The following is a 144179-nucleotide window of genomic DNA, read 5'->3' as shown; positions in this document are numbered from 1 at the left end:
TTTGGTAGTCTTCAGATTTCATGATGCTTTGCACACAGTCAAGGCATCCAGTGCCAGAGGCAGGAAAACTTCCCCAAAACATCTTCGAACCTCCACCATGTTTGACTGTAGGTACTGTGTTCTTTTCTTCGTAGGCCTCATTCCGTTTTCTGTAAACAGTAGAATGATGAGCTTTACTAAAAAGCTCTACCTTGACCTCATCTGTGCACAAGACGTTCGCCCACAAGGATTTTGGTTTCCTCAAGTAAATTGTGACAACATCCATTCTGGCTTTTTTATGTTTCTGTGTCAGCAATGGAGTCCTCCTGGGTCTCCTGCAATAGCGTTTCATTTCATTCAGATGTCGACGGATAGTTTGAGCTGACACTGTTGCACCCTGAGTTTGCAGAACAGCTGGAATATGTTTTGAAGTTGAATGGGGCTATTTATCCACCATTCGGACTATCCTTCGTTGCAGTCTTTTATCAAATTTTCTCTTCCGTCCACGTCCAGAGAGATTAGCTACAGTGCCATGTGTTGTGAACTTCTTGATTATGTTGCGTACAGTGGACAAAGGAACATGAAGATCTCTGGAGATGGACTTGTAGCCTTGAGATTGTTGATATTTTTCCACAATTTTTGTTCTCAAGTCCTCAGACAATTCTCTGCTCTTCTTTCTGTTCTCCATGCTTAGTGTGGCACACTCAGACACACAACAATAAGGTTGAGTCAACTTTTCTCCATTTTAACTGGCTTCAGGTGTGATTGCTATATTACCAGCTCCTATTTCTTGCCACAGGTGAGTTCAAATGAGCATCATATGCTTGAAATAAAACGATTTACCCACAATTTTGAAAAGGTGCCAATAATTTTGTCCAGCCCATTTTTGGAGTTCTGTGTGACATGATGTCAGATTTGGTTTTTTATCTTTGTTTTTTTTGTGATGTTCCAATGCACATTAAGGAAATAAACATGCGTATACCAAAACATTTGCAACAATTTTCTGGGAGAAATGGCGCATTTTCTGGGAAAATTCCAGGGGTGCCGATAATTTCAACCATGACGGTATATCCTAACTACAGGGTCACGGGGGTCTGCTGGAGCCAATCCCAGCCAGCACAGGGCAGGAAACAAACTCCAGGCAGGGTGCCAGCCCACCACAGGGCACATACACACTATGGACAATTTAGGATCGCCAGTGCACCTAACCTGCATGTCTTTGGACTGTGGGAGGAAACCCACGCAGACATGGGGAGAACATGCAAACTCCACGCAGGGAGACCCAGGAAGCGAACCCAGGTCTTCTAACTGCGAGGCAGCAGCGCTACCCACTGCGCCACTGTGCTACCCTAATAAACTGTCAAATCCACTTATTTCTGTAGGAAACCAGAACTTAAAACAAAAACAAAATAGGGTTCAGGATGAGTAGTCCCCACAAAACATTCTAAAAATAACAAACCTTAAACCATGGAATTTCCAGGATTATAAGCAGAATTTATAAATATCATCTACCAATCTGCTGGTTAACTTATGTGGTGTCATTACGTAGCACTGAATAGGTAAGACAACTGCATAACACAAAGGTCTATAAATGGGTCCATCATTCTTAACAACACTTTCACACTAAAACCCATGCCCAAGATAGGAACCCTTTTAAAAATGGAACATATTGCAATATACAGTACAAGAAAAAAACGTGAACTAAATGCCTCAGTCACCTTGTGGTTTTATCAAAATTTCACTTTTAACAAACTTGGGTAGACCTAATTTTTTCTGCAATTATTATGACCTGACTACCTCTCCGTTAACATAATTCAAATCCCTACCTGTGCTGGATTGCTACAATTGGGGTTGGACTTGCTACATCACTGTTTACCATTAAAAAGTCTAATTAACAACCATCACAAGTTTTTGATATCTTACTTTTTTCATAACTAGGGGGCTTTGCCCACTGCTCGCTTTGCTCGCCCCCAAAACCCCCAAGGCTGCGCGCCAACCACTTCGCGTCTCAGCCGCTCATGTTGTGAAGAGAAGGGCCGACACACACTAAGGAGATGCGGTCGCTCCACTGAAACTCCCTTTTAAATGGTGATACAATGGGAAACAAATACATCTTTTTTTACCTCCTCTATGCTCGATCAGCTGGCCTGCTGCTGCTTGTGATGGTGCTGTGTGATCTCGACCCAAGATTTTTTTATATAATACAGAGATATAATTTGAAATATTATTTCAAAGGCAACCAACAAATGTGCATAATGTGACGAATGCCAGAGGAGAAAAATGTGCTAGTAAAGTGTCACTGTATTGCAAAATTTATAGCAACATATATAACATGAGAAAAACACCATATACAGTTTAAGAGACAACACAAAACCATGTAAATTATAGAGTAACAATACTGTGCAATCTGTATGGCCACATTATTTGTGATTCCTTTCACAAGTCTAATTGGCATTTGCTTTAAGCATTATATCTTGTAAAAACTTGCTGGCTGCTTTTGGAAGAGCATGTGAACACTGTAGTGGCCATCACAGAAAAGCACTTGATAGGCTGGGTTTGCAGTGTTTACTATGGTGGACATAAACACAGATGAACTGGAGCCAGCTACCTGATAGACAGCAAACTACCTACTATTTCTAGAACTTTCTAGGAAGTTCTGCCCAGTTGCTGGACAATACACGGCACTGGTGCCTTTTAATAAGAATGCTGGAATTACCTACTGGTTCATTATTTACAGCAATGTGAGTGCTAGGACCATTCATAATGATGAGGATCATCCAAGTGGATAACAGGAGTTGGATTTTGGAGGCAATGCACGAGAATGAAGGTCAAAGAGAAAATGTACATCTGAAAGGAGTGATAATAGACTGTAGGCATTAAAACAGTCTTGGAGACAGGAATCAGGATTACTACCTTTTCACCCCATATTGACAGGGTACAGCCCATGCTCATCCTGAATGTATGCACAACTCAGAACTCATCTGTTCAGGAAGGCTTTTAGCTCTACTTGACTTTATTACCCCTCTTTCAGTTTACCTCTATGTCAAGATGCTCATGTAACCTGTGTGTGTGTGTGCGAGACCATCAATTATGTTGTCTGTTAGGCTTTTCTCTGAATTTACTATCTTACTCTTCTTTATTTATTTATCTGGTTTAGTACAATGCTATATACTGTAAACCCTGCCGTCCTTTCTTAAACTCTGTGAAGTGCTTTGAGCATGGGAAAGGCGCTATATAAATAAAATGTATTACTGTATTATTATTATTATTATTAAGAGGAGGTTAGACAGGGCTTGCTCCTGACTTGTGTGGGTATTTGTTATTTCAGTGACATTCCCATACAGCCTTTAACAGCAGGGGAGTTTTCATAGGTATGCTAAAGTTCTGTGATTTGCCTTTGTCTCTCCTGATGCATTACAATAATTTTCCTCCAGAGCTAGAGGCATCCAATTCAGTATATGTAGAGCTTAATCACCACATTATTTTCTCACAAACAGTGCTTGAAGTGTAACCAAATTACCGTCAGTACTCTGTTTAGACTGTGTCTTGTTCCTCCTCCCAATTCATTATTACTTTTACATGATAGGGCAAAGGGGGTGCATGGGGGCTTCTTCCCTGGAGGTTGGAACACTTATATTTTAGTATATGCTATCGAATGGAAGAGGGGTCCTCTTGGTTTAGCATACTCTTGCTAAACAAGCTAAGCATAGGAATCTCATGTGCCTTCTGCTGCAAAAACAAGTGCCTGATAGCTTTCTTGTGAGGACTGAAAGATTAAAAAGAAAAACAAAACAAAAAAAAGTAACCGCTGCAGATTGGCACACTGAGGAAATTTCTGCAAATATCAGGTGCCAATTGATGATGTTTATTTATATTGAAGATGTGTTCAGCCAATCAGTGAGGGATGATATCATTGAACATCAGCTCAGCCCTAAAACAAATAGTAACAAAGTAATTAAACATACAATCTGGTGGTGTGCATGATATGCAAAAGAACAATATTATGGTACTCATTTAAAAAAATGCAAAAAATGGCTACAGAATAAAATAATCAAAATAATGATGAAAATAATCAATAAAAAATCATAATCCTAGCAATCAGAAATGATAAATTTAACAAGTTGAGGAGAACACAAAAAAAGTTACGGGATTCTATGATGAACATCACCCTAACTGATTACAGGAGTGGGTCCTGGTTTACCTGCTGTGGTTGAAACTTTTTTAGACTTCATTGTAACTATCATGAGGGTCATTTGTTAATAATTGTTTGTCATGTTCTTGTCATTGGACCAATTTGCAAAAGGTAATCCTATCAGAGGCACAGACACTCATTGTGGTGTACAAGTACCACCATCAGACCAAAATCACAATCCTAGGAGGATCAGATATTATAACTGCTTATTATAATACTAAGTGTATGGAATATTTTATTAGAATATTTTATTATTCTCTCTGTCCATTGTTTACTTAATGCAGTTCTGTACAGTTACAAGTTTTAGTATTTTTAAAAAAACTTGTTTGGTGTTGACTTATTTTTTTAATGCTTTTTTTTAGCTTTTTTGTCTTCATGTCTCAGCTCTGTGACTTCTGTCTCAGAATCTGTGGTAAGACTGGCTGCACGTGTGCCACTGAGCAGGGCAGGTTTTTGTACGGGTATCTGTCACTGTGTGAGGGGCTCCTCTCCCTGCTGACAGTAATAATGTCCTGCATCTTCAGGTTGAGCTCCACGGATGGTCAGAGTGAAGTCAGTCCCTGATCCACTCCCACTGAAGCGATTTGGAATCCCAGACTGAAGATTGCTTGCTTCATAGATAATCAGTTTAGGAGCCTCATTGGGTCTCTGATGGTACCAGAACAACCAGTTATTACCATAACTATATACTGATTTACTTGTTTTACAATTAATAGTAACATCTTCTCCTGGCCTTGTTGATTTAGTATTTGGTGTCTGGGTCACAGATATCTCTCCATTGCATTCTGAGGAATAAAAGATAATTTTACATTTTTATATTCATATATATCATTAAACTGTACTGTATGATTCATATATAACATTGTACGAAAACCTATTAATAAATAGAATTACACATATAATCTTTTGTTTTTTTTAGGAAGCTCTTCTTACCAAGGATATACTGTAATAATGCTAGACTTTCAAAAAATTCTCATACCATGAGTGAAGAAGACAAAGATGCAGAGGAGCGGCACAAGAGGCGACATTGTCACTTCAGATCCTTGTCAGTCTGCCTCACTCAGAGGTTTTAAACACAGCCACTGCAGCCAGGTGGGCACTTAGAAACAAAGGGGTGTGTCTATGCAAATTGCCTGCCTCAGTTCAGTCAACCTTCACTGCTCCACTGCACTTCCCTTTTCTGCTATTCAGGTTCACCTCAACAAGCAGTTTCCGCTCTTTCTTTTTCTGTTTGGTCAACACATCTCCTCCTCTGTTTCCTGTTCAAATCAATCTTTTGTTATACAGTGACTTTTCACATTTGTTTCACCTTACCTAATATATAAATGGTACCAGAAATCATCTGATGCTGGCCTTCTCGCTCATCCATGTTAATCATTTAAGAATCTAAAACACTGTTACTCTCCCTGCAGGTTTGCCACAGCAGACTGTCATGCATTTTGCCATGGAACACGACTTCTTCGCTTTTAATATATTGCTTTTCTCAATTTTTTTATTATATATTTTTTTACTTGTATTTTTCATTTATTTTATTTTTGTATTTTTTATTATGTATTGTAAATGATCTAAAGATTGTATACTCTTTCAAAAGAATCAGCTCTGTATAAGACAAGGAATGATATTACTCATATTTCAAGATATAATCAAACCAGCTTGATATCTTTATATAAATATTTGAATTGTTTCTTTATAAATGAGTTAATAAGTAATCCTGTGTTAATCAGTCTGGGTGAAGCTGCTATCATTACAGCATCTGAAATGCCATTTATTTTTTGTCTTGTTTGATCTGCTTTGTTCTCCGCTGTTCTCCCTCTAAGCAGGTCAGCATAGCTCTTACCATAGCCAAACCAGGGCCTTAAGCAAAATCTTCTTGGGCCCTCTACCAACCCTGCCGTTCCCTAAATCCATTACATTAATATTTTTTATAACAGCTTTAATTTGAACAATAAATATGTAAATAAATAATAAAGAAAGAAAGCACAAATCACAAACTTAACTGCATCTTTTAACATCAAATACAAATACTTTTATTAAAATAATTAAAACTTGAAAGTGAATGTTTTGGGGTTTCCTCAGTTTCTTTGTTGCAAATCACAGCACCACACATCTACATATTTTGAAGCCAAAGTAATCTATTAGGTCATCACACTGCAGCTTCTGTGGAAGGTCTGAGTTGATGCTGATGATATCCAAGCTGATTAAATATTCTTGTGCCCTGCATAGCCTCACGTATGTCTTAATGAGCTGAAGTATTGAAAAACTGGTAAGTTTGATGGTTGTTGCAATCTGGAGGGCAATCCGTAGATTTTGACTGTAATGGTATTTAATGGCAATGCTATACCAATTGATCAGTTTCCTTCATAAATTAGGGACTAATTATTATTATTAATAATGATAATAATAATATTGATAATGGTCTAGGGTATCAATGTGCTGTTACTCTTTGTTACTCTATATAGCCAACAAACAAAACTACTAACAATAATAATAAAATAAAAACTACCAGTACTACTACTGAATATGCTTAATAAACTTACTCAGTGCAGTGAATATGGGGTCAAAATGATTATGAATATTTAGCAATTTTAAAAATGAACATGTGGATATATCTCCTGCATTAATGAATTTATCTAAACTTCATTGTGTCTTTACAATGATAGCAGATAGCAACATGCCAGTAAGTAAATTAATGTTAGGTACTGATGAAATTAACCAACTGTTGCAGTTCATCTGAACTAATTGTTCTTTTTGGATGTCCAAGTTGTATGTGTGGTGCTTTCCCACAATTCAGCCAATAACTAACTAGCAAGCCAGAGAACTGCTTGTGTCCATGCATCCATCTATTATCCAACCCGCTATATCCTAACTACAGGGTCATGGGGGTTTGCTGGAGCCAATCCCTGCCAACACAAGGCGCAAGGTAGGAAACAAACCATGGGCAGAGCGCCATCCCGCCGCAGAACTGCTTGTGTGTTGGTGAAATTTCCAAATGTGTCCTCAATGCATCACACTCAGAGCACTTCATATGTTGATTAACAATAGCATCCTTTAACAATGTGTGTAGGTCCTGAGGATTGTATTACTGTAATAAATAATTCTCAACCATGTGTGAGCTAGGTACTATAAGAACAGATAATATCTCTTAAACACTTGATATCAAAGCTGTTACACATAATGATAATGTTTGCCCAGTAAGGTGAGAACTTTAATATAATAGCAATTGAGGTTATGTTAGCTAGCTTACTGTAAATTAGACAAATTCAGATTATTGAAACATGGTGGCAAATGTAGGACAAACTGCTTCTTCATGCTTTTGTTTTTTTTTTTCATCATTTCTGTGTTCCTGACTGATATTGACTTGAAACCATCTCTCAGCTTGTTAATGGAAATTGATCACAAAAAATGACTCTCTACGATATTAATCTGCGGACCTCCAGAGCTCCGCTCCGTTGAGAAGGTTGTTGCTTTACAGTATATGTAAGAGCCAATCTTAGAAAGTTGAAGTTTTGAGTTAAACTCATATTACTGCTTGCTTAATTTGAATAGAACATACATTTCTTTTATAGTCATAACTTATGGTATAGTCTTTTCCCCCTATAAGTTAGCAAAAGATAGAACCTTCTTACTATAACTGAGAAACAGTGTGATAATAAGCTCAGTTTGTTTAGAACAGGTCCCAGTAAAGAGGGACTTGAAAGACCCATTTTCTACTCAGAGATGAGATAAGCATACAGCTTTCTGATCGTTTAGAAATGGTTCTAAAATGCTTTGAAATGGTACAGAAATGTTAAGTAAATAGTAACAATTTGAGATTTAACAAGATTTAAGCTTTGAACTGAACTTTTCTTAACATTAATTTTTCCTTTTTTTGCTATTTTAATTTTCTCTTTTGTGTGAACTGTTTTACTTTGAAACTTAAGTAAACTTTTAAAAATGAAGACATTTTGTCTGTGGAATCATTTTTGCACGTCAGGCTTTTGTTGAATCCCATTTTTTGAGTTGAAGCTGCTGAACTTTGGTAATTTTGGGAAAACGCAGCTACAGTATACGTCAGTGATATTGCGCAATACACCCCTTACACTGTGGTTAAGATTAAGGTTGTGGGAGGAGTTATCTGACTCAAGTCAGGTAATCCAAGTAACAAAAATGTACAATCCAATTGGTTGTCCAGTGGAGCTCCTGAATTGCGGAGATTTGCAAACTTCCATTGAGCCCTGTCATATCCATCCTCCATTCATAATAATAATAATAATAATAATAATAATAATATTTATTTACATTTATATATTGCTTTTCTCACTACACAAAGAGATTTGCATAGTGAGTGGGGAGCCACTCCCACATCCACATTAATGATGCAACAGCAGCCATTTTGTACCTGTACGTTCACCACACGTTTGCTGTTAGGTGCTGAAGGGATAAGAGACAGTTAGAGACAGGAGATGATTAGGGAGACAGAATGACTAGGTTATGGTGGGCAATTTAGCCAGGACATCAGGATACACCCAACTCTTTATGAAGCATGTCCAGGGATCTTTTATGACCAAAGAGAGTCAAGTCCATGGTTTAATGTCTCATTCGAAGGATGGTGCTGTTTTTGCACCATAGTGTTCCCATCACTGCAGTGGGGCATTGATAAGCACCTGCCTGCTGGCCTCGTGCTTTGTGGGCTTAACTCTCTACTGTGCATGGAATATAGAATTTTTACCCAATATATAATTTTACATTCTAAAGTATATACTTATATGAAGGTCTAACAAAATAAAGTGTGAAACATAAGGAAAAGAACTAAACGTAACTTAAAGCATAAGCACATGAGGTATGCCTCATTTTAAAGAGAAACAACCAACCAGCTTTCCAAAGGAGTAATAAATACTCCTTTAGAAAGCGAGGATAAACTAATGAGAAAGTCCAAAAAGAAGAGTTGACAGGAGTCAGAAATTACTAGTGGTGTTAGTTGATTGGAGGAGGGGATAAACTTCTGAATATTAAGAGTCAGATGATATGATGTATTAAATGAAGTAATGGTAATAGAAAGTATTAAAGCAGATTAATTGCTCAATTGATTGCTCAATCCATGGACTGATACATTTGCAGATAACTCTGTGTAAATAAAGAAATGTTCTGCATTCTCATCTGGGCTCTGTGACAGCCTTCTTTGAAGGATCAAATCCCAGTTTGTGGAATTTGCATTTTCTACTTGTGTCTGCATTTATTTGTTTCTTTCAGGTACTCCAGTTTAACTCCAAAGACTTGCAGGTTTGCTTAACTGGAGACACCAAATTGGTCTGGTATGTTTGTGAACTCTGTTATGGAAAGGCATGTGGTATAGCGGGTCCACAGCTCAGATCAAAGGTTACATTTTAAATAAACAATCGCCGCATGAGGGGCTGTGGTAGTGTGGCGGGAACTGGTCCCAGGTGAATTTGTGATGTGGGCGGTCCTCAATTAAGTGCACAGTTGAGGAGTCGTCCGCATCCATAATTATTGCCGGGAGCTGCTAATTGCCACACCTGAGCCACATCCCCGTGATAAATAGAAGCACAAGGTGGCTATGGGAAGAAAGAGATAAAAACGGACGGAGGTTGAGAAGGCAGGAAGCAGGGAGAAGAAAGCTGGTGCATGAACGAGCGAAGGTGCTCGTAGTAGAGAACACCTGCAGCTAAACAGTTAGCTTGGGTGTTTGGCCGGCACCCCGGGAGCAGGCAGTAGTGGTCACTCCCGCTGAGCATTATTGAGGAGAGGGAGTGACCGGAAAGGAGGATGGCTCGCCACATAAGGCCAGGAAGGCAGCAGGAGTCGGAACTTGGGATGTGAAAGCCCCAGCGTGAGCGCCCTGATCGCTGGGGAGCCCAAGTCACGGTCAGGTGAAGCCCACCGGAGCCAGGGATCACCGAGGCAAATAGACCAGCAGAAGAAGGCAGAAAGAAGGTCAGCTGCAAGTAGGGTGGCTCCCCTGGTGCATAGCCTGGATGGGAGAAGCAGGGGAGTTACCAATAGAAAGGCACTGGGATTTGTTTAAAAAAAGACTGCTTCCAGCAATTGTTTTAACCTCGTTGTTTTTAAAGGATTTTCTATCGTGTTTTAACCTCCACCCTTTCACTTGTTTGTATGGATTATTTGTTTAAGGAACTTTGAACACTGGTTTGATTTTGCTTGTTGTTTGCACTTTGTACTTTTTGCACCATCCAGCTCATCGGTGACTACCAATGGTGTTGGGTTCAGAGCACCCAGAAGCAAGATGGGAGCATGGAGCAGAACCCGCATTGTCACAAGGCATCCCATCCAGGGGCATTATATTGCATTATGCAGTAAGTGGAATCAGAAAAAGAAGTTAGGAATCTAAAATGTCCAACATGAGTGAGAGTGGGTGTGTGTGACTATACTCTACAAAGGACTAGAATCCATTCTGTCACCACTTTCTTAAATATCTGTGGTTTTTGCTGACTTAGGCTATTAATAATACTCTAAACAGAGGAAATTATTTTTTTAATAACATTGTGACATTAATGTTATTTTAATATGCAATAAAACACAAAATGTATAATTTATATATAATATAGCAGGACTCTTCCACTCTGATTACTTTTTAATATGCAGAGTACAGTATAACAGGTGCCCCCAAAAGGATGGATCCATTGCACATCATATGTCCTAGTTCATACAAAGCAAAATGCCTTGGCAATTCATCACAACCATTGACAAATGCAACAAATATACGAAAAAATCATCTTTGAAATACATTCTATAATTGTGAGAGATATCCATTCTTTTAGAAACAATGAACTTTTGTGAATAAAATTCTTTTTGAACGATTCTGAATCTGACAAAAATCAGTGGATATAGTTGTGGACAATTAAATAATAACCCTGCAACTTTTTATTACTTAAAGTTTAAATACTTTGTATAATCAGCTTGTTCTTTCCCGTGATAAGCTGATGATATTTTTTTTGTCATTCTAACCATAATACCTAAGCGATAAAATAAAATAATATCACTATTACTAAAAATACACTCTTACATGATAGAAAAGCAGCACTGCTAGTATAAACAATGGCTGTAGTATTAGTAACAGTAGAAGTAGTAGTAACAAGTATGCAGAGGACAGTGAAGATCTTACCTGTTCAACTATAGAATTCACCATTTCCCTTTAAAGGCAAACAGGCACTACAGGAATAACAACAATTTATTTTTTTTGTTAACAATGTTTTCCAGAACTGGTTTATGTAACAATATTTTACTAAAAATAGTTCATTACCCTGTTTTAAGGCCCATTTATGATTCATATTTTGTGCATATGCCCTCACATTCTCATCAAGTACACTTTGATATGATCAGAATTCATAGTTGACTTGATGACTGCAAGACTGCCCAGACTCGAAGGCAGCAAAGCAACCCTAAACCATAAGACTTCCACCATCATTCTTCACAATTATTTTGAAGTTCTTCTCCTAAAATGTTTCTCTTTGATTTTCACCAAACATTCCTGTTACTTTGGAAAAATAACACTATCTTTGAGTCATCTGCTTAAAGCGTATTGTTCCTGAAGCCCTGGTCACTGCCTAGATTTTCAATGGTAAACTGTAGTCTTGCTCTAATCTTCTTTTTGGACAGCAATCAGTTTGTCCTGGCATACCTCGCATGTAGGCCAAATGGATGCAACCTCTTACTGTTCAATAATGTTTGTACTTTGTCACTATCTATTGCAAGAATTACCTGCAGATCCCGCAATGAAATTTTGGGGTTCTTGGAGACTTCTTTTAGTATCAAACAGTCAGTTCTTAGGCTGAATTTGCTGAGCTGACCAGTCCTTGATAAATTAGCAGTTTGAACTCTGCACAACTTGTACATGATTTTCCTTAAAGTGGAATGAATGATTTAAAATAATTTATTGATCCTTTTAAATCCCTTGCAAGAATGATAGCCTCTTTTCTGAAGACCTTAGAGAGCTTTATAAACTTGCCATGATGACACCACACACATCAATACCAAATAGAACACCAGACCAAAAATATCTAAAGTTTAAATAAGACAGTCAGGTCCCCTTGCATACCCCCTGAGGAGGTATACTGGCACATAATCTGGAGAACCTGGTTCTAGTTTTATGTATTTGAAGTAATGATAAATGTCGTTATTTACTTTTATAAGTATAAATACAGACGTGGACAAATTTGTTAATAACCTTCCACCAAAAAAGAAGAACTGATTCTGAAATAATCTGAAACTGACTAAAGTAATTGGTACCCATCTTTATTAATTCCATATTTAACAAAAATCTAAATTTGCTTTAGAGCTTTGATTCAACAGAATTTGGACAAAAGCCTAACATTTTGTTGCACAAACTTTGGAGGTAATTAATGAAACAAAGTGATTCCTGAAGATTTCAATGAGAATTCTGCACCCGTCAACAGGTCATTTCACCCACTCTTCCTGAGCAAACTGCTCCAGCTGTGTCCGATTTGAAGAGGGCGTTCTACGGACTGCTTGTTTCAGTTTCTTCCATAGATGTTCGATAGAATTCAAATCAGGGCTCATAGAAGGCCATTTCAGAAGTAGCCATTTTGGGTGCTTTTAGCTGTGTGTTTTGGCTCATTATCCTGTTGGAGGATCCATGACCTGTGACTGACACAGACCTTTCTGACACTGGTAGTATGTTTCGTCCCTGAATGTCCTGATAGTCTTGAGATTTTATTGTTCACTAGACAGACTCAATGCACCATTTCTCACATGCAGCAAAGCAGCCCCAAAACTTAACAGAGCCTCCTTCAAGCTTCACAGCAGGTACTGTGTTCTTTTCTTTGAAACCTTCATTTTTTCCAACTGTGCACATAAAAAGCACAAATTTTGTCTTATCTGGCCAAAGGACAGTCTCCTTAGAAGCATTGTGGCTTGGTTTATCTTGTCCAGATGTGGTGTGGGACACATGCTGTTACAGCAGAGTGATAACTTGTCTCCATTTAAATCGGCTGAATGACTGACTGTACGATTGGAGTCATGTATGTAATTATTTATGATCTTTTCTAGGAGTACCAGCACAGGTGTCCCATCCATTTTAGAATATCTTTGTAGAACAAGCAAAACTTGATCTTTTCTCACACTTGCTTTGCTTTACTTGACAACATATCAAAGGAATGAAGGTTATCTATGACTTTCTGGACTTTCAAAACTCAACTTGTTTTTTGGAAGAAATAATTGAATAAGACTGGCAAGCTTTGTTGGGCTGAATGGCCTGTTCTCGTCTAGATTGTTCTAATGTCACACACTTGCACTTGGGAAGCAGCACGGGGGTTTAACTAAGGTCAGACTACCAGGAAATGAGTGTGACCAAGTGTACTAATGCGTCTCCTTTCACCTAAGAAACAGGTCCTCAGAAGGAACCAACATGTTCTTTACTTTTTTCATCATAATTACCTTCAGTGAACTATTTCAGGGTCACACCCTGTAATCAGATTATAAGTTTAATATGTTACTGTGCTCTTTGCAAATATTTTAAATCTGCTTTTCTTTTCTTCTCACATATACAGCTAACATAAAGCCAGATTTAGTACTGGGGCCCAGCATTTAGAATTGCTAGGCATTCATCTTAAGACAAGACAAGTTAAGAACAACTGCAAATAGGCAACGTGCACTATTTCTGTGTGTTATAGTCAGCATGAAATTGTATCCTCTCTTTGCCTTTTTTGGAATGGCATGATTTACCTAAGTGCGGGCCTGCACATGGAGAAAGAGTATAAAGCCTTGGAACATTGCCCGGCACACTTTTGAAGCCGACAGACGGATAGGAGATAATGTCACCCGATCCTGAAAATTCTTCCAATGCAGAGACGATAATGGCAGACTCTATTCTCTAAGGTCTTGTCATGGCTTCCCGTCTGTTATGTTGCGTAAACCATCATTAAAGAAAGCTGTTATTTTCTCTTATGTGATTTCTTACTGCTGTAACTCTAAGGGAAGGATCTTTATAATATATCTATTTAGGTTCAGGTTACTTAAGATGCCACAATTGCAAAACAAACGTATTTCCAGGGAGCTAGTGACTCCTATCAGAAAACACACCCTGATAAAATACTTGGCAGAGAAGGACCTGCTTTTTCCTGTTCAGGACGGCTAGCACACACTCTACTATCTAATTATTTCTATTCGAGATAATGATACCATATATACTATTCTTGTGTGAAAGATACAGCTATCTGGTTTACTGTAAACGCACAATTTTTTCTTATGAACTTTTGCAGTTATAAAACTAATTTCTGTACACACACAAAACAGGAACTCCAAGTTCATCCTCTCATTTTCTTTGTATTGTTTAACTGGTCACTGCTGTTGGCCTCCTACAGGTTATCTCTGAAGCAATGTGTGCTCAGATGCATTGGGGGTCATTTGCACATTTTGAGTGGTCATTTAGCCAAACTTCATATCTTTGGATAGTGGAAACAAACTCACATAATTAAGGGGAGGACATGAACATTTTACACTAATGACAAGCCAAAAACTGAACCAGGGTTCAAGTAATGTGATGATACTGTTTTATTTTTAGTTGTTAATACAGATGAATTACTTCTTTCTAAAGAACTTATCTACAATTACTCCCCAATGTAAATGCCAGTCTTCTTAAAATTCCCAGGACAAATAAAACTAGTGGACTCACAACATTTTAAATCATTTGCTGACAAATTCTTCATGTGCCTCACTGGTGTCATCATTTAAGTCAAAGCTGAAAACTCATAATTCGAAATGTACACTGGTTAAAGCTCTCCATATTGCTTTTTGGCAAATCGGCCAAGCTTCATATTTTGATGTTACTCAGTTTTTTCATTGCCACTTCCTGCTCAGTGTCCTGTGATTACATTAGGTGTCACTGCTATTTGGATTATGTTAACTCTCTAACCATTGGAGTGGGGCCTTAGAGTAGATATGACAGTAGCATTGAGGGCCCAGAAAATGGATTACTGGAAAATCTGCCATTTTGAGACAGTTATTCTTAAGACTCATGTCTATGAAGACATTTCTTTTCTTTTTTTAAATGTATTTATAACTTCCATTTTATTTCAATTATACAGAGTTTACCTGTGGGTGCCCCAACTCTATATGACTAATTGTGGTTTTCTTACTATATATAGAAATATACATAAATGCAAATTTGACTCACTCATTCACTTACTCATCCACAAAAACACTATTTTCCTTTTAGTTATAAAGCTGAAACTGGACAGGATGGTACATCTAGGCCAATAGGTATCCAATAAGAAAGGACATTTTGAATTTACAACATTTAGGGGTAAAAAAGTTACCTAAGAAAAAAACTAAATACCCCAAAGTCTGCTTTGACTGATTTGATTGAAATTTAGTTGCATTTAAATAAAAAATGAGTTAATCTTTTTTCAATTTTTGCAATTTATTAATATTATACTAACATACTGTACATGCTCTGTACTGCACTGCCATCAATGAAGGTTAGAGCAGAAGTAATTGATGGTCCACATGAACAGCCGCACTAACCAAAAGGGCTTATGGACAGGTGAAGAACGGGTGGTGTCCTGGACAGGAAAAAAGAGACTTGATCACATTTGGCACATAAAGTGAGGCCTAAAATAGAAGAAGAAAGCTCAAGGAAGATGCAAAGCTCAATGGTTATGAAAGCTCCAGTAAGGGTTTTAGGCTGTGTGCTGCTTTGCTAGAAGCAAAAAGGGAGGAAGAGAGAATCAGTGGCGGAAGTGGTGTCCATGCTTGAAGTGAACCAAATTACTGGAGGTTCTTTGCTTTTGACGATAAGTTAGGGAAGAGGCTTTGTGTACCACAATGTCATTTGTAACTGTGAACACCTACGGTACTGGTACACTTTTTGATTTTCTATTCATGTATGACCATGTGTGACAGAAACAGAGTGGATTATGACCCTGATAACTGCAAATCCCAGTAACTCCCTCAGACTGATAGTGTCAGTTTAAAAGTTAATGGCATCTCCACAAGCTATTCCACCATAACATATATTTGCATCTATGAACTTTGAAATTGATCTAATGCAGGAATGCTTTGAGTATGAGAAATTGTTTATAGGATGTTTAAGAATAAGCTGTTTCAGTGAGCATAATAATATTATTATTTATTTCTATGATGTATTTATCAAAGATGAATTACAACATTTGAGATACAGTTGGTTTAATTCCTTTTTTCCAAATTAGAACACAGGCAGGTGCAGTGACCGGCTCATGTTCAAACAGTGTCAATACCAAGATTTAAACTTGCAGCCCAAAGAGTTAGAAGTCTGAAGTCTTGATCATTATATTAGCTTTTTATTTAAAACAAAACTGCAAATATTGTGCACAGAAAAGTATTTGCTTTTTTACAAAGTACATAAATACATTTAAAATAACCAACAACACTATAACTAAGGCCCATTGCCAAATGAAATTTTGCAGGTGAAGCCAACTACCAAAGATAGTAATACAGAAATAATTCAGAATGTTATTTCTTTACCCTAAAGGTTTTCTGGTTTGGTCATTATTCACATGTGCCACCCTTTCTGTAATATGTTGTGATCAGAAGACTCTCTTTCTGTTTGTTTTTCTCTTCTCTGTTTCTCCTTCTCTTTCTGTCTCTCATGTGTGCAAACCCCGTGACTTCACTCTTAGCACCAGAAAAATTAAGAACAGCAGCTGCACAGACAAGTCGAGGAGCTTTTGTACGGCTCTGTATCACTGTGTGTGAGGAGTGCTGTAATGCTGCTGACAGTAGTAATGTCCTGCGTCTTCAGGCTGCACGTTACTGATGGTTAGCGTTTAATCAAGTTCAGAGCCTCTGCCACTGAAGCGACTTGAGATCCCAGACAGCAAAGTGCTTGCGTGATAAATCAGGAGTTTTGGAGCTTCTCCTACTCTCTGCCAATACCAGGCAAGAAAGTTATAGTTGCTACTGGTAATGGAGCTGCTAGTCTTACAGTTCATCTTGACAGTTTGACCTGGCCTTGCAGACAGACTAGAGGGAGCCTGAGTCATGATGATTTCTACACAGGACCCTGGATAAGAGAGAATAAAGTACAATTAATTTATTGTTTAGATTGGTAGAATTCACAAGGCAGGTGTAGTAGTTTATTTTTTACAAATGTCACCTTCGATCAACACACAGAGGGTCACCAAAAACAGAATTGAGAAATCCACCTCTACTGAATCTTACAGCCAGACTTAACTGACCCCGTCTCAGTGACTCCACTCTTTAAGCCTCAAGCAGCTTTGAGGAGAGGCGTCAGCATGCAAATCCTGAATGGGGTGGAAACAATTAAATGAGAGCTGGAGGATCAGAAGAGAGAGAGAAGTCATGTGTTTGCCATCCTGTGGTTTCATCAACGCTTTTCTCATTTTTAAATCAGGAAAGGCTGTATGTCATTTTTGTCTTGAACACTCAGTAACCAGACTGTCCAATCCTTGGATAGGCTGTGTAGCTGTATATGTGATTATGGCTTGGCCATTGCACTAACTGAATATTTTTGCTTTTGTCAAAAAAAAAAGTAAATTGCAATAACAGATGCTGACCATTTCTGCTTTTGTTCTGCTTTTCAGCAATATAAGTTAAAATGCTTCCCACCGAATATAGTGCATAATAAACATTATTGATGTTGATGAACCCAGCAACAAACCTTGCAATATTTTTAAAAGCATGACATTATCCATCTATCTATTTTCTAACTCTCTTATCCAATACAATATTGAAAACCTGAAACCTATCCCGGAAAGCATCTGGCTTAAGGCAAGAACAGTGCTTGTACAAGGCATCAGCTGATTGCAGGAATGTGAATTTCCAGAGGAAAGCCACATGGACACAAGGGAAACATGCAAACTCCATACAGGACCACCTGGAATGTGAACCCTGTCCTCAGTAATAGAAGGCAACAGTGCCATCCAAAACATGAGAAGAGGACGAGGACAAAGCTCTCCTGGAGTCATGTTAGCAGAAAGAAAAGAAAAAAAAGGACAAAAAAAAATGGTGTTACGTTTATATCATTTTTGAAGCCTTTTGGAAAAGTATTTGTGGAAATAAACCTTATCTTTAAATCAGGACTTGTGTTGGTGAAATTGTGTCTGGGGTTTAAGGTGCTGCAATGCCCCTTTACTGGTCACACTCACAATAAGCCTTTTATTTACTTACATTGGATTCAAAAAGTATTCAGATTCCTTCACTTTCTACTGACCTTTTTGTGTTATTGATTTAATTTTGCATTGATACATTTTCCATTTTTTGCCCATCAATGTACACTAAGTAATCCACAATAACAAAGCGAAAACATGCTTACAGAAAGGACTGCAAATTTATTAAAAAATCAACAATTGAAATCTTTCCTTCATGTACAGTAAGTCTTCATACCCTTTGCTGTGGCACTCCATCTCATTGCCCGGTGCAACTTGTTTGCTTTAATTATCTTTGAGATGTTTCTCAAACATAATTGGAGCTCACCTTGTGGAAAATTAAATTAATTGGGCATTGTTTAGAAAGGCACATGTGTACCTGTGAATATCCTACAATTCACACTACATGTCAGGATGAAATATTAGCAATGAAGTCCAAGGAGCTCAGTGTATACCTCTCCGATATGCGATCAAATTGTGGTGAGGCGTAGATCAAGGCAAGGGTACAAAACCATTTCTATGCCCTTGGGTGTTCCCAGGAACACAATGGCATTAGATAATTTTCAAATGAAAGATGTTTGGAACCACCATGACCCCTACTAGAGTTGGCCATCCTAACAAATTGAGTAATATGGCAAGAAGGGCTTTGGTCAAGGTGGTGGCCAAGAACTCAATGGCTACTCAAAAGTCCCCAGCTGAGATGGGAGAGTCTGTCTGATGGATGACCATCTCACCAGCACTCCATCAGTCACACATTTATGGCAGAGTGGGTAGACAGAAGCCACCCAAATAAAAAGCTTTTGACACACATTTGTAATCTAAGAGCAACAGGAAACAGATTTTCTGCTCTGAATTGACAAAAGTGTAACTTTTTGGGTAGAAAATCAAGCATTATGTCATGCACAGACTAGGTTCTGCTTATCAGCTATCTAATACCATCCCTACATCAAAGCATGGTGGGGGCAGCATCATACTATGGGGGCTTCTCAGCAAAAGGGATAGTGAGACTGCTAAGAATTGAAGAAAGACTAATACAAAGAGGACCTTGAAGAAAAACTGTGCTACAGTACATGTAACCTCAGACTGGGGTGACGATCCACCTTTTAGCACAACAACAACCTGAAGCTTACAGGCAAAACAACACTGGAGTAGCTTCAGGAGAAGTCACTGGCTGTCCTTGAATGGTCAAGCCAACGCCCAGAATGAAACCCCATAGAACATCATGTGTTTAGAGACCTGAAGATGGAAATTAACAGACACGTCCCACTCAGTCTAATGAAGCTTGAGAGTATCTGCCAGAAAGTATGGGATAAACCTCCCAATTCCAGATGGGTAAATCTTGTAGAGATTTACCCAAGACAATTTGAAGGTGTAATTGCCTACAAAGGGGATTCTACAAAAGGTCTGAATATTTACATGAAGGAGAAATTTCAGTTTTTGATTTTAAATAAATTTGCAAACCTGTTCATTTTGTCATTATGAGAAATAAAATGTGTATTGATGGGCATAATATGGAAATCTGTGCATTTAAAATAAATAAATAAATTGTATGGCTGAATCATATTTCGGGAGCAAAGCAGGAAGCAACGGTGAATGGGACATCAGGGCACACTCCACCACACGCTCTCAAAGAACCTATTTTGTGACACCATTCAACCTAACATGAACATCTTTGGGGATGTGGGATGAAATGTGGTGTACTTGGCAGAAATTGACCCAAACAGGTAATGACTAAGCCAGACATTTTATCCCAAGGAGCTGCCTCCATTAAACAGCAGCAGGTAGTGACCACATCACCATGTTATCTCAAATGTTTTTCATTTTTCCAAAAAATACATAAATTGTTATTTGCTTTGTGGTAACTGACACTTTAGTTAACTTTTCACTTTTCTTTCGCTCTACTTTCTACTTCTAGCCGCCATTCCTCTGGTATTACAGATTCTGTGCTCTGTTAAATAAATCTTAGCTTAATTATTCCTTCTACTGGTCAGCTATTTATTCCTAGTTGTAGTTAAAGGTTTCTCATAAAAACAATGCTGCCCCAGTAGCCAAAAGCAAAGAACATTCAGAATAGCTTTTTCAAGAAAAGTGGCAGGCAGTCAAAAGAAGCACATCAATTATGGAAATCTGTTTTTGATGCTAAACACAGTAGGAATGCTGTATAATTTGATGCCATCTAGTGGTCAGATCGGCATATATCAAATTAGTAAAATGTTAAGATAATAATTCTTTACATTTTGCTTTTCTCACTACTCAAAGTGCTCTCCACACAGGGAGGACCCGAGATGCGAACCCACAATCTCCTTACTGCAAAGCAGCAGCACTACCACTGCACCACCTGTGAGGATAAGATGAAGATAGTGTTTACATATACTTCGTATTTTTTAATTGACAGTACTAAAGAGTGTATTAAATGCAAAGAAATGCACGTGAAACACATGCTACCGTTAATAGATAAAAGGAAATGGCTTGGGAATTTTAAAACACATACATATGTCTCCTTCCTAAATATTGCAGTTGTCAAAATCCACTACAGTATTTTTCTGCCTTTTCCAGAGATTTAAAAAGAGGACATTACAAATCCATTTGAAGGTGACATATATGTGCACATTGGGACCACTCGGAAGGTTCAGGATGTCTGTCAATACCACTCCAGAGCTGGAGGGGGCACTGTTGCTAATTGTATCTGCTATTTCCTCTGCAGTTAACAAAAGACCCAGGGAGATGATACCTAGCCATGCCCCCAATGAATTTTTCAAACCCCAGCCCTTCTGAGCCTGGACCTATTTAACCAGTTGACCTTCAGAGAAGATGGAGCTCTCAGTAACGCATTATGTATGTGTGTGTGTGTTTGTTAAAGTGCATCAACATTGCTCTATTTTTTTTTTATATTGTTAGAAAATAAGCTGAAGTAGACTGCTTTATTTTATTAAATAGGAGTATCAGAACTGATACTCCAAACCATTGCACCTATGTGTCATGAGTTCCTTCACAGAAGATTAAAAAAATGTATGTTATTACAGTAGGTATTTGTGCTACACAGCACAGGAGAGCTGAGTTAACTCCAGTACTGGTCATTAAATGTGCAGAGCTTTCAGGTCTGCTATTGGCAAAGGTGGATAAATAGTGTGCACTTCTACAATGATGAACTGGTTTATATCGGAAATCAAAATACCTCTTTGTCCATGGTACTTGGACAGATACTTTTACAGGTACTTTTACTCCAAAGATGGACAAGCTGCACTAAATGGAGATTCCAAATTGATCTGCTGTGGATTTGAGCAGGTAAATGTGCTTTTGACAGACTGGCTCCTCATTTGGAATCATTTCCTTCTTTGTGCTCAGCGTGACAATGTAGAAAAACTGGAATCAGAAAATGAGTGAATGAGTCTAAATTGTCTCAGCATGAGACTATTCCAGTGCATTTATGGTATGAAAGTTTTGATGGTTCAATATTAACATTAACTTGCCTAACTAATAATGTTTGACCCTTTTTTGCTAATGACTACCAAAAATTCACATCCTGTTTTCAAAACAAACATACCAATCCAACAATGGGATGTTAATGCCTGGTCTGTCTCAACTGACATCAGACCAATGAGATCCCCTCTGACATTTCACCACTTGTTATATTTGCAATATGTACATTTTATGACAGTGTGTTCTTGTTTGCTGTAAAGTGTTTGGGGTTAGAGGGTGAGTTTCTAGTGTGATTAGTGGTTTGGAAATAAACCCCTTTCTGAGACAAACTGCACTTGTATGCTCTTGTCTTGTATGCAATATTTTGGTGAGAAGGATGGCTGAATTTTCACTTTCACCACCTTCTCCCTTTCTTTCCCTGCCTGGAGAGCCTCCAGTGCCATGGTCCCGCTAGCTGGAGTCTTTTGAAACTTACCTCCTGGCTCTTGATTTGCAAAATGTAAGTGATACGCACAAAAGAGCTTTGCTCCTACACTGTCTGGGAATGGAGGGAGAGCGCGTGTTTAAGACTTTGGGGAAGGCAGCCATATACTCCGCTGCTGTGACTCTCTTAGAGATGCACTTCTCCTGCTCGCAAAGTGTTATCCTCTGCCGAATCCTATTTCGTAAAAGGCAACAGCAGGCAGGCTAATCGGTTTACCAATACGTGGCCAACTTAAGGGGTTTAGCCAGTTTATGCAAGTTCAGAGACATGATGAATTTATTAGAGATCAATTGGCTGAGCACAGTAACAATCCAAAAGTCCGCAAAAAGCTCTTTCTAGAATCAGATGATTTAAGTTTATCACGGGCAATCCACATTGCATTTCAGATCGAGTTTGCTGCAGAGTTAGCTGCCACACTGGACACATCTCCTGCTTCCTCAGCAGTGACAGGAGACGCAGCTCAAACGCTGCAGTGCATAGAAGACTTGGACAACTGCAACGGGAATCCCAGCGTGCAGCTTACACGACAGCTTCCTCCAAGACCCCAATGTTTTTGCGGAAATTGTGGCTCTAAATCACACTCTACGAGAGCGCAGAGCTGCCCTGCCAGGGGTCAGATATGCCAGCGTTGCAATAAAGCCAATCACTTCAATTCTTCTCAATTTACATGTTTCCGTTAGGTCAGATTATCTCGGGGCACAATGTGAGTTACCACAGCTATGCTGATGACACACAGCTGTACTTATCAATAGCACCTGATGACCCCGACGATGTTGTTTCACTAACACAATGTCTTAGTTGTGTTTCTAATTGGATGAATAGTAATTTTCTCAAGCTAAATAAAGAGAAAACAGAAATTTTAGTGATTGGCAATAATGGATATAATGAGGTTATTAGAAATAAACTTGATGCATTAGGATTAAAAGTCAAGACAGAGGTAAAGAACTTAGGGGTAATTGTTGACTGTAATCTGAATTTTAAATCGCATATTCATCAGATCACTAGGACAGCATTTTTTCACTTAAGAAACATAGCAAAAGTTAAACCTCTTATATCACTGAAAGATGCTGAGAAATTAGTTCACGCTTTTGTTTTCAGTCGACTAGATTACTGTAACGCACTCCTCTCAGGACTACCCAAAAAAGACATAAATCACTTGCAACGAGTGCAGAATGCAGCTGCTAGAAAAGAAAATCCAAACACATTTCTCCAGTTTTGATGTCACTACACTGGTTACCTGTGTCATTCAGAACTGACTTTAAAATACTTCTTATGGTTTACAAAGCCTTAAATAATCTCGCTCCATCTTATATTTCAGAATGTCTGACACCTTATATTCCAAATCGTAACCTTAGATCCTCAAATGAGTGTCTGCTTAGAATTCCAAGAGTGAAACTTAAAAGAAGTGGTGAGGCGGCCTTCTGCTGTTATGCACCTAAAATCTGGAATAGCCTGCCAATAGGAATTGATACAGTGGAGCACTTTAAAACACTGCTGAAAACACATTACTTTAACATGGCCTTCTCATAACTTCACTTTAATTTAATCCTGATACTCTGTGTATTCAATTTATTATCATAACTATTCATTGTGGCTCTAAAATCCATACTAACCCCTACTCTCTCTTCTGTTTCTTTTCCCGGTTTTCTGTGGTGGCGACCTGCGCCACCACCACCACCTAATCAAAGCACCATGAAGTTCCTACATTGATGGATTAAAAGCCAGAAGTCTACATGACCATCGTCATCAAGTCCTTCCATAAGAACCCTAAATACAAAGAGGACTGTTTCATTTATGTTAGGTAGAATGCCCAGAGGGGGCTGGGCGGTCTCATGGTCTGGAACCCCTGCAGATTTTATTTTTTGTGTTTTTTCTGTCCTCCCTGGCCATCGGACCTTACTTTTATTCTATGTTAATGAGTTTTGTCTTATTTTAATTCTTACTTTTTCTTTTATTTCTCTTTTCTTCATCATGTAAAGCACTTTGAGCAACATTATTTGTATGAAAATGTGCTATATAAATAAATGTTGTTGTTTCTGTTGTTCACGAAAGTTTGCTGTTCCGCTCCAGCATCATCAAAGCCTCTGACAATTCATAATGTGACATTTAGGCATACATCTTTTAAAACCTGCACAGTAGAACTAGACAACGTATGTCTTCCACTTTTGCTAGATACTGGGGCAACAGTGTCTCTCTGCCGGTTTTTCCCAGATCTCCAGCTATCTGCTCCAGTCACCACTCTCTGTGGCTATGCCAGCTCTAAGATTGGCATTGTGAGTTCAATTGAGCTGTCAGTACGATATGGTTCTAAGTTTCTTCCTCAATTCACATTCCGTGTCTCCCTCTGTGGTGCCAACCTCTTAGGCTTGGATCTTTTTAACAGCCTTGTTGACAATAGTGGCTCTGTAATTCTTAATGTCTGCTCCCCTTGGCAACAGATGTGGCCATCACTGTTTGATGGACTTGGCTGTCTCTCTGCCTTTCATCACCAGGCTTTGCTAGATCCCACTGTGCCGCCTGTCATCCAGCCACCACGCTGCATCTCACTGGCTTTCTGTGACGGGGTATCTTCTGAGCTGCAAATGCCTCCTAGAGGCTTGAATTATAGAACCTATTAATGCTGCCCCATGGATTTCCAATTTGGTTGTTGCAAAAAAACGTCAGGGGAACTACAAATCTGTTTTGATCTAAGGGCATTAAAGAAGGCAATCATTCCTGACAAATACCCTCTGCCAACATCAGAGGAGCTAAATACACTTTTTTATGGATCTCGTTTCTTTACAAAGTTAGATCTCCGTCAAGGATATCTGCAGGTGCCAGTCCATCCCAGCAGTCGAGACCTGACTACATTTGTCACTCACATTGGGGTTTTCTGATGCCATTTGGACTCAGTTCAGGCCCGGGCTGCTTTCAGAAGATAATGTCAACCATCTTGGCAGTGATTCCAGGGGTTGTCATTTATCTTGATGATATAGTTGTACCTGGCCCCACAACCTCTACCCATGATGAGCCTCTCAAAAGGGTGTTTTCAGCACTGGCCAGGCATATTCTCACTCTTAATGGTGATAAATGTGTGTTTTCTGCACCTTCAATTGAATTTGTGGGTTTCCAACTGTCTGCAGATGGTTTAACCCCACTCCAGTCTAACATGGAGGCAATTCAGAGAATTCCAGAGCCCACATCAGTAGCACAGGTTGCTTCATTTTTGTGGCATTCCACATCATCAGCGTTTTCTTATTGTGGCATACGATCTACATTCTAAGTGGCCAGAAGTAGCCTCTGTTGGATCAGTTACAGTTTTTGGAGTCCATTTATGCTCTCTGGGTGCTGCCAGTGGCTGTTTCAGCAGATAATGGTCCACAATTTACTTTCATTGAATTTACAAGTTTTTTAATGAACAAAGGAATTCGACACCATTGCACAGCATTCTACCACCCTCAGGCCAATGTAGGGGTAGAGTGTCTAAATAAAACTTTAAAAAATGGCATTAGAGCACATTTGGCAGATGTATGCACATTTCTTTCGGCACTTCTCCAGACACTTCCTCACTACAGAGCTACACAGCACTCAACTACAGGCAGTTCACCTGCAGCTCTTATGATTGGTTGTGAACTTCAGCTTCCACTGGATTGTCTGCATGCCCAACCAGCCTTGCCCAATGCATACACACAACAATGTGTCCAAGAGCCAGAATAAAATGAAGCAACATTTTGACAGGTCACACCGGGTGAAAATGCTAGACATAGCTGAATCAGATTGGGTCAGGGTCTGGAGGCCATATTCAGAACATAAGTTGAAATCTTTTTGGTCTTCTCCTTTAAAAGTAATAAGCCAGCTAGGACCTGTCACATTTTGTCTGGCTAATGGTTCCCGATGGCATGCAAGTCGCCTCCACAAGGTACCGGCACCATCAGTGCCGAGCTATGACTCTTCAGGCTTTACAGCAGAGTGGCTCATTTCAGCTGCAGGATCATCGGCCCCTATGCAAACTGAGGACCCTGAGGTGTTGCAACCTCCGACTGAAACCATCTCCAGACCTGAATGCGTCAGAACTCAGCCAGCCAGACTCAAAGGTTTCCTTACTGATTTTCACAGTTAAGCAGACTTTAGAATGACATTTGGGTTTTGGAAGAAGCACACAAAAGAGAAAAAAAAATTACTTCTGAAAGTCTGGGAGTCATTGTATTTGGTGGGGGAGGGGGGAAATGTTATGTTTGCAATATATACATTTTACGACAGTGTGTTCTTGTTTGCCGTAAAGTGTTTGGGGTTAGAGGGTGAGTTTCTAGTGGATTAGTGGTTCAGAAATAAACGTCTTTTTAAGACAAACTGCACCTGTACGCTCTCATATTGTATGCAACACCACTCTCTTTATTTTTCACCTTTCTTTATAACTAAATACAGCATGTTTAACTGACTTTAACACATACTCTGATACCTCAAAATCACAGCTGTGTGTGTCAATAAATTTGTTAATTGTGCAAGACAGCAAGTTCACTAGTCTTTATCTGAAAGGGAAGGCTGTGCTCTACTAAAAAGATGTGAACTGCACTTCTGCTCTGTCACTTTTCTTTATGATTTTCCTGTTGCTGTGTTGTTAAGAAAATGTCCTTAGAGCATTTCCTGCTCTTTGCCTCCCTACATGATACCACCCTGAAAAAGTACAAAATTGTTCACCATTTCACAAAACTGCTGCAGATTTTATTTCTAATGCAGTAATGGTTAAAAAACTGATAAATAACTGATCGGTTATTGTTTTCCATTTCTGTTTTATATATATATAGGTTCGATTCCTGAAAGGGAGTGCAGTGAGAGTGTGTACGCCTGATGAGCCCAGAATTAGGGCGAAACACGTGTCGCGTACTCTTTGCATTATTTGACAGTAAAACTATTTCAACCATTCTATATGATCTGCTTCTCGCAACTGAGATGGCGCCGTGGCGATGTTAGCCGACTTGCTGACCAACCACAAGCGTTACCTGATAGGTAACCACCCATACAATCAGATTGTGATTCAGACTATGAATGCCTTGAATATATATATATATATATTGTCACAAAACGAGTCAAAGACAGAAAAAGGTTTGGGGCAGCCACCCATGTAATTTGGTATCCTGGCTGCAACTTCGTTTTCTTTCAAATACCAGCACTGAAGTGCTTACAACAGAGTCCAAAACAAGACTGACACAGAAGGGAAAAGGGAAGGCTTTTAAAGGGGGAGACAGGAAGTGAGGTCATAAGGGTCGGACACGTGTTCATTGTTCATTGGTTTAGTCCCGGATGTGACATCAGGGGGGCCGGAGCTGGCAAGGTCTGTCTCCATTGGCTCGGTCCCAGAAGTGATGTCCAGAGAGACAGGTGGAACCTCCCGGGTTAGGTCTACAGGGAAGTGAGAAAGAGAGTTAGTGCGCTCTGCCACATCCCGGCATGGCTCAGAACTGCCTTCACTCGAGCCCTTTAGCTGCCTCCCATGCTGCGTGTGACAATATATATATATATATATATATATATATATATATATATATATATATATATATATATATATATAACATTAGACAGCTAAAATTGTAATTGGATTGGCTGTTTTTTCATTATATATTAATATTAATTTATTAATTCATTCAGCCTCTGTCTGTCTATCTATCTATCTGAAATATATGAGACTTTGAAACATTAATATTATTTGTCAAATGAAGTGCCAAATATCCACTGATACACATTTGTATGACAAGTCAATTAAAGAGTCCGACAAACAGCAACTGAGATAGTAAAACATTTTATTGAATCTGTTCTGACAATTATAGTCTTTTAATTAAAATAATGATTATAATTATCTGAAAACTTAGCCATTTTAATGTCAGCATAAAGCCAGGCCAGTAACATCTTTGTGAAATAATATCAGCAGTTTAATAAATTCCAGAATGTACACCGATAGCACTGGCATGAACTTCCTTACAAGTTTCCTTTGTCTCCTAAACTCAAACACATAACTTTCATATTCCTCCTGTTGCCTGCTTGTCTTTTTTGACAATAGTAAAGGTCAACCCCTTGAAAAAATTATATTCACGCAACAATCTATATATATAATTCACTAAGGGCACGCAAGACACTGAGCGCAAGCAAGACACTGAGGGCACGCAAGACAGTTAGTGCAAGCAAGACAGAGCCCCGCCTGCCAACTCTAACCCTCCTACCGCGTCATGGGATACGCACGACAAAGCCACGCACTCTAACTGTAACTGTCCTCCTGAGTCCAGCGTCGCTCTCGAGGCACGCAACAACATGTGCTACGGCGGGCTTCGGCTAGTTAATAATATGGTTACATGTACATTTTCTTTGTTTAAGTTGACTTCTTCAATGGATCTAACACTTACAACATGGTGCACTACAACACACATACACAAATATCTTTTAGTATTGTTTTAAATAGCCTTGAAAATTGTTAGTATCTGTCCTCTATCCAAGCTACCCATTTACAAAAGAGATTTACAGGCTTGGGCCAGAAGACAAAAAATGAGACGGAAAGAAATGCCAGTCTAATGCTTGCCACACTGACACTCGCTCATACTACTACAGTTTAAAAATGCCACCCAACCTGATGCCAACTCTTTCAGATGGGTAATGAAACCTGGAAAATGTATTAATGGACACAGGAAAAAAGTTGAAAGACTTATTTTGACAGTGACCAAGTTAGGGATTGTTGATCTGTGAAGTGGCAGTAAAAATAAAAAAAAAAATAAAAAAATCTGATTACAAAATATATCAAGAAACCTCAAAAGGTATATAATGATTAATTTATGAAAACTCCATAGAATAGATTCTAACACATGTTTTTCATTCAACAATTAATGCTAATGTGAGAATCTGTGTGTTTTATTACCTATTCTTTGTGCACATATTGAAGCTGTTTTATGGAAAACTCAATTAACGCGTTAATTATAAATATAATTTACAATTTATATGTATATTTGCAGTATATACTGTATCCTGAAATGCCAAATTAGAAATGAGAAGATGATGAAAAGTTATTTTTGGCTTAATATACTTTAAACAAACTGATCACAAAATTTCCTAATCAGTTTGACTTTGTTGGAACCCTAGAGTGGCACATATCTTGGAAGAAGTCCTTTCAGGTTTATTTGGATTTTAAAAAACATAAATAATACTAATAATAATAATAATATCTTACATTTATATAGCATTTTTCTGGCCACTCACAGCAATTTTCATAGACATACTTAAAAAAAGACAGTGTAAGCGCTTGATGTTTTTTTTAAATTAAAAATGTTCAATATTGTAGCCTAATTTTTCAGAACAGAAATAGAATTCTGAAGATTAGCTCCAGCCATGAAAATGATTATCTCTGCCAGCAGACAGAGGGCCATAATAGAATGGTAAGCGATACTAAAGGGTGTCTGTGAACTTTTAAAAGGGATTTTGAACAATTTTGCAATTCCAGTGTACATTTTAAAAGCAGCAGACAGGGGCCCACATTTGTACAGCTCTGCTCCAGCCATAGAAATTAGTGTATCCTCCAGTGGAAGGTACAGACCACCACAGTAGACATGAAAGTGATATAAAATTGTTCAAATACAAGCTCAACAATTTTAACTGTTTAGCGTTTATGTTGTAAGCAGTATTCAGGTGGCACACGTTTCTATGGCAAAGGCTCCACTGAGGAAATGAGGGCCCCCACCAGTGGATGAGTAAGGACTTAGTAGACAAAAAGTGATATAGAAGACTTCCTTCAATCTTTTTAAATAAATTGTGGACAGTTTTGTAATTCCAGTATTAATTTTGCAAGCAGAAGACAGGGAGCATACATTTCTACAGCATAGACCAAGCTGTGGAAATAAGTGTCTCCTCTGCTAGAAGGGATTAAGTGACACACTCGATATCAAAGTGCTATAAAAGACTGTCTGATAGGCTTATTAAAGAAACTGTACACAATTTTAACTACCTGGTGTTCATTTTGTAATGGACCATGGCAGATGAGGAATGCCATAGACTGCTTCCTACAAGTTTTTAAAATACATTTGATGAGTTTTAATCTCCCATGAAAAATGGCGCACATAACTCCCATGGGTTTTATAGGATAATTGCACCTGCTATGAAAATGAGATCCCTCTCCAATGTACAGGGATGAAAGGGTGGTTGTGATAGGAAATTTATTTATTTATTTATATCCATCCATCCATTTTCCAACCCGTTGAATCCGAACACAGGGTCACAGGGGTCTGCTGGAGCCAATCCCAGCCAACACAGGGCGCAAGGCAGGAACTAATCCTGGGCAGGGCGCCAACCCACTGCAGGACACACACACCCACACCCACACACCAAGCACACACACTAGGGACAATTTAGAATCACCAATCCACCTAACCTGCATGTCTTTGGACTGTGGGAGGAAACCGGAGTACCCGGAGGAAACCCACGCAGACACGGGGAGAACATGCAAACTCCACACAGGGAGGACCTGGGAAGCGAACCCGGGTCTCCTAACTGTGAGGCATTCACTAAGTCCATACCAACAATTCACTAAGCAGCCGACCGTGGCACGTAAGACAAAGACCAGACCATGGCAAGCAAGACGCATGCAAGTCCATGGCAAGCAGGATGCACGCGAGACCAACACGCCCGCCAACTCACAGTTCACTAAGCAGTCGACAATGGCATGTAAAACAGAGACCAGACCATGGCAAGCAAGACACATGCAAGCAAGACGCACGCAAGACAGAGCCACGCCCGCCAACTCTAACCCTCCTCCCCGAGGCATGTGCACTTCCTGCTCATGTGCCCGCCCCCAACTCCTCACCAAACACACCCTGAGTCGCTTTCTCCCACGTCCACCCTCGCTCTCGAGGCATGCGCACTGCCTGCTCATATGCCCGCCCCCAACTCCTCACCTGAGTCGCATTCATCTGTGAGTCACGTTGACTGTATATTTTCCAAACACATCCTGAGTCGTGTTGGTCTGTGCTACGGTCCACATGCACCACTGAGCCACGTTGAGTGTTCATTTTCCTAACATGGCCACCGCTTCACATGTATTAGAAGGAAACAACACTTCTTTCAATGTTATACAAATTCCTGCATCAGGTAACTGTTTGTTTCTATCAGTCGGATATTTTTGGAAAAAAGTCATTGACGAAACTGTTGCTCTCGAACTTCGCAACATGGCTGTAACATTTGTTTGCCAACATTGGAATAACTTCGGCAACGTGCTGTCCGTTGTTGTTAGCAGCCAACCTGGAAACCAAAGTCTGTGGGTTCCAAGGGGAGTATGGTTGCAAAGCTGAAACTTAAAGGAATTGATGGAAGGGCACCACCAGGAGTGGAGCTTGCGGCTTAATTTGACTCAACACGGGAAACCTCACCCGGCCCGGACACGGAGAGGATTGACAGATTGATAGCTTTATCTCGATTCTGTGGGTGCTGGTGCATGGCTGTTCTTAGTTGGTGGAGCGATTTGTCTGGTTAATTCTGATAATGAGCGAGACTCCCTCCTGCTAAATAGTTACGCGACCCCCAAGCAGTCGGCGTTCAACGTCTTAGTGCAGGGGTGCCCACACTTTTTCGTCTTGCGAGCTACTTTTAAAATGACCAGGTTGAAATGATCTACCTACATTTAAAATTATATATATATATATATATATATATATATATATATATATATATATATATATATATATATATATATATATATATATACTGAGTATACATTATACATAAAATGTATGTTGTCGTACCTTGCATAACTGAATAACTTTTATAGCACAATAACAATTCAATACATTTATGGTCACTACAGTATTTGGATTTAATAATCGTCATGTGGAAAAAGGCTGACTCGCATAAATAAGTAGGGCCGAATAATGCAGTCAAGTAGCTTTTGAATTCAGCTGAATGAAAAATGATGGCTGTTCGATTAACTGCAATTTTAGTTCCCTCTCCTTTGTCTTTCTCAGATCGCTTTTTGGAAGGACGTCAGTTTTGTAGTTTTTATGAACAGTTCGAAAGTGCCTTTCCACATTTTCCTTCTTTGGAATAGCAATGATAGATTGACAGATCAGACAAACGCACTTTGATTGTGACATTGTGAGAAAAAAATCCTCTTCCAATTCCACATCGAGCCCGTACCCTCCCCAAACAATTTTTTTAAATCCTTTCTTTAGTCGATATAAATTGGAAGGCTAACTAGATCACAGCCTGAGTTTTGCAGTAGCTCGCGCGTTTGATCTTGCGTGCGAGATGACCAGGGTGTTAGAAGAAAAGAGATCTCAGACTGGCCGACCTGTATGTCAATCAGGTGGCAAACACCATAGAGAGGATATATGATAGACTAACGTTTAAAAAAAATTTTTTTTGAATGCAACGCGATCGACCTGCACTACCTTGGCGATCTTAGAGGGACGCCGTCCAGCCCCGTCCCTCGTTCTGGTCTCTCCAAAATTCCATCTTTTCATTCTCTTACAGTCGTATCCTCAAACCCACCCCATTTGGACAACTGTGTCTTTCAGGAAGTGTTCTCCCATCAATACATAATTATGTGGCATATGCTACACCGAGGGTTGGCTAGTAGAATTATATTTCATTCCAATAGTTTTAATGACTCACATGGCAGAGGTGAAATTTGAGTTCAACAACAAAGCCTTTCCTGTGGATTTTTTTTTCTTTTTTTATCACCAGGAACAACCACCTGTGCAAATGTTTAAGAGCCAGCTATCACTTATAGCTTGACAATGGATTGCTACATTTATTTTAACGAGCTGTCTTTTAAATGTCTTTCTAAAGTGTTACTGGGTGTCGAGCAATGAATTTCTATTACTGTTATTTTACTAAATCTTACTATCCATGTTTCTTTGTTGATGAGTCCCATTGAAGAATCTTTTGGTAACAGAACACTAAATATGCCAAAATGACTGAAAATACACAGAGCACCCCGGTAAAATGTCAATAGTGTTTAATATCAGAACATCAAGACATCGCTGTGCATGTATGTTTACTAACAGATATGACAGCATTTTGCAAGGAGCTTGCGTTAAAACAAAAGACAAGCAGCGCGCAAAGGCACGTAAACAAGAGGAGTTCTGCAGCAATCACATCTCAGTGCAACTAAGAGAAGGGACACTGAATTCTACGAGGCACAGATATTTTAGAGCACCTGTTCAAATATTTATTGATTGATTAAGATCTGCGATTTTCTACGGTTCACATGTGTGCCATAAGATTTTTTTTAAAGCAAACTAATTAAAGACTTCTTTGAAGAAATATGACACAAATTAAGTCTACGACGCAGATTCTATACCATTTTATATGATTTTTATATCATTATTTTAATAATATACATACACTATATGTGAACTATAAAGCACTACATGTATAATTTTGTGCATTTTAACCAGTTTACATCTCTCAACTTGTTAAAAATTTGTAAATAATCAATTTATATGAACCTTTACTTCAATAATATAAATATTATGTTTGTATTGTGTGCGCACCTTGCTCTGTAATTATTTCAATGAACTCATGGTATTGTCGAGCACATAGTGTCCCCATTTATACCCCACTACGCAGCAGCTGAATTTGATCATGCATTCACACGTAATAATAATAATAATAATAATAATAATAATAATAATAATAATAATTTCTTACATTTTTATAGCGCCTTTCTTACTACTCAAAGCAATTTGCAAAAATAAATAAATAAAATTTAACTGCGAGTCAGCAATATTACTCCTACTACTACCTCTTCCTGTTAGATACAGTGCATTATAATTTTGAGCACTAATAAATAAATGATATCAAAACGTTTTTTTAAAAAGCCAATTTGAAGCAAAGAGGGTAAGTAATAACTATTTTTTTTTTGGTAAGTCAATCAAAAATGTTTAGCCCTAAAAAAAGATCGTCCTGTCAAAATAAGAGAGTCTTTCGCCTTGTTGACATGAATCATCTTTAAATGAAATGCTGCCATTAAAGAATACTAGAAATCATGCGCTGCTTTCTATCTTTGATGAACTAATGTTTTATTGGGTGAAAAAAATGATCGCCCCTGACAGATACACTTAATCAGTAGTGTGTGCGACCCTCGATTTGTGAGTTTGAGTGTGTGTGTTGTGTGCGTGTATGTCTGTGTGTGTGGTTTTGTCAGTTTTACTATAAAAACAGTTAGACATCAGTTATTTGTGAAGCAGGAATATTCTGGTCATTCTGATTCCTGATCAAAATTTAAAAGAAACAGCACAACTCCAGTGTTTTCCTCCATAACATCCTTTCAGCAAAAAGAACTAAGTTCCTTGCTAAAGTAGATCTCCCTTTAATGAAATGCTTCCAATACGGAATAACAGAAGGGGAGATGCTAAACTTAGGTGGCCATGCGCTGTGCCTGCCCGTAAATTCCAACCGATCAATTCAAACCAATGTATATATCTGAACCGACCTATATATCCAAATGGATATATCTCAACCAATATATATTTCTGAACGGATGTATCTGAACTGATGTATATATCTAAACTGATCTTTTTAAACCAATATATATATCCTAACCAATGTATCTCAACCAATGTATATAGCTGAACGGATGTATTCAAACCAATGTATATATATCAGAATGGATCTATGCTAACCAATTTATATATATCTCAACCAATGCATCTGAACCAATGTATATATCTAAACAAATGTATTCAAACCAATGTATATATTGTGAGATATTGCCGGCCGATCATCCCAGTCAATACCCTCACACCACTAGCTGGAGCCTTTCCGGCAGCATGGAGGTGCCCCGAATTCCAGCAGGGCATCATGGACATTGGAGTTTTCCTTCACAGCCCTGCTGGATACCATGGGGGTCGCAAGGGGATGCTGCAGGGAGGCTCAGAGACTTTTATTTGCCCTATAACCCAGAAGTATATCCTGGTAACAGGGACAGAGGAAACGACATACTTCCGGGATGAAAAAGAAGAGTTTTGATCTGACCCGGAAGTGCTAGGAAGTCACATGGACTGAAGGTTCAGAAGCATTTCCGGGTCATGGACTATAAAGGACTATGGAAAATCCCAGATAGACGAGCTGAGTTGGGTGGCAGGGTGACAATGCGTCTGGGAGTGGAGGGTAATGATTATTGTGTATTGTATTGTTTATTGTTTATGAGTTGTGTGGAGTGGAGGGTGCTTTGTGCACATTATTACTGTAATAAATCCAAAATTTGGACTTTTATCTGGTGTCTGACGTATTGTCTGAGGGTTCAAGGGGACGACAGCGCCCCCTATCTGTCACAATATCTAAACCAATGTATCCCAACCAATGTATGTATCTGAACCGATATATATATCTTAACCAATTTATATATTTACAAACCAATCTTATTTTCCTGAATGGCCCCACATAGTGTATATATACAGTTAGGTCCATAAATATTTGGACAGAGACAACTTTTTTCTAATTTTGGTTCTGTACATTACCACAACGAATTTTAAATGAAACAACTCAGATGCAGTTGAAGTGCAGACTTTAAACTTTAATTCAGTGTGGTGAACAAAACGATTGCATAAAAATGTGAGTCAACTAAAGCATTTTTTTTAACACAAGTTGTCTCTGTCCAAATATTTATGGACCTAACTGTAAATATATATATATATATTCATAACATTCGTAGTCTGAGTCCCGATAAGAGAGAAAAACGTGTCGCATACTCTTTGCATTATTTGACAGTAAACTATGTAACATTCTATGATCTACTTCTCGCAACTGAGAGGGCATGGCGGATGTTTGCCCACTGGCAGACCAACCACATGTGTTACCTGGTAGGTAACCACCCATACAATCAGATCGGGACTCAGACTATGAATGCTATGAATGTAATTACTCCAATCTATATATATATCTATACCAATAAAAGGCAAAGCCCTCACTGACTGACTGACTGACTGACTCGTCACTAATTCTCCAACTTCCTGTGTAGGTGGAAGGCTGAAATTTGGCAGGCTCATTCCTTACAGCTTACTTACAAAAGTTAGGCAGGTTTCATTTCGAAATTCTACACGTAACAGTCATAACTGGAACCTACTTTTGTCAATATATACGGCTATAGCCAGCAGCTCGGTCGCCATGTGAGGTGGAGTTGTGTCCCGCATCATCACGCCTCCCACGTATTTGAGTGCCTGCCCATATAAGGCCGTCTGTCAGCAGCTATCCAATAGACACACTGCTGCGAAATATTCACAGGTGAAGGACTGTACTTATACAAACGAAGATGAGATGGTCAGGCACAAACTCAGCGAAAGTGCGAGAGAAACTTTTAAGTGCCGGGGCTTAGCTAACATTAAATAAAGCCGGGGACATCGCAAGATTGCACGACATAGAACAAGCACAGCTGAGAACCTTCGATGTATGTACTCCAAGCGGCTCACGTGAACTGACTTTGCAGGACTGGGAAAGGTAAACCCGTGCATGCAGTGTGTGATGCCTGTTAAACATCTTAGATTCACGAGTACCGATTTGGGTGGTGATCACTTCGATGAATGAAACCTGTTCAAAAAATGCATTACACAATTGAGAAGGCAGCAAAAGAATATGAAGCGAGTGACGCATACAAGCATATTCATAAGTGCAGCTACTATATATATATATATATATATATATATATATATATATATATATATATATATATATATATATATATATATATATATATATATATACAGTGCATCTGGAAAGTATTCACAGCGCATCACTTTTTCCACATTTTGTTATGTTATAGCCTTATTCCAAAATGGATTACTTGAGGTTTTTGCAAGTTTATTAAAAGTAAAAAATTGAGAAAGCACATGTACATAAGTATTCATAGCCTTTGCCATGAAGCTCAAAATTGAGTTCAGGTGCATCCTGTTTCCCCTGATCATCCTTGAGATGTTCCTGCAGCTTAATTGGAGTCCACCTGTGGTAAATTTAGTTGATTGGACATGATTTGGAAAGGCACACACCTGTCTATATAAGGTCCCACAGTTGACAGTTCATGTCAGAGCACAAGTCAAGCATGAAGTCAAAGGAATTGTCTGTAGACCTCCGAGACAGGATTGTCTCGAGGCACAAATCTGGGGAAGGTTACAGAAAAGTTTCTACTGCTTTGAAGGTCCCAATGAGCACAGTGGCCTCCATCATCCATAAGTGGAAGAAGTTCGAAACCACCAGGATTCTTCCTAGAGCTGGCCGGCCATCTAAACTGAGCGATCAGGGGAGAAGGGCCTTAATCAGGGAGGTGACCATGAACCCGATGGTCAATCTGTCAGAGCTCCAGAGGTCCTCTGTAGAGAGAGGAGAACCTTCTAGAAGGACAACCATCTGTGCAGCAATCCACCAATCAGGCCTGTATGGTAGAGTGGCCAGACGGAACCCACTCCTTAGTAAAAGGCACATGGCAGCCCACCTGGAGTTTGCCAAAAGGCACCTGAAGGACTCTCAGACCATGAGAAACAAAATTCTCTGGTCTGATGAGACAAAGATTGAACTCTTTTGTGTGAATGCCAGGCGTCTCATTTGGGGGAAACCTGGCACCATCCCTACAGTGAAGCATGGTGGTGGCAGCAGCATCATGCTGTGGGGATGTTTTTCAGCGGCAGGAACTGGGAGACTAGTCAGGATAAAGGGAAAGATGACTGCAGCAATGTACAGAGACATCCTGGATGAAAACCTGCTCCAGAGCGCTCTTGACCTCAGACTGTGGCGATGGTTCATCTTTCAGCAGGACAATGACCCTAAGCACACAGCCAAGATATCAAAGGAGTGGCTTCAGGACAACTTTTGATCGGGTGAAGAGGAACTGCAGTATGGATATAAAACGTGAATGACCCAGTGCGCGTGATCAGCTGACACACCTGCGTTTCCTCACGTCACACTCCCACATGCACTGATAGTTCTGTATTTCATTAGCCAACGTTCATTATATGCAAGCACTTTTGAACACAGACTTGCCTTAAAAAGACAGCATCCTTCCCCCACCATTTTCCCCAAATGCAGAACCGGTTGTATGTCACTTCTCTCTGTAGTTACCAATGCCAACGTCCATTAGATAGCATCACAGTTCAACACAGATGTTCCTTACAAACAGAGCACCCCTCCCCGCCATTTTTCCCAGTACGGTTTCAGACTACTCTTTCTCACTGGCTTTTCATATTTCTGCTGCTATTTGCTCCGTTTCCAACTAACAGTACGATTTCTGTGTTGCTCTTTCTGACTGACTGGTGCTATTTGTTCGTATTGTAAATAACGTAAATTCATCTTACTGTGGTGCTTATTCTGTACGTAATACTATGTAACACATTATAATTGTCCTGCTTTTCGCTAATATACCCACCGAAAAAAAGTCGTACAATTGGAAGGTCCACTTAAGATGCCACAACAAAGTCTATTTCAAGGGCGTCTGAAACGCCACAGCACACAGAATCCAGAGTGGAGCAACTTACAATAAAATGTCAATTAGAAAAATGTTTGTTCTATTTCTATGTTCTGTTTCTTTCATTTGGGAAATGCACCGGTTATAGATTCCCGGCAACGCCGGGTGCTCCTACTAGTATATATATATATATATATATATATATATATATATATATATATATATATATATATAGTGAAGAAAGAATTAGAGACAGCACACTCATAAAGATTTGGGGTGGTAGCGCCGTATAGTGTAAGAGCAACCTTTCCAGACTGAAACATTCAAATAAATGAATCGAACAGAGGATAACATTTTGGGAAATGAGTGGATTTTATAGTGAGTTGGCAGGAAATTAGATACAGAGGAAATTCTGGGAAACAATGGAAGGGCAGAAATGATATGGAAAACTTGAAGCCGGAAGTGAAGTCATCAGGTGGGGCCAGAAAGAATGACATTGTTATTGTGCGTGTGGAAGCGAGATTGTCGGCCAGTCCAAAAGGTACATTTATTCTTCTGTTTTTCTGTTGAATAAGAGAGAGAGATATTATTGCCTTGTACCAAACCCGCTTTCTGTGTGTTATCATGCTTCACTGAGCCCGTCAGCTGCTCCCAGCTGCAGCATCTGTTTCAACGTCTGAATAAAATGCTCCACCAACCCGTCAGTTTGGGGGTGATAAACAGATGTTTTCAGACGTTTAATATGGAATAACTTGGCAACCTCCTTGAACGTATCCAATGTGATCTGGGTTCTTTACTCCAAAAGTTTTCTGGATTGGGTCACCTTCTCACATGTTGCCCTTTCTGTAGTATCTTGTGATGAGAAGACTCTCTTTCTGTTCTCTTTTTCTCTTTCTTTGTCTCATGTGTGCCAATCCCGTGACTTCTCTCTTAGCACCAGCAAAATTAAGAACAGCAGCTGCACAGACAAGTAAAGGGAGTTTTTGTATGGCTCTGTGTCACTGTGTGAGAGGATAGCTGTAGCTCTGCATACAGTAGTAATGTCCTGCATCTTCAGGCTGCACGCTACTGATGGTCAGCGTATAATCAAGTCCTGAGCCACTGCCACTGAAGCGACTTGAGATCCCAGACTGCAGAGTGCTTACTTCATAAATCAGCAGTTTTGGAGCTTCTCCTGCTCTCTGCTGATACCAGGCAAGATTTTTATAGCTGCCAGTAATGGAACTGCTGGCTTTACAGTTCATGCTGACAGTTTCTCCTGGCCGTGCAGAAAGACTTGAGGGAGACTGAGTCATGATGATATCTCCGCAGGACCCTGGATAGAAGAGAATAAAAGAGATTATATAAAGTACAATTAATTTATTTTTTAGACATAAATACAATTACAGTACTACTCAGTAGAATTCAGATAACAGGTTCAATAATTTATTTATTTCTATACCTCACCATCAAACAACACAAAGAAGGTCACCAAAAACAGAAGTGAGAAATCCATCTCCACTGTGTCTTAGAGACTGGCTTAACTGACTCGATCTCAGTGACTCCACTCTTTATGTCTCAAGCAGCTTCAAGGAGAGATGTCAGAATGCAAATCCTGAATGGGGAAGAAACAAAGGAAATGAAGTGAGGGTGTGCTCGACAATGAACTGAGACCATACAGAGGTAGCAAATAAGGGAAGAGCCTTGGTTAGGGAGGTGACCAAGAGCCTAATGATGACTCTAGCAGTGCTTCAGAAGTCCTCAGCTGAGATGGGAGAAACTGTCGGAAGGATGACCATCTCAGCAGCACTCCATCAATCAAGCAACAACAACAACAACAACAACATGTATTTACATAGCATATTTTCATACAAACAATGTAGCTCAAAATGCTTTATATGATGAAGAAAGAGAAAAAAAGCAAAATAAATAATTAAAATTAGGGACAATAATTAACATAGAATAAAAGTAAGGCCCAATGGCCAGGCAGGACAGAAAAAAAAAATTCCAGATTTATAGCATTTTTAAGTATTTATAGCAGAGAGGCTGGAAAGAAGACATTCCTGAATAAAAAGCATCTGACAGCCCCTTTCTATTCTAAGAGCATAAGGAAAATGATATCTTTGTCTGATGAGACAAAAATGAAACTGTTTGGACAGAACTCCAAACACTACATCTGGCAAAGACCTGGCAATGCTCATCAGTTGTCTAATAACATCTCTATGGTGAATGATGGTAGTGGCAGCAGCAAGCTATGCGGGTGCTTTTCAGCAGCAGGCACAGGGAGACTATTTAGAATTGACTGAAAGATGAATGCAGTCAAATACGGAGAGGTTCTCGAGAAAAACCTGCTCCAGAGTGCACTGAGCCTCAGACTGGTGCGACTGTTTCAGCACAATGACACAAAGCATACAGTCAAGACAATACTGAATTACCTTTGGGACAAGTAATTGTCTGTCATTGAGTGTCCCATCAAAGCCCAGACTTAAACCCCATGGAAAATCCGAGAAGGGACCCAAAGGTGGCAGCTTACCAACGTTTTACCCATCCAATATGATGGAGCTTGAAAGGATCTGCCTGGAAGGATGAGATAAACTGTCCAAATCCAGGTGTGCAAAGCTTATAGCGTTTTACCCTAAGAATATTAGAAGCTTGAACTGCTGCCAAAGGGGCTTCTACAATACAGTATATGGAATTAAGGGTAAAAAATATTACTATGAATGAGAGGTTTCAGTCATTTTATTTTTAATAGATTTTCAAATCTTTTTGAAAATGTTATTTGTTTTAAATTTTATTGTTTTATTGTAGTCATTTCATACAAATAGATCAATTTGTACAAAAAATAGGATTGAAAACAAGTCAACCCCCCACCCCTGAGAAAGACAGCATGGCCAACAGAGTAAAACTTAAAGCTAGTAAAAATAAGTAAATTGATGAGTTTAATAAGCAGATAAAGATAAATGGAGAAGAAAAAGAAATGGGAAGAGAATCTGCTTCCTCAGTGCTTTAAGAGCTTAATCTAAAATGTTATTGATTAGATCCTGCCAGGTTTTGAAAAAGCTCTGCACAGATCCTTTAAGTGAGAATCTGATTTTTTCCAGTTTCAAATAGTATATAACATCAGTTTCCCAATGACTTAAAAGAGATGGGTTAGGATTCTTCCAGTTGAGCAAGATACGTCTATATGTCAATAGTGTAGTGAAGGCAATCACAGTTTGTTTGTCCTTCTCCACTTTAAGCCCCTCTGGAAGAAAACCAAACACAGCTGTTAATGGGTTAGGAGGGATTGTGACACCAAGACTGTCTGAAGGGCCTTTAAAGATTTTGGTCCAGAATGATGTTAATTTGGTGCAGGCCCAGGATAGAGGAAGGTGTGAGTTGAGGAAAATTGGGCAGGTTCTGTTTAGCAAAGTTTCTAATTTGAAGATAGTGAAAGAAATGTGTTGCTGGAAAGTTAAATTTGGAATGTAATTGTTCATAGGATGCAAAGACGTTGTCTAAGTACAGATCTCTAAGTGATTTAATACCAAATGTTTTCCAGATATTAAAAACTGCATAATTTTGCGAGGGTTGAAAAAGGTGGTTCTCGTGCAGAGGTTTCACAGATAAAAGATTCTCTAAATTAAAATGCTTTCTATATTGGTTCCATATTCTGAGTGAGTGAAGCGCAATTGGGTTATTAGTATATTGGCGATAACTTGTATTTATTGGGGCACAAAGCAGGGAATATAAAGAAGTACTGCAGGATTTTATTTCTATTGCTGACCAAGCCTGTATATGTTCATCTATTTGTGTCCATGTCCAGGTTTTTATAGCTTGTATGTTTGCTGCCCAGTAATAAAACTGAAAGTTAGGTAGAGCCATGCCACCTTCTGCCTTAGGTCTTTGTAGGGTCGCTCTTTGGATATGTGGATGTTTTGAGTTCCAAATAAATGAGGTTATGTTTGAATCTAATTTCTTAAAAAGTGATTTATTGATGTATATTGGATTGTTTTTAAATAAAAAGAGAAGCTTAGGAAGGATACTCATCTTAACAATGTTAAGTGAGATGAAGGAAGGGCTGACCATCTATGCAAGTCTTGCTTAATTTTTTCCATACAGATGGCGAAATTTTGTTGATAAAGAGCTTTATGTTTACTTGTGATGTTTACCCCAGGTATTTAAACTGATCTGCAATGATAAAAGGGAAGGTGTCCAATCTAATATTGTATGCTTGAGAATTCACTGGAAAGAGCACACTTTTATTCAAATTAATTCTGAGACCAGAAATCTTTTGAAATTCTGTAAGTGCTGTTAGGACTGCAGGCACAGTATTTTGTGGGTCTGATATATACAGTACCATATCATCTGCATATAGAGAAATTTTCTGTTCAAGTCCTTCTCTGATAATCCCTTTATCTGATAAGCATTTTGACAGTGAACTGCCAGTGGTTCAATGGCGATTGCAAAAGTAGTGGTGACAAGGGGCATCCTTGTCTGGTACCATATTCTAGTTTAAAGTAGTCTGAATTAATGTTGTTAATACAAACTGAAGCTTCTGGATTGGTATACAGTAGTTTGATCCATGCACAAATGTTCGGGCCAAACCCAAATTTCTCTAATGTAGTGAAAAGGTAGTTCCATTCAATCATATCAAATGCTTTTCTGCATCCAACAATAATAATATCTCTGGGGTGTTTGACTTTGTGGGTGAATATATTACATTAAACAGGCATCGAAGATTGGAAGCTAAGTGTCTGCCTTTAATAAATCCAGTTTGATCTTGTGATATTACCAAAGGCAGCACTTTCTCCATCCTTCTAGCTAGGACTTTGGAGAGTATCTTAACATCATTATTCAGAAGTGAAATTGGTCTGTATGATGCACATTGTAATAAGTCCTTATTTTGTGATTAATGCTTGGCGAAAAGTTTGAGGTAGAATTTGATTGTCTCTAGCTTCTGTAAATGTTGCTAGTAAGAGGGGAGCTAGCTGAGTGGAGAATTTCTTATAAAATTCGACAGGGTAGCCATCAGGGCCTGCTGCTTTCCCACTCTGAAGTGACTTCATAGCATCTAGTAATTATGATAGCCAAAGGTTTATCCAGTTACTCTGCACTAAGAGTATCTATTTGTGGTATCTGTAATGCATCCAGAAATACATTAGGTTCTGTGTTGTCTTCTTTAAACTCCGTAGAATATAAGGATTTATAGTAGTCTCTAAATGTGTGCATTATATTTTTATGGTCAATGATTTTGTCTCCGTTCTTGTTGGTGATTGCTGAGATTGCATTGAAAACTTCTTGCTTGTGGATTTGTTGATCTAAGAGCTTATTAGCTTTCTCTCCATGTTCATAGTAATGATGTCTTGGTTTAAAAATGAGTTGTTCAGTTTCTTTAGTTGTCAAGAGGTTGAGCTCTGAATGTAGAGCCTGCCTTTTCCTACTTGGACACCTGGCATGTTCTTGATCTATTCTAGTAATTTTGTTGGTTAGCTCTGATACCTTCTTGGTTTCTAATTTATTTCTGTGGGAAAGATATGAAATAATCTGTCCTCTTAAGAAGGCCTTCAGGGTTTCCCAGAGTATTCCTGCAGAGACCTCTGAGGATGTATTTGTCTCTAGAAAGAAATTGATTTGTTTTGATATAAATTCTGTACAGTTCTCATCTGCTAATAGAAGTGGGTTATGATGCCATCTGTGAGATGAGTATGTGGGGCAAAATGATTTTAGATCCAAGATCAGAGAGGCATGGTCGGAAATAACAATAGCGTAGTACTTGCAAGATTTAACCGTAGGCAAGAAGTTATTATCTATAAAGAAATAATCAATTCTTGAGTAGCAGTGATGCACTGTTTAGTAGAAGGAATATGTTCTTGAGTTTGGGTTTAGAAACCTCCAGGGGTCTGATAAGTTGTGGTCAGTTACAAACTGTGTAATTGTCTTTGCAGTGTTCAATGTTGTATTATCATAGTATTTCAATTTACTTACCCTTTATCTGTTTTCTTTCAAGGGTAAGTGTTCTCATCAAGTTCATTATCGGGTTGGTCTACTGTTGCACTTTATGAAGAACACACACATACATAGCTATATGTATACACACAGACCCTTGAATGACACACACACACACACTGATTAACCTTTAGCACTTTAAACCACACAAGTGATTTAGGAATAACACAGCCTGTCACGCAGCACTTCAGTAGACTTACTTATTATCGGCACGAAAAACATACAATGTTTTAAATGATATCTCAGACCTAAATATTACTTTTGGTCTACAAGAATACATTTAAACATACAAAGACTCAGCACTCTTGACTATAGGCTATTTATCAGCCAAGAATACCTTCTTCATGTACTGTTCCCTACTATTGAGTGGAGCTCTCACTCTCAACCAAAATAAACCTCGCAGCACAGAGGTAATGGCAAATCTCTGGTTGCACTAGGTGCTCAAAGAAATCAAACTTATTATTTCAATCACTCTATAGACATTAAGACAAAGCATAGAAAGTTGAAAGTAGCATGGTATTTATTACAAGAATAATAATAATACCACTGGAACAAAGAATAATAGAAAATAGGTACTGATAGGAAAGTCTATATAGTCTTTAGAAAAAGCTTAAGAAATAAAGTTACAAATGACAAAGATGAATGTCCCAGGGCGGCATTTGATTTAGCAATCGACGTTCATGAAAGTGCTGTTAAGTGACGATCGGATGAAAACTGGTCATACGTGTCTTTGTTGTCTTCTCTGACGATGCTCTTCTATCGTCGCTATTTATCTTCTTCTTCTTTGCTTTAAAATGAGGCATATTTATTATAAAGTTTCATGCTGTGGTTTCAAAACACATGAATGTTCCATGCACCTGTTTGGTTGGCTGTCAATATGATGGATGAATTTTGCTCAAACTCTTTAATCTATCTTTTCCCAGATAATAAAGTTTTTTGATATTGCCTTATGTCCTCCTTTCCCAGGTTGTAAACCAAATTGTTGTCCCAGATGTCCATCCATAAAGTAATCAATAGCCTGAGGCATGGTTCAATCTTCCTTTCCCAGGCTGTAATTGAGTCACCAGCATATCTTTCTTTCTATTTTGGAACAGCTGTTTTAAAAGTGAGGTTTTAATGGAAGAAAACCTGCTTTGATTTGTCCTAAATGTAGTTCATCTGTTGTCTTGTCCACAAACAAAATATAATGGAAAATTAAACCAAAATGTACAAATTTTGTACCCCACAACAGATGTAATCACCACTGTGACAGAAGACCTATCTAAGACTGGATTTAAAACAAAATTAAAGTCCCCAGCCATTATAATTTTATTAGTGTTTACATTGGGAATGGATGTAAGTACATTTTGCATGAATTCCCTATCATCTACATTTGGTGCATAAACATTTATCAAAATCACTTTACAGTTAAATAAATTGCCCATGACAATCACATATCTCCCTTCAGTATCAGATACTAAATCTGATGCTACAAATGAGACTGTTCTATGTATAAGAATTTCCCACACCTCTAGTTTTCTTTGTAAAGCTGGAATTTAACATTTGGCCAGTCCAGCCCTTTTGCAGCAGGAACTGATTCTTGCTTAATAAGTGGGTCTCCTGTAAAAATACTATTTTACCGTTTAGACCTGTTAAATGAGAGAATACTTTCTTTCTCTTTAATTCGTGATTCAGGCCTTTAACATTCCAGCTCACAAAGTTAACTGTCCCATCATGGAACATTGATTCTGAATTTTGATGTCATTTTGTAGTTTTAACTGGAAATGAGACAGCTTTGACCTTAATTTCCAATTTTTCCAGGAGTTATTGCTATGGGGTTAAAAGGATAGATTAGATATAGCTTGCTCTCTTTCTCTCCCCCCCCTTATCCCCCCACCACCCCATTTTTCCTTCCCACGTGAGGCTGGATCCTACTTCACAGTCCCAGTCCTCTGACATACCTAGAGACAGAGCACGTCCAAACAAACCAAGCCCACCAGCAGCGGCATTTGAGGATTAAAAATAGAGATATCTATTGCCAATAAAGTCTAAATATTATAAGCATAAAATATAATAAAGTATCTATCTATCTATCTATCTATCTATCTATCTATCTATCTATCTATCTATCTATCTATCTATCTATCTATCTATCTATCTATCTATCTATCTATCTATCTATCTAATCTTCAACAGTCTTGAAATATTAAGATAGTAAACCCAGGGAATGATGTTAAAAAGTGGCCCTGGATAAGCACAGTAAACCCTAATGCAATAATAACAATAACAATAAACCAAGGGTATGATGCTAAACAGTCTCCTTTAGAATGGTAAAGAGAAAAAAAGGAAAAATGTAACTACTTTAATTTCTTCCATACATACGTGTATAATTGTAATTAAAACATAAACAGAAAGTGGCCGCGAAGAGAAAAGGATATATAATTATGGTACCAGTATCTTTGCAAGCGGATCAGACAGTAGGTAATATCTTCTTCCCATGACATGACAGGACGCGACTCACAATCGTATTTCAAAAAAGTGTCAGGATCAGCTTTCTTAACTCTTTTTCTGCTTCCTCCATAGTGGTGAAGATGTAATATTTGTCTTGAATGTCTACTTTCAGTTTGGCAGAATACAAGAGGCTGTATCTGATATCGGCTTTCCGTAACCGCTGTTTAATGTTGTAAAAAGCGGCACGTTTCGCAGCTGTTGAGGGTGAGAGATCCGGAAAAATACGAATGTGGTTATTTTTAAATATAATCTCTTGTTTCTGTCTGAGAAGTGACATTACATTAAACTTACATTGTAATCTCTCGAAGCACACAAGAAGGGTCCTAGATTTAAAGGTATTTGATCCATGTATGCGATAAACTGCTGCTATCTCGGTGTCTCCAATTATTTTTGAGAATAGTTCAGCAACGAATTTCACTGGGTTTGGACTTTCATGATTCTCAGGTTGACCTTCGATTTTAATATTATTCCTTCTGCATCCAAGTTTTTTGCATTCGGAATTCACAGCTGTTGCTTTTCCATCAGCAGTAGATGCCAAATATTCAGCTGTTTCAATTTGAGTCTTCCAGCTGATCGGCAAGTGCTCTCAGTTTAGATGCATTTTCCTAAATGTTTTCCTCAATTTTTGAGAAGAGTGTCTCTGCAGAACACTGACCCGAGTGGGTGGATTTCAAGTACTGGAAGTGTATTACAGTGGGTGGTTTCAAAGCGTTGTTCTGATTGGCTAAAACAAACACTGGGTGGATTTCAAGCGGAGTAGGCGGGTTCCATTGGAGTTTCTGATTGGCTAAAACGACAACTGGGCGGATTTCAAGTTAAGTATCTGATTGGCTGTGTGACGGGACTTCTTATCATACCGGAAAAAGAATCTTAGTCTGGATGCGTGCAGCACAGCGTGCAGAAACAATGGCAGCAGATCAGATGCAGTACATGACCCGGTGTAATGTGCCTGCTTTGCTCTGCATTAAGTGGTACCGTTCCAATTTATAACCACACACATCCACACGCGATCTCCTGCTGAGCATGCTTTTTTTTAATCAACCTACCATTCTAACGGATGTTAATGTCAGATACGCTGCACATTACATTTATTCTCATCACTTTTACTGTATACAATGACACTGCAAGTCCTCATCTCAGTTGAATTAAACATTGAAATCACACAGCACAAGACTTAGCATGAAAAACAACGTATAAACCACAACCAAGGCAGGTAGAAGTTAGTAAAACTGACAATCATGTAAAAGATAAAAATATAAAGTGCTTAAAAGTGTAAGGTGTAATGAGTGCCAAATTACAGCTGCCAGTATATGTATTATGAACAAGATTTATGAGTATGGATATTAAAGACGTTCAAAGTTATTTTGAACGACTGGAATTCTTTTTGAAATAAGCTGTTCGGCAGTCTGTTAGTGCGTATTTTGATTTGATTTGATTTTTGATTTGACGTTACGTTTTCCTGAGTGCAGAGGTTCGAAGTGTTGATGACCGAGATGAAATGTGTCCTTGATGATGTTCTTTGCTCTGCTATGGTACCGGGTGTTGGCAATGTCCTCGAGTGAGGGAGCCATTTGTTTTAAAAGCTGTTGTTAGGTTTGTGGAATATCTACACATGAATAATCATATAAAAGGTAAAGTGCATGAGCATTGCACAGAGACAGAATATTATATAGGAGCTAAATACACATTTATTTGAATATTATAGCAGAATATAAATATATATTGGACAAAAGAAATATTGGTATTGTACAGTCATGTTACTGTGCTAAGGGGATGGGGAGGTAGACAGAATGTACACATAACACAGTGACAAGAATAAATGTAATGTGCAGCGTATCTGACATTGACATCCGGAAGAATGGTAGGTTGATTAAAAAAAAGCGTGCTCAGCAGGAGATCGCGTGTGGATGTGTGTGGTTATAAATTGGAACGGTACCGCTTAATGCAGAGCAAAGTAGGCACATTACACATCCCAGCTCATTGCATTTTTAATATTGAAAGTTAGTGGCGGAACCAAGTCGTTACAGTTGTATTTTGCAGGTTGCGTTCCAGTTTCTGTGTTTTTTGTCACCAAAAAAAGGTTTAACAATATTTTGGATGCTTGAAACCAGCCTATACAGCTTGGGGAATGCCCATACAGCTTGGGGAATGCCCATTACGTTCTCTGATTGGATGCATGAAACCCGCCCATACTGCTTGGGGAACAGCCATGTTGTTCTGCAGAGACTAGTACTTGCAATTTTTCCCAGCATACCTTTAAATGCTGCATCAAAATGATTATATACATGTTTTTCCAAGTCTTTATTATCCTGTCGCAGCTTTTCGTTTGTCTTTTCGCTTGTCTTTAGCAAGCCATTTATTTTTCTGAATGTCTTTCTTGAGCTCATTTATGGCCGTGGCCATTGTTGCGATCATTGCCTTCAGTTCGGACAGATCGTTTCAGCTTTTGTGCTCCGCAGGTGAAGTGGCAAGCCCTATTACAGCTGATGCTTCCAGCTCGCGAAGAGTAGATGAAAGTGTGGACTGCAAGGCCATTTCCAGTTTCAAGTGATCTTCTGGACTCAGTGAGCTATCATGACCTGTATCACTTGTACATTCGCTCCCATTTTCGCAGGAGATGATGCAGCGAAGCAGGGTCCTGGGGAGTCTGTGCTTTCACCTGTCTGTTCCAGGTCAGTCTCTGAACCTTCCAATGTTCTTTCATTTTGTCATGACGGGTTATTGAATGTGAATTGATGGTAAATTGTGAAAATAATCCACTGAAAATTAAATCTTATTGTTATCTAATTGTTTATAGCTTAATCCCATCTCAGGAGGAAAGCAGGAAGCAACAGTGAACAAGACAGGTGGGTCACTCGACCACAATCTCTCCTGGGACCTATTTAGTGTCACCATTCAAATAACATGCATCTCTTTGGGGATGTGGGACAAAATTTGTTGTACTTGGCAAGAAAACAATCCTCACAGCAAATGCTGCATCCATTAAACTGAATAAGATAGTGACTGTATCACCATGCCATGCCATGTTATATGATTTGGAAGATTTGATTTTTCACAAATACGTTTTTTGTGTTTACTGCCACTTCACTTGTTCTTATCTTGTTCTAAACCAGTTCTATATTATATGGTATTTTGCATTCATTGCTGCTGGGATTGGCACTGCCTTCCATCCAGACTTGGCCTTCTTTGCCCACAATCTTCTTCTTCTTCTTTCAGCTGCTCCCGTTAGGGGTTACCACAGCGGATCATCTTCTTCCATATGTTGCTGTCCTCTTCATCTTGCTCTGTTACACCCATCACCTGCATGTCTTCTTTCATCACATCCATAAACCTTCTCTTAGACCTTCCTCTTTTTCTTTTGCCTGGCAGCTATATCGTTAACATCCTTTTCCCAATATATCCAGCATCTCTCCTCTGCATATGTCAAAACCAACACAATCTTGCCTCTCTGACTTTGTCTCCCAAACGTCCAACTTGAGCTGACACTCTAATGCAGTGTTTCCCAAACTTTTCGAGCCACGGCACATATTTCACATTAGAAAAAGGCACACCACCAAACAAAAATATCACAAAAAGTATATTTATTGAAATATAATGAAAATCTAGTCTCAATTTACTCAATTTACTTACTCAGTGTGAAACCTGGGCCTGTTTAGTTGAACACAAAGCTGATATTCTTGCAGGAATTGAAGAAATACACACACAAAGATCTTCCTCAACAGCTCTGAGTCTCCCTCTTTTTTTCGTCTTTATAGCAGTCATGCTTGAAAAGCCCACCTCGCATAGATAGGTTGTGGAGAAAGGGAGCAGAACTGAAATAGCTTTGTTTGCCAGAATGGGGAACTCTTTGGCTACAGTCAGACAAAAACTGTCCAAAGGTAGATCAGCAAAGCTCAGTTTTAGACCACGATTTTGTCTCAGTTCAGTTATTTCTTCCTGCTCCTGCAAAGGCATGTCCTTTCCAACTGCAGTTGAGCTGTATGGGTTCCTAATCCAGTCAAGGCAATCAGTGGAAAGTAAAGGGAAATAACATGACAACATCTGTTCAAGACTTTGCAGACATTTACCTATTGTCTCCCTTTATTTTATCTGTACTTGTGAGCAGGTTTTCATTTCGGCCTTGCATTCGTATGTTCAGGTCATTCAGATGTTGAAATATATCTGCCAGATATGCCAGTTTTGCACACCACTCGTCACTTGAGAGCAACTTAGCGTCATCACACTTCTGATTTGTCAAAAACACTTTAAGTTCCTCCTGCAGCTCATACACACAGGCTGAAACTTTGCCACGGGACAGCCACTGGACCTCCTTGTGGAGGAATAACACTTTATGTTGCGATCCCATTTCCTCACACAGTGATGCGAAAATGCGACTTTTTACAGGCCTCGTCTTCACAAAGTTTATCATGCGCACAACATCTTCTAGTACAGCAGCTAGGTCTGCCAGCAATGTCTTGGCAACGAATGCTTCCCGGTGCAGAAAACAATGCGTCTCAATGACATCTGGATGTTGCTCTTTCACTCTGTTTACAAATCCTTTGGTGTGCCCGAGCATGGCAGCTGCTCCATCAGTGCAAACACTTACGCAGTTTTGCCACTTCAGTCCTCCTTGTTCAAGGTACTCTGACACAACTCGAAAAATTTCCTCTCCTGTTGTTCTTTCTGGCAATTCCTAGCAAAACATAAAGTTTTTTCTGATGATGTCTCCATGTACAAAGCGCACATTTGCCATAAGTTGTGCATGTCCACTGATATCCGTAGATTCATCGATTTGCAATGCAAATTTGCCACTAATGCACAACGTTTCCAAAACTATCTTTTCAATGTCAGCAGACATGTCTTCAATACGTCTGGAAATTGTATTATTTGAGAGAGGGACTTGGGCTATTTCTTTAACAGTGCCAGGGCTGATCATCTCTTTTAAGATAATTTTGTCTCTGCTACGGTGTGTGGCTGTTTTGATTTAGCGATGAGTTCAGCAACATGGTAACTAGCTTTAAGTGCTTTCTCACTCGTCTTGGTGGTTTTCCTCATTAACGCTGCCTGTTTCTCAGTCTGTTCACACAGTTGATCAAAATAGTCCGTGTTCATGTTTTGAAGTGATGGGTGTTTTGTCTGGAGATTGCATTTAAGTTTTAGGAACCATGGCACTATTTGACAATTTTTCCCCACACACCAGGCATAGCGTCATTGGCTCGGTTGGTTCCCCAGTATAACTGAATCCAAAAGCAAGATAACTTTCATTGTATAGTCTTGAGCTCACCTTTTTTGTTTTCTTCTGACCACTACTCATGCTAGGGCCTTCATCTAGGTCGGAATTTTCTCCAGGACCCAGGTCAGATTTACTGCTTTTTCTTTTCAAATATTTATCCATTGCTATTACCTGCGGCGTTGTCTCACTCGCAGCATGACTATGTACTTTCATATTTCTTCTTCATCTTTTTCTGTTTTACTGGTGGTTGGCAACCCACTTAATTGGAGCAAGAAGTTGTACTGCCCTCTAGTGACAGGCAGAACAGACAGGCAGCCTTAGAGTAATAATCAGGTGAAACTGGATAATCTTCCACGGCATATCTGATGATTTCTCACGGCACACTTATGTGCTGCGGCACAGTGGTTGGGAAACACTGCTCTAATATACTCATTTATAAACCTGTCCATCCTCATCACACACAATGCAAATCTTATCATCTTTAACTCTGCCACCTCCAGCTCTGTCTCCTGCTTTCTGGTCAGTGCCACCGTCTCCAACCCATATAACATAGCTGGTCTCACTACCGTCCTGTAGACCTTCCTTTTCACTCTTGCTGATATCCGTCTGTCACAAATCACTCCTGTTACTCTTCCCCACCTATTCCACCATGCCTGCACTCTCTTTTCACCTCTCTTCCACAATCCCTGTTACTCTGTACTGTCGATCCCAAGTATTTAAACTCATTCACCTTCGCCAACTCTATTCCTTGCATCCTCACCATTCCTCTGACCTCCCTCTCATTTACACACAGGTATTCTGTCTTGTTCCTACTGACCTTCATTCCTCTCCTCTCTAGAGCATATCTCCACCTCTCCAGGGTCTCCTCAACCTGCTTTCTACTATCGCTACAGATCACAATGTCATCAGCAAACATCATAGTCCACGGGGACTCCTGTCTAATCTCGTCTGTCAACCTGTCCATCACCATTGCAAATAAGAAAGGGCTCAGAGTTGATCCCTGATGTAATCTCACCTACACCTTGAACGTGTCTGTCACTCCTACCGCAGACCTCACCACTGTCACACTTCCCTCGTACATATCCTGTACCACTCTTACAGTGCTGGTTCAAAATATATAGTGACACTATAATGAAGTACATTGGTAAAGCTATTGTTCTACCCTGGACCAGTTCTGTATTAATTGACATACCGATTCTTTCAAGGTTGAAACCATGATCTTGATAAGCAGATTAGAAAATAGATGGATTGGGATTTTTGTCTTAATTATAGTTGTTGCTTTCCTTTCTGTACATGGCAGGAAACATTATGAGAAAGCATACATCTCCATAATCATCAATTAATTTCCAGCTAGCGGCCTATAGAATCTTACTTTTTTAAATGTGTGTTCTAACTGCTGATCTACTTTTCCTTCCTTAGACTCTGCCAATGTTTTCAATTTCATTGCACTTTTGACTTTGCTTTCATTCTGTTTGCTACTTCTAGCCACCATTCCTCTAGTATTACAGCTTCTGTGCTCTGCCAAATAATTCTCAGTTTGATGATTCCTTCTACTGGTCTGCCATCTAGTCCCAGATTGTACTTAAATGGTTTCCAATGCTGCCTTCTAGTGGCCCAAAGCAAATAATGTCCAGAGTAGGGTTTCTAAGAAAAGTGCAAGGTAGCCTGAAGAAGTGCAGTGACTACGGACATCTGTTTTTGACGATAAACACTGCAGCCATTCTGTATTATTTGATGCCACCTAGTGGTCAGGTTGGCATATATGAAATTATATCAGTGTCAATGTGAGGATAATATGTACATAAAAGGGAATTTTAAAACACATACAAATGCTAGATGTATTTCTCTTTAACTGAAAACTTTTTTCAAATGCACCATAGTATTTTTTATTTTTCTTTTACCATTTCCAAAGATTTGGAAATAGGACATTCTAATGCAATTTTAAGGAAAAAGTAAACAAGAAAATAATCTTCTTATTATTATAGTAGGTACAGGTATGTGCGCCACAGTACAGGAGGGCTGAGTTGGCTCCAATCTAAGGGTCAGATGTATACCCAAAAAGAGGCTCAAAGTGTGTGTACACAATTTTCCATATAAAAGTTGTGATTTAAAAAATAACAAAACTTGAAGTTTAGTGAAAGCAAAGGTGGACAAATAGTATACACTCTTACTATTATGTCATGGTTAATGTGTCCATGCTGTTTTATTTCCACATACTTTCACTCCAAAGATGGGTAAGTTTCCTTTATTGGAGACTCCAAACTGATCTGCTGTGGTTTTGAGACGGGCACCCCATTCAAAATTGGCTCCTTCTTTCTGCTCAGTGTGACAATGTGGAATAACTGGAGGCTGAAAATAATGAATGAGTAAAATATTTCCCAGCGTGAGTCAGCATGTGTGACTATATCATTGACATTTATGGCTTGCAAATTGTGATGGAGCAGACTTCTCTAATATTAACATTAGTTTGCCTCACTAATAATATCTATCCCTGTTTTGCTAATGACTAACGAGAAGGGCACATTCACATGCTGTTCTTTACACAAAAAATCAGTCCAACAATGGGATACTGATGCTGGGTCTGTCTAAGTTAATATCAGGTCATTGTGACCCCCTCTGACATTGTCATCATCTGACAAAGTACAGGCATATAGATTTAAACATTAATAAAAATGTGAAAGCAGATCATTTTCAGTTGAGGCTGCTGAGATGGCAGTCTCTTGGGACAGAAATTCAGAAGTACCAATCCCCAACTTCCGTATGATGTAGTAGGATCAAGTTGACTGGTAACGGCAGGAACTGAGGGTCCTGGTTAAGCCCTCAGCCCCATCATGGCTTACCTTGGGCATCTAGTAGTTTGTGAGGCAAGTGTCAGTGGTGGAGAAAAACAACACACAGACCAAAAATATAAAAGTGAAAAAATACAAAGCCTTTATTTACAATGCACAAACAAAAAAACCCAAGATGAATAATAAGCAACATGAAAATAAGTAAAAAAAGGACAATATTTACAAAGAAAGAAAATCCTTCCTTCTTCCTTACATAAAACACAAATCAAGGAAAAGTAAAAAATAGTTTCAAAAAGAAATTGAGATCACAGCTCACCAGATCAGCCCCTCTCCTATAATCCAAGGCCTATCTTCAACTACTGTATATTACTTCACTCAGATGTACTATGCTATCCATCAAGCAAACGCAGAAAGACAGCCATCTAGATTCTTGTACCCTCCTTTACACAGCTGCAGGATTTTTGCAACCAATCCCACCTATCACTGCTCTCATTCCCTCTAATGAGGGCTCATAATGCAACACCGGCCAAGCATCACACTCCCTCTTCCTGGAACTCTGCACTTAAGTGAGTTCACTCACTCACTTACACATATTCCCTTGCCTGCACACACAGCTGGACAAGCTTCTCTCTCTCTCACCCTCTGGTAAGCATTTCTGTAGACTTCTCCTGGAACCTCCAAGTCTCTTAAACCTCTACTCATATTGATAAACTTTCACACTCCCCTGGTCCAAGGCATATGTTACTTACCCGCTCTGCATTTGTATCTTGTGACGCAACCCATCACAAACCCCTGGTTGGGTTATTATTATTATTAATTGTGACAATGCTGAGTGGAAATGGAGTCTCCTTAACTATGGTAGTGCATTTAGGAGAAGGTCATTGTTTACTCTGTGATTAACACAAATCAGGCTTTGCTTTAGAGTTTTGATTGTTCAAATCATAACACAAATGAAAATGGCATTGACGAAAATGATTGGGACCCTTAACCTAACATGTTGTTGCAAAACCTTTAGAGTTTGCAGTCACTGCAGACAAGCGATTCCTGGAGCTCTCAATGAAACTTCTCCATCTGTCAACGGGTTATTTGGCCCACTCATCCTGACAAACCTCAGACAAACTACTAAAGCTGTGTCAGGTTTGAAGGGGACCTTCTCTAGGCTTCATGTTTCAGTTCTTTCCATAGATGTTTAATAGAATTAAAATCAGGGATAATAGAAGGCCACTTCAGAATAGTCCAATGTTTTGTTCTTAGCCATTCTTGGGTGCTTTAGTTGGGTGTTTTGGCTCATTATCCTTTTGGAGGATCCATGACCTGCGGTTGACATAGAGCTTTCTGATTCTGGTCAGTACGTTTCGCTCCAAAATATTTTGATAGTTTTGAGATTTCATTGTTTCCTGCACAGACTAAAGGCACCTGTGCTAGACACGGTAAGGCAGTGCCAAAACATAACCAAGCATCCTCCATGTTTCACAGTAAGTCTGGTGTTCCTTTCTTTGAAAGCTTCATTTTTTCAAGCTGATGTGACTTGCCAAAAATCTCCAGTTTTGTCTCTTCTGTCTAAAGGCCATTTTCCCAGAGCATTGTGACTTGTCAATATGCACTTCAGCAAATTCCAGCCTGTGTTTTTTGTTTTTCTTTTCGACAGTGGTGTCCCTCTAGGTCTTCTTCCATTGAGCCCACTGTCACTCAATGTATGGTGCAATCAGATACTGATGGACTTTAAACCTTGAAATACAGCTTGTATCTCTTTAGAAGATGTATTTTGCTTTTTGCCTACCATTCTCACTATCCTTCTGCCCATTCTGGGGTCGATTTTTGTCTTGCAAGTTTGGTTCCAGTTTCATGGACTTTGAACTTCTTAATAATATTTTCCACTGTTGTTAAAAGAACATCAAGCGGCTTGGAGATGGTCTTCTTGTCGTTTGCCTTTAACTTGCTTGTCTATACTTTTCTTTCTGATCTCTTCAGTCAACCCTCTCCTTTGTTTTCTCTGGCCCATGTTCAGTGTGGACACACAATGATACTAAACAACAGAGGGACTACTTTTCTACCTCTAAATTGGACGAATGAATGATTGCACAATTGGAGACATGTGTGATACTAATGAAAGAAAACAGCTAATTTAAAAAGTCACTCTAATCCACTTATTTAGGATCTTTTCTAGGGGTACAACACATGTCCAGGCCTTTTTAGAATATCTTTGTAGAATAGGCAATGTTTTTCTCTTTTCACACTTACTTTGCTTTACTCATATTTACTCATACATGTCAAAAGCATTCAGGTATATATGGGAAAAGGCTTTTCATTTGTTCATTTTAAAGCAAACTTTAAACACTGTTTATCTTAAATGTTACCAATAACATAACATTTAGTCAATTCAGTTCAGAAGCAATGGGACTGGAGATTATCCTGGCAGAATCAGGATAATGGTAGCAAGAAGTCCTGGAAAGAATACCTGAACATTATAGGGCCCACTCACACACTTACAAAAGGCCAACTTGGAATTAACAATTAATTGCAAGTCTTTAAGATATGAGAGAAAAAGCAGAGTACCAAGAGGTAAACCATCACAGACATAGAGAAAATATTAAAACTCCACACAAACATCTATCATTTGCAAGATTCGTATCTTAAATTAGTGAGACAGTAACACATTTCACTGTGTCATCCATTTTACTAATTATGATTCCAAAATAAAAGGAAGCCATTCAGCCTCTTCCAGTTGAAACAGTGTCAAAAGGCAGAAGGCGAAGCTCACCTGGAGGAGTAGAAGGAGCTATTGTGAATTGAAGAGTATGGTGTAGACTTTGATTTTGGAAATAAAAAAAATGTGTATTTGTAGCCAGGACTGATTTGGTGTTGTTTCGTCTGGGGTTTGGGAGAATTTGTGGCATCCCTGGTGGTCACAGTCTGTTATGTATGCATGTTTAAGAGCTTTAATGTACCTGGTGCTGGACTCCCACCTTTTACAGAGGAGGAGTCCAACCTTAACCATAAGGCTGCTATCTGCCTTTGGTCCTGTATTGAAATAATAGATTTTATGCATATAGTGGACTAAAATAACATAGTCATCCCTAGATGCTTTACAAGTCAAGGTAAATAAATTATACAAGTCATATTATTTAAAATTCTATATAAAAAACTTATTACTTAGTATAGATTACTTAGTATAGATTATCAAAAGCACATTGAAACAAATATATCTTTAAATTGTTTTTCAAAATAGTCACTGTCACAGAGCTTTGGACAGACTGCAGGATCTTGTTCCACAGGCGAGGCCCAATAGAACAAAAGGCTCAGTGACCCATTGTGTCTGTGGAACAACCAGGAGGTTAGAGGACCCTGAGCACAAAGAACTAACAAATGAAAAAATGGTAATTAAGTCTTGAAGATACCAGCAATACATTTGTAAACTAAAAGTAGGTTATTAAAATGGATCATCTCTTTAATAGGTAACCAGTGCAAGGAGAGGAGGTGACTTTCTCCAAAATCTCATTATGCAGGCAGAGATCAGCTCTAGTAACACCAATGAGAAAGATCAGGTAGAACAGCGGCAACAAGAGTGCCAGTCCTCCTACTAGGGTGCAAACCAATTCACAGTCAATGGGTAGAAACTGTATTACTTCCAAAAAAAGGGGATCACAAAAAGAAGCTTTAGAAACAGGCACCATTACATGCCAGCATGCTCCCAGAATTCCCTAATAGTACAGTTCTGCCATATAATGTCATTGCTTTCCTCAACAAGACTCTTTTCTGATTAGTTTTTCAACCATTCATTCATTATTTGAAGTTGTTTAATAAGATGTGGAAAGGCAGAGACAAGCCATGTAAAGGTCTCTAAATGGGAGGCACACAACAGAGAGGCCAAATTTGACTAACCAGTCAACCTAATCTTCATGTCTCTGCCATATAGAAGGAAAACCTATGGAGAATCTTGTATTATCGTGATATTTCCCTCTACTTACCCTTTACCTATTTTCTTCAGGGATAAGTGTACTAATCAGGTCCGTTATTGGGTTGGTCTACCATCACACCTTAAAAATAACACTCACATACATAAATATACACCCTAACTTTAAAAGTACCGTATGAAAGACGTATACACATGCAAGTTATTCCCTTGCACTTTAACCCACCCAAGTACCATATAAATAACACATGCACAGTCCGCTTTCTCTAGTACTCCAGAGACTTACTTATTATCGGCACAAACAACATACGATGTTTTGAATATATCTCAGACCTAATTACTTTAGTCTCTAGAAATATATTCAAACATACAAAGGCTCAACATCCTTGGCTATGGGCCATTTATCAACCAAGAATGCCTTATTTTACGTACTGTTCCCTACTACTGGGTGGAGCTCACATCCTCAGTCCTTAATAAACCTTGCAGCACGGAGCATATGGCAAACGTCCAACTGCTCCAAGTGCTCTTAAAAATATCTACTTTATTAACTCAATCACTCTAGACATGAAAACAAAGTATAGAAAGTTAAAAGCAGTTTAGATGTTTATTAGAAAATTCTATATAAGGCTTTCACAACACGCGATTGTTAGATATTCTGATTGGCTGGCTGTCAATATAATAGATGAATTTGCTCAAACTCTTTAATCTATTTGAATACATCCATTTTCCCAAGCAATAAAGTGTTTAATGATTTAAGAGCCTTTCTTCTCCAAGCTGTAAGTCAATTTAATCCCGGTGCCCTTTCCCTTTACAGGTGATAAAATCATTAATACATCTTGAGGGTCTCCTGAATTCCAGCTCAATTCAAACAGATGATACTAAAGTTGGTACAATTCAAGAAAACAGATTGCCTTTGAAATTAACTGTCCATGCAAGTGACCTATATTCAAGTTCATCTGTTGTTTTGTCTTGAGAAAAATATAATGAAAATACAGAGCAAAATGTACAGATTTGTACATCACAATGAATGTGAAGTTTTTAGTCTGGAAAACACCAACAATTGCATTTTATACAGCAAGAGCTGAATATTCATTGCTCTTCTTGGCATTCTCAGGCTTATCTATTAAAAGAAGTCTCCATTCCAATATTTTGGCATAACCTTTTCCTGTTAGTCTGAGAAGTGTGATATCTCTTTAATTAAAGCATACACTTTTATCAAAAAATGGAAGCCACCACTTTCTAACTTCACAATATGCAATCCATTTTCACACACACATGCACATAAAATTCTAAATTAAATATTTTAAAGCATACACAAAACTATTATTTTTCCCACAACTTACAACCTTCACTCCCTTTCCCACCAGTCACCTGCTCTTACACCTTTCTCATCTGTCATTTTATTCAGAGCACTGTGTACTCCACCCATTCAAGTTTCACGTCAGTCTCACCTGTCTAACTCCAAATGAAGCTCTCCTCCACACCGCCACAGACTGCTGTCTGCCCATTCCAATGTGAGCATTGCCAGTTATTTTGCCCACAACAACATCTACTTGCTATTGTCACAGGTGCCCTCTCCCAGGTTTTATGCTGGTCTCGCCAAGTGCCCCACACACCCCTAGAGATGGCCCAAACCACCCCAGTCTAATACCCTTAAGGCACCGTTCTCACCTTCTGTGAAATATTACACATGTGTGTTATCCACAATAGCCCCACTATATTCAGTATTTGCAGAATTTCTGGTCTCATTATTTTTCACTACTTTGCCACCACAGAGATTTTTAATCAACTCAGCACCTTCTACCACACAGATGGGCCAGACCCCAACCAATGCTTCTGGGACTGCCATCCATTGTGGATAGCCTATTGACGAGGTTTATAAGTTCTTTGAAGTGTCCTCTCCCATCTCTTGAAAATATCCACACCTTCTGTTACCATATAAACATGAAAACTCTTATGTTTGAATATGGTATTCATTCTGGACAGTTTGCCAGGTATTTCCATGACTTTTAATATAAATGATGAAGTCTCTCAGTAGTTAGAAGACACGGAATCCAATGTCACAAAAAAGACTGACTTCTCTGAGTAGTTGTTTGGTACATACATGCAAACAACAACAAAAGTGTTCCCCTTACTAATTAAGCCTTGGTTTGATATGATCCTCATATCAGTTTTAAAGTATGCAGCTTATCAGTGTCCTAACAACACCCAGTGTCTGCATCTTGAGGCAGCTCTGGATTAGGAGAGAGAAAGTCAATGCTTTATCAAACATTTTAAGGTTTAGAGTGAATGTTATATTACATGTACCATGACTCAATTTTCATTGCCAAAGTTATAATATTCCCAGATACGTAATAAATGTTATTCTACCCAACCCTCTCCCTTTACCTTATTGGTGATGAGCTGATATGTTGGGCTCATGCAGGTGTTTTAGGCTTAGATGGACCATACAATATGGGTCACTCATCTACCACCTGCTCAACAGTGAACACCACTTCAGGCCTTGCCGTCATCATCATTTTGGCTGAGGTTCTTTTAAATTTAACCGGAACAGTCATGAGGGTCATTGATGATTTTTTTTTTGTCTCAAGTTAAAACGATTTTGCCATGGATAATCCTCCTGGGACAGAGGCATCATACCCATGAAGATCATTAAAGCACACGAGCCTACCGGCACACAAGGTTCACAAGCCTAGGTATGATAACAGCCCATTCTTAGTTACCTTAGACTGAATTAATTAAGATCAGAAGCAGTAATATTGCCTCCCATTGTGTACATTTTGCAGTGGGACTCTTTGTTGTAAACATCAAGCTGTTGTTATAGTATTGCTACATTCTTGAATACTGTTAATTTGTTTTGTATATCAGCTCAGTAACTTGTTTCTTTGAATCTGCAGTAAGACAGTTTGCAGCTGTGCCACTGAGCAGGGCAGGTTTTTGTACAGCTCTCTATCACTGTGTGAGGGAGCTCCTCTCTCTGCAGACAGTAATAATGTCCTGCGTCTTCAGGTTGAACTCCACGAATGGTCAGAGTGAAGTCAGTCTTTGATCCACTACCACTGAAACGATTTGGGATCCCAGATTGAAGAGTGCTTGCCTGGTAAATAAGGAGTTTAGGAGTCTCATTGTGTCTCTGGTAGAACCAGTACAACCAATCTGTACTGTAACTATATACTGATTTACTTGTTCTACAATTTATAGTAACATCTTCTCCTGGACTGACTGATTTTGCTGCTGGTGTCTGGGTGACAGAAATCTCCCCACTGCATTCTGTGAAATAAAAGAACGTTGTACAGTGATTACATTTCAAGTCTTTAAACCATATTTCTTATAATCAATAAATAATGCTGTAAAATGCATTAGAATATGTATTTACTTTTAGAAATGGTAAGGAATATTGGAATATTGTGTAAAGAAATAAATATATAAATATGTCATAAAAAAAAAAAACCTCATACCATGAGTGAAGAAGACAATGGTGCAGAGGAGCATCAAAAGAGGTTCCATTGTTACTTTAGATCCTTGTCTGTGTGTCTCAGTCAGAAAGTTTTAAACCCTGATAAAGCAGTCAGGTGGTGATTAAGACACAAAGAGGCGTGTCTATGCAAATGACCTGTGCTGCTTCAGAGGAGAAAAGCAATCAAGCACCACTACTCTGTTGATTGTGACTTCTCTTTTTCTGTCACTCGTATTCAGCTTAATAGTTAGCTTGGTTTTGTTTCCTTTTTCCCATTAGCAGAGAGTATTCTTCAAACAACATGTATTTTTCTAGCACATTTTTAAAGAAAGGTGTAGCTCAATGTGATTTACAAATAGTTAAAAAGGTACAATTGAAATCATATCATTTCTTAGATTTTTGCAGTTAAATTAGTAAAAGTTCATTTTGGATCTGGTAACATTTGCTATGATCAGGCAGCCAGAGAGGAGAGGATGCTGGAGAAAATAATTCTCTAACACCCAGTCCCATCTGAGTATTTTAAAGTAATTAATGTAAGTTTGATAAAGTAATTCAGTATAATATTTACATAAGATTACAGATCTTAGAAGATTCAGTGCTGCAGGTATCATCATAATTGTCCGCTCCTCATCGTACTTAAAACCTTGCTGTTAACTTTAAATATTTTTCAAAATGACTGTTAATGCTTCTTGTGCAATATAAACATAGGCGATGTCTGGGATCTCCTGATGCTGGCCTTTTGTGCCATCCTTATTATCGTTTCATATTCAAAATTCTAGAAAAGTCTAGCTCTCTCCGTTTGTCCATGGGGTACTGTAAGGCTTCACTAAGGCACAATTTATAATTTTATGCAGTATTGCATATATTGTATTACAAGAATTATTATTTTTCTAGTATTAGTATTCAAATTTCAGCTGAGTTTAGTTTAGGTTGTTTTCTATGACATTTATATTAAGCTCATCAGAATTACTGTATATTTTATAAGAAACTGTTCCCTGGTTTGATTATTATCATGACAGTCTTTACTATTCATGTACTTTGTATACTTTATATGTCAGTTACACTCTCAAACAGTCAATGATGTGGTAAAGAAAAGACACAGCTTAGATAGGTGACATTGAACTGCTTATCGTTTATTTAAATATATGTAAATATTTCCCTCAGCTTCTGAGAATGTAAATGAACAGTGATGTGTGAATGTGTTTGGCATATTAACAGTTTGCTGTGTATTCCATCCAAGCCTTTTCCATTGTGTTATAAATTAGTTATACTGTATATCATTGTGACATATTTCGTTTAAAATTTATCATGATCATTACTGCTTCTAAATGCCTCAGACACTATAAAGACTCAGACATACAAGGGGACTCCTAAAACACCATTATGTTAAACTTCATTTTTTTTTTTTAATTTGATTTGCTACCATTTTGAAAAACATGTTGTTCTGTGTTGTTCAGGGCATAGCAGCTGTGAAAACAAATTATACTGCCTGTATTTACATAAAGGCATTATCAGACTAGCTTGGAATCGTTACATGTGATTTTTTTTGTTGTTGTATTTATACTAATTTATTTGTATATTAATTTCTAATTTCTTTTCTTTTTATTTAATATTCTAAGACCACATTTGCAAGGTTTATTATGCCTGGATCGATTCCACTCTTGTCTCTTCAAAGTAAATGATGAGGTGTGATAAAAGGTCCGTGGTGAAGTGCGAAGTTAATAAATAATGGGAAGTCCCACAGCATGCAGACTCCATGCGGGTGTAGGTAGAAGACAGACGAAACAGACAGACAGACACATAAGGTTTAAAGCTTTATAACACACTAGTGAGGCTTCATCTGGAGTACTGTGTGCAGTTTTGGTGTCCAGGCTACAAAAAGGACATAGCAGTGCTAGAAAAGGTCCAGAGAAGAGCGACTAAGCTGATTCCAGGGCTAAGAGGATGAATTACATTAAAAGAGCTGAGTCTTTCAGTTTAAATTAAAGAAGAGTAACAGAATACATGATTGAAGTGATTAAAATTATGAAGGAAATTAGTCTAGTGGATCGAGATTGTTACTCCAAAATGAGTTAATCAAGAGCATGCACTCACAGTTGGAAACTTATTAAGGGTAAATTTCACACAAAATATGCAGTTTCATTCACACAGAGAACCACCAACATTTAGAATAAGATTCCACGTAGTGTGGTCAATAGTAGGACTTTCAAAATCAAGTGGATAGGACTGGCTAACTTTGTTGAGCTCAATGGCATGTTCTTGTCTAAATTGTTCTAATGTTCTACTAATACAGAAGAGGCAATCTTTTTACTGCTATTTAGAGTTTTACTTTATCTTGGCACAGATAAACTGCTTAATGATAGGCCTACAAGTCTTTAAGGATGATGTCTGAAGTTGTGTGGAGTTATTACTGTTGTTGCTCTGGGTTCAAGTGGAGGATTCTTCTTGCGTTGGAGTTCACTCTTTTTCTTTGTGATGTCTTCCTTTGTTCTTGGTGTGCCGTACTTTTCTCAGTTTGGCTATTTTCTGTGTCCACTGCAATGTCATAGAGAAAAGCATCACTCTTTCTGGGTTTAGATTAGTTTAGATGTTGAAGTTCCCTTCTTGAAGTAGTGACCGTTGGCTTCACAAAATGGAATTCGGCTTTCAGGTTCACAAAAAGAAGAGATTGTCAGTTTACAGCACCCCCATAAAAGAGAGAGCAGCTCATCAGCTATTCAAAGAGTGTAAGTGCCTATTAGAGATGAGTGCAGCTAGTCTTGGAAGGAAGGTGTAAACTTTGGTGATTGGATTAATGTCCCTTCCAGTTGCAGATGTAGTGTCTGTTTGTTGGCATGTTAGTTTGAAACTTTACTGTTAACCCATCCTTGAGTTGTAGCTCTTTTTTTAAACTTAGCCTAACTGCTGCCTCCATGTCTCAAAGAGTTTCACGTTAGATATGCCAGTTCCTCTTTGATTTATTGTCAGATGAAGTACAGGCTGATACTGATATGGAAAGAGCTGCATTTTAGTTGTTTAATGTGAAATGTAGTTTGGAGAATGTGAAGCTTGTTGTATGCACCCCTATTAAATCTGTTAAACCAAGCAGAATGGGCAGTGCCCACTTTATCCTACACCGCATATCTTTTCTGACCAGTTGAATGGGTTTCAAGGACCTCTACAAAGTCATCTAAAACTTTTTCTCCATGGCCTTACCAAACTTGGCTCACACAAGTTTTCAATATGGTCAGTGCTACAGCTATTGTCAAGCTCTTTCTTTAACTTGAGTGTTTCCTCATCATTGGTGTCCACCACCAAATAAAATTTTCATCACGATGCTTGAAGCTGCTCCCACAACTACAGAGTCCATTCAGACTACACGTCCCTGACCTTTTGTAAGATGCAAATGCTATAGCAGACAAAGAAAAACACCCAAGTGTTGTTTGTCATCAGAGGTTAAATTTAATTCATTTTAGGACCTGGTAAAGACTACAGGATTATTAGTTATATTCTAATAAGTAAAATTATTAAAAGAAAAACAAATCATGTTTGTTAACTTTTTTTTAGCATAACTTGATTATAAACCTGGGAGTTGTGTTTCTCATTTCTGTTCTTCTGAGCAGCCAGCTGGACCACAATATAAAAGTCAAGGGACTTATTTTAGTCGTAGGTCTGCCGTACTTCTGTTAGCTCAATAGTATCTGTGAGATTCATCAAGCTGTTTTTAGGAAGAGTCAACTATCTTGTCAGTTCTGTCAGAGAGCCTGAAAGGAGGTTATTACATTTAAGTAAGATCTTTACTTTAATCAAGGAATACCTCAAAGGTTGAAGTTCTGGTTTTTAACCGTATTTATAGATGCCTTAGGTGTTGGAGTAAATTTTTTTTCCGACTGTGAGATTTCATGACACCTTCTGATTTTTGTTACTTTGGATAACATAAAGACTTCTAGGTGTTGATCTGTTTTATATCTCAGCCACTCCACCTCTTAACCACTATTAGGGTTAGAGAAGCAATATTTATTTTTAGGTCAGTGTCTAGATCACAGTAACACTCACAAAGTAATTTTAATGTTTTCAAAAGTTTTTATGATTTGCATAGATCATCTGGCACTAATTAATATTTGTTTAATAATTACATATACATGAAGAACAGACAGGTAAAACAAAGCCTATTGTTCTCTGTCACATCACTGTACATTCAGTCCAGCTTCTTTTCGCCTTGTCATGTATGCTTAACTCTCTTTTGGGAATTCGTCCAGTTCTCAGCTCAAAGGAGTCAGTGATGCTGGAAAGGATAAGAGAGGACGTGACATTAGTAAAAGAACGCTTTATATTAATGATTTTTTGCAGGTGTAGGGTGAAGATACATGTTCAAAATAGTCAATGGTCAATCTGTAAAATAAAGAAAAGTGAAAACACAGACAAAAATGTCAACATCCAAACAATTTATATTGAAGTTAAATTTTAGTCATCAAACAATAATTTAAAAAACAAACATACACACACAAGTTAAAAAGATGTAGGTACTCTGAAGTTACTGTTTCCTCAGGGCTCCATACAAAGTAACAAACAAATGATGGACCTTGAACAATCGGGAAAAGCCTAATGAATTAATGTGTATAATATTTGTTAAAGGTATCTATTTCCAAATCCACAAAAAATATAAAGCCAGAATCAAAATTGTATGATCATAACATATACTTAGGTGGAATAATTTGGTTGCTGAATTCAGTCATGATATTCAATATGGCCTAGTAGGTCTGAAAATGAGATGAAAATGAAGATGAAGTATGCCCGGAGTTCCCCATAGCTCTAGATGTTGTAGGACTGTCTTGGGTGACACGTCTCTGCAACATTGCATGGACATCAGGGACAGTGCCTCTGGATTGGCAGACCGGGGTGATGGTCCCCCTCTTTAAGAAGGGGGACCGGAGGGTGTGTTCCAACTACATAGGGATCACACTCCTCAGCCTCCCTGGAAAAGTCTATTCAGGGGTCCTGGAGAGGAAGGTCCGTCGGATTCAGGAGGAACAGTGTGGTTTTCGTCCTGGTCGCGGAACAGTGGACCAGCTCTACACCTAAACTTAATAATAATAATAATAATACATTTTATTTATATAGCGCCTTTCCCATGCAGGGTCCTGGAGGGTGCATGGAAGTTTGCCCAACCAGTCTTTCTCAGCATTAGAAAAGGAAGGAAGGAGCGAACACGGATATGTTACGGAGGTGAAAGTAGAAAGTTTCTTAATGTGATTTATGTGGTGGAGTAAGAAAGGGAGGAATCAAAAATGACATGTGTGTTTTGTCTACTTGGAAACAAACTCTTGCCTATCAGGCGTTACCCAGCATGTTCTCCATTCTGACCATGTCTGTCGGGGGAATCCTGTGGGGGTGCTCCTCACAGACTTCAGTAGAAGAGGTAGTTGGGCCAGATGGGGTTATCGTGGCCACTTTCTATTATTCTGTATGGGGTACAGGACCCCCTGATAAGAGCTGTTCGGTCCCTCTACAACCGGTGTGAGAGCTTGGTCCGCATTACCGGCAGTAATTTGAACTTGTTTCCAGTGAGAGTTGGACTCTGCCAGGGCTGCCCTTTGTCACCAATTCTGTTCATAACTTTTATGGACAGAATTTCTAGGTGCAGCAGGGCACCAATATTGAAGGGGTTGAGCAAATGCTGCCGGTTGTCTTTTCATTCGCACCGGCGGTTTGGTGGACTCAATACTTATCTGGATTTGGTCACTGCTTTTTGTAGATGATGTTGTCCTGATCTTCAGCTCTCTCTGGATGAGTTTGCAGCTGAGTGTGAAGCGGCTGGGATGAGAATCAGCACCTCCAAATCCAAGAACATGGTCCTCAGCCAGAAAAGGGTGGAGTGCCCTCTCAGGGTTGGGAGCGAGATCCTATCCCAAGTGGAGGAGATCAGGTATCTTGGGGTCTTGTTCACGAGTGAGGGAAGAATGGAGCGTGAGATTGACAGGCGTATCGGTTGGGCGTCCGCAGTGATGAAGACTCTGCATCGGTCTGTCATAGTGAAAAAGGAGCTGAGCCATAAGCTCTCAATTTACCAGTCGGTCTATGTTCCTACCCTCGCCTATGGTCATGAGCTATGGGTAGTGACTGAAAGAATGAGATCATGAATACAAGTGGCTGAAATGAGTTTCCTCTGCAGGGTGTCTGGGCTTTCCCTTAAAGACAGGGTGAGAAGCTCAGTCATCCGGGAGGGGCTCAAAGTAGAGCCGCTGCTCCTCCGCATCAAGAGGAGTTAGATGAGGTGTCTTGGGCATCTGATCAGGATGACTCCTGGACACCTCCCTGGTGAGATGTTCCGGGCACGTCCAACCGGGAGGACGCCCCACGGAAGACCTAGGACACGCTGGAGGGACTATGTCTCCCGACTGGCCTGGGAAAGCCTCGAGATTATTCCGAAAGAGCTAGAAGAAGTGGCCGGTTAGAGGGAAGTCTGGGCATCTTTGCTCAAGCTGCTGCCCCCGTGACCAGATCTCGGATAAGCGAAAGAGGATGGATGGATGGATGGATTTATTCATGCATATCCTTTTTCTACATTGAGTTCAAAAGAAAATAAATGGCTCTGTTCCCCTAAATGGCAAATAAACTGATCATTAGACCAGTAATAGTTAGATTTTGAGCTTATACCATACTGTGAAACGCTACAATTTTTTTAGTTATTTTATATATTTACGTTTTGCACAAATGTCTCTCCTATACAGAGTTTAAATTTGGAAAAGTCCTCTCACAGTGCTATTTTCCTCTTACAAACTTGCATGTTCCTTGCTCTGAAAACACCCATTTGTCTCTCTGCTTTGTTTTCTTGATTAGCCTGGGTGGGTTTATTACCTGATCTTAGTTGTGATAAGACCATCCATAATACACTTTCACCAGGTAGACAGCAAATCCCCACCCATTGTTCGCTTTTCTTTAAAAACATTAATGTCAATAAAATATTTTTAGCAGTTTTTCTACCTTTCTTAGTGGATAATCTGACATAATTGGTAGGTTTATGTACACAAGAACACACTTCAGTAATCAAAAACCTTCGCCACAATGGTCTAGTATGTGTTTTCACAAAATTAATGAAAATATTAAGAGGCACTGTTTACACTTTTATGTACTTTTGAAGCAATTTAGAAGCTGAAGTTGATCCTGACACACTTATTGCTTACATATTGTTGTAGCTGAGTTTGTACAGAAAATACAAATATGTAACACTTTGGTGTAATGATTTGAAAAGGTAATGAAATCTACATAAATACCAATGCATGGCTGAATCACCCAACTTCCTAATTTCAGCAAAGTCTCCAGAAGGTTAAAAAAAGAAAACAGCCTGCTAATGAAGATCTCGAGCAGTGGTGTGTGAAAGAGGAAACTGTAGATTTGCATGCATTTTCATGGAACTGGCCCTAGTTTGGGAGATGACTTTGCAATGAAACAAATACAAATACAAAATTCAATAAAAAGAGTTTTTGGGAGTTTAAACATTTTTGGGGGATTGGAAACAAGGATAATTGCTTCTTTAAGCTTTGTTCACACTTTCATGTTTACTTGTTTTCTGTTCTGCAGCTGTGTGACACGTGTATTCTGTTATACATGAGTAAAATCACCACAGGAGTGCAGTGTTTTTAAAAATGGGATGTGTTGCATATTTTTGGTAGAAAGACGCACCAAAACCAACTATCCCACAAAATATTATGTTTTCTGAACAGTCACTTCCACAGAAAACAGCTGCTGAGCTCTTCATGCAGGGACCTCAAAGTTTCATCCCAAGAGCTATAAACGCACTCAATCAGCGCATCAAACGTCCTCCAGTAAACTTGTAATACAACCATAACATTACATCATCTGAGCCACTTTATGAATGATTTGCAGTATATGTATAGGTACATTGCATTTATGTTTTAATATTGTAGTATTAGGGTGTTGTATACCATTATGAATGTAGTGAGAAGTCAAGCAAAGTAACCCCTTTTATTAGCTAACTAAAAAGATTACAATATGCAAGCTTTTGTTGCAACTCAGGACCCTTCTTCAGGCAAAAGCTTTGTATAATGTAATCTTTTTAGTTAGCCAATAAAAGGTGTCATTTTGCTTGACTTCTCACTGTTTTCATATTGAATATTTTTATTGTTTTATCATATTATTTTTATTCATGTTATAGGGAATTTTTTTATGGCAGGGGTAGCACATGGAATTTCATTGCACTGTGTACAATGACAAAAAAAGAAATTCAATTCAATTCTATATTGCTGACAACAAAATATCTTCATGTGGCAGGAAATGAGTCCAGTGATTTTTTTTTATCTTATTAGAGATCCTTATTTAAACACTGAGTGATAGGCAAACACGTGTGAAATTAATGTAGACATAAAATAGACCCCTTCTTCTTGTGTGAATAGCACAAATTTCTCTTTAAGCAAAGTGGAATGTATTTATTTTTGTGAGAGGAACCAATGAGTTCCAGTGCAAATTCAGTTTTACATGAATTCTTTTGCTCATCACTAATCACAAAGCAGCGGCCTAAGTGGAAATCTGATAAACAATTTATGCTTTAGTTAGGAGCCATGCACAACTGAGTTCCAACATGTTCTTTTTGCATTGGTGCACACAGACATTACATTCCTCTTTTAATTCCTTCAATTTGGTAAACCAGTATCACAACATCTAAAATGAAACTATATGCTAACAATATATTTTATGTGCCAAAATTTCTTTATCTTTACATTCAATCAAGCTGTATTAAGATATCTATGGATTTAGGGAGCCATTGCTGTATAACTGTCATTATTATAAAATGATATTTTAATCTCTCCTTAACATGTTTAATGTTCAGATACTCCATGTTCAGTGGTCCCTGCTGCCACTAATGCCCCTGCTACAGTCGCCCTCCAGCATTGCAGCAGCTCACCAGAGAGGAGTAAGCTCAGGGATGATGGCATGCACACAGCTATCAGCGAGTGAGTTATTATCATGGGCTTAAAGAGGACTTGATCACCCAATCTCACAACAGAAATATTTCTTTGAGAAACAAAGAACAAATATTTATTTATTCTGATTAACTTCGGGGCCCTAAAGTCCCTGTGTAAATAGCCTAGTTTAGCCTATATATAAGTCCAGCCATGACGAAAACTGAAAATATTTTTTGCAGTTTATAATTTCATTTCAATTGGTGTTTTCAGCTACTGTAGTAGGTTTGCATAGTTTAAGTTTTGTATCCAAGTTAATAATTATATTTCTTTTTATGTTGTTTTTTTTGTTAATAATGTTTGTTTTCATTTAGTTTTCATTTACTAAAATAAGCCTCCTCCCCAGAAAGCCTTTCTTCTCCTTCTGGCCCTAACTACAGTAAATCAATCGAGAGACAAAACATCTACATTTGTATTTCAAGAGCACATTCTCTGATGTCACACATCCACTCTATAACTTTACAGCATCTGAGAAGCCCTGGAAGCAATGGGAGATTCTAGGAAAGTAAACAGGGGAAAAATACAAAAACGCACTGTTAAAAGGAGCTCACCCATCTCCTACATTTGACACTCACTGAGAAAGAAAATCTTTTGTTCGTCTTATGAAGTTAAATAAAGAAACATTCTCTTAGCCTGAAAGGTTACTAGAGTTTCTGATTGTAAGGATTAATGACGCCACTTAAAAGCATATTCATTCTCAGCACTAATTCTTTGATTCCTACTGAAATTCTCCATCTATTCTTCTCTAGTGAGAAAAGTCTGTTGATTAAGGAAATCTGGCTCCGTGAAGGCCTATCTCATGTGTGGTTCAAACACGAAACACCACACAACTGTCCTTTTTGTTGGGCAAGAAATAAAAAAGTAACTTCTAGTATTTTTCTCTAACAAGTGTTAGGACCAAAAGCTCAGATGAGGTGCCAAACATCATCAATAGGTCCTGTGCAAACCAGTCAGAGGGGAACTCATCATGTCGGTGTGGGACAGCAGAAACAACTCAAAGGGCACTGTAGTGAATGAAAGAGTGACTTCCAGGGGGATTCTCCTAGCACATATTCTTCATATTATATAGATGAGAGGAGTTAAAAGGAATGATCTCAATTCACAGTGGTGGTCGTGGTAGCTGCCAATGCTTTGTTAGCATACTGTATTACGTGTATGGCATAATACAAATGTTGTGAGCCTTTCCTTTAGTTTAAAATGATACTTTTACTAATATGTCTTTATTTATTCATATGCAGCACTTACATTATTTTTAAATTATTGTACTTTGTCACACACGTGCGCATGGGAGGCAGCTAAAGGGCTTGAGTGACGGCAGTTCTGAGACAGGCCGGGCTGTGGCAGAGTGCACTGACTCTTTTTCTCACTTCCCTGTAGACCATCCCTGGGAGACTCCACCTGGCTCTCGTGACATCACTCCTGGGACCGAACCAATGGAGACAGAACTAACTGGCGCCGGCCCCCCTGATGTCACGTCCGGGCCTGATCCAATGAGTGGCGAACACGTGCCCGATTCCCATGACCTCACTTCCTGTCTTCCCCTTTAAAAGCCTGCCCTTTTTCCCCTTACCCTCAGTCTTGTTTGGACTCGATTGTATGCACATCAGTGCTGATTATTGTGATAAAAAACGACTTTGCAGCCAGGATACCAAAATATACGGGTGGCTGCCCCAAAACTTCTTTGAGTATGTCTCAGCTTTGTGACAACTTATATTCATAATATTTTTAAATTATTGCACTTATGTTCATAAATTATGAATATCACTCAGTTTAATTAATACATGAAATAAAAATAGGCAAATTAGAATTATCTCATGTGCAAAAATAATAGAGACCATATATATTATTAACAATGACTAACCTTGACTAATTTTTTACCAGGTAAATAGAAAACAATTATTTCCTGCAGTTTTCTATCACTTTATCATGTCAGTTTTGAATATCTTCAGCTATTCATCCTTACAACTGCCTTACCTCCTCCAGATTTATTCTCAGTCTCTGCTTCATTTCTTCCCAACACATTCTTGCTTGAATGGGATTTGGGCTTTACCTTTGCCACTGTAAAGCGCATAAATATTTAAGGTCATTGACATACTGTGGGGTCCACATTTGTGCACAGAAAAGGGGTCTTACCTTCCTAGCCAGAAAATTGTAGTTCATAATTGCCTTAAACATTAATAGTTATTCTGGCATTTTTCCAAAAATCAACAAAGTCATGCAATTGATCTTTAACAAATTTAAGAAAGCATCAATGGTTATTTCTGAGAACATTTTTTTCTCTTGGATACATTCTAAAGAAAGCCTTTGAGATTAGGTTTATGTTCTGTTATTGAAGAATGTGAATGAACATCATCTACTAAGAGATCTAAGAGATATGGAGATCCCTGAGTGTGGTTAATGGATCATTGAGGACAGTGGTTTTCAAAGTATTTCGGACTGAGGATCTCTCGAAGCGACTTGCGAGAAAGTGGCGTTTCAAGCTGTCAGTGCCTTCTGTGATCGTGGGAAATTTGAACTCACTACCAAATAAGATCGACAAACTGGCCGCGCTGGTGAAAAATGTCAGGACCAACAGAGAATGAAGTTTGTTGTGTTTTTGTGAAACGTGGCTAACAACTAACATCCCAGATGCTAACGTGGAGCTACCCAAGTTTAGCATAGTTAGAACGGACAGAGACGCAAATACCTGCGGGTAGCGGAAAGGAGGAAGACTCGCTGTCTATGTCAATACAAGATGGTGCAACTCTGGACACGTAAATAGTCAAAATCTCCACTTGCTGCAGGGACATTGAACTGTTGGCCGTAAATCTGTGTTCCTATTACTTTCCCAGAGAGTTTGGACATGTCATTGTTGTTATTGTTTACATCCCTCCTCGGGCGGACATGGAGATAGCTAGTGACATAATCCATTCCGCTGTTGCTAAATTACAAACACAGCACCCTGAGGCACTTGTGCTAATCGCTGGAGACTTTAACCATGTGATGCTGGACAAAACATTACCTGCCTTCACCCAGTATGTGGATTGCAACACCCAGGGAAATAGGACTATTGACCTACTGTATGCAAATGTTAAGGATGCATACAGCGCCACCCCACTGCCTGCGCTTGGGAAAGCAGATCATAACCTGGTTCTGCTTCACCCTCACTACAAACCAAGAGTGAAGGCGCTACCTACAACTACACGCTCATTAAGAAAGTGGTCCCCTGAGGCAGAGCAGGCTCTGAGAGACTGCTTTGGAACTACAGACTAGGATATCCTGCAGGGGTCACGTAGTGAGAACATTGAGGAGGTTGTTGACTGCACTGCTGACTACATCAACTTCTGTATGGACGTTGTAGTTCCAATAAGAACAGAACGCTGCTATGCTAACAACAAGCCATGGATTTTAACCAATTTTCTCCCAATTTCCCAACTGCCATTTCTGGCCAAAATTCTAGAAATAATTATTTATAATCAATTGGTTGATCACCTTAACTCCAATAACTTATTTGAGATCTACCAATCTGGCTTTAGGCATTATCATGGTGTTGAAATGGCCCCCCTGAAGGTTTTTAACGACATCTCTATTATTACTGACTCAGGTGGCGCTGCAGTCCTTGTCCTCCTTGACCTGTCCACTGCTTTTGACACTATTGACCACAAGATATTGCTGATGCGGCTTGAACATCTTGTTAGGCTTAAAGGGGCTGCTGTTAACTGGTTCAGGTCTTATTTAACTGTTAGACACTTTTCAGTTACTTTAAATTCCTCTTTTTCGTCTATTGTTCCTCTTAAATATAGTGTTCCTCAGGGATCCATTTTGGATCCTATTTTATTCTCTATATACTTTTATCCTATTGGAGCTATTTTTAGGAAATTTAACATTTCTTTTCACTGCTATGCTGATGATACTCAGGTTTACATTCCTGTCTGCAACTCTGCAATAAATCAACTCCACAACTGTCTTTCTAAACTAAGATCCTGGATGGCTAATAATTTTTTTGATCTGAATCAAAATAAAACGAAGGTGCTTATAGTGGGTCCATCAGCCCAAATTGGTCTTGGACTTCTCATCTCTTTCTCTGTCTTTTGCAAACCTCAAGTCCGCAATCTTGGTGTTATCTTTGACAGTAACCTCTCTTTTGAGAAACAAGTACAGTCTGTAGTCAAGAGTTGCTTTTTCCAATTTGTCTATTAGGTAAGATCAAGCCCTTTTTTTATCTTCTAGGAATCTTGAGAAAGCTACTTATGCTTTTATTTTTTCTCGCCTCGATTACTTCAACTCGCTGTATTCTGGGATTAACAAATCCCTGACACGCAGGTTACAGTTGGTTCAGAATGCTGCCGCTTGCTTTCTGGTTGGGGCAAGAAAGTCTGACTCTGTTTCTCCTATTTTAGCTTCTTTACACTGGCTGCCTATCAGTTTTTGAACTGACTTTAAAATCTTGTTGCTTGTTTTTAAATCTTTACATGGACTTGCTCCTGCCTATTTATCTGAATTGTGTGCTTTGCACCAGCCATCCAGAGTGCTTAGATCTTCTGGTCAGTTGTCTCTTGTTGTCCCTCATACCAAGTGTAAAACCAAGGGGGACAGACAGGTCTTTTACAGCTGCTGCCCCTCGCCTGTGGAACTCTTTACCTCATTACATAAAGGAGTCGTCTACAACTGAACTATTCAAAACAAGATAAAAGACTCATTTCTATTCACTTGCATTTCGTGACCTTCAGTAATACTGATGGATTCCTCTTTGTGATTATATAACATTACTTCTATTTATTATTATTTTATTTATGTTCTTATATTTTATTTCGATTTATTTTATTTATGTTATTTGTTTGTAATTTGTTGTTATGTTGTTTTAAATGTGCTATATAAATAAATTGACATTGACATCAAGGTCCTTTTGAACCAGAAGAAAAGGGCTTTTAAAGGTGGTGATCAGCATGAGCTCAAGCGCTTGCAGAAGGAATTCCGAGTCCAGCTCAGGGCGGCGAAGGAGCAGTACAGGAGAAAGCGGGAGCAGAAGTTGCAGAATAACAGCCTGAAGGAAGTGTGGGATGAATGAAGATCATCACTGGCTGTAGCTTGAAGCAGGGTACCGCCATCAAGAGAGACATGGAGAAAGCAAACCAGATGAACAACTTCTATAACAGGTTTGACCACCCTAACCCACTGTCACCTCGGAGTACTGCACCCTCCACCCATCTTTCTGCTGATACCAGCATAGGAGAGACATCCCCACCCACAATTACAGCAGCGCAGGTGAGCTGAGAGCTGAGGAGACTTCATGCCAGCTGCTGAAGGCCTGTGTGCTGGAACTGGAGAGTCCTCTACAGCGCATCTTCAACCTGAGCCAGGAACAGGGGAGAGTCCCGAGGCTTTGGCAAACATCTTGTATCACCCCAGTCCCAAAGGTATCAAGTCCTAGTGAGGTGAATGACTTCCGGCCTGTTGCTCTGATGTCGCATGTGATGAAGACCATGGAGCAGCTGCTGCTTCACCACCTGAGGCCACAGGTCTGCCACGCCATTGACCCTCTGCAGTTTGCATACCAGGAGAAGGTGGGAGCGGAGGAGGCATCATCTATATGCTACACCAATCCCTCTCCCACTTGGACAGAGGCAGTGGTGCAGTAAGAATTATGTTTTTGGACTTCTCTAGTGTCTTCAACACCATCCAACCTCTGCTCCTTAGGGACAAGCTGACAGAGAAGGGAGTAGATTCACAACTGGTGGCATGGATCGTAGACTATCTTACAGACAGACCTCAGTATGTGCTTCTCGGGAACTGCAGGTCTGACATTGTGGTCAGCAACACAGGTGCACCGCAGGGGACTGTACTTTCTCTGGTCCTGTTCAGCCTATATACATCAGACTTCCAATATGATTAGGAGTCCTGCCACGTGCAAAAGTTCGCTGACAACACTGCTATCGTGGGCTGCATCAGGACTGGGCAGGAGGAGGAGTATAGGAAGCTAATCAAGGACTTTGTTAAATGGTGCGACTCAAACCACTTACACCGGAACACCAGCAAGATCAAGGAACTGGTGGTGGATTTTAGGAGGCCCAGGCCCCTCATGGACCCCATGATCATCAGTGGAAACTGTGTGCAGAGGGTACAGACATATAAATACCTGGGAGTGCAACTGGATGATAAATTGGACTCGACTGCCAATTCTGATGCTCTCTGTAAGAAAGGGCAGAGCCACATATCCTATACTTCCTTAGAAGGCTTCAACATCTGCAATAAGATGCTGCAGATCTTCTACCAGACGGTTGTGGCGAGTGCCCTCTTCTAATGTATGCAGTGGTGTGCTGGGGAGGCAGCATAAAGAAGAAGGACGCCTCACACCTGGACAAACTTGTGAGGAAGGCAGGCTGTATTGTAGGAATGGAGCTGGACAGTTTAACATCCATGGCAGAGCGATGGGCACTGAGCAGGCTCCTGTCAATCATGGAAAATCCACTGCATCCACTGAACAGGATCATCTCCAGGCAGAGGAGCAGCTTCAGCAACAGACTGCTGTCACTTTCCTGCTCCAATGACAGACTGAGAAGATCGTTCCTCCCCCACACTATGTGACTCTTCAATTCCACCCAGGCAGGTAAACGTTAACATTATTCAAAGTTATTGTCTGTTTTTACCTACATTTTTATTACTCTTTAATTTAATATTGTTTTTTGTTTTTTTGTATCAGTATGCTGCTGCTGGATTATGTGAATTTCCCCGTGGGATTAATAAAGTATCTATCTATCTATCTATCTATTGTCACGCACGCGCGAGTAGGAGGCCGCAGACTGATTCGAACGCACCTGGGAACATATTCGCCAGCAGGGAATGGTGGGGTACTAACTTTCTCCCTTTCCTTTCTCATAGGAAAAAGGACCTCCCTCCGTCATAGCCGGGTTTTGACCACAGTGCGGCACTTCCGCCCTTCCTCTGCCATCTTGCCCTGACGTCACCAATCCCAGCCTCCCTCACGGTCCTTCCCAGCGTTCCTCCACTTCCGGCTCCTCCCCAATAAAATGGCCGTGGGCATGGTTCGGCGTCGCGTTATGAATGATTTTTGTTTGTAATTTTGACCTGATAAACAATATAATTTCTGCACAATATATGGGGCTGGCGGACCCCAAAACTTTATGCTGTCTCCTCTTGCGTATTTTACAGTGGCGTAGTCGGCAGGATAGAGGATCCCAGAGAATGACAGAGGGACAGGACCTTAACACCGTGCTGCAGGGTATGAATGCCCAGCTCCAGGCCCTGCAGCAAGCGCAAGCCGCAACCACCAGGGAGTTGGAGGCTACCAAGGCCAGGTTGGTAGAGGCCCAGAGAGCCAGGCCAGACCCGCCTAAACTGGCGCCTCCGCCCGTTGGTGCGATGACCGACGTCGAGGCCTACCTGAGTATCTTTGAACGGACGGCCACCCGGAACGAGTGGCAGCGGTCCGAGTTGGCGTCCATTCTGGCGCCTTTCCTGAAGGGACCCGAGCAGCGGGCCTATTATGACCTCCCTGAGGAGTAGGCCGCGAGCTATGACCTCCTGAAGCCTGAGATCTTGGCTCGCTATGGCATCACCCCGGGCCAGCAGGCGTCAGAGTGGCGGAACTGGGTGTTTGACCCTGAAAAGCCTGCGCGCGCCCAGGCGTTCGAGTTCTGGGGTAAAATGGGGCGCTGGCTACGGCCAGAAGGACCCCAGGCTCGGAGAGTTGTCGAGCAGGTGGCCTGTGAAGGCCTGGTCAATGCGATGCCCAGTGCCCTCGCCCAGCAGGTCCGGGGGCACGCATATAAAGACATGCCAGGTCTCCTGGACGTCTTAGAGCGTCAGCTCGCGGTCCTCCGAGCCGGGGGGCCAGAAAGGTCTGCTCGGGGGAACCGACAGGGTCGGGCGGCCCACCCGAGCCCTCTCGGCGCCAGTCTTGAGCGCCGCCCGAGACCTAGAGAAGAAACCGGTCCCGGCGCTGTTACAAGTGTGGCGAGCCGCCATTTGTGCCAACCTGTCCCTCAACACCACAGGCGGAGCCCATGGACTGCACCTGGACGACCCTGGAGAGGTACTGTACCCCGCTGCATCCCTTGGCGACTCCGAACACGGGAGTAGTGTTATTGAATGGGCACGCAGTGGTGGCTTTGTTTGATTCTGGCAGCAATCATTATTATAAAATTATAGTTTAATCTCTCCTTAACATGTTTAATGTTCAGATACTCCATGTTCAGTGGTCCCTGCTGCCACTAATGCCCCTGCTACAGTCGCCCTCCAGCATTGCAGCAGCTCACCAGAGAGGAGTAAGCCCAGGGATGATGGTGTGCACGCAGCTATCAGTGAGTGAGTTATTATCATGGGCTTAAAGAGGACTTGATCACCCAATCTCACAACAGAAACATTTCTTTGAGAAACAAAGAACAAATATTTATTTATTTTGATTAACTTCGGGGCCCCAAAGTCCCTGTGTAAATAGCCTAGTTTAGCCTGTATATAAGTCCAGCCATGGCGAAAACTGAAAATATTTTTTGCAGTTTATAATTTTATTTCAATTGGTGTTTTCAGCTACTGTATAGGTTTGCATAGTTTAAGTTTTGTATCCAAGTTAATAATTGTATTTCTTTTTATGTTTTTTTTTTTTGTTGTTGTTGTTAATAATGTTTGTCTTCATTTAGTTTTCATTTACTAAAATAAGCCTCCTCCCCAGAAAGCCTTTCTTCTCCTTCTGGCCCTAACTACAGTAAATCAATCGAGAGACAAAACATCTTCATTTGTATTTCAAGAGCACATTCTCTGATGTCACACATCCACTCTATAACTTTGCAACATCTGAGAAACCCTGGAAGAAATGGGAGATTCTAGGAAAGTAAACAGTGGAGAAATACAAAAACGCACTGTTAAAGGAGCTCACCCATCTCCTACATTTGACACTCACTGAGAAAGAAAATCTTTTGTTCGTCTTATGAAGTTAAATAAAGAAACATTCTCTTAGCCTGAAAGGTCACTAGAGCTTCTGATTGTAAGGATTAATGACGCCACTTAAAAGCATAGTCATTCTCAGCACTAATTCTTTGATTCCTACTGAAATTCTCCATCTATTCTTCTCTAGTGAGAAAATTCTGTTGATTAAGGAAATCTGGCTCCGTGAAGGCCTATCTCATGTGTGGTTCAAACACGAAACACCACACAACTGTCCTTTTTGTTGGGCAAGAAATAAAAAAGTAACTTCTAGTATTTTTCTCTAACAAGTGTTAGGACCGAAAGCTCAGATGAGGTGCCAAACATCATCAATAGGTCCTGTGCAAACCAGTCAGAGGGGAACTCATCATGTCGGTGTGGGACAGCAGAAACAACTCAAAGGGCACTGTAGTGAATGAAAGAGTGACTTCCTGGGGGATTCTCCTAGCACATATTCTTCATATTATATAGATGAGAGGAGTTAAAAGGAATGATCTCAATTCACAGTGGTGGTAAGTGGTAGCTGCCAATGCTTTGTTAGCATACTGTTACGTGTATGGCATAATACAAATGTTGTGAGCCTTTCCTTTAGTTTAAAATGATACTTTTACTAATATGTCTTTATTTATTCATATGCAGCACTTACATTATTTTTAAATTATTGTACTTTGTCACACACGTGCGCATGGGAGGCAGCTAAAGGGCTTGAGTGGACGGCAGTTCTGAGACAGGCGGGCTGTGGCAGAGTGCACTGACTCTTTTTCTCACTTCCCTGTAGACCATCCCTGGGAGACTCCACCTGGCTCTCGTGACATCACTCCTGGGACCGAACCAATGGAGACAGAACTAACTGGCGCCGGCCCCTGATGTCACGTCCGGGCCTGATCCAATGAGTGGCGAACACGTGCCCGATTCCCATGACCTCACTTCCTGTCTTCCCCTTTAAAAGCCTGCCCTTTTTCCCCTTACCCTCAGTCTTGTTTGGACTCGATTGTATGCACATCAGTGCTGTTGTTATGACAAAAAACGACTTTGCAGCCAGGATACCAAAATATACGGGTGGCTGCCCCAAAACTTCTTTGAGTATGTCTCAGCTTTGTGACAACTTATATTCATAATATTTTTAAATTATTGCACTTATGTTCATAAATTATGTATATCACTCAGATTAATTAATACATGAAATAAAAATAGGCAAATAAGAATTATCTCATGTTCAAAAATAATAGAGACCATGTATATTATTAACAATGACTAACCTTGACTAATTTTTTACCAGGTAAATAGAAAACAATTATTTCCTGCAGTTTTCTATCACTTTATCATGTCAGTTTTGAATATCTTCAGCTATTCATCCTTACAACTGCCTTACCTCCTCCAGATTTATTCTCAGTCTCTGCTTCATTTCTTCCCAACACATTCTTGCTTGAATGGGATTTGGGCTTTACCTTTGCCACTGTAAAGCATAAATATTTAAGGTCATTGACATACTGTGGGGTCCACATTTGTGCACAGAAAAGGGGTCTTACCTTCCTAGCCAGAAAATTGTAGTTCATAATTGCCTTAAACATTAATAGTTATTCTGGCATTTTTCCAAAAATCAACAAAGTCATGCAATTGATCTTTAACAAATTTAAGAAAGCATCAATGGTTATTTCTGAGAACATTTTTTTCTCTTGGATACATTCTAAAGAAAGTCTTTGAGATTAGGTTTATGTTCTGTTATTGAAGAATGTGAATGAACATCATCTACTAAGAGATATGGAGATCCCTGAGTGTGGTTAATGGATCATTGAGGACAGTGGTTTTCAAAGTATTTCGGACTGAGGATCTCTCGAAGCGACTTGCGAGAAAGTGGCGTTTCAAGCCGTCAGTGCCTTCTGTGATCGTGGGAAATTTGAACTCACTACCAAATAAGATCGACAAACTGGCCGCGCTGGTGAAAAATGTCAGGACCAACAGAGAATGAAGTTTGTTGTGTTTTTGTGAAACGTGGCTAACAACTAACATCCCAGATGCTAACGTGGAGCTACCCAAGTTTAGCATAGTTAGAACGGACAGAGACGCAAAGACCTGCCGGTAGCGGAAAGGAGGAGGACTCGCTGTCTATGTCAATACAAGATGGTGCAACTCTGGACACGTAAACGTCAAAATCTCCACTTGCTGCAGGGACATTGAACTGTTGGCCGTAAATCTGTGTTCCTATTACTTTCCCAGAGAGTTTGGACATGTCATTGTTGTTATTGTTTACATCCCTCCTCGGGCGGACATGGAGATAGCTAGTGACATAATCCATTCCGCTGTTGCTAAATTACAAACACAGCACCCTGAGGCACTTGTGCTAATCGCTGGAGACTTTAACCATGTGACGCTGGACAAAACATTACCTGCCTTCTCCCAGTATGTGGATTGCAACACCCGGGGAAATAGGACTATTGACCTACTGTATGCAAACGTTAAGGACGCATACAGCGCCACCCCTCTGCCTGCGCTTGGGAAAGCAGATCATAACCTGGTTCTGCTTCAGCCTCACTACAAACCAAGAGTGAAGGCGCTACCTACAACTACACGCTCATTAAGGGAAGTGGTCCCCTGAGGCAGAGCAGGCTCTGAGAGACTGCTTTGGAACTACAGACTAGGATATCCTGCAGGGGTCACGTAGTGAGAACATTGAGGAGGTTGTTGACTGCACTGCTCACTACATCAACTTCTGTATGGACGTTGTAGTTCCAATAAGAACAGTACGCTGCTATGCTAACAACAAGCCATGGATTTTAGCCAATTTTCTCCCAATTTCCCAATTGCCATTTCTGGCCAAAATTCTAGAAATAATTATTTATAATCAATTGGTTGATCACCTTAACTCCAATAACTTATTTGAGATCTACCAATCTGGCTTTAGGCATTATCATGGTGTTGAAATGGCCCCCCTGAAGGTTTTTAACGACATCTCTATTATTACTGACTCAGGTGGCGCTGCAGTCCTTGTCCTCCTTGACCTGTCCACTGCTTTTGACACTATTGACCACGAGATATTGCTGATGCGGCTTGAACATCTTGTTAGGCTTAAAGGGGCTGCTGTTAACTGGTTCAGGTCTTATTTAACTGGTAGACACTTTTCAGTTACTTTAAATTCCTCTTTTTCGTCTATTGTTCCTCTTAAATATAGTGTTCCTCAGGGATCCATTTTGGGTCCTATTTTATTCTCTATATACTTTTATCCTATTGGAGCTATTTAACATTTCTTTTCACTGCTATGCTGATGATACTCAGGTTTACATTCCTGTCTGCAACTCTGCAATAAATCAACTCCACAACTGTCTTTCTGAACTAAGATCCTGGATGGCTAATAATTTTTTTGATCTGAATCAAAATAAAACGAAGGTGCTTATAGTGGGTCCATCAGCCCAAATTGGTCTTGGACTTCTCAGCTCTTTCTCTGTCTTTTGCAAACCTCATGTCCGCAATCTTGGTGTTATCTTTGACAGTAACCTCTCTTTTGAGAAACAAGTACAGTCTGTAGTCAAGAGTTGCTTTTTCCAGCTTCGTCTATTAGGTAAGATCAAGCCCTTTTTTTATCTTCTAGGAATCTTGAGAAAGCTACTCATGCTTTTATTTTTTCTCGCCTCGATTACTTCAACTCACTGTATTCTGGGATTAACAAATCCCTGATACGCAGGTTACAGTTGGTTCAGAATGCTGCCGCTTGCTTTCTGGTTGGGGCAAGAAAGTCTGACTCTGTTTCTCCTATTTTAGCTTCTTTACACTGGCTGCCTATCAATTTTCAAACTGACTTTAAAATCTTGTTACTTGTTTTTAAATCTTTACATGGACTTGCTCCTGCCTATTTATCTGAATTGTGTGCTTTACACCAGCCATCCAGAGTGCTTAGATCTTCTGGTCAGTTGTCTCTTGTTGTCCCTCATACCAAGTGTAAAACCAAGGGGGACAGACAGGTCTTTTACAGCTGCTGCCCCTCGCCTGTGGAACTCTTTACCTCATCACATAAAGGAGTCGTCTACAACTGAACTATTCAAAACAAGATAAAAGACTCATTTCTATTCACTTGCATTTCGTGACCTTCAGTAATACTGATGGATTCCTCTTTGTGATTATATAACATTACTTCTATTTATTATTATTTTATTTATGCTCTTATATTTTATTTCGATGTATTTTATTTATGTTATTTGTTTGTAATTTGTTGTTATGTTGTTTTAAATGTGCTATATAAATAAATTGACATTGACATCAAGGTCCTTTTGAACCAGAAGAAAAGGGCTTTTAAAGGTGGTGATCAGCATGAGCTCAAGCGCGTGCAGAAGGAATTCTGAGTCCAGCTCAGGTCGGCGAAGGAGCAGTACAGGAGAAAGCGGGAGCAGAAGTTGCAGAATAACAGCATGAAGGAAGTGTGGGATGGGATGAAGATCATCACTGGATGTAGCTTGAAGCAGGGTACCGCCATCGAGAGAGACATGGAGAAAGCAAACCAGATGAACAACTTCTATAACAGGTTTGACCACCCTAACCCACTGTCACCTCGGAGTACTGCACCCTCCACCCATCTTTCTGCTGATACCAGCATAGGAGAGACATCCCCACCCACAATTACAGCAGCGCAGGTGAGCTGAGAGCTGAGGAGACTTCATGCCAGCTGCTGAAGGCCTGTGTGCTGGAACTGGGGAGTCCTCTACAGCACATCTTCAACCTGAGCCAGGAACAGGGGAGAGTCCCGAGGCTTTGGCAAACATCTTGTATCACCCCAGTCCCAAAGGTATCAAGTCCTAGTGAGCTGAATGACTTCCGGCCTGTTGCTCTGATGTCGCATGTGATGAAGACCATGGAGCAGCTGCTGCTTCACCACCTGAGGCCACAGGTCTGCCACGCCCTTGACCCTCTGCAGTTTGCATACCAGGAGAAGGTGGGAGCGGAGGAGGCATCATCTATATGCTACACCAATCCCTCTCCCACTTGGACAGAGGCAGTGGTGCAGTAAGAATTATGTTTTTGGACTTCTCTAGTGTCTTCAACACCATCCAACCTCTGCTCCTTAGGGACAAGCTGACAGAGAAGGGAGTAGATTCACAACTGGTGGCATGGATCGTAGACTATCTTACAGACAGACCTCAGTATGTGCTTCTCGGGAACTGCAGGTCTGACATTGTGGTCAGCAACACAGGTGCACTGCAGGGGACTGTACTTTCTCTGGTCCTGTTCAGCCTATATACATCAGACTTCCAATATGACTCGGAGTCCTGCCACGTGCAAAAGTTCGCTGACGACACTGCTATCATGGGCTGCATCAGGACTGGGCAGGAGGAGGAGTATAGGAAGCTAATCAAGGACTTTGTTAAATGGTGCAACTCAAACCACTTACACCGGAACACCAGCAAGATCAAGGAACTGGTGGTGGATTTTAGGAGGCCCAGGCCCCTCATGGACCCCATAATCATCAGTGGAAACTGTGTGCAGAGGGTACAGACATATAAATACCTGGTAGTGCAACTGGATGATAAATTGGACTGGACTGCCAATTCTGATGCTCTCTGTAAAAAAGGGCAGAGCCGTCTATGCTTCCTTAGAAGGCTGGTGTCCTTCAACATCTGCAATAAGATGCTGCAGATCTTCTACCAGACGGTTGTGTGCTGGGGAGGCAGCATAAAGAAGAAGGACGCCTCACACCTGGACAAACTTGTGAGGAAGGCAGGCTGTATTGTAGGAATGGAGCTGGACAGTTTAACATCCGTGGCAGAGCGATGGGCACTGAGCAGGCTCCTGTCAATCATGGAAAATCCACTGCATCCACTGAACAGGATCATCTCCAGGCAGAGGAGCAGCTTCAGCGACAGACTGCTGTCACTTTCCTGCTCCAATGACAGACTGAAAAGATCGTTCCTCCCCCACATTATGCGACTCTTCAATTCCACCCGGGCAGGTAAACTTTAACATTATTCAAAGTTATTGTCTGTTTTTACCTACATTTTTATTACTCTTTAATTTAATATTGTTTTTTGTTTTTTGTATCAGTATGCTGCTGCTGGATTATGTGAATTTCCCCGTGGGATTAATAAAGTATCTATCTATCTATCTATCTATCTATCTATCTATCTATCTATCTATCTATCTATCTATCTATCTATCTATCTATCTATCTATCTATCTATCTATCTATCTATCTATCTATCTAGGGATATCTGATACATATTTCTGCTAGTTTAACATAAAACATAATTATGAGCTCATTAGAAAGTTCAGTGACTGGATATACCTTAGAATGTCTAGTTTGCATATTTAATGAACAGTTCTGTCCTCTTTTCTCTTCACTCTTTACACCTCAGACTATAAGTATAACACTGGGTCACGTCACTTGTCAGGTGATTGAGACTAATGGGATGTACTGATAACGGGATGAGACAGAGTATCGGAGTAAGGTGGAGATCTTTGAGAGATGTCTGAAACTCAACATCAGCAAAACCAAAGAACTGGTTATTGGCTTTCAATGTGTCAAAGAGACTCTACACCCAATCAATATTCATAGAGTGGATAAAGAGCTGGTGCATTGATACAAGTTCATGAAGGTCCACATCAATGATAGGCAGTACTGGTCTTGTAAGACAGAACAACTATATATGAAAGGTCAGAGAAGACTATTTATTGCTCGGAGACTGTGTTTCTTCAGTGTGTGTAGTGATAACCCTTCTAACATGTTCTACAACTCTGTTACAGGTAGGCGTTTTAGATTAGATTACATATACTGTATTTTTTCCCTTCTGACATGGAATGTTTGGCGTGGATAATGAAGAACTGCTACTTTCAGCAAAAGGTAGTATGTAGGTGGCATTAAGATGGTCAGATCTGTCCAGATGCTCCACAGGTATACATTTAAAGGCTTTAATATGTGAATAGAGCAGTTTCACCTTGCTGCGTCTGCAAAAGAACCAAGGCAAAGCTACACAGCTGAAGATGCCAGAATTCAGAATGACTCATCTTTAGAATGATGTTCATAATGGAGTGAATCATTTCTGTTGCTGAGTTAAAAAATTCCTAATTGGTAACATGTACATATTCAGACTGCATTTTAAAGTCTGGCTCACATATTTCAGCATTAACTATAATATACTTCCTTTTTGTATATCCTATTGACATAAATTTCAAGGCCCCCTTCCCAAATTTTCCATTACGTCTGATCTTATAAGATGTAACTTGTGTAACATTAAATCCCTTCTTAAAAAGGTTTAAGACAATTTTCTACAATACCCAAAATGCAACAATACCAGATCTTGCCATAATTCACTATTAGATGTTATAGTTATTTCAATTTAAAAAGAGATCAAGGAGTTTTTTCATTTTAAAAAGCAACCGAGTCTGGCAGTTTTGAATTGTTTCCATCTTATATTTTCCCTCATTCTGGATCATCATCCTTGCCATTCTCAGATGACTTTTATATAAATTCTAGGTTATGGTGTTCTGGGCCAGTAACCTCACTTCAGAAGAGATCCACCGAATCACAAATTATTTAAAAAGTCAGGCTCAGTTATGGGATGCGCTTTGGACCTGCTGGAGGTAGTAGTGGAGGAGGGAATGAAGAAAAAAAGTGCCACTATGAACAATGCTTCACATCTTCTCTTTAACACACTAACACTCTGAAAATGCATTATGATTGTTATTATTGTATTGTTATTATTGTACAGTAAATGTACAAACAAAAGGTCATCATCCACCATATATCTTTTTTCTATTAAAGTGAGAGGTGCTGTTTTGTTCCTGATGAATACTGAGATGAACACAAATACAGTAGATACAGAAAATGGATCTGATGCTCTTTCAAAGAAATCTAACCCTTTATTTTTGTACTGTGTTGTTAGTGAAAAATATTTATCAGATAAATTAAGAAGAAACGTATTTGCTGCACTGGAATGCCAAATCTTACCTGCGGCTTCGTAGTTCACAAAAGTTATTTTCTAATAGGGAGTCTGTATCCCTAGCAGAATAGAAGAAAAAGAAGTAGTATTTGAGTCTTTAATAAGCATTTATTTGTAAACAGTATGATTTGCAATAGAAAGGAGTCATCACAATTTGCACGTAGTTAAGCCTTGGGCATCTCCACCTCTCTAAATAGGCTTTTTAAGTCCAGTAAATACACAGCTATGAACTAAAATTCCCTGTTAACACCAGTTCACTTAACTGTCCTCTCCTTTCCCTTACAAATTTGTCTCTCCCAGGCTAGATGAACAGTGTAAAGTGGAAATTGACCATTTAAACTTCACTGATTCATTTTTACCCCACTTTTATAATTTTTCTTTAACATGGGAATGTCAATAATAATTATTATAAGCACTATGATAAGCTGTCAAATTTTTGCTGTAATCAAATGCAGAATGCAATTTAATTGGTCTTAAAATACCCATGAGTGCAAGCATCTTATAAATATCTTGTACTTACAATTTGTCCCATATACCGTATATGCTCACGTATAAGACAGGTCTTGAAACCAGAAAAATCAATCATAAAATCAGACCCCGACTTATACACCTGTTCAAAAATGCGACACTTAAATTTTTTTTTTGCATCTTCTTGCCTCCTCCAACCTCATATCAGTTTCTCATACACATCAAATTTTGTTGCAGCAGTGTAGTTACCAATTTCTTTGGCTACTTCAACGATGTTTAATTTAAAACCAGCTTCATATTTTCTTCTGATCGAATGCTCCATTGTAGATAAGGGATGCTCTTACGATAAAGGTGTATGAGGGTGTGAGATACAAAAAACACAAATCAGTGAAAATGTTGCTTCAGAATAGTTTGGGTATTACCGTGTGGTCACATAGGCAGAATACATAGAAAAAAAAAGTACTTGGGCGTTAGCATATCATAATCTTTTGGACCGATAGCGTGAGTTTTCCGAATTCGACTCATACGACCGACATTATAAAATGCTAGAAATTATACAGTAAAATCAAGTCTCAACTTATCCACGGGAGAACGTATCCACGAGTATATACGGTAACTGACTTGCAGAATGGGACCATTCTTCAGCATTATAGTTATTGTCTGCCTAAGTAACTTTTAGTAAAAATCAGTTAGTAAAACAATCCATATTTAAAAGTAAACAATTTATTACTATTACCAAATTTGTAGCATACCTGTGATGTACTACTGTTTCACACAAAAAACTATTTATCATCCACCCCATACAATTTAGAATAACTAATATGCTGAGTATCATTCTATGTCTTCTTACATATCATTCATCTCCTCATAGCTGATGTCATCAAAATAATTATCTGCAAACCGCAACATCTGAATTATGGCGCTGAGCAGCAGAATATTTACGTTGTCATCCAGTTCCAGCTCTCTAGAATAATTTTGTATTGGAACAATGCAAGAGACTGGAACTCCAAGCCTAGCTCCCACCTCTTGAATCTGGAGATGAAAATAAACAGTTTTAATTGAATTAACTAATACATGAAAAAACAATTTGATATTTTCTATTTACCTTAATTTTAACAAATATTGGACAATGCCTTAAAAATTCCCTGTGTCTAGCCCGCATCAATACTATTTTGTAATACATTATTATTTACCTTTCTGAGTGAAAAATCTCCCATCTATGCTTTGTGTGTTCTTATTGAACAACACAGTTTAGAGTAACAACTGGAAACTACAGTATCACTAATTTCAATTAATTTTAAATACTTAACGTTTGTGTAAAATGTGTGTATAATGTTAGCCTTTCTTCATTACTTCTTTTCACTGACCTAGACCTAGAAAAGTCTTAATTATATGAAGGTCAGAGTCTGTGTTTACTTTTTTCTTTAAAAATCAGGTAAAGATTGTGGTGAACAATGCAGCATAGTATTTTTTTAAGCCATATTTTAATGTTAAGTCCATTTACGAGATTCTTGTACCATGAATTAAATCAGCTTTTAGCAATGCAGTCAAACTCTTACATTGCAGTCTTGCTGCCGAATTGCCATCAGGATTACAGACCCCCTCACAATATTCAATACTTATGACTACATATTCATTACTCTTATTTACCTATAAATAAAATATTAACATTCTTAATAAAGATTTCATATATTGGAAAAGGTCCAACTCAATCATACATTAGATCAAATTTGTGTTGGTGTTACAAGTAAATTAGAAAAAAATTTTAAAAATAATGGTCATTTTGCATAATTTAATAATTTGCTGTTATTGTATTATATTTGTTAACTAGCAAAATACCCGCACTTCATCCCATTCGAAGTACTGCATTCAAATTTTTATTAAGAAGAAAATTTAACCTTTTTAAACTGAGGGAAAATATGCCAATAATTATTTGTTAAGGATCTCTTTGTATACCATGTTGTCAGTTCGGCCCTCCAGTTGTAACATAACCAAGCTGTGCACTGACCTTACTCTTGAGCATGTAACTTACAGTTGGCCATGTGAACAGTAATCTTGTCTCAAATCTCACAGCTTGGATTGCTGCTGTCATAATCGGTTTGAGTTTCATGGTTTGTTTCAATTACGACAGTATTTGCAGGCTTTGTTGTATTGAAGTGACATTCGGCATCTGTCAAGCGTTGTAAGCACACAACCGGTTTCAGCGATAAAATCACATCCAGCTTTTGAGAGTTTAAACATTCATAAACATCAAAGTGTCCACTACTGAAATCGTCACCTGTGAATCTGAGATGTTTAAGAGGCATTGGCGGTTGTCGAAAGGTGTAAAATATTTGGCCTTTTCGGTACACTTGAAAGCGACAACCAAACAATTCAGCGGCAGCCATCAACTCACATGCAGAACCATAGGTGAAGGGCTTAAGCATTTCACTATTCTAGTGCTCCTGTGTAGTATAATTATCTCCTGTACCACTTCTTCAGTCCACACCTTGAACCTGTCCCAGTCATTCAATACATAAGACACAATTTTCCTCTGGATATCAAGAGTGAACCTGATATGGCCGTGCAATATGTAACACAGAGAATGGAAAAGGGTAGGTGGTATCTCCGGGCATGGAAACCACTCGGTAAGTGATAGTTTTTAGATCGATAGTGATCATCTCGATTGTAATAAACAAACAATAAAACAGCGGAGAAGCCGTGGATTAAACAAAAAAGGCTGTAGTTATCAGTAGGGAGACGTGAATCCCGTGGCGAAGCAAGGAAGGGAATGTAGAGACTGGGCGACGGACGGCCTTATATAGGCAGGCAGCCAACAACGTGGGAGGCGTTGGGATGGGGGACCCAACGCCTCCTCACACAGTGACCGAGCTGCAGGCTATGGACGTACAGTATATATGTACCTAAGTAGGATTCAGTTAGCGTTGGGAACCCGCGTAACCAAATTTCTTAAAGGGGGCCCATAAGTAACAAAGACTGTTGAAAAGTTCAATATGGCGGCCGACAGTGGCATCATACCACCGAAATAAGTACGTACATTGGTTTCGGTTAGTGTAGGGAAGCCGCCTACCAAATTTCGAGAAGATGGGGCCATAAATAAGAAAGTTCAATATGGCGGACGTTTTTGACCATTATGACCATTACACGTAGAATTTCGAAATTAAACCTGCTTAACTTTTGTAAGTAAGCTGTAAGGAATGAGCCTGCCACATTTCAGCCTTCTACTTATACGGAAGTTGGAGAATTAGTGATGTTGGAAAATTCAATATGGCGGCTAACAGTGGCGTTATACCACCGAAATAAGTACGTACATTGGTTTCAGTTAGCTCAGGGAAGCCACCTGCCAAATTTAGTGAAGATGGGGCCGTAAATAAGAAAGTTCAACATGGCGGACGTTGTTGACCGTTATGACTGTTACGCGTAGAATTTCGAAATTAAACCTGCTTAATTGTGTAAGTAAGCTGTAAGGAATGGGCCTGCCAAATTTCAGCCTTCTACCTACACGGGAAGTTGGAGAATTAGTGATGTTGGAAAGTTCAATATGGCGGCCGACAGTGGTGTCATACCAACGAAATAAGTACGGACATCGGTTTCCATTAAAAGTTCAATATGGCGGCCGGCAGTGGCATCATACCACCGAAATAAGTACCAAATTTCAGCCTTCTTCCTACACGGGAAGTTGGAGAATTAGTGACGTTGGAAAGTTCAATATGGCGGCTGACAGTGGTGTCATACCACCGAAATAAGTATGTACATTGGTTTCGGTTAGCGCAGGGAAGCCGCCTAACAAATTTCGTGAAGATGGGGCCATGAATAAGAAAGTTCAATATGGCGGACGTTGTTGATCGTTATGACCGTTACGCGTAGAATTCCGAAATGAAACCTGCTTAACTTTTGTAAGTAAGCTATAAGGAATGGGCCTGCCAAATTTCAGCCTTCTACCTACACGGGAAGTTGGAGAATTAGTGATGAGTCAGTCAGTCAGTCAGTGAGGGCTTTGCCTTTTATTATTATAGATACACCAGTTTCCAGTGAACAAAATTAATTAATGGTATAACATTTAGGTTAACTTAATATTAGTCTTGCTAAAGCCATACATTAAATAACTACGTCTGAAGACAACCATGAGTGAATTTTGCTTAAAACTGGGTGAGAACAATTTAATGGCTCACTGAATGTCACACTTCAAATCCAATCCAATGCTTCATGCAAGCAGCACTCAATGTAGGGGCAATGATTTTCAACCTGTTGCAAGGGGGGAAACTTTTCTTCATCATCAGATTATACATTGGCATTCAAAGACACAATATGCTGTTGAAGGTGTTGTGTGGTCTCTTTTGTTTAGCGTTACAACAATAGTGTAGGAGTTGATGCAAGTTTGAAAGAATTGGCAGCTATGGTTGTGAAAATATGATCTGCAAAATATGCATTTGAAATAAATGGTGTGTCACACTCTGTCAAAAGAAGTACCTTTATGAGAGCTGATAACAACGAGCCGCAGGAGGTGCAGATTTCAGTACTCAAAACACCTGTCATGCACGCGTGAATAGGAGACCGCGGACGGACCTTACCACTTCGGAAGACGTTCGCCAGCAGGGATTGCCGGGTACTAACCTTTCTCCTATTATTTCTTCCGGGAAAAAAGACGCTCCGCCATCATAAGCCTTCCCGCAGTATGTCTACTTCCCCCCTTCCTCCGCCATCTTTCCTGACGTCATCAGTCCCATCCTCCCTCACGGTTCCTTCCCAGCATTCCTCCACTTCCGGCTCCTCCCCTATAAAATGGCCGCCGATGCCTAGAATGGCGTCGCGCGTATGAACTGTTTGTTTATATTTTTTGACCGGATTTTGAGTTACTGAATTGTGGATTGTCTACAATATAAGGGGCCGGATAACCCCAAACCTTTATGTTGCTTGTTGTTGTCTCTTTTACACACCCAAAACAACAAATCTGCCCAATAACACCAGTAAAAGCAGGCAGAAGGCTACACAACATCCACCTTCTGAACATCCAAACCAATAACTATAGGAAGCTAACATAACTGTCTAACTGGAAATGCAAACATGCCAGCTTTTGAAAACATAACATTGTTGTTATGCCACATAGTGATTCAATTATTAAAATGACAGATAGATACCACAGTAAACAGAATCACTTCTCAAATGCATGTAGCTATGGTGGTTTACGTATTTGTCTCTGTCTGTCTGTCTGTCTGTCTGTCTGTCATTACAGCATAATGAGAAGTCAAGAAAAATGACACCTTTTATTGGCTAACTTAAAAGATTACTATATGCAAGCTTTTAAGACAACTCAGGCCCCTACTTCAGGCAAGATATAATACAGATACTGGAATTCCCTATGTTTATATAGAGACCAGGACAGATACAGCATTGGAAAACCTAAGTGACACCTCTTAGATGTAAAAAATGTATAGCCCTCTCATGCTATGATTCATTTAGCAAGAGTGGAGAACAATGTATAGTCAAGATCTTTGGATAAGATAACTGTCCAACAAAGTTGTGACTTATGGGTATGTGTTTTTCCAACTTATCAAACCCCTGGAGATTTCTAAACCCAAACTTAAGTGCAAATTCTTTCTGCTCACCAGTGCATCACTGTTACTCAAAAACTGAATTATAGATAACAATTTCTTGCTTATGATTAAATCTGTAAGTACAACGCTATTGTTATATCTGACCATGTCGCTTTACTCATGGAACGTAAATCACTATGCCCCACATACTCATCTTGCAATTGGCATCTTAACCCACTTTGATTAGCAGGTGACAAATGTACAGAATTTATATCCAAGCAAACTGATTTTTTTTTTTTTTTTTGAGAAAGACCTCCTCAGAGGTCTCTGTAGGAATACTCGTGGAAACTTTGAATGATTTCTTAAAAGGACAGATTTCATATCTTTCCCACAAAAAAATAGAAACTAAGAAGGTATCAGAGATAATTAGTGAAATTACCAGAATAGATAAGAACATGCCAGGTGTCCAAATGAGGCACTTTATAGGAAAAGACAGGCTTTGCATACAGAATTCAACCTCTTGACAATTAAAGAAACAGAATAACTCATTTTTTGACATCATAACTTTGAACATGGAGAGAAAGCTAATAAGATCTTAGCTCAATAAATTCACAAGCAGGAAGTTTGCAATGCAATCCCAGCAATTACCAACACAGACAGAGACAAAATCATTGACCATAAAAATATAATGCACACATTTACAGAGTATTACAAGTCCTTATATTGTACTCAGTTTAAAGAAGACAAGACACAACCTAATGCATTTCTGGATGCATTACAGATACTATAACTAGATACCCTCAGTGCAGAGGAATTGGATAAGCCTCTGGCACTCTCAGAATTACTAGATGCTATACATTCATTTCAGAGTGGGAAAGGCACAGTCCCTGATGGCTACTCTGCTGAATTTTATAAAAAAAAGTCTCAATTAGGCTAGCTCCACTTTTATTATCAAAATTTACAGAAGCTAGAGACAACAAAATTCTACCTCAAACTTTTCGCCAAGCATTAATTACCATCTTTCCTAAGCAAAATAAGGACTTATTACAATGTGCATCATACAGACCAATTTCACTTCTGAATAATGACGTTAAGATACTGTCCAAATTCCTAGCTAGAAGGATTGAGAAAGTGCTTCCTTCAGTAATATCACAAGACCAATCTGGATTTATTAAAGGCACACACTTAGCTTCCAATCTTCAAAGCCTGTTTAATGAAATATATTCATCCGCAAAATCTAACACCCTGGAGATATTATTATCATTGGATGGAGAAAAAGTGTTTGATATGGTTGTGAATGGAACTACCACTTTACTACATCAGAGAAATTTGGGTTTGGCCCAAACATATGGGCATGGGTCAAACTACTGTATACCAGTCTAGAGGCTTCAGTTTGTATTAACAACAGACTACTTCAAACTAGAACATGGTACTCAACAAAGATGTCCCTTGTCACTGCTGTTTTTTGCAATTGCCATTGAGCCACTGGCAGTTCACTTTTAAAATGTTTATGAGATAAAGGTGATTTTCAGAGAAAGACTTGAACAGAAAATTTAACTATATGTAGATGATACTGTGCCTGCAGTCCTAACAGCACTAACAGAATTTCAAAAGATTTCTGGGCTCAGAATTAATTTGAATAAAAGTTTGCTCTTTCCAGTGAACTCTCAAGAACACAACACACACCTTCCCTTTTATCATCTCAGATCAGTATAAATACCTAGGGGTAAACATCACAAGCAAACATAAAACTTTTTATCAACAAAATGTTGCTGTTAGCATGGAAAAACGTAAGCAAGACTTTCATAGATGGCCTATCCTTCATTTTACTTTAGCTGGTACAATTAACACTGTCTAGATGAATATCCTTCCTAAGCTTCTTTTTTATTTCAAAGCATTCCAATATACATAAATAAATAATTTTTAAGAAGTTAGATTTAATCAAAACCTCATTTATTTGGAATTCAAAACATCCATTTATCCAAAGAGTGGTAGTACAATACCAAGGAGGCATGGCTGTAACTAACTTATAATTTTATTACTGGGCAGCAAATATACAAGCTATAAAAACATGGATATTGACACAAATAGATTAACATACACAGGCTTGGTCTGCAATAAAAAATAAAATCCTGCAGCACTTATTTATATTTTTTGCTTTGTACCCCTCTAAATGTAATCCAATAAACTAACAACCCAATTGTGCGTCACTCACTCAGAATATGGAACCAATGTAGGAAGTATTTTAAGATAGTGAAGCTTTTATCTGTGGCACCTCTGCACGAGAACCACCTTTTTCCACCATCTCATACGTATACAGTTTTTAATGTCTGGAAAACACTTGGGATTGAATTACTTAGAGATCTGTACATAGACAATGTCTTTGCATCCTACAAACAATTACACTTCAAATTTAACTTTCTAACAACACATTTGTTTCTCTACCTCCAAATTAGAAACTTGGCTAAACAAAACCTACCCGATTTCCCTCACGTCGCACCTATTTCTAATCCGAAAAAAAATATCGATCAGTTTTGAGTACTTAGACAGCATTTCTGTAATATATAAAAACATTTTAAAGTCCTTCCCTTTCAAAGATCCAAGAGTACAGTGGGAAAAAGATCTCTCACTCAACATTTCAGAAAAGGAATGGAAAGCAGGAAGGCACAGAATTCACTTGAGCTCCATATGTGCAAAGCATACAATTATTTAACTTAAAATCATCTATCAAGCACATCTGTCTCATTTGAAATTGCCCAAATGGGCAAAATCCAACTTGTGAATGTTGCAATTAGAGCTCCAGCCTCATTGGGCCACATGTTTTGGGCCTGCACCAAATTAACATAATTTTGGACCAAAATCTTAAAATGCCTCTCAGACAGCCTTAATCCTCCTAATCCTTTAACACTAGAATTACCAGAGCCTACGAAAAAACTCGTAATTCCGTCCCACCTTAAACTGCTTCTTAAATCCCTTCACACCTCTCCGCCAGCGTCCTTTGTCTTCTAAATGTGCTGATAAATAGAAGCCGCTATTCCATCCCCCACCAATTTAGACCGTGCACGAACTTCTCTCAGCTCATGCCTTGATTGAGTATCTGGGAGTGAAGTGGAGTTTTAGAGTGGAAATAATAGATCGTTGTTTGGAACACACGCATTTCATGTCTGTTCAGTTTCTACAGTAATCTGTGTCAACACATTGTTAAAACAGAAACTTTTTTATATTCTAGTAGTAGATGACAAAATGTAGGCATAAACTATATAATGTATGAAGCCTGAAGTCCAAATAGCAAAGAAACATTTTCACAAGAATAACACAATTGCACTTTTATTCAAACATATAACTGCAGAAACAAAAGCCTTAACATGCGACATTGACACCAGTTTACTGTAACTGACTCCGTGGCTCAATAGACTCAGGCCCGCTTAGAATCAAGGGATCGCGGGTTCGATCCTCGCTCCTCCGTTTTGAGAAGTAAACTGCTCTTAGTCTTACTGTTTTAAAATAAAAGCATACTTTTGATTTCAGTCTGTAACAGCCGGTGCAGTTTATGACCTTGTAAAGGCTAGCTTTTTTTTTTTATTCACTTTTCATTCTCTTAGTCGCGTTCAGAATCAATCCATACAACCCCATCTGACACGGCTGTTTTCACTAAAGACGCGCTATAGCTTTGCAGTGTACCACGATGCATACTAACGCACAATCACCCCCGGTTTTGACATACAAACGCTGGCGAAGCTGCCTTCTTCGTATCTCACCGTCACTTGCTTTTCGTTTTATTGAGTGTTCCTGCCAGTCCCGCATGTTGCTGTATGCTTTTCTTTTGTACTACAGGACATGCAGAGGAAAAAATGGTAAAGACCAGTAACTTCGGCGCTATATGCAATCATCAGACACTCCCCATCTGCCCGTGTCGTTCAAGCACAGGAACATATATTGGTGTAAAAGTATAACAAAAGTGCACTTTTATTCAAGTGCACTTTTTCCATCGCCTTTTCCTGTAAGAAGCAGTGTACACACTTCTCTCTATCCAGCATACAGCAACATGCGGGACTGGCAGGAACACTCAATAAAACTGAATAAAAAGAAAATCAAGTGACGGTGAGATACGAAGAAGGCAGCTTCGCAGCGCCTGTCTGTCAGAACCGAAAGCTCCAGCGTTAGTATGCATCGTGGTACAACGCAGAGCTACAGTATAGCGCGTCTGTATTCTGTTTCTTTTGTACTCGAGGGCACGCAGAGGAGAGAATAGTAAAGAGCAGTAAGTTCGGCGCTATATGCAATCTTCAGACACTCCCCATCTGCCCGTTGTTTTGTTATACTTTTCAATACTTTTATACTGCTCAAACGGGCATGCTCAAAAAATACACGTGTAATGCCACGAAAAGTGCACGCAGACACTTCATTTCGCAAACAAAACAAGTGCACTTTTATTCAAAACTACCTGTATAACCGAAGAAAAAAGAAAGCAAGTTACAGTAGGCGATTGATACGACAGCTTGCATGGTGCAATGCTAAGAAGTGCTGATTTTCATTCCGTGCTATATGAAATCATCACATTCAAATATTAACAGTTCCACACACCCAAGGACCGTCCTTCCTACATTTACGACACGTGTACTTGTTGCAGTGTACACACCTCTCTGTGCTATGGTTTCTATTACACTGAATGAGCACCTGACACTGTACTTTCTTCCCTGGGAGAAGGTCCCGCGTCAGAGAATTTCCAGTTCCTGCATAAATTCACACCCGATCTGACGCTGTTCGTTTTCAAATAATATTGCATTAGTGCGATTATATTTTCACATATATTGTCTCTTTCTTTCAGGTGTGTAATAGAAACCACAGCATAGAGAGAAGTGTGTACACTGCTTCTTACAGGAAAAGCGATGGAAAAAGTGCACTTGAATAAAAGTGCACTTTTGTTATACTTTACACTAATATATGTTCCTGTGCTTGAACGACACGGGCAGATGGGGAGTGTCTGATGATTGCATATAGCGCCGAACTTACTGCTCTTTACTATTCTCTCCTCTGCGTGCCCTCGAGTACAAAAGAAACAGAATACAGACGCGCTATACTGTAGCTCTGCAGTGTACCACGATACATACTAACGGCCCCCCGCCCGGTTCTGACACACAGACGCTGGCGAAGCTGCATTCTTCGTATCTCACCGTCACTTGATTTTCTTTTTATTCAGTTTTATTGAGTGTTCCTGCCAGTCCCGCATGTTGCTGTATGCTGGATAGAGAGAAGTGTGTACACTGCTTTTACAGGAAAAGGCGATGGAAAAAGTGCACTTGAATAAAAGTGCACTTTTGTTATACTTTTACACCAATATATGTTCCTGTGCTTGAACGACACGGGCAGATGGGGAGTGTCTGATGATTGCATATAGCGCCGAAGTTACTGGTCTTTACCATTCTTTCCTCTGCATGTCCTGTAGTACAAAAAAGAAAAAGCATACAGCAACATGCGGGGACTGGCAGGAACACTCAATAAAACGAAAAGCAAGTGACGGTGAGATACGAAGAAGGCAGCTTCGCCAGCGTTTGTATGTCAAAACCGGGGCGGTTGGTGATTGTGCGTTAGTATGCATCGTGGTACACTGCAAAGCTATAGCGCGTCTTTAGTGAAAACAGCCGTGTCAGATGGGGTTGTATGGATTGATTCTGAACGCGACTAAGAGAATGAAAAGTGAATAAAAAAAAAAAGCTAGCCTTTACAAGGTCATAAACTGCACCGGCTGTTACAGACTGAAATCAAAAGTATGCTTTTATTTTAAAACAGTAAGACTAAGAGCAGTTTACTTCTCAAAACGGAGGAGCGCAGGATCGAACCCGCGATCCCTTGATTCCCAAGCGGGGCCTGAGTCTATTGAGCCACGGAGTCAGTTACAGTAAACTGGTGTCAATGTCGCATGTTAAGGCGGATTTTTGTTTCTGCAGTTATATGTTTGAATAAAAGTGCAATTGTGTTATTCTTGTGAAAATGTTTCTTTGCTATTTGGACTTCAGGCTTCATACATTATATAGTTTATGCCTACATTTTGTCATCTACTACTAGAATATAAAAAAGTTTCTGTTTTAACAATGTGTTGACACAGATTACTGTAGAAACTGAACAGACATGAAATGCGTGTGTTCCAAACAACGATCTATTATTTCCACTCTAAAACTCCACTTCACTCCCAGATACTCAATCAAGGCATGAGCTGAGAGAAGTTCGTGCACGTTCTAAATTGGTGGGGGGATGGAATAGCCGGCTTCTCTTTATCAGCACATTTAGAAGACAAAGGGCGCTGGGGAGAGGTGTGAAGGGATTTAAGAAGCAGTTTAAGGTGGGACGGAATTACGAGTTTTTTCGTAGGCTCTGGTAATTCTAGTGTTAATAGCTGTGTTTGGTGTTCTTCCAGATGGGCTTAAGGTAGAGAAGGACAAACAAACTGTAATTGCCTTTACTTCACTATTGGCACGTAGACTTATCTTGCTTAACTAGAAGAATCCTAACCCACCTCTTTTAAGTCAGTTATATATTACAGGCAGTCCCTAGGTTACGTATGAGATGGGGACTGTAGGATTGTACTTAAGTTGAATTTGTATGTAATTCAGAACAGGTACATTATTTTAATAAATGTTATTGTTGACCGACTGTAACAAGTGCTCTGCGAATGAATGATGGAGTTTCACCTCTCTCTGACCTATTTATTATTTCTACTTTATTTTCAATGGTGATGGTTTTTCTCTTCTTTACTGTATCACCAGCACCTGCATCAGATTTGTGTTTCAGAGACATTCTTGAAAGGTGAAGACTAAAGGTTAAGATGAGCTCTTCTACACAGCACTGTACACGCTATCACAGCAGGAAGGCACCAGCCATCAACACGTCTGATGTACTGACAAGAAACAACTTCCTGTGTGTGTAACAGTACAAGCAGGCTTGCTATTGAGAATGACTGGGGGCAGCGAGGGGTGGTTCATCACCAGCCCACCTTACAGTCACCTCCACTACAGTATGCTGCCTGAAGCATCTGCCCACCGAGAACAAACACTGTGTGGCAAAAGGCGTGTAGTGAATCGCCCACCACCGCCCCCATTCAACAGCCAGCCATCCGAGGCACACTACAATGCTATCCCCCACTGCCTCGTTCACCCTCAATGGCCTCCATTCAGCCACAACCGGGTCACCGCTTGCAGCATCACCAGCCGCCCACCGAGATTGAACGAAGAGTTGTGGGGTGGGCGGGCAGTGAAATTGCTTGCTGCCGGGAGCCACCCAAGGGACACTACACTGAGCAAGCAGCGAAATCACCCCCCCGACCCCACAACCGGGTCACCGCTTGCAGCATCACCAGCCACCCACCAATAATGAACAGGACAGCTGTGTGAGGTGGGCGGGCAGTGAAATCACTTGCCGCCAGGAGCCACCTGAGGGACACTACACTGCGCGAGCAGCGAAATCTACTCCCTCCAGCCTCCATCCAGCCACCGCTTGCAACATCCCCAGGCCAAAGATGATGGAGCGGCAGTTACTGAGGCGCGTGTGTCGCAGCTGCGGCCCGTTAATATGTTGTAGGTCGGATGTCCGTAACCTGGGGACTACCTGTATTTGAAACTGGAAAAAATGTAATTCTCACTTAGAAGATCTCTGCAAAACATTTTTTAAAACCTGGCAGGATCTAATCAATAATATTTTAGAATAAGCATTTAAATTGAGGAAGTTGATTCTCTTCCCATATTTATTTATTTATTTGTTTATTCTAGCTCTCTTTCTCATGAGTTGGAGTTAATTTGATGTGAACTTAGTTTTGTAAAATTTGACTTGCTTGTATGGAATGTTATTTGCTTTTAATAAATTCAATAAAGTGCTTAAAAAACATTTTAGTACTTGCCATGCAGTGCTCTATGGCACCTCCACCTCCCTCAGCTAAATTACCTTTCTTTCAGTAAATCTGCTGCGATACACATTTCTTATATCCTCAGCCACCAAAGGACAGGCCTCATCCACTTTGGTCAGCAGAACCAGCTGTGGCACACCTTGAGCAACAAAAATACTTTCATGAGTTGCAGTTCACCAAAGGAAAGTATACCATAAAAAGTACAGAACTTACCTAACAAGTTTAACTTTTCACGGATAGCAAGCAGTTTATCTTCCAGTTTTGATGGCATGATCTTGACCTTGCAGGCATCAATCACAAAGGCAACACAGTGGATTTTATCCTTTATGGTTTTAGATTTTATGCATCCAGGTATCTTGGAATGTATTGGAGCAGATGGATTGAACTAAAAAAGAAAAATTGCTTTCTGTAGTAAGTACCCTGACGTGATGTGATGGAAGGGCACCAATAAGAGAATCTAGCTGCAGACGAGACAGTCTTAAGCCTCAGATCAATTCAGCGACCTGACACATGCTGAGGGCCATAAGATGACAACCCTGTCAGTGGCATCTCTTTGACTCTGCCCAATTTCTAGGAGCCACTCCCCATGTTTCGCCTATATTGCATGCCCATCATATCGATTTCAACTCCTTTTACTTCCTGCAATCAAGCCTGTGGAACTGGTAGCTGAGATGCCTGTGTATTCAGCATTTATTAAACTTCTAAACTATTGAGGTCTCTTAGTTCTGCATTCAACGCAAAACCACAGAATAGATGTCTTTTTTGTTACTGGTTTTAAATATTTTTTTATAAGTCAACGTAACTTTTTTTGTGTGAAAAAATTAAATAAATCAATTTTCTAGGTAAAGTAACACATCACATTTAAAATGTCTACTGAATCCAGTTAGTAAATTATTTAACTGTACAGTTATAAGAGGTAAAAATAAATGTTGTGTTTGTCACATGAATACAAACAGGTTTCGGGCCTCATAGTGTCTGAAGTGCTCGGATCTGTCAGAGACCTAAAACTGTTCTGAATGCATCTGGATACTTCTTGGCACCAATGTTGCCTGTTAAGACTGGGCTGGCATGACAAAAATATCAAATTATTTCACTCAGTGACCACTACTTACTATTGTGCAATATATTTATTTATTCATATCTGAAATTTGCATGCATTACAGAATGCAACTGAAAATTAATTCATTAAAAGGACATGATTATTAAAACTATACAGGCACAAACTTTTTATGTATTATTTTAGTCTTGAAAGTAAACAGATATATTGTGAATTGCTCATGACCAGAAGTTAAAAAAAAAAACTTCACCATGTACTTTTAAAATAGCAAATTATGTACTATATAATTGGATTATTAAAAATTACTTCAAATCACAATTCTGTATTGGCATCAGTGTCTAAAAGCAAAGTTTCCTGCCTCCGCATAGGAAAATTTTAGCTGCTCAAAGGTTGATCTATGATGGCTTATGTGACTTCACAGAGATTTTCATTTATGATTCATTTAAAAATCAACTTTGTAAGTAAGTAAAAAAGTAAGTAAAGTTCATTTATAAAGAGCACTTCACAGACAAGAAGTCACAAAGCATTGTACAATAAAAGAAAAATAAAAAAAGATGAAGCTAGGCAAGACATAGACACATTAAGATACACAACAGAGTAAAGTCTAATAAATACATTATGTTCAGATCGGGGGGGCCATTCCTCGCAATCACCCCCTTCCAGGTCTCACTGTCATTGCCCACGTGAGCATTGAAGTCTCCCAGCAGAATGAGGGAGTCCCCAGAAGGTATGCCCTCTAGCATCCCCTCCAGAGACTCCAAAAAGGGTGGATACTCCAAACTGCTGTTCGGCGCATATGCACAAACAACAGTCAGGACCCTTCCCCCCACCCGAAGGCAGAGGGATGCTACCCTCTCGTCCACCGGGGTAAACCCTAATGCACAGGCTCCAAGTTGGGGGGCAATAAGTATGCCCACACCTAATCGGCGCCTCTCACCAGGGGAAACTCCAGAGTGGTAGAGAGTCCAGCCCCTCTCAAGGAGATTGGTTCCAGAGTCCAAGCTGTGCATCGAGGTGAGTCCAACTATATCTAGCCGGAACCTCTTGACTCCGCGCACTAGCTCAGGCCCCTTCCCTTTCAGAGAGGTGACATTCCACGTCCCAAGAGCCAGTTTCTGTAGCCGAGGATCAGACCGCCAAGGTCCCCACCTTCGGCCACCACCCAACTCACACTGCACCCAACCTCCTTGGTTCCTCCCAAAGGGGGACCGGAGAGTGTGTTACAACTACAGAGGGATCACACTCCTCAGCCTCCCTGGAAAAGTCTATTCGGGGGTTCTGGAGAGGAAGGTCCGTTGGATAGTCGATCCAGGAGGAACAGTGTGGTTTTCGTCCTGGTCGCGGAACAGTGGACTAGCTCTACAACCTTAGCAGAGTCCTGGAGGGTGCATGGGAGTTTGCCCAACCAGTCCACATGTGTTTTGTGGACTTGGAAAAGGCGTTTGACCGTGTCCCTCGGGGAATCCTGTGGCGGGTGTTCTGGGAGTATGGGATACCGGACCCCTTGATAAGAGCTGTTTGGTTCCTGTTCAACCGGTGTCAGAGCTTGGTCGGCATTGCCGGCAGTAAGTCGAGCCCATTTCCAGTGAGAGTTGGACTCCGCCAGGGCTGCCCTTTGTCACCGATTCTGTTCAGAACTTTTATGGACAGAATTTCTAGGCGCAGCCAGGGTGTTGAAGGGGTCCGGTTTGGTGGACTCAGGATTGGGTCACTGCTTTTTGCAGATGATGTTGTCCTGTTTGCTTCATCAGGCCGTGATCTTCAGCTCTCTCTGGATCGGTTCGCAGCTGAGTGTGAAGCGGCTGGGATGAGAATCTGAGACCATGGTCCTTAGCCGGAAAAGGGTGGAGTGCCCACTCAGGGTTGGGGAAGACATCCTGCCCCAAGTGGAGGAGTTCAAGTATCTCGTGGTCTTGTTCACGAGTGAGGGAAGAATGGACCGTGAGATCGACAGGCGGATCGCTGCGGCATCCGCAGTGATGCGGGCTCTACATCGGTCTGTCGTGGTGAAAAAAGAGCTGAGCCGTAAGGCAAAGCTCTCAATTTATCAGTCGATCTACGCTCCTACCCTCACCTATGGTCATGAGCTATGGGTAGTGACCGAAAGAACGAGATCGCGAATACAAGCTGCTGAAATGAGTTTCCTCTGCAGGGTGTCTGGGCTTTCCCTTAAACATAGGTTGAGAAGCTCAGTCATCCGGGAGGAGCTCTTATTGTTAATATTATACAGTACACACATACATTTGGTTTGTGTCTGTAACAGACTATGTACATTTACAGTACTGTACTTGTAAAAGTTACCTGTTTTCACTTTTATTCTCTCACTCACAATCACGATACATACTACCGCCCTAGGGATCTGACGCTGTTAGTTTTTATTTGAAACTGGGAATAACTGTAGATGTGAGTAGTGTTTCGAGGCAATGGAACTAGACCTTCTCTGATATGGAGGGATAAAAGCTGACACACAAACGCTGGTGAATCTGCCTTCTTCGTATCCCACCATCACTTTATTTTTTTTTATTCAGTTTTATTGCGTGCTCCTGCTCACACAGAATTAGTATGCACCTTATGGTGTATGATGTCAAAAACAAAAAAAAAAACCACAGATGTAGGTACATATGATATTTATAAGAAATCATTTTATGACCTGAATAGCACCAATCAGAAAACATCATTGCACTAATGCAATATTATTTGAAAATGAACACAGTCAGATCGGGTGTAAATTTACGTTGGCACTGTTACTTAGAGTCAGATCAGGAGAGGCAGCGGGAGTGTTAGAGCATGATCGTGCCAGGATTTGTGTGATGGAATTTCTGCAGTAACATTGGGGCTTGCACATTTTCAGTTTTTACGCCAGACTGATCCATTGTACCAGAATCTTGCCAATGGGTGAGATATTGTATGAGTTCTAAGGTGTCAAGAATCCAGAATTCTTTGTACTTCGTAGTGCTCGTCAAATTCCACTTGAATTTGAAGATGACCAGGTTCACATCTGTAATAAGGACTTTTATTAAGTGGATTTGTCTGTGATACATAAAATGATTTGTGAATTTAATAATGGGCGGGAAGAGCCAACCGATACAACATTGGACCCTCTCTTTTCCTGATTACATAATGACCTATATGTCTGGGTGCTAGTTTACTGAATGGAACTCTCTGGCGGAAGTCTCTCATTGAAAGCCACATATCTGTCCAACATTAAATTATGTAACCACATTACATTTTCGCTGCACATAACATTTAGCAGTGGCATCTCTCATCTTCATATTCAACAGAGCTACCTCCCATAAAGACTTAAGTTTCTGAAAATGTTCAGCTACAACCAGAACTGTTAACGCAAGGGAAGAAAACTCAAATTGAGACATTTTGATAGCAGAGTCATAAAGCACATTGCGGGCAAATTCATTGATAGGCAGAATGTCTATCCAGTTAAAATGGTATAAATCTATAGTACACTATGGAACTTCTGAAGGTCTTCATTGACTTACTCAATTTGGTCTTTGGCCTTTATTGTGATGTCAGATTTAGCTCACAACACATCTGCTTGCGAAACAAAATTGGGAACAAAATGGGGGAAAGCGACCTAATATCATTGAGGATGGCAACCCATGTAAGTGTACAACCTCTCTACTTAAATACTGTATATATCTGTAAGATCTTAATCTTAATGACCCTTCCTCAATGAAAAGAAATGTGCACACTCATGGAAATGATCCACTAAGACCAAAATGGCAGTATTACCCTGAGAATTGACTAGATCTGTTACAGAATTCATTGAAAAGGCCTCCCAGGAATGACTTGGATAAGCAATTAGCTGCAAATGCCTGAGAGGTAATCCCTGGGAAGGCTTTTCAGCAAACTGTAAACTGATCATGACACCAACTAACCAATAAGCACCTAAAACAAAGCAAAAGGCACAATACAAAAATTAAACAGACACAAAAGGTTGTTGTTTTTTTTATGACAAAAATAATTCAAGAAAATGGGGCCAAAAAAGAAAAGAAAACACTACAGTACAAATTAAGCCTCCTTCAAAACAGCTAGCTACCGGGATCCGATGAGGGAGAGATCAGTGTTAAAGTCTATACTGGCCTCCATATAATAATCCAGCAAATCCCTCAGTATGCCTGCCTACGTTTGTGTGCAACTGATAACAGCCCTCCTTCTATTCTGTTTTTAAATTCACTCATAACTCGTATATCATTGTAAATTAAAAGAACATTGTTTTTTGAAATATTTTAGTTATTACAAATTTTGTCAACTTGATGGTGGACCTTGTTCATCAACACTTTTATATCTATGGCTAGTGCTCAGGTCAGATATTAGAGCTTTCTTCTTTAAGTCAGGTTTATATATTTAAATGTCTAAATGTTCGCCATGGTTCACAAACCAAAGTTACTTCAAAGTGAAAAGCTGCCAAGCAGTGCATTAATTTTTGAGAAAATTTGTGAGAGGTAGAAAAAAGACAAACTAATTGGGTCACTTTAATGTCAATAGTCATAGGATTCACCTATGGACTTTCCAGACCTTAAGGATGGCCATATATGTTTGTAAATAAAATTTAAATGGGGAGGGAGGAGTGGATTTTTTCAGAAGCTGCTGGAAAATGGTATGTGCTCAGACTTAAATTACTGCTACTCATCCACACATGCATGCATATCAGAGGGGACACTGAGGTACATGTTCTATTTGTTGTCATTTCTCATAATACAAAGCCACAGTCTGCTAAACCATTAAAAGTACTCTTTTAACTACAGCCTTGGATTTTTGTATTAAACTTTCATTCACTGTTGTTACAAACTGTATTCTTTACATGCTATCATTAACTTCTTATCTGCACAACTAAACACTCATTCTAATATTCTCAGTTTCATTACTGAAAATTCTTGTATATGCCTCAAAACCCTGTTAGATTTCAGGTCAAAGGTGTTGTGCTCATGTCTTGGGCCTTTTGCTACCATGAAAGGGTTTGAGTTCAAAGTGGCAACAATTGCTGTTTATTAGATTCAAAACATTATTACATATAGTTTAACTTATATACAGTGTACTAATAAATAAAACAATACCAATTAGGAAAAGGGTTTAGCAGGCAGCAGGAAGAAGACAGACAATGTTTCCTTGAATGTACAGGTGAATTGTCATATTAGAAAGTATTGGACTTTACCTGATATCTGTCAGGAATATTCCCCATAGCGATGTTGGCGATGTCCTCCACACATACACCAGCACCACTGACTTCCTCCAAGCCCATTGTGTCACACAAAACAATAGGCAACTGCTTGCCTTCTCGGCCGGCCTTGATTGAATAAGTCCGAAACTGTGAAGATATTTAAGTTTTGGAGATGTTATGGAGTTTGTTTGTTTAATGGAATAATATTGGTTTTTTTTTGGCTTTGTCCTGTCAATGCTTTTCTTTTTCTAAAGAAAATGGACTGTGTACATTTTTGACAAAAGATGCATCATACCACAAATTACCTCATTCCCTCATCTCTTTATCTGTGTGGCTTTCATATTTTGGCAAATAATCTTCATTACTGATTACTGAATTTGGTGGACACTCTTATCTAAATTAATTTACAACAGAAGAATGCATTATAATTTTTATTTAATTGTTTTTAATAGTTGAACAGACAGATTAGGGAAAACACCAAATGTTTACACTGTATGTCCAAAAGGTTGAGGACACCTGCCCATCACACCTATATGACCATGTTAGTCATCCCATTCCAAAACCACTGGAATTAATCAAGAGTTGGACTTCTCTTTGTGGCTATAAATGCCTGCACTCTTCTGGGAAGGGTTTCTATGAGATGTTGGAGCAGGTCTGTAGGTATTTTCGTCCTTTAAGCCAAAATAACACTTTTGAGGTCAGGTCTTGATGTTGGTCGAGAAGACCTGACTCATATTTGGTATTCTAATTCATTGCAAAGATGATCAATAGGGTTTAGAACAGGATTCTCAAGTTCCTCCACTCTAAAATTGGCAAAACTTGTTTTTATGGACCTTGCTTTGTGCCCAGGCCACAGTCATACTGGAACAGGAAAGGGCCTTCATCAAACTGCTGCCACAAAGTTGGAAGCACACAATTGTTTAAAATGTCTTTGCATGCTGTGGCATTAACAGTAACCTTAACTGGATCCAACAGGCCATGCCCAAATCCTGATAAACAGCCCCAGACCACATTCCCAACTCTAGCAAACTTTACAGTAAGAACTACACAATCCAGAAGGTAGCATTCCACCAAACCCACATGACTCCATCAGGCGGCTAGATAGTGTGATAGTGTGATTCATCACTCCAGAGAACATGTCTCCAATGGCGATATGATTTGCTCAACTTTAAATGATGCGTACATAGTGATCGTAGGCTTGTATGCACCAGCCATGGAAACCCATTTCATGAAGCTCCAAACTGTTCTTGTGCTGATGTTGTTTCCAGAAGCAGTTCAGAGCTCTGTTGTGAGTGATGCCAATAGAAGACAAGGCAACTACAATGTACATCTGCGCTCAATGGCCCTAGTCTGTGAGATTGTGTGGTTTACCAATTCATAGCTGAGCTGTTGCAGCTCCTTGACAGCAGCACTTACAATTGATCAAGGCAGTTCTGGCAGAGCAGAAATTCCACATGCTGACTTGAGGTGGCACAGGTGACATCCTATGACAGTATCACATTTAAAGTCACTGAGCTCTTCAGTACGATCCATTCTACTGTAAGTGTTTGTTAATGGAGATTGTAAGGTTATGTGTGACTTTATACATCTGTTAACAGCTGGGTATGGCCTGAACACCTGAACTCAATCATTTGGGGGGGTTATAAACATACTTTTGGCCATATAGTGTATATAGCACATATTCATATATAAGTGTAATTCAAACCCACTTTTAAAGCAGTTAAAAATAACTAAAGCTTTTAAAAAGATAAAACGGAAGAACCCTTAATTTGTATGTCTTTCTTGGTTAAAATGTTGAAAGCCAATATCTGATCTGACGTGATTTACTATGGTCAGGTGGTCAGACCAGTGGTAGACCAGGGTTCACATCCTATGTCCTCCCTGTGTTCAGTCTGCATGTTGTCCCCATTTTTGTGTGGGTTTCCTCTGAGTCCTCCCACTGTCTAAAGGCATATGTAGATGTATGGGTGTGTATGTCCTGCACATTGTATTGGCACCCTGCCAGGCTTTGTCCCTGTCTTATACCTTATGATAACGGGAACAGGCTCCAGCATAACCCCAAACACACCCCCAAGCAAGCAACCCTGGTCTGTACATGACAAACAGCTAAGGTGCTTGTAATCCTGCTTATTCAGAAGCAGATCCCACAAATGCTAGACTTGTCCTGTCACAAATGACATTCTTTTACCCCTTTCCTTCTACCTCCAACTGTCTTCCCCTCTATAACTGAGATTCAGAGGCTGTTCTAAGGCATGGCACAAGAGTACTTCTAATGAGCCTTCAAATGCTCTTTCATTAATTTGGTATGACGTACATGACGGCATACTTTGGTACTTTTATGTAGATTGATATTTAATATTGATCAATTGTTTGTAAACTCCTGAATATATACCATTTTAATTTCTCTCCCCCAATGTGTAAGGAATGCCAGTTTTATTAATTTATTTCTGGCCACGTGTGACAGAAATGTCTAGTTGTTAATGACCCAAAAGTTTGTTTGAAGTTGTATTTGCCCGTTCTTTTTCAATTCGAGAAAATGCTGGCTGGAAAGGCTATAACTCAACAAAGAACTAGGGAGTGTTTTGTACCTGAGTGCTTTCAGTGGTGAATGAGCTAGGAAGGGAAAAATAGATTTACTCTATTGGACATTGGACTGTGGCTGAAATAGGATTGGATGAACCAAGGAAGTTACCTAAACCCATTGATTCACTGGGTTACTCAACCCCTCAGGCTTTCTCTCTCTCTCTCTTGTCATTCCTCCATAAAGTGAAGACCATCTCTCTCTTGGCCATTTTTCCATGAGATGAAGACAACTCTTTCCCAGCCACCATATTGAGACAGACAGGTTATCTGGGCCTGTGCAGATGATGAGCTGATCAGTAACTGTAACAAAAAGTTATTGTGCCATCTGAAACTACACGTCTAGCATTGTCAAGGTTGTTTTGGTTTTTAACTAACACTCATGGCGTTCCGTTTCTTTATAATTTTTCTATTAATTAAAAATATAGCTTTCTCACTTGTTTGTTCTGTTGCCGGAGGGTATCAGTATAAAAGGTAGCATAACATATGAAGTCTAAAGGCTGGGATTTGAGCCATTTTTTGTTAAAGTCTACACAATAAAGAGTATTTAAAGGGAAAATAGGGTCACCTACGACTCTATGTGACAAAACAGGTACCCTCCACAAGAATCATTAATTTTTCAAGTTAAAAAACTAAAATGCCACTCTTACCTGTTTGGTCACACTGGTCACTGCACAGCCAGCAATGGCTTGGCTAGTTACATGGCCACGAAAAACAGAGTTTATTGAATTGAAAAAACTGGACTTCCCAGCTCCAATGGGACCAACAAGAAGAACTCTGACTTGGGAAACTGAGGTTACAGTCGGCTTGTATGTCATGATGAGGTTCATCAACTCTTTTTTCCTCCTGTTTAGGAACAGATTAACAATTTGACAAAGTGAATTTTATACATTCTCAGTTAACATCATACAGAGTGTTCACTATCAGTTGTAGTCAAAGCTTCCTAATGAGGAAGGAAAAACTGCACTTGAAATGGTCGAGCACCTCTGTATGTTTGTGTGGTGAAACAGAAGAAGATGGCAGCCATTGTAGAATGCACCTGAGAAGAGAATTCATGAACAATATTTTCACGAGTGAAAGGTTGTGGTGCCTTCAGCGGAAGTTAGAAAAGGTGGTTATCACTTTTGCCAAAGGTGCTTTTCCCTCAGATTAGAAACACAGCATTTTCAATAGGCTAGATGATCTATTAGATGGATGAACATTTCTATCCAGGAAACATGTAAACATGCTCCTTTAAGGATAAAGTAAGTACTTTTCTATATCACTTAGTTCTAAACATACCTTATAAATACATTTAATTTATATCAAATTGACAGCATATTTTGATTAATACTACAGATTTATAAGAAGACAAGAACATTAACAATCAGAGAACATTCTATCCACTATACTTATTTGGTTAAATAATAGCTACATTCTTTTAATATCTGGTCCAGATCTTTTTGTCGTTAAGGTTTGCTTTTGGCTACACAACTCTGTATATGTTCCAGATTTTCACAACTCTTCCCAACTTCAGTCTTATAAGCAGCTTCCTTTAATCTGTCCTTTTGTAAATGATTTACTACCAAGGTGATGTTATCTAACAAGAATTAGTATTTACTGATGTTTTTGGGGACTATTGTGCTACATTGGCAGTTCTTTCCTGGTGCATGTTCTTCATCAGTACAAGACTGTAACCAGAACATTTCCATTAATAGCTTCAATAGCTCTGAATGATATTACTAAGATTTAATTCACAGACTTTCTAAATGCAAGGGCCAAATGACAAATGGGAGAAATTAGGTTTGTTGACCATCTGGTAATTCTGATGTTCTAGTATTAATCCAATTGTGTTAATTAATCAGGGATATAAAGGCACAAAGTTAGTCTGTAAGTACAAAGCTCAATGCAAACTGTTGTTCTCTGCTTGCTCACTTTCCTTATTAATGATGGTGATGTAAAGTGAAAATCACACACTGCGCCAAGTTGCTGTTGCATAGCTACTACTTCAACAAGAAAGATAGGTGAAAGCCTAGATTAGCTGAAACTAGGTATTACCGTAGTCACTTTTAACTTATGTTTAACAAAAAAAAATAGGTTAAGCAGGTCAAAGTCTAAATTGTTCAAAGCAATACAATTCAGTACTTTTTTCACTTTTGCAAGCTTGGTTTGACAAGGCTGGCCTCCAGAAGGCCTACATATGAGGACGTTCCAGCTAATCCAGCCCCTCAGATTCTGAGTCCTTTAACATAAAGAGGATGTAGTAGAACATTAGCAGATCTTGCCCAAGTGTCTTTTAAGGAGATACTATGCACCTCCAAAGTGCCACTGGATGAGGTTTTAGAATGGGGTGGTATACATAGGTGGATCATCATCAGACACTAGCACAAAGTGCACACTGTCCTGCAGTATCAACCATACAGTATGAGGAATCCAACTGTTTTTCATCTAGTCATATGTGAAATCAGCCAAATCTTTACAATGGAACCTGGAAAAAATACAGGCTTGGGCAGATGAAATTTAACATATGTGATTATAAAGTATTACATTTAGGAAGTAAAAATCTTAAATTTAAACATACAATGGAAGGTGTGAAGCTTGAAAGGACTCCTTATGAGAAGAACCTACAGGTATAAGTCATAGTGGACTTATCACTGTCAACATCAAAGCAGCATACTCAAGCAATCAAAATGTGTACAGTATATCATGATGTGTGGAGTACAATTCAAGAGAGAATAGACTTAAGCTATTAACACACCAATTAAGGACAATGACTTCACACCACATCTCTTGAATGCTAAAATTTGTAGTCATTTAGCTTTATTACAAATAAATACTGGCTCTTTCCAGCTCCATGATTTACTCTGCATTTGTTGATGTGTCATAAGTTAATGTAGGACTAATGTTATTGTACTTTCTTCAACATTATTATTATTAAATAAATGTGAACTTTGCACTTACTTGTTTAACTAAACATTTCATTAGTTAATATGTGCAGCAAATTTATAATTTTAATCTATGTAATGACTTGAGCACTCAAATATGTACATCAAGAATAGCACTTACTCAGCCTTCCACTGAATGCTCCTCCATGGCTTCTCCAATAAATCTTCAATTACTGGATAGGCAAAGAAAAAGTAGTTCAAATAAAGTTTTATACAATAAATAAACAATTTATGTATGTCAGTTTGAGTCAGACAATATCCCACAAATGTGGTTTAATCACATTGGGATGAATTTAGACACGATGTCTGCCTGCAGTCTGTGACCCAAATAATATTTTCTCCGTCTTTATTTAATTGCTTGATTTCTGCTTCTTTAGTTTAATGCACCTCTTTGTTCCTTATTATCTGTTTTATTATATGAGTTGAGGTGTAAACTGATTGCTATGCCCATTTAAGTTCTGAATAAAATGACCATATCAAATAGTTATTAGTCCTGGAGGATGTGGGAAGATGCTCTACCAGCCAATGAAGGTCTGTGGCATTGTGATTGAATATGTATGAGGATGATTAGCATGGCCCATATATGTTTTTTTCAAGTTGACAACCGGGCAGGATTTGAGGCACATTCATTAGTGCACATTTGCCAGATGACTCTCATTTGTAAAGGGAATGGAAATGTGGAAGTGTGCGTATACCAGGTTTTATAAACCTGATTTTTTTTGTTTGCCATACACATTTTCCTGTTTGTTGCTGTATGTGCATTTTCATGCCCAAAATAACACAAAGTTTTATAAGTGAGACCCCATGTGAGCTTCATCCTTTAACACTCTCTTTTCAGCAGACTCGGGAGTACTTCCAGCATGTCATCGTTGTACCCAAGAAACACATCCAGGTCAGGCAGAACTCTTGGTGGCACCTGTGGACCACAACAGGGCTGCCCTCAAGAACGTCAACTCCCGTACCACCCTGCATATGTCCAAACAAGATCTATCAAACGAGAATGCTGCCACCTAGCGTACTGGGGAACACATAGACCTGGGAGGCAGTCCATAGGAAAGGATAAAGTAACTAACCCAGTTGGAATACCCATCCATTCACATTGTCTATCCATTACTGGGGCCTTCTGGCCTGGTAAGAGACCGCTATCCATCCCAGCTAGGTTGCTCACCAATTTCATCCTTTACAATATACAGGAACAGGAGCACAATGAGATTAAATGTCTTTGCAGTCACACAGTTGAATAGAAGTGGGCACTGAGCTGGCAAGCTTGTGCTTCATATTCCAATGGCTAAGTCACTAGGCCACACTACCTAGATTATTATTTTTTTAAAGAAAAGCTTTTAAATGAAATCACCTCTACCTGATTGCTAATTTAGGGTTTTAATAATATTTTTTAAGTTCAATTATTGACTGCATTGTGCTAACCCAGCCACAGGAGATGCACAAACCAGTGTGTTTCTTCATGCCGGTGCCAAGCCCGGATATATGGGGAGGGTTACTTTAGGAAGGGCATCCAGTGTAAAATTTTGGCAGACAACAATTTTTAGATGATCTGCTGTGGCAAACCCGAAAGAAGAAGAAGAAGAATTGACTGCATTGTGCTGCTAATCAATAATTACTTATAATTATTACTATACTTTTGGCTTGCTATTCACTGTTCTGCATGAGCTGTTACCTCTAACATGTCCTGGAAGGGAAGCCAAACTTGTACAAAAATAATAAGATTATTCTGTACACAATTTCATAATGGAAAGAAATAAAGAGACTACAGATAAAAGAAAGTTAGTCCTCCAGGGCAGAAGTGGGTAGTAAGGAATCCTAACATTTGCTTGGATTGTCATTTGTTATACCTCTGAAGGGTTGGCTGGACCTTTTGTGGCAGAGTGGGGTTCAGGACTGAAGGCACACATGGGGCTAACAGGCCAATGTCAAAGAGGAAGAAAAGGGAAAGACCCCAAGGGTCCTACAGAGTATTCGTGACTATGAATATGGTTTAGTGTGATGACCTGAAGGTAATTGCTAAAATAAGCTTAAAATACAAAACTGTGAGCAGCAAGGGCTGACTGGCGACAGGAAAAAATGCCAGTGTAACCTGAGTGAAATAAAATGGAGGAAAGAAGGATGTATTTATTTGGCTCTTAGCTTTGGAAAGTGGAGCAGCCTCCCAACAGGTTAGTCAGGGACACATCATTGTTGTATTTGGTAAGTTCAGACATGCTTAGGTTTGCTTTATTTTGTTATGAACATGCAGTTGTGTTACTATCTTAGTGTTTTTTACCCTTGTGTGCTTATTTTAATAATATGACCCTTTTTTTTACTGGGCTTCCATTGTATTATTGTGTGGTTCCCTTACACACTACCCCTTCATGCCACAATTTAATTTTGAATTGATGCTGCAACCTTCAGAGTAGAATATACATCCCTGTGACTTGACTTTTAATTAGATTATCTTATATTGTACACCTTTTGTCTTGTTCTGTTTTATCTAGTATGCTTCATAAAGTGTTGTGGGAGTTTACCATGAGAAAACTATTATATAAAACACAGTTTAATTAATTAACTATCCTTCAGTTTTTGTGTGTGAAAAATCTGCTCATACTTACATTCCACTCGATACACTTCGCATTCTCTGAGTTTAAAATCATTTCCGCAAAACTCCAAAGGTTCAAACGTGTAAGTGTTTCCTGGATTACTGTAGATTGCTGCGCTGTTGTTATATAGGAACTGCAAAGCTGTTCCAAAGTCAGGACCCCGGTTATTAACATCATAGATGGCATTTTCAGCTTTTGTAACAGGAATTCTCACAGGTTCACTTTTTTTGTCTTCGTTTTTAAGGTAGAAAAGGAAGGCTGAATTATCAGCTTTGTAACCACCAGACTGGCTGTAGCTCATACAGGTGTAGCCCCCAAATATGTATCCAGAGTTGTTGTAGCCTACTGTGAGGGTGGGACCTTGATTGTCACATTTGTAATGGAAATTCGCAGCATTGTATCCATGGACGCTGGCTTTGTACAGAAGGGTGAAACTTACTGAGTCAAAGAGAGAAAGAAGCAGCTGGTGTTCATTTTTAGAGAGACTGGATTTAACTTGTGCCATTCTTCAGTTAATAGGTCTGGGAAAAAAAACAAAAACAAAAAGGACATGCCTTGTTATCATAATCTATTGGTGGAAAGAAGTAGCTCAACTTGTAATAAACAAAAAAAAAGACAAAAGAACCCCACCTAGTGACCAAATTAATTTTCCTTTAAATCAGTAATACCTCATATGTACAAACCAGGTGTTGGCGCTGTGTGCTAATGACTTCTCTCTTCCTCCCTTTGCAGAAAAAGATTGACAGCTGTTCCACAACTGAAGTCACTTCCATTATCTGCCCTCGTGGACCCGCCCCTTCCTGCCTGGAACCCGTATGACTGGAAAATTTTGAGGCATTTTGTGGCAGTTTAATTCTGGGCTCCCATCTGAAACCATAGTATGCTCAACTTATTTTCTTCACTGTTATTTTCTTTCAATTATACAGTGTCACCAGTGTGGTGCCCGAAACCTTTGACATTGTTTTGTCTCCTCTTCACAAGCATTATAAGTAAGCATCACACACTAGGAATTGTATTTCTTTTATTTAATTATTATTTATTTTATACAGCTCTGTGCTAAATAAACCTCTGACTATAGACAATCAATTAGAACTAAAAAGTCTAGATTACCATATCATTATTCATGAACCCAATTTTATACAAAGGGTCAAATTCCAGTTGTAGCCCCCTACCCTCCACCAAACTCCAATCCCTATCCTTTCACACTATATATTGTTATTTTAAATTTGCAGTGCTGGCCAGCTGTTTACGACCAACACAAGGCAAGAAGGCCTGCAGCACACCCTTTTAACTAAAATGTGTTTAACCTACCTAGTTAACAGCTGAAAAGACCTGGTAAATATGAAAAGCATTGTTCATTCTGATTTTATTGTCATGTCGAGCACCATAAAGCGCATGTCCCTTTTTCTACACTTGCATGCATGCAGAAAAAGGAGAGGAGGCAAACGCTTGCACAAGAACATTTTGGAGGAGAGAAACACTAATCAGACTTTCAATGTCTGAAGTTTTATGGTGATTATATGTAGTTTTTTGTATACTTATGTACATTTGTGCTCACACCACAGGTAAACTGTAGAAGACTTTACACACTTCACACCACTGAATTCAAATCCAAGTAAGGTTGTCTGGTCCACAACTGAGGATGGTAAACAACTTTTACATCAATCAAACAAAAACATGTTTCCAGTCAAGGGTACCAGGGTCCTAACCATAAGGTCTATTGTGAAAGAACCATCCAAAATGAACTTCTCATTGAAAATTTCACATATAACATGGAGCTAGTTTAGGGTTGCATCAGCATGCAAAGAAAAAAAAAAAGAAACGTTATTTCGACACTAAAAAGAAAAGAAGGTAAATGACACACAATGATTCATCAGGTGAAGGATTTACTGCCACAATGTTGTGTCTTTTATCTTCTTTCCTTTTTGGCTTGAAAATACTGTGACACTGTGAGACGCCTAAGACAGCGCTACAGGGAGACAGGAAGGACAGCTGATCATCCTCGCAGTGGAAGAGCCCGGATCTCAATCCCATTGAGCACGTCTGGGACCTGTTGGATCGCAGGGTGAGGGCTAGGGCCATTCCCCCCAGAAATGTCCAGGAACTTGCAGGTGCCTTGGTGGAAGAGTGGGGTAACATCTCACAGCAAGAACTGACAAATCTGGTCCAGTCCATGAGGAGGAGATGCACTGCAGTACTTCAAGCTGCTGGTGGCCACACCAGATACTGACTGGTACTTTTGATTTTGAGCCTCCCTTCATTCAGGGACACATTGTGAAACATTTTTAGTTTATGTCTTATGGTGTTGACTCTTTTAGTGTTCATACAAATATTTACACATTAAGTTTACTGAAAGTAAAAACAGTTGAAAGTCAGAGGACGTTTCTTTTTTTGCTGAGTATATATTTGAATATATTTGTACATAGTAATCCAAAAAGGGAGAAAATTAATCACACTTCTTAAAATAGTTTTTTATTCCTAAGCTTTTGACAAACTACCAGGGGGCATTGTCATTTGAGAGCCATGATTCAAAATACCATTAACAGGCATGAAACCAGCATATGCAGCAGCATTTCTCAACCTTTAAGTATTTGTGACCTGAGTTTTCATAACAGTTTTAATTGTGCCCCCCTAACATTTTTTTGAAATGAGCCCACTAATACCAATTTGTTCTTTTTTAATTAATGATATATCATAGATACATATTTTATTACAGTATACCTACTTAACTTTTTTTGACATTTATCTAACTCTATATTTATTTTTCTAGTATCAGAATGCAGTTTAAGTTCATTTGTTTTGGTTTCAATAGATGTATTTTTCATATTTTCGATTCTTGTTTTCTTTTTTTCACATCTTCGCACCCCCCTTTTTGTTACTTCATGCCCCCCTAGGGGGGCCCGCCCCACAGTTTGAGAACCACTGATATGCAGACTTAAAACGAAGGACACCTAAATAATAAAAAAAACTTTATGACCAACATATTTAAAACCTCACCTTATTGATCTGTGCTCCCCTTCCACCTCACCCCCTTATTTGTTATATATTACATTTGATTCCAGTATGTCTGATCATTTTCCTCTGATGCTAACACCTGGCAGGTTGTAGAAACCTCCATCCATCCATTTTCCAACCCACTGAATCCAATCACAGGGTCACGGGTGACTGCTGGAGCCAATCCCAGCTAACACAGGGCACAAACTAATCCCGGGCAGGGTGCCAACCCACCGCAGAACACACACAAACACACCCACACACCAAGCACACACTAGGGCCAATTTAGAATCGTCAATCCACCTAACCTTTATGTCTTTGGCCTGTGGGAGGAAACCAGAGTGCCCGGAGGAAACCCATGCAGACATGGGGAGAACATGCAAACTCCATGCAGGGAGGACCCGGGAAACAAACCCAGGTCTCTTAACTGCGAGGCAGCGGCGCTGCCACTGCGCCACCCTGTTGTAGAAACCTTAGGAATAAAAAACTATTTTAAGATCCAAGATTATTTTTTTTCTTTTTACATATATGTACTAGCTGTCCCTTGCGGCTCTGCAGTGAAACAGGACAGTGAGGAGGGCCCTGCCTGACTTCCCCACTCCTGACGTCATACTTCCTCCTCCCCTGGGCCCGCCGCCTCTGTCTTGGATCAAAACTAATAAATCACTCCTGCAAGTGAACAATGATACTGTGCGATGTTAGAAGATGAAAAATCAACCAGAATTTTGAAGCAAATTAATAAAAACTCAATCTAAATCCATTAAGTAGTTCTCTAGTGAAAAGCCGGGCAGACATACAGACAGACGTTGGATTTTATATATACAGAGATCTGTTACACCCCTGCCAAAAAAAATTAACACACTGTTTCTTCAGCAGTGTCTGTATGATGAGTTTATTTACAACAGCCCAAAAAAATAACACTTTCAGTACCGTATTATCCCTTTAATCTCTCTGTAGCACTTTACACACTTTGTATATATAGCTTCCACCAATTTACAAACATCAGTGCTTATCTTTTAATCTCTTAAACGTTCATTTTTTTTCTATATACTGTATTTGTTGCTGCTATTTACGTCATATTCTTATCATTCTACATTTTCCAGGTTTCTTACCTATTTTTCATAACCATTATTATGTATTGATTTGCATAACAAAGACAAAATAAGCATGTAAAAAATGCTGTATGTATAAATCAAATATAGAAACACACTCCCATTAAGACATATAAATATATACATACTGTTTAAACATAGGCATAAAGGAATACTAAGGGCATTCTAGTATCCTTAACAAAAGACAGTCACCTTTCTTTCACTTAATAAATTCTCAGTGTTGCTTATAAATGTCACAATATTACAGCAGTAAGTTTTTAAAACAAATCCACTAATTTAATAACAGGCTTTACAGACTCCTCTCGCATGCAAACTTTAGCAACTTTACAAGCAGCCATGTACAAGTTCATTCGACATTATTTCTTTCTTTTTTTTCACGTTAGCAAAATTAAAACATTTAATGCTGTGCTAAACATTTAGTAAGTTTAAGGATAAACATTTATGCTATCTACTGGCCATATATAAATGGTATTTTATTTGCTGCATACCTGCCAAAATGGAGGATGATTAATAAATCAGACTCAGCACACTTTTCCTCAGAAGTGCCTGTAAGATGAGTGAAGAAAACAGGAAGAGCTCCCCCATAATACATCTGGCAGACAGCCCCACTCAACTGCCTAATCACCTATCAGCCTAGCACTGCCAAGTTGACTTCTGAATTACTCACACACACACACACACACACACACAAAAAGTATTTGATTGTCAACATTCAGAACTTATACCTATCTTTATACTCCTGTTCTCTTTTTGAAAAGAAAATTAAAACTTTGGACAAGAACTCAAACTGCACTGCACTGTATCAATTTAACATGATATAATACTTAAGATTATTCTGAAACCTGAAATACGTTTGCTATAAATATACGCAAATGATCTCACTCTGTCACATATATACCGTATATCTCAGTCAGTCATTATCAAGCCCATATTGTCCTGAACAGGGTTGTGGTGGTCTGCTGGAGCTAAATCCCAGTTGGCATAGGCCACAAGGCAGTAACAAATCCTGGGTAAGGTACCAGTCCATCACAGGGTGAACACATCACACACCCACACACACATTAGGGCCAATTTTGGAGTGCCAATTTGCCTAAACTGCATGTCTTTAGACTGTGGGAGGAAGGCAGAATACCCTGAAAAAGCCCACACAGACATAAGATGAACATGCAAACTCCACACAGGAAGGATCTGAGACACAAACCCTGGTCCCCTGACTGTGTGGCAGCAGCACTATATACATCTTTCCTTGATTTCCCCATGTGCTCCACTTTTAAATATAACAAATCAAACAATTCAGACATGATTAAAGTGCACATTTTAGACTTTCATTTAAGGGTGTGCATTCATTTGGTCACACTATGTTAAAATTACAACAAAGTTTCTAAATGGCCCCACCATTTCAGGGCTACATAATGTATGGCAGGTCTTTTAAAGCAGTCATATTTAGTACTTTGTCGCATGTCCCTTTAATGCAATGACTGTTTGGAGTCTGCGATTCATAGACATCATCAGGTGCTGAGTATCTTCTCTGATGATGCTCTCCCAAGTGCATAATGCAGCCTTCTTCAGCTCCTGCTTGTCCTGTTTTCTCTTCAGCATATGGAAGGTCTGCTCAATTGGATATCGGGTAACTGGCTTGATCATTTTTTAGCTTTGATAAACTCATATGTTGCCTTAGTATTGTGTTTAAATCTTTATCTTTTTGTAGGATGCCATTCAATGACTTTGAAGGAATTTACTTGAACTTGAGCAGATCAGATGTTTCTGTACACCTCAGAATTTTTTGTGCCACTGCCATCAGCAGGTCCATCATCAATTAAGTTTGCCAGAGCCTGTGGAAGCCATACATGCCCAAGCCATAACACCCCCATAACCATGTTTAACAGATGAGGTGGTCTGCTTTGGATGTTGGGCAGTTACTTTTCATCTCCACACTTTTCTCTTGCCATCACTCTTAATTAGGTTCATATTTGTCTTGTCTGACCACAAGACTTTTATTCATATGCTTAATGTATGTTTTATTATTTATTTAAAGGCACTTTTGTCCAAAACACTGTTTAAATGACATAGTGTGTATTACAGTAAAAGTCCTTTATTTCTTAGTTCCTAACTCCGTGCCTTGCTCATATATACCATCAAGCAGTTAGATTCAGTGACTAGAAAGAACAAAGCTGGCTTTATGTATTGGCTTCCCTTCTCTGTACCATGTTGGATGCAACCTCACATTATAAGGAAAGAAATAAAATAACAGAAATTAAGTACAATAGCCTTTGCGGGACTTTAGGCTGTGTGTTACTGTAATCTTTCTAGAGTACTTTACATCTACTCTGACTTAATCCCCATAGCAAGCTTCTAGCATTTTCCTTCAAGAATACAAGAAATGACGATACCACATGGCAGTCAATAAAACTACATTTAAGGCCTCTCACCTCCAGTCTTGTATATTGAGTCCTGCAGTATTGTTTTGCCCCTCGTGCCTCTTCAATTTGATTTTAGCTCCTTGCTTGATTCTGTGGCATCTACTATATCTGATATTTTATTACGTTATTTTATAACTTTATATCAGTTACCCACATCCTCACACATAAAGTAAGCAGTCTGCTGTGCTTCCTGTGTTCCAATTTACCAACCACATGGGGACTTTTTACTTTTTTACTTTCATTTCACTCTCTTTTTTATAGTCAGATAGGATTTAAAGTAAGTCTTTATTCCCCAATCTGTCTTCCTCCTTTTTTGCACATTTTACAATAATAAGATGGATAAGATGGACTAACCACCCTTTAGTGAGATTATTATTATTATTATTATTTTACTGTGAGGGACGGCTGGCATTTCAGTCCGGACAGGACGTCCCTCAACTGGGAGCTTCAGCCTTTACAGGACACTACATCCCCCAGAACACTAGATGGCAGCTCCCCTGGATAGAAATGGCTCCTCAGATTCCGGCAGGGCAGCATGGGACATGGAGTCTGTCTCTTCAGCCCTGTTGGGAGCCGTGGGTGCCGCCAGGGGGAGCTCACCAAGAACCCGGGGACTTGTATGATTACGCCACCCCAGGGTCACCTGATGAAGGAAGATGTGGAGTTGACCCGGAGAAGAAATGCTTCGGGTCATAGACTTTAAAAGGACTGTGGGAAACCCCAACAGACCGAGCTGGAGTTGGGTGGAAGTGTGACGGAGCTACTGGGAGTTGGAAGATTGGTGATTATTGTATTATTATTGTGATTATTGAGAATTGTGGAAAGTGCGGTGCTTTGGGCACTTTATAGAAGAAAATTATTAATAAAATCTTTTTGGTGTTTTTATACGTGTGTCAGGGACGTCTGTCCGGTGAGTTCAACAGGGCAACAGTGCCTCTAGTGTCCACATTTCATATTGTTTGGTGAATCTGGCAATCCTTTAAAGCACATAAAACTAATATGATGTGACAGTTTCATACATTACAAGCTTACATTCTCAAATCAATTAAATTTGATTTGGGGTTGCGGGGAATAAAGCATATCATGGCCTTATCAAGCACAGGGCAGCAACGTACCCTGGAAGGGATGCCAGGATCGTAAAGAGCAGTGTGATTAGTCAGTGTCCTCTGTTTTTAGGTGTATTTGGGTATAATAAGAAAAGCACCTACTGTTGTTGTCATGTCTCTCTGTCCACATGAAACACATTGACCAATTTTATTGAAATAAATTATTCTTCAGTTAAATTTGTCAGGATAGTCCAATTTTTCTTGAGGTATTTTTAAACAGAATATGCTGTACACATTTTTGAAAATTCAAAAACTTGCAATGAAATTTATTGGCAAAGTGATCTATCTTGAAATAAAAATATATTCTGTGTTGCATCAGTTCTGGAATAGTTTACTATTTTAATTTCTTTTAATGCAAAGTGATTTCACAATAGGGTTTTTGGAATTACATATGTTTGGGTCTCTTTTTAAACTTGTTTGCTCATTTTTTCTTATCATTATTTTTTAGTTTTAAGGGATTTTGTGTGTATGTAAATATGTAAGGCTAAGAAAAGTCCATTGTGAGTAATGTAAGTTGATTTGGGCAAAAATGATAAGTAAATCAGCACATCCATGAACACATTTCCTAAAATGTTTACAAGCGGGGGGGATCCAGGGCATCACAAGATAAACTCTCACATACCCAAGGAAAAGTTCTGAGTTTCCAATTAACCTAACATGCAGTGACCATTAGAGGGTGTTGCAGCACCCCAAGCACAACTTCTCCAACACATTTCCTGGTTGCAAATATTCATTTTATTAATCGAAATGCCGCTCACAGGCTTCTCCATAAAGTTTCACAAGCACACATTACAAAAAGTGTTGTTCCTTCTCTGCTTCCTCTTATCCACAACCAACCAACTCCTTGATTAGACTGAGCAACTTCCTTTATACCAAACTCAAGAGAACTTCCATTGTTATCACACTACTGACTGGAAGGACTTTCAGGTTAAGGAGAAGTTCTTAAGAGTGGGGATGGTCTGTCCCTACAGCTCCCCTTGGCAGCACTCATGGACAACAGCAGAGATGTCCAACAGGACTGCAATTTCCTACCTGCCCTGTAGGTAGCATGCAGGCACCGTGTCCTAAGAAGACTGCCACCTATTGCATTAAACTAGTTTCCCATCTGGGCAAGGTCTATGACACTGCATGTGGGTGAAAACATGTAAGGAAATTTCAGAAAAAGAGATATACAAGGATTTTGAACCGAACTCTCAGAATCTATGATGCAGCAGTGTTAATTTCTGTATCACACTTAATTGAATACATGAAAATATGAATTAAGCATAATGAGTCTGTAGAGGTGGTAATCCCTGTATTTTCCTTGATTTGTCTTGTTCCACACATATGCCATCCCTGTCGATGACCATGAGTATATGTAGTAGGGTGAGGTCAGTGGCGATTGTGCCATTTTAAATAAATAAATATTTTGTAAGCAGTAAAGCTTCTGCAGTTTGGGCTTATGGAGAAAGGTAGCACTGTAGCCAGGAGCCAACTGTTGAGTAGGAGGGGCAATGTTGAGTGTGAGGGACTACAGTGCTGAGTAGGAGGAGTTTATGGCCTGTTAACATATGAACCTCCCACAACTCTAATCTTAACCATAATGTATTAGGGCATGCAATGGGTGTGTATGTCCCCTCCCATTTGACATTCAGCTCCTGGCTGCAGACATTCATATTTGGGCTTATGGGTGCACAGTCACAGGGAGGTCAGTCGGGGCAGTGAGTTGATATATGCCTTCACACACATTTAGTCAAAACAGGTCAATTTAGAATCTCAGTTCCTATCTTAATTTGTCTTATGAATGAAGCAGAAACCCGGCATCTACGGATTAAACTTATTTGACTGTAAGGAGAATGTGAAAACTGAACACATAAACCAGGAATTAAAGCAGGTTATCCACTGTGTTACCCTTCTCTCTTTATTTCTGATAGCATACTGTGCATTAAGTTCTTAGAACCTGCTCTAAAAAAATCTGTTTTTACATATTGGCATATATCCATCCAACAGTGTGCCCCAGTCTGTATTCTGACATGGAAGTTAGAAGATGTCCAATGAATGTGAAGTATGTTGTTACTACAAATGTTGCATAAGAACATAAGAAACATAAGAAATTTGATATTCTTCTTAACACTAGAATTACCAAAGCCTGCGAAAAAACTCGTAAACCCGGCCCACCTTACATCTCTTCGCACCTCTCCATCTGCATCTTTTGTTTTGTAAATGTGCCGATCAAGCAGCAAGCAGCTTACTATTCCATCTCCCCACTGCTGCAGAACGGGTACAAAGTTCTCGCAGCTCAAGTCTGGATTATCTAGGAGTCATGTACCTAGAGTTGTATAGGAAAATAATAGATCGTTATTTGGAAGACATGCATTTCATGTGTATTCCATTTCTATTTAAACACATCGTTATAACAGAAACTTTTTCATATTTTAGTAATAAATTACAAAATGTAGACATAAACTGTATAATGTGTGAAGCCTGAAGTCCAAAGATCAAATAAACACTTTCATGAAAGGTACAAGAATGAAACAGCAACTTCCGTGGCGTAGCGGTAAGAAGTGCTGACTTGTAATCAGGAGTTCCCTGGTTTGATCCTGACTGCTTTATAAATTTACCATTTTGAGTAGTGAGCTGCTCTTATTGTTAATATCTCTCTATTATAAAAAAAAACCCTGGGAGGGAGAGTAGGGAGACAAGATGTGATCTTCTCGGAAGACAATTTGACATCCTGCAAGAGACATTTTAACGTCACATGAAGACAATTTGACGTCCGGCGAGAGAAACTTTAACATCACGCGAGACAAGGCAGTGAAACAACATTTAAAACAAGTTCACGAACATCTAACAAAGCATTTGTTGGTATGCTTTTGGCAGATAGACATAATTTGCTCCCAGCTCTTAAAACAACGACAAGTGACAAGCAGAACACACAGCTTGCCAGCAGCAGGATGCCAGCAGATGATCTGATCGCTTCTCCTTAGAGTGTGTTCAGCCCCCCCTTTCATAACGTGAGCGGCAGAGACACAAAGTGGCAAAAGGACAGCTGCTGTACAGGCTTTGAAATGATTTACGTGCAGCGCAACAAAAAGAAGACGTAGCTCGCCAGCAGCAGAAAGACAGCAGATAATTCAACAGCATCTCCTTAGCGTGCATTCAGCGCGCCACACAACAATAAAGGACAAGTATTGTTTTCACAAAAGTTTTAAAGTCAGTCATTATCCAACCCGTTATAGCCTAACACAGGGTCACGGGGGTCTGCTGGGGCCAATCCCAGCCAACACAGAGTGCAAGGCAGGAACAAACCCGGGTCTCCTTAATGCAAGGCAGCAGTGCTACCACTGCGCCACTGTGCCACCAAGTTTTATAGTAAAAGTGAAAATAAAGTATATATAGCAGTTCCCATGAAAATAACAATCTTTTTAAATTGTATATCCGGTAAACCAAACCTGGTGGTGGGCGAGCAAAGTGAGCAGGGGGTGGAGCTCCCTAGTTATACAATAAAAACATACAGTACATGTGATTTGCATCTCTAACAGCCGTGTAAATGTATAGTAATTGTAAAAGTTTGTGTTTTTTTTTTCACTTTTATTCTCTCAGTCAAACGATATATTCTACCACGGCCCCTCACCCCCCTCCAGGGATCTGACGCTGTTAGTTTTTATTTGAAACTGGGAATAACTGTGGATGTGAGTGGTGTTTTGAGACAAAGGAACTGGAAATTCTCTGATCTGGATGGGTAAAAGCTGACACGCAAACGCTGGTGAAACTGCCTTATTTGTATCTCACTGTCACTTGATTTTTTTTTTTTCAGTTTTTTTGAGTGTTCCTGCTCACACTGAATTAGTAGGCATCTTATGGTCGATGATATCAAAGCCGCACTGACAAAAAACAGAGACATAGGTATCTATACTAATAAAAGGCAAAGCCCTCACTGACTCACTCACTATCTGACTCGCTCACTCACTCATCACTAATTCTCCAACTTCCCGTGTAGGTAGAAGGCTGAAATTTGGCAGGCTCATTTCTTACAGCTTACTAACAAAATTTAAGCAGGTTTCATTTCGAAATTCTACACGTAACAGTCATAACGGTCGATAACAGTCGAAAACGTCCGCCATGTTGAACTTTCTTATTTATGGCCCCATCTTCACGAAAATTGGTAGGCGGCTTCCCTGTGCTAACCAAAACCGATGTACGTACTTATTTCAATGGTGTGACGCCACTGTCAGCTGCCATATTGAACTTTCCAACATCACTAATTCTCCAACTTCCTGTGTAGGTAGAAGGCTGACCCCATCTTCACAAAATTTGGTAGGTGGCTTCCCTGCACTAACCAAAACCGATGTATGCACTTATTTTGGTGATATGACACCACTGTCGGCCGCCATATTGAACTTTCCAATGTCACTAATTCTCCAACTTCCCATGTAGGTAGAAGGCTGAAATTTGGCAGGCTCATTCCTTACAGCTTACTTACAAAAGTTAAGCAGGTTTCATTTCGAAATTCTACGCATAACGGTCATAACGGTCAACAACGTCCGCCATGTTGAACTTTCTTATTTATGGCCCCATCTTCATGAAATTTGGTAGGCGGCTTCCCTGCGCTAACCGAAACCAATGTACGTACTTATTTGGTGGTATGATGCCACTGTTGGCGCCATATTGAACCTTTCAACGATCTTTGTTACTTATGGGCCCACCTTCAAGAAATTTGGTACGCGGGTTCCCAACGCTAACTGATTCCTACTTAAGCACATATATACGTCCATAGCCTGCAGCTCGGTCACCATGTGAGGCAGTGTTGGGTTCCCATCCCACGTTGTTGGCTGCCTGCCTATATAAGGCTGTCCGTCGCCCAGTCTCTACATTCCCTTCCTTGCTTCGCCACGGGATTCACGTCTCCCTGCTGATAACTACAGCCTTTTAATTTAATCCACGGCTTCTCCGCTGTTTTATTGTTCATTTATTACGATTATAGTTATTGTGTAGACTTACTTTACATTGTTCAGGTACCCATTTCCTTTACCATTCCAACCGTACCCCTATTAACATGTCTATCGAGGTGATCACCATCGATTAAAGAACTGTCACTTACCGAGTGGTTTCCATGCCCGGAGATGGCACCTACCTTTTCCATTCTCTTTGTTACATATTGCACGGCCATATCAGGCTCACTCTTGATATCCGGAGGAACACTGTGTCTTATGTATTGAATGACTGGGACAGGTTCAAGGTGTGGACTGATGACGGTACAGGAGATAATTATACTACACAGGAGCACTATAAGAGTGAAATGCTTAAGCCCTTCACCTATGCATCTGCATGTGAGTTGATGGCTGCCTCTGAATTGTTCGGTTGTCGCTTTCAAGTGTACCGAAATAGCCAAATATTTTACACCTTTCGACAACCGCCAATGCCTCTTAAACATCTTAGATTCACAGGTGACGATTTCAGTAGTGGACACTTTGATGTTTATGAATGTTTAAACTCTCAAAAGCTGGATTTGAAGTTATCGATGAAACCGGTTGTATACTTAAAACGCTTGACAGATGCCGAATGTCTCTTCAACACAAGTCCTACAAATACTGTCGTAATTGAAACAAACCATGAAACTCAAACCGATTATGACAGCAGCAATCCAAGCTGTGAGATTTGAAACAAGATTACTTTTTACATGGCCAACTGTTTGTTGCATGCTCAAGAGTAAGCTCAGCGCACAGCTTGGTCATATTACAACCAGAGGGCCGAACTCACAATGTGGTATACAAAGAGATCCATAACAAATAATTATTGGTATATTTTCCCTCAGTTTAAAAAGGTTAAATTTTCTTCTTAATAAAAAGTTTAAGGCAGTACTTTGCCTTTGCGAATCGCGGGTATTTTGCTAGTATATATATTTGGAATAATTCATTTTTTGACCTCCATCCATCCATTTTCCAACCCGCTGAATCCAAACACAGGGTCACGGGGGTCTGCTGGAGCCAATCCCATCCAACACAGGGCAGCAGGAACCAATTCTGGGCAGGACACACACAAACACACCCAGCACACACTAGGGCCAATTTAGAATCGCCAATCCACCTAACCTGCATGTCTTTGGACTGTAGGGGGAAACTGGAGAGCCCGGAGGAAACCCACACAGACACGGGGAGAACATGAAAACTCCACGCATGGAGGACCCGGGAAGCGATCCCGGGTCTCCTAACTGTGAGGCAGCAGCACTACCACTGCACCACCGCACCTCCCCTATTTTATGACCTGTACAGTACATTTCGGAAAACATTGTGGCACTCATGCAACATTATTCATATTATTCATATTCATTCGCATAACATCTTGTGCTTGTAATCAGTGACCGCATGTTTTTTTTTTTTTTTTCGATCTTGCCCAGTTTCCACATTTTTTTGCATGGTGATGTTTCTTTTGTACTCCAGGACATGCAGAGAAAAGAACAGTACAGAGAGGTCAGTTCTGCGCTATATACAATCATCAAATTCAAATATTAACAGTTCCCACACACCCAAGGACCGTCCTTCCTACATTTATGACATATGTACCCGTTGTAATGCACACACTTCCCTCTATGCTGTGGTTTTCTATTACATTGAAGGGGCACCTGACACTGACTGAGTTTTATTTTCCTGGGGGAAGTGGCTGTCTTGGAACAGAAGCTTGTCGATGTTGCATCCTCCTTTTCTTTTTCCATCGTGTTTTCTTTTTCCAGCCTAAACAATATTTCAAAGGGAAACAAATACATTCTTAACTTGCCTTTTGCAGGATCAGCTGTGGCTTTGCTCTTTTACTGTGTAACGTGCTTCTTGCACAGTGCTTAGAACATTTTAAACACTGAGCCACTGCCAGCCAATTGCCCACTCTTCTATCCTCAATTCCCAAACTGCTTCTGCCTCAGCCAGTGCCTCTGAGGCAGTGAACCTCCTCGACAAGGAAAACTTTTTCTTTTCTTTTAAGCTGAAGATTGAAGCTGGAGCTTGTCTTTTGCCAGTTGTTTCCTGTGTACTCGTATCCCGAAGGCAAACTCTTAATGCCTGTTTCTGCCTGTTAAATAAAGGTGATATTCCTTAGAAACCTTGTCTCCTGTGCAACTCTACGACCAAAGTTTGACAATACTTTTTAATCTGATTATTTATTTCATAATCACAGTTTTATTTATTTAATTTTGGCACAAATGAAATTCCATGGGAATGGTATGAGACTCAGGTTCCTTGGTGCACCCTGTATGGAGTTTGCATGATCATATGGGTTTCTTCTAGGTGCCCTCCTGCAGTCAGACATGCATGTTAGGTGGATTGCTGATGCAAAATCGACCCCTGAGTATGTGTGTATGTTCATGTCACGATGAGCTGGTGCCTGATCCAGGGATTGCTGAGATAGGCCTCAACTTCCCCAAGACCTTCCTCTGGATATGAAGGTTTAGAAGATGGATGATATTGTAAATATGACCAACCTAACTTTAAACCACATGACCCTATCTACCAATGTGATCATGTCCTTAGTTATCATCCACTACAGAATAATTTAAGAATTAGAAACTCTTTCTCTATTTTTCCTTTCCTTTCCACTTGCTGACTGTCAGTAAATGTCTTTGTGTTAAATGTATTACTATTACTACAAGCAAGAGGGTGTTGAATGTAGCAAGGAGACAGTAACAGTCAAGATGCTAATATGTGACTTTTTTTAAGTGTTATTGATTTTATTAAAATCAAATAACTTTTCACACACATAACTCAAGTTTTGCAAGAAAAAAAAATGTTCTGAAACAAATCAACCCCCATCCCTGAGAAAGAGTGTTAATGTGTGACTTTTACAGTTCAGTGTCCAAAGCCAGAGATGTGACAATTCTCAACACGAGTAAGTTCTCTTCATTTGCTTTTTGTTTTGTTTGACATTTTGCCTTCTATACAGTTGACAGAATATGGAGGCATCCTCTATGAGACCTGCTCTCTCTATTGATTCTTTTCTGTTTCACTTCCCCATCAGTACCTGCAGGTCTTTGCTCTGTTGTTGGTTTAGACTGGTGATGCGGTTTTTGTATGGCTCTTTATCACTGTGTGAAAGGAGTACTCCAGTCCTGCTTACAGTAGTAATGTCCTACGTCTTCAGGCTGCACGTCACTGATGGTCAGTGTGTAGTCAAGTCCAGAACCGCTGCCACTGAATCGATTTGAGATCCCAGACTGCAGAGTGTTTGAGTGATACATCAGGAGCTTAGGAGCTTCTCCACTTCTCTGCTGGTACCAGGACAGATAATTGTAGCTGCCAGTAATGGAGCTGCCAACTTTACAATGCATTCTGACCGTTTTTCCTAGTTGAGTTGAAAGACTTGAAGGAGACTGAGTCATTGAAATTTGACCAATGGATTCTGGAAAAGGAGAAACAAAAACAACAATCAATCTTGCCATTCTTTATGACCAAATGAATATACAGCCAAAAGAGAGAAGCACTAGAGACAGATTATGTGTTTATTGCTAGTTTTCACCTTGTAACAAAAGGAACACAAGCGTGACAAATAGAAACCAGGAAGCCATTGCCAGTCAGTATCAAAGGCAAAGAGAGACCTAAATAAGAGGTTCACGCTGTCTCTGCTCTTTTAATAACGAGCAGCGGAGCAGTCAGCAGTACAGAGGCCAGCATGCAAATTCAAAAGGGGAGGGAACTGCAAGACATAAAGAGAAATCTAGGAAATAATTGCAGATGAGCTGCAAGTGATGTCACCTAAAGACCAACTCAAGATACTTTGTTGAGTATCTTGTTGAGTTTGTTAGTCAGAGTAGGAGATGACAATCAATCCAGAAGTCTGTTGTCCTGTCCATTCTGATGCACTACCTATCGAAAAGTCCCATGAACACAGAGAAATATTTAAAATTCAGAAGCCACCCAAATAAAGTGTGAAATGGCAAATCTACACGCCCTGCTGCTTACTTCAAACAATGACGCTTTACCTGAAATAAGAAATTTTGTTTTGCATATTGTAACGAATGACTGCCTTTCTTCTCAAGCAAATGCCTATCATCAAGTTATTCATTCTCTTTGGTTATGCATTATTGCACAGAGGAGGCTCTCAAATTTCACCTATCCATTTTGTCAATCAACTAGTCAAGGTTATGAGGAATTAAAGCAAAATTACAAGCAATGGGCATAAGATAGGCACCAACCTGATATGGAAATGCACAAATAAAGACACAACAGGTACCTTATTATACATTAGGGAAGAGTTTCTGTACCCCAGGCATAACATAACATAACATAACATAACATAACATAACTTACTCAAATCTTTTCAGTCCAATTCAGGGTTACAGATGGCTGTAGTCTAATTTACCTATAAATCTACAAGAATTAAACCTCAAAACCTTCTCACTACCAAAATGCAGACATACACCTTCCATTGTCATTTCAAATTTATCCTGACTCTAAAATTCCCTTGCTCTGGAGGCAGCTATTCTGTCATTTCAAGAGATGCACTTATGGGATGAGTGTAGACTAGGACTTGTTCCACATACTAATAATGCTACCATACACTCCTGCCTCCTGAAAGCCGCAAGACACATTCCATCCCACCTCTGGAACATTCTTTTAAAGGTCCAAGCATCTAAGTTTGAATAACCTGCAAGACCATTATGTTATACTGCTGTGCTCTAATGAATCTGACAAAGGGAAAGAAAATTAGTCACATGTCAACCTCAATCCATAATTCCCATTGTCTGTTTACTTAGTAAATGTCCCTTAAAATATATACAATCAAATGTCCCTTAATATTTATACAATCAGGACACAATTAGATGATATGGCCGCCATTGGCTGAGGTCAATTTATTGAATACAGTGTAGCATTTACCACTGTCGTACCATCGAAAATAATCACAAAATACAGTAACTGGACTTGAGACTTAGTGCCTTCCTCTGCAACAGTATTTTGGATTTTGCAATTGGCAGACCTCAGCATGTGTGGGTTGGCAGCATTACATCCTAAACACTGATCCTCAAAGTAGGCACTCCACAGGGTAGTGTGCTGGGTTCCCTCAAAAAGAATAAAAATCTGAGGCTGCAGTGGGTGCAGTTTATCCAAAAGTGGACAGTTGAAAACTGGAAAAATGTAGACTGGTCTAATGAATCTTAATTTATGCTGAGGCACACTGATGGTTGGTTCAGAATTTGTCACCAACATCACTACACTGGTTGCCTGTGTCATTCAGGATTGACTTTAAAATACTGCTTATGGTTTATAAAGCCTTAAATAATCTCGCTCCATCTTATATATTGGAATGTCTGACACCTTTTATTCCAAATCGTAACCTCAGATCTTCAAATGAGTGTCTCCTTAGAATTCCAAAAGCTAAACTTAAAAGAAGTGGTGAGGCGGCCTTCTGCTGTTATGCACTTAAAATCTGGAATAGCCTGCCAATAGGAATTCGCCAGGCTGATACAGTAGAGCACTTTAAAACACTGCTGAAAACACATTACTTTAACATGGCCTTTTTATAACTTCACTTTAACTTAATACTGATACTCTGTATGTTCAATTCTTCATAATAACTATTCACAGTGGCTCCAAAATCCATACTGACCCCAACTCTCTCTTCTGTTTCTTTTTCCGGTTTCTTTGTGGTGGTCTACATGACCATCATCATCAGGTCCTTCCATGAAAACCCTAAATACAAAGAGGACTGTTTGACTTATGTTAGGTAGATTGCCCAGAGGGGACTGGGCGGTCTCTTGGTCTGGAACCCCTACAGATTTTATTTTTTTCTCCAGCCTTTGGAGTTTTTTTTGTTTTTTCCTGTCCACCCTGGCCATCGGACCTTACTCTTATTCTATGTTAATGTTGACTTATGTTTATCTTTTATTGTGTCTTCTATTTCTCTATTCATTTTGTAAAGCACTTTGAGCTACATTTTTTGTATGAATATGTGCTATATAAATAAATGTTGATTGATTGATTGATTGATTAATCCATGCACCCAACCTGTCTTGTGTCAACAGTCCAGGCTGATGGTGGTAGTGTAATGGTGTGGGGAATGTTTTCTTGATGAAGTCTGGGTCTGTTAACACCAATCAATCATCTCTTGAATGCCACAGCCTGTTTGATTATTGTTGCTGACCAAGTACATTCCTTTATGGCCACAATTCACTCATCTTCTGATGGCTACTTCCAGTATGATAAGGCACCATGGCAAAAAACAAAAGTCATTTCATACTAGTTACATGAACATGACAATGGATTCATTGCTCTTCAGTGGTCTTCCTAGTGCCCACTTCTGAATCCAATAGAACACCATTGGGATGTGGCAGAATGAGAGGTTCACAGCCTGAATGTGCAGCTGATAAATCTGCAGAAATTGCACGATGCAATCTCATCAGCGTGGAGCAGAATCTCAAAACAGCCTATATGAAGATTTGTTTTGAGCGCAAAAGGAGGTCCTGCCTATAATCCTAAAAAAATGCTCACTGATTGTACAAGTAATACATGTAAATATAAAAATGTCTATTACTAGCTTTGGCCTGAAAAAACATTATCTTTAAAATGATAAACAGCAGATGGATCAGAGAATACAAAGGTTTTGAATGCAACAGAGAAAACATGTCAAAATTTATACCATAAATAGACAAGAGCACCTAATAATAGTTCACACCTAATAATAATTCCTCCCTCACACTATGTGACTCTTCAGTTCCACCCGGTTTGGTTTAAATGTTAACATTATACAATGACATTGTATGTTATACCTGCATTTTTTAACTTGCACTGCATTTTTATCACTATTTAATTAATATTGTTTTTAACAGTATGCTGCTGCTGGAGTATGTGAATTTCCCCTTGAGGATTAATAAAGTATCTATCTATCTATCTATCTATCTATCTATCTATCTATCTATCTATCTATCTATCTATCTATTTAATAAAACCCAAAATCTGAACTGTCAAAGTAATAAGACATAAACATCACTACCAAACGTTTCCCCAACAAAACTCATAGAACTGAATAGCTACTTGTTTTTTTTTTAAACCATAAGCATGAAAATGTCTGTGGCACTACAGCACCATTCATAATGGCAATGTGATGATGCCACAGACCACGCCCACATGTCTTGCAAGGATAACAACATGTCTTTGTCCACAAAAAACAACAGAGGAAACCGAAAACAAAACTGTCACTAAAATACAATCCAGACTCAAAAAAGTTTGAAACTCACTTGTGCAGAGACAAAATGATAATTATGACAGTTTTAATTGTGATTTCTCAAACATTATTTAGGATAGATGTTCAAAATCTATTTTACATACTTGAAAAGTTTACACAGAAGTTAAGTACTTAAGAGGAATCCATCCTATATGAGATGTAAGGTGAGCATGGTCATCTGGATAATTTAGAGATAACAATTATAATTATAATTGCAGGTCTTTGAGCTCTGGAAAATCATATTAGGGACCAAATTAGATTGTAGTCCAGTGCTTCCCAATACCACCTGTTCTGCTACCAAGCTATTATTAGATATTGGATAATTTACTTGATTTGGGAAAACAAACAACAATCTAAAAAGCAGTTGAAAGATTTGAAAGTTTAATCTTTCTAATGTTTGTAAAGTGAGGCCATGATAAAGCATTGACCTAAAATGGACACCTCATAAACAGTCTGAACAGCTGCTTGTAGAGCAGTGAGTGAAGTGACTAGAACAACCAAAAATGGAAGATTGATTTTATAAAGTGCCTTTCCATAGTGAACACTCATTCATGGTGCTCTACAAGTACAAATCTATAAGACAGTTGCTTACTTTTATTCACAATTAAAATCATTGAACTACAATTGTAGGTTAAGTTACTTGCCCAGACTTACAGAATGAGCCTTTGGTAGGGACTCTGGTGATGTGTTCTAGAGTCTTTCTTTCTTTAATTGTTCACAGGTTGCAGCTAGCCTTGTTCATTGTCTCTACATGGTGAGCATTGCTAGCTTTTCATTTTTTTCTTAATAATTTTTTTACATTTATATCCTCTCTTCTCTCTACTCAAACTGCTTTACATTGAGAGTTAGGTGCCAGTTAAAACATATCCTATGTGCAGCACCCACCTGATGCAATGACAGCCATTATTGTGCCAGTAAGCTTACCACATATTAGGTAGTTAAGGGGTGGGAGACACAGCCAATTAGAGACAGTGGTATGATTAGGGGTCTAGAATGACCAGGCCATTTGGAGAAATTTAGCCAGGACATTGGGATACAGCCTATTCTTTACGATGGAAGCCCTGGGATTTTTAATGACCACAGAGAGTCAGGACCTCGGTATTACATCTCATATGAAGGACTGTATCCTCATCACTGCACAGGGGCTTTGGGATCCACACAATGACCACAGGGGAAGCATCTCTTACTGGCCTCACAAAAACCTCCTAGATGGTGTCCCATCCAAGTACTGGTCAGATCCAAACGTGCTTAACTTCAGGTGGATCATCTGTTCTGAAGCACAGGTGGTATGGCTTTGTAGCAGCACTACTGTCAAAAACTACTGGGCTCATTTTCTTGGAATTTTTATTTTAGAATAATCTTTAACCAATGAAGAAGATAAGAATTTAAAACCTAAACTTAGAACCATCAACCAACCTGATGAAATATTGTGCACTAAGTTTGAATGAAAACAAACTTTAATATATTTAGAAAATTGGAGTGGCTAACACCATACTAAGATGTTTTTCAGATATAGAATTATTTCTGTTATCTCCATATATTTTTCCATTCGCTATACAGGTAAGTTACAATAGGCAACTTGCGAAGGGTCTCACAGTGAGTCAGAGATGGCAATTGATCTAGGAACCTTCTTGTCTTTTGACCATTGTTCTAGCCCTTCTGAGAAACTACTGGTGACAAACTCACAATAGCACAGGGCACAAATTCAAACTTGTCATAGAAGCTGAAATAATAAATAATTGTGGAAACAATAAGTGAAAAGCTGCAGAATTACAGTCTTAGCTTGCATGGCACCCTTTTGGTATTATGTCAAAAAATGATGGGTTAAAAGAATGAGTAACTCTATGAGCATTTGTTATTTTTGTCCTCCTTATTGCCAAGAATAACTACTTCCATTATTTCTCTTTATTCTGCCTTATATTTTTTCCTGTTGCTGCTGGCACTGAAATTATTTTTTTTCTTTTCAAGGAAATCTTGTCAGAACACGCTTCAAAGAATCATTGGTATGCCCTCACTAACATCACACAAAGATCTCAATTTTTTTTATATTTTGTGCATTAATTAGACTAGCTGAAGTCTGTACTATAAGCACCTGGCTCAAGATAGTATCCAACTCTGCGTGAGAGTCCTGTCTGTAGAAGGGCACTGTCACAGTGGCACTCACACTTGCTTGCACTCATACAGACACAAACTTATTCATTCAAACATGGTCAATTTAGACTCTCCAGTGTTTTAACAGCTTGGCATTAGTTTTTGGGTGGAAGTTAACCCTGTTGTTTATTGGGGGATATTTCCAGGTCTGCTTAATCTTATTCTTAAATCTGCGTACTATATTTTATCAGTCTATGTGAATCAATACTTAAAACTCTGTTACCTTAAAACACTAGACATTTACCTTACATGCTAACTCTGTGTTCTGATCCTTTGAAGAGGTCACTTCTGGGATACATCCACTGGGGTGTCTTAGGAATTGTCCAATGTAGTCATAATTTCACCATATATTCCTGCTTCCTGGAAGCCACTAGACACTAATTGCACTTTTTCTCCACATCTCTCTTCTAAAGGTCCAAGCATCTGAGTGTGCATTATATGCAAAATCCTTACATTACAGTTCTGAGCAATTATGATACACCTTGATAATAAAAACGACTGTGTCAGAGTACTATTGTATGTATTATAGTGTTACACAGTGTCACAACCTTGCTTCCTTTCTTCTACATTAGCTCTGCTTTGTTTCTGACATTTTCTCTTTGACTACCACTTGATTTTTACCTCTGTTCTTTCTGTCTCTATCAGTCTTACTCACAGATCCCTTGTTCTCCCCAATTAATGCAGCAGCACTGCTTTTATTTAAAAATACTGCACCACCATGGACCCCCTAATGCACTTCACCACACTAATTTATCTATCTATCTATCTATCTATCTATCTATCTATCTATCTATCTATCTATCTATCTATCTATCTATCTATCTATCTATCTATCTATCTAGTGTCCTCCATCAATATGGACACTTTTGGTAAATAAGAGCTAAATGGGAATAAAAAAAAAATTGTTTATCCTCTTGATATCTTATTCAAAATATTAACAAACATCTAAACTTCAATTGAAGTAAAATAACTGAAAGAAAAAAAGGATCATTAAACAAGTACCCCTTAACTTATTTTTTATTTATAATTATTTTTTAATTATCCTTTTAACGGAACTGATTATTCCAGAGGTTCACATACTTCTTTCCACTAAGATATTTATGGATCATTTCGGACAATAAACAAATGAAAATGTCTACATTTTTTTGTGTTTTTCTTTGTTTACTTTATCAATTTTTATACCATCTCTTGCAGGCTGTTTTACCATTGATGCTTAACCTAACCTGCTTTTCATTGATGATGTTGGATCAAAACCCATGCAGGCATAGTGAATACATGTACAGTATGTTTCATGTGGACAACAACTACAATACAATACAATACAATACAGTTTATTTTTGTATAACCCAAAATCACACAGGAAGTGCCACAATGGGCTTTAACAGGCCCTGCCTTTTGACAGCCCCCCAGCCTTGACTCTCTGAGAAGACAAGGAAAACTCCCAATAAAAACCTTGTAGGGAAAAATGGAAGAAACCTCGGGAAAGACAGTTCAAAGAGAGACCCCTTTCCAGGTAGGTTGGGCGTGCAGTAGGTGTCAAAAGTAGGGGGTCAATACAATACAATATACACAACAGAACAATTCCTTAAGACAGCATAATAAAAAAATTTTAGAATTACGGTTTAACAGTAGATGATATGACATAATTAGGTTTGGATATTTTTAGAGTCCTGGAGACCTCATCCATCTAGCTGCCTCCCCATTTGGCCATGCCATGGCTGAAACGTTGCTCCGATGAAAGGACCCCTCTTTCCCATGATTCCTGTGATCCTCCATCAGGGATGACTTTACCATAGGCAGGCAAACAACTTGGCAGGTGGGCCGTGGCACCATTTGCCACATTTGGGTACCGAGAAAAGAAACAGAAATGGTGAGGGTTAGTATTCAAATATAATTATCATGTTACTTATGTTATAGTGCTAATGACTAACAACAGAGATGCAGTCTGTACAGTTAATCAGCAGCTCTAGTCAGGATATGCTAAACTGAAGTAGTGAGTCTTCAGCCGGGATTTAAAGGCTGAGACTGAAGGGGCATCTCTTATGGAAGCAGGAAGACCATTCCACAGTTTAGGGGCCCTGTAACTAAAAGCTCGACCTCCCACAGCTCAGACCGGCATCTTGAGATCTTAATGTGCGCTCAGGTTTGTAAGTCATGATAAGTTCAACTGAGTTCAGATTTAGAGTCCAGGGCACTGGATCCTTGAAACTGCAGTGTTAAGATGGATTCCATACTCAGTCCTGGTCTCTTCAGCACATACTTAGTGATATCTTTTTATATATAAAGCAATAAAATATATGTCAGTCTGGTGTCCAATCCCATACTTGGGTGTAATGTTGACCAACATCCACAAGAGGGCAGGAATGTCAATGAACAAAGACAAATTGCCGGTTTAAGATTGTAAACTGCAGCATATGTCTTTGTGTCTGGGCATCGCGCTGTCTGGCATCCACAACAGTGCTAAAACAAAGAAAGGCAACATAAAGTACAAAAAAAAGACATAAGGCATATTTGGTGAACAGAGGTTTGTAAATGCACAATGCAATTAAAAGGAGCAGGTTGTGTGCTGAGCTTTAGCCTCATTCCAATTCATTTTATGTATCTTCAGTAACTGTTGGTTCTTAAAACTGTTTATCTGATCTTCAAATCCTTTTTTATCTTTGTGTAACATCTCTCTTCCAGGTAAGAGTCCAGTCTCTGCAGTCGTTTAACTAAACTGCTCAAAAAAGTTAAAGGAACACTTTGAAAACACATCAGATCTCAATGGGGAAAAAATCCTACTGAATATCTATACTGAAAGGATGCCAGATCATTTGATGGAAATTAAAATTATCAACTTACAGAGGGCTGAATTCAAAGACACCCAGAAAATCAAAGGGAAAAATGACACAGCAGGCTAGTCCATTTTGCTGAAATTTCATTGCTGCAACTCAGAATTGTACTCAGTAGTTTGTATGGCCCCAATGTGCAACATCGGGGCATGCTGCTAATGAGATGACGGATGGTGTCCTGGGGGATCTCCTCCCAAATCTGGATCAGGGCATCACTGAGCTCCTGGACAGTCTGAGGTTCAACCTGGCGGCATTGGATGGACCGAAACATAATGTCCCAGAGGTGTTCTAATGGATTTAAGTCAGGAGACCATGGGGGACATTCAATGGTATCAATTCCTTCACCCTCTAGGAACTGCCTGCATACTCTCACCACAAGAGGCCGGGCATTGTTGAGCACCAGAAGGAACCCAGGACCCACTGTACCAGCATAGGGTCTGACAATGGGTCCAAGGATTTCATCCAGATACCTAATGGCAGTCAAGGTGCCATTTTCTAGCCTGTAGACATCTGTGTGTCACTCCATGGATATGCCTCCCCAGACCATCACTGACCCACCACCAAACCGGTCATGGTGAACGATGTTACAGGCAGCATAACATTATTCACAGTTTCTCCAGACCCTGTCACGTCAGTCACATGTGCTTAGGGTGAACCTGCTCTCATCTGTGAAAAGCACAGTCCGCCAGTGGTGGACCTGCTAATTCTGGTATTCTGTGGCAAATGCCAATTGAGCTCCACGGAGCCTGGCAGTTAGCACAGGGCCCACTAGAAGACATGAGGACCCTCAAGGCCACCCTCATAAAGTCTGTTTCTGATTGTTTGGTCAGAGACATTCACACCAGTGGGCTGCTGGAGGTCATTTTGTATGACTCCGGCAGTGCTCATCCTGTTCCTCCATGCCCTCCTTGCCCAACGGTCCTGCTGATGGGTTAAGGACCTTCTATGGCCCTCTCCAGCTCTCCTAGAGTAACTGCCTGATTAAAAATTGTTCCTTTCATTTTTTTGAACAATGTATTATGTGCATTTTCTTATCAATCCTCTTCCTCTCTTTACCATTTCAGTACAGACCTATTCAATTGTAAAATGGAGACTTTCTGTGAAACTATATTTTAAATTGTATGTTTCTTATCTAATAATTCTAACTATCATTTCACACTGGTACAGATTATCACAAAACATATGTATTTTTGAGAATGTGAAAGTGTTGGGTTTCACTTAGGCATCCTTTTATTGGAAACAAAAATGAAAATATTGTATGTAAAGTCCAAAGAAAGTAATCAGATGCCTGTTATCCTATGAGGCCTAGGTTTCCTGGCTCGACCTAAGCCTGTCCCCTGTTTGTTTCGAGTGTCTTTTTTGGGAGCCCCATCTTCATTAGAAATGGGTCAGTCAGTGATAGCTAGTTTCTGCTGCCCTTGCTCTTTATTTTGTTGCTTTCACCCTGGAACCTCCAGTTGAAAAAGATTAATGATGTCAAAGCTTATTGTGGGATTTGTTCCCCAGTTTGTGGACAAAAAAACAGGAGGCTTTAGTCGCCAAATGTCCTCAAGTGCTTCTGATTAGGATGTTACCTTACCTGAACCTGTATCTTTTTTTCCTTTTGGTTTACTTTGTGTGTAACTCTGGAAAATGGAGATTTGGGATGGCCATGTAGTTTTTAAAGGAAATTTTCAGATTTGTCATTTCATGGTTTAGATTTCATGGCATGGGTTAAATATGGGTAAAGAGCTGGTCCGCTGTTCCGCGACCAGGATGAAAACCACACTGTTCCTCCTGAATCCGAGGTTCGACTATCCGACGGACCCTCCTCTCTAGAACCCCCGAATAGACTTTTCCAGGGAGGCTGAGGAGTGTGATCCCTCTATAGTTGGAACACACCCTCCGTCCCCTTTTAAAGAGGGGACCAACACCCCGGTCTGCCAATCCAGAGGCACTGTTCCCGATGTCCATGCGATGTTGCAGAGAAGTGTCAACCAAGACAGTCCTACAACATCCAGAGCCTTAAGGAACTCCGGGCGTATCTCATCCACCCCCGGGGCCCTGCCACCAAGGAGTTTTTTGACCACCTCGGTGACTTCAGTCCCAGAGATGGGAGTGCCCTCCTCAGAGTTCCCTAGGCTCTGCTTCCTCATTGGAAGGCATGTTAGTGGGATTGAGGAGGTCTTCGAAGTACTCCTCCCACCGACCCACAACGTCGAGTCGAGGTCAGCAGCGCACCATCCCCACCATATACGGTGTTGACACTGCACTGCTTCCCTCCTGAGACGCCGGACGGTGGACCAGAATCTCCTCGAAGCCGTCCAAAGTCGTTCTCCATGGCCTCTCCAAACTCCTCCCATGCCCGAAGTTTTGCCTCAGCAACAACCAAGCCGTTCGCTTGGCCTGCCGGTACCTATCAGCTGCCTCCAGAGACCCACAGGACAAAAAAAGTCCTATAGGACTCCTTCTTCAGCTTGACGGCATCCCTCACCGCCGTTGTCCACCAACGGGTTCGGGAATTGCCGCCACGACAGGCACCGACCACCTTGCGGCCACAGCTCGGTCAGCCGCCTCAACAATAGAGGCACGGAACATGGCCCATTCGGACTCAATGTCCCCACCTCCCTCGGGGCGGGTTGAAGTTCTGCCGGAGGTGGGAGTTGAAGCTACTTCTGACAGGGGACTCTGCCAGCCGTTCCCAGCAGACCCTCACAACACGCTTGGGCCTACCAGGTCTGACCGGCATCTTCCCCACCATCAAGCCAACTCACCACCAGGTGGTGATCAGTTGACAGCTCCGCCCCTCTCTTCACCCGAGTGTCCAAGACATATGGCCGCAAGTCCGGCGACACACCACAAAGTCGATCATCGACCTGAGGCCTAGGGTGTCCTGGTGCCAAGTGCACATATGAACACCCTTATGCTTGAACATGGTGTTGTTATGGACAAT

The 144179-nt window shown here is 39.6% G+C and overlaps 1 protein-coding gene and 3 gene segments (V, D, J or C); all 4 read right to left on the bottom strand.

Moving 5' to 3' along the window:
- Positions 1 to 4639: 4639 nt before the first annotated feature.
- LOC120528797 lies at positions 4640 to 5210 on the bottom strand. The segment is given in 2 exon segments: positions 4640 to 4956; positions 5151 to 5210. Coding segments are annotated over 2 exon segments (366 nt in total).
- A 34382-nt stretch (positions 5211 to 39592) lies between these two features.
- LOC120528796 lies at positions 39593 to 40128 on the bottom strand. The segment is given in 2 exon segments: positions 39593 to 39909; positions 40041 to 40128. Coding segments are annotated over 2 exon segments (366 nt in total).
- A 25773-nt stretch (positions 40129 to 65901) lies between these two features.
- Positions 65902 to 123139, bottom strand: LOC120527965 (interferon-induced protein 44-like). 4 transcript variants are annotated; one of them, XM_039751963.1, is made up of 10 exons: positions 122986 to 123139; positions 116463 to 116971; positions 113981 to 114032; positions 111586 to 111781; positions 108350 to 108502; positions 102336 to 102507; positions 102161 to 102261; positions 89542 to 89723; positions 88232 to 88282; positions 65902 to 66686 (listed from the first exon to the last, which is right to left on the bottom strand). In XM_039751963.1, the coding sequence occupies exons 2-10, from the start codon at positions 116953 to 116955 to the stop codon at positions 66584 to 66586; spliced, it is 1503 nt and encodes a 500-aa protein (XP_039607897.1). In that variant the 5' UTR covers positions 116956 to 116971; positions 122986 to 123139; the 3' UTR covers positions 65902 to 66583. The 4 variants fall into 4 exon arrangements, with proteins under 4 accessions (XP_039607897.1, XP_039607896.1, XP_039607899.1 ...); XM_039751962.1 differs by lacking the exon at positions 122986 to 123139 and adding an exon at positions 121045 to 121130 and having other exon boundaries at positions 65903 to 66686; XM_039751964.1 differs by lacking the exons at positions 65902 to 66686; positions 122986 to 123139 and adding exons at positions 81674 to 81757; positions 121045 to 121130.
- An 8962-nt stretch (positions 123140 to 132101) lies between these two features.
- On the bottom strand, positions 132102 to 132642 carry LOC120528660. The segment is given in 2 exon segments: positions 132102 to 132446; positions 132564 to 132642. Coding segments are annotated over 2 exon segments (366 nt in total).
- Positions 132643 to 144179: the final 11537 nt, after the last annotated feature.

This window comes from Polypterus senegalus, chromosome 4 (genome assembly GCF_016835505.1).
Source record: "Polypterus senegalus isolate Bchr_013 chromosome 4, ASM1683550v1, whole genome shotgun sequence".
Classification (NCBI taxonomy): Eukaryota; Metazoa; Chordata; class Cladistia; order Polypteriformes; family Polypteridae; genus Polypterus; species Polypterus senegalus.
The sequence above is the reverse complement of the archived record's forward strand: the minus strand, read 5'-3'. Positions and strand labels throughout refer to the sequence as shown.

Coding starts and splice junctions, on each gene's coding strand:
- LOC120527965 (XM_039751963.1), bottom strand. CDS start 116,955: ATGGCACAAGTTAAATCCAGTCTCTCTAAAAATGAACACCAGCTGCTT. Junction 114,033..116,462: donor CGAAGTGTATCGAGTGGAAT/GTAAGTATGAGC, acceptor TTGCCTATCCAG/TAATTGAAGATTTATTGGAG. Junction 89,724..102,160: donor GCAGATTTACTGAAAGAAAG/GTAATTTAGCTG, acceptor TTTCATCTCCAG/ATTCAAGAGGTGGGAGCTAG.